The sequence below is a fragment of the Oryza sativa genome, chromosome 2 (assembly GCF_034140825.1).
Source record: "Oryza sativa Japonica Group chromosome 2, ASM3414082v1".
NCBI classification, from domain to species: Eukaryota; Viridiplantae; Streptophyta; class Magnoliopsida; order Poales; family Poaceae; genus Oryza; species Oryza sativa.
The window spans coordinates 5,548,329-5,684,854 of NC_089036.1; the positions used below are offsets into that span (position 1 = coordinate 5,548,329).

Sequence of the window (136,526 nt, forward strand, 5' to 3'; positions counted from 1 at the left end):
TATTTATCCATAAACTTTGTCAAATTTAAAACAATTTGATTTTGATCAAAGTAAAAACGTCTTGTAACCTGAAAGGGAGGGAGTTGTTACTAAGGTGACAATGCATCACAAGTTCACAACCCGCTATAAGAGACAGATCGTACGCTAACGAAAAAAAATGTAATCGTTGAATATTCTATATTTTTTTATTACATAAAAGATGCACATATATGTCACCATACAGAATTGTGCTCTCCTTCAACACATGCTAAAAATTTGTAAACATAAGTAAAATCCTATTAAAAACATAAGGACGTAATTAACCAATCGAGTTGGTGTGCTCTGCTCGTAGAGGCGAAAGAGGACGTAATAGAGTGGCTCATGATCAAATTAGATCAATTAGCTAGGACTAGACATAGTTCACTATGGAGACTAGATGCTTCAACTTGTATTCATGGACTTGTCCAATAAGATTGTAACCACTCTGTTAAATTAATAAAATAACCTTTTTTCTTAAAAAAAATTCATATGGACGCTAGGGTAATATTTGTGTCGGTTGAGTACAAATAATTAACGATATCAAGCTCTTGCACCGACATGTAAAATGTTCACTTGTATCTCTATTGATTTCTAAATCATTGAACTACCTTACCCTCCTTTTGGTGTGGATATATAAATATCTCCATCAAATATTCAAATAAATTTTTAAGAGGAACAGGAATGTACCACGTCGTCATATATTGATAGCCATCTGCAAATATGTTGAGAAGGTTTTTGAACCGTGCATTCAAGGGATATATAATCGAATACATCTCTGTCTAATGGATCATGCGACTTAATACTCCACAATCATGCTTTAATTTGGATTTGATTGATCTGTTGCTTCACCACGAGGTTTTCCTTTCTTTGCCATCACATCGCCGAAGATTTGTGTGGCTACTTGATATATTTGACGGTATTTGAGGAGATACCTCGTAAAATTTGCTAAGATTCAATACTTCAAACCTAAGGTACCAGATTTTTTATGTCAAAAATTTGCAAATTTTACATTATGGAAGTATGTTGTATATATTTTGAAGAACCGTAAAATTTATTTAGTCATATATGTATCTCCGTCAAGACGGCTGAAAATTACGAAGTTACAGCTAATAAGTAGCATTTCATCAACGATGTAATACATCAAGTGGACGGCAATGGCAAGGTTAACAAATGGTTCAGTTTGTATTCTGGGAAAACAAAATGGACGCTAGCTGTACAGGCTAAGGTAATTTAGTCATAAGAGAGTGACCTATTAATACCTACTCCCTCTGTCCAATGGTCTGGGGATGAATCTGGATGAGGATTGGTTTTTTAAGAAAGAGTATATATAGAATCGTATTAAATCACTTTATTGCCATGTAATTAAGGTGACGATATCCAAGTAGAAGCATACAACTACAAGTGGCCCAAGTATATGATAATGGTGTACTATATACTCCTTCCATCCCAAAATATTTGACACTGTTGACTTTTTTAAAAATGTTTGACCATTCGTCTTATTCAAAAAATTTAAGTAATTATTAATTATTTTCCTATCATTTGATTTATTGTTAAATATACTTTTATGTATACATATAGTTTTACACATTTCACAAAAGTTTTTGAATAAGACGAACGGTCAAACATGTTTAAAAAAATCAACGGCGTCAAACATTTAGGGAAGGAGGGAGTATATTACAATTCTATATATTTATATCAAAATAAGCTGTCAAAGTCTCAATGCTGTACATTTTAAGTCATAGATATAGCTGTGCCATGGCAATATCTCCAATCACGAAAAAAAATGTTGTCAACATTGATATATACAATCTTCAAAATTCATATCCGATCACTTTTTTTTAATTATAATATGCTTAATAAACACAATGAAAATAGGCACTCCAGGAAAAATTAAAGGCAATGACCCTTGATAACATCAAGGCATCAACAGTCAACACAGCCACATTATATTGTAGAATTTTATTAGTTCAGTTTTTTTATCCCTCAGCAAAGAGAGCCAGTTATTGGAGTGTAGCTATTGCATTGGTGCCGGCCTTAGCTTGTTCAAAATTTCAGAGGTGTTCAATGAATTCTTCCCAAAGTCAATGAGGGAAATAAAAGAAATAGGAAAAAACAGTACAGCACTCTTGCCTATTTCTGCGAATTTTTTTAAAAAATAATACGATTTTAATAGAAAATCGCAAAAATATAGGTCGGTTCGACGAAATCGTAAATTTAGCACCCTGTCGAACAACCGTGTCTCGATAGAGGTACTTATCGAACTATGGCAGTTTGACATGTACCTGTCAAACTGCCATAGTTCGATAGGGTAGTTGGTCCAAGGGAAAAAATAAAAAAAGGACAGTAACAGTGCCTGGCAGGACATATCGAACAAGCAAACTTCGATAGGGTGGCATGTCGAACAGCCCAAGTTCGATAGGGTCTCAGCTACAGTGTGCTACAGTGTTTTTCCTCTTTTTAAAAATTATTTTATCATCTGTCGAACTGCCGGCACCCTGTCGAACTGCGGTTGTTCGATAGGTACCCTGTCGAACCACGGATATTCGATAGGGTGCCAAACTTGCGATTTCGTCTAACCGACCTATATTTTTGCGATTTTCCTTTAAAATCGTATTATTTCCAAAAAAAATCCTATTTCTGCTTCCATATCGTCCTTTCCAAGAAATTAAAACCTCATGAATTTCATGTGGAAATTCTTTGCCACACACTGCGTTAAAACCTCATGAATTTCATGTGGAAATTCTTTGCCACACACTGCGTTAATAAGTGTAAATAATTAATTTTATATGTAGACAAACATTGGAAAATCTTAACGCGCGATTCCTTAATTACTGTACTGAAGCTCCAGCACGAGTGTTAGAGCACCCGCAATGGTAAAGGAAGGTGTTATCTATAAAACATGTACATCTCAGCAATAGACTAGATTAATAGTAAACCACTTCAATGGTATGTCTACATGGGTATCTATGGCTCTCTAATCAATTGCCTCGTTTTTCTCTATAGACTATCTCTATGTTAGTAGATAGCTTCTCTCTCTTCATTTAATCTCTTCTAAGTAGAAAAATATGCTGACATGGATCTCTTGTAGAGAGCTTATAGATAATCATTGTGGGTGCCTTTAGCCGTTGCTCCGTAATCCACAAAGCTAGTAGGATATTCTGACTGAATTAATTAACATGCAGTAGTATATACTCCATCTGTCCTTATATTTTTAAGGATTAGAATATGTCACATCTCTCTAAAAACCTTTATATTTTAGGACGGAGGGAGTAGTATGAATGATGGATCCTACGATATGTGGCCGACATATATGGATTATATCCTTTGCTTGGAGCGCATTATTAATCACAAAGAATATATATGCACGCAATTGATGCTAATAAGTAAAAAAAACATAAAAAGGATATCGCTCGATGGCACATGCTGGCTATTAAATTTGCTGGAATTCTCTGAATTTTTATCTATACCTTTTTATTTGTAAATAATGTCGCCATTCAAAACACTCTATACATCCACACATTTTCTTCAAAAATGTATCTACACATGGTCCATGTAGTCCCATCTCTCCTCATCCCTCCAAGAACAGGCAGCTAGCTGAGATCATCGTAGCCTTAAAAATAGAGATGTACTCTCTCCGTTCCAAATTATAGCAATACTGGACTGAACGAGGCACATTCTAGTACAACGAATTTGTACAGAGGTATATATGTCTAGATTCGTTATAGTAGGATATGTCTTATCCAGTCCTAAGTTGTTATATTTTGGAACGAAGAGGGTATATATAGTTGCAGCCTATTTCATCTTGTGCTCAAACCAAACATGTCTACGATGCCGAGATAATCAACAAGGGGTGCTGCTACAGTAGAGAGTAGAAATCTCCTCTCCATGGTCAATAGATCCTGATCTTCCCTTGATGGAGCCGCAATGCGCCGTCTTCAACGGTAGGAATGTACTAGTAGCTACTACTAGCTAAGAGCTAGCAACACACATGCAGCACGCCTGCAAATTAATTAAAGTGTGCAACCTAGCTGGCTACTGACCAATGCGAGCTAGAAGAGTAGTGGAATTGTGGAAGAACTGTGAATTATCACCATGAATTCAGCTAGCAATGTGGATTACGACTGCACCGTTGCGCTGACCATACCACCACTCATTCGTTTCACAATACTTTAGGTTAAAACCAAAGGATCCTTTTCAATTGGTTGACCATTGCATTGTTGGATAGGGGATATTGGAGCACATTGGGAAGGGGATTTGAAGATCACTCCTGCAGCCTTAGTAGTTTTCTACTCCGGGAAACATCTTCTACTAATTTAAAGCATACTCTCTTCGTAAAAAAAAAACTCAATTATGAATTTGAACCGTATGTCCAATTTCAAATCCAAGATTAGATTTTTTTTTTTAACAGAGGAGGTATAGTGCAAGCGACCATACAACCAATGTGTAGGACTTCCCCAAAATCGATGAACTGAACTTCACATCACAATGTAGCTACAACTGACCACGGAATAGGATTTTTATAACGCAAGTGTATGTGTACCGCCATGCGAGCCATTGGATGTTTTGTGGAAATTCGTGTTGTAATGAACTGCGCTATGCACATAAATCTTAAAGCAAATATGATAACATAGGGTGTGTGTGTACTGTAGGTGCACATATACTTGCATTGTAAATTGATTTTCTCGCGGATTGACAGCAAGTTAGCGTGTGCATAACCACATTCCATACAAAATTATCCACGAGAATAGCGAGACTAAAATTACTAAATTAAATTCCTGTATCGCATCACAGCAACCGCAAACTGTCAGAAGAGTGTGCTTTACTGAATTCCAAACAAAGAATCAGTGTGCATGACACAATTGACGCAGTGTACATGAGTGTTAGGCCCGATCCAACAATTAACCAGTAGGACTCGTCGTCGATCTTGTCATATCTGGTTGGCATTACGTTAATTTCCAGCCAATATGCATATACGACTTGATAACTATGTAAGTCAGAACTAGGCAACAACTAATGGTGGCGCAGCAAGATTACATTGACCTGTCTTTTGCCGTTTTGGGGCGAATTTGCAGTGCCCGTCGGAGTATTATTCAGGGAAGTCGGCGTTTCTGTCGATATATACCATGCGTATCACTGTCACAGCTCAAATTAAGATGCTTTTTTTTTTCTGTTCAAATGCACAACTGATGACTATACTACCTCTGTTTTCTAATAGACTTTTCAACACACGTTTGATTATTTATCTTATTTAAAACATTACATAATTATCATTTATTTCATTCTAAGTTATTTTATTACTAAAATTACTTTATGCGTGATTTATATCTTACGCATTTGTACATTTATATTAATAAGATAAATAAAAGCATGTACCAAAAGTCAACGGCGTCAACTAATTAAAAAAAATATACAAGTACTTCCTTTGTTTTTAGGGAAAATTGTAACCATGCCATTATAATTTTGTAAAATTTGAGATATGACATCGTTGATCTTTTTAGATACGTTTAACTATTCGTCTTAGTAAAAAATATATAATTATTTATTTTGTTGTAACTTGAGTAATTTATCATTAAAGGTTTTCTAAACCTGAATTATATTTTTATTGTTTGAAAAAAATCATTATTTGCAAAAAAAAATGATGAATGATCAAACTTATCTAAACAGTCAACGTCGTCATATATAAAAAAGATATACTCTATCCGTTTCATATTATAAGTCATTTGATTTTATTTAAAGTTATATCAGTACTGGCCAAATCACAAATGCGACGTCAACTTAACAAATGTATTCTCTCCGTTTCACAATGTAAGTCATTCTAGCATTTCTCACATTCATATTGATGTTAATGAATCTAGACATATACATCTATCTAGATTAATTAACATCCATATAAATATGGAAAATGCTAGAATGACTTACATTGTGGAACGGAGGAAGTACAAGCTAGCTTGACCAAACTTTTGCCAAATTTATTCCTTCAATTATATATAGGCTCCGTAGGTTTGAAATGCAGGAATTTAATTCGCTCAAAGCTAGCGCCAACTAATCTGATGATCTCTGCAGTAAACAAGCCTAATTTCGCCTGAATTAATGGACACGCACGAATGGCTATCAGTGCATATCGACTAGTATGAATTATTTAATCGCATAGATCAGCAGGTGAAAGTTTGAAAAGGTAGAATTGTGTTAATTAACAGTTTTTGGTAGACGACCTGACGACCACTGCACTGCCCTTGCGCCGTAAAAGTTTGAAAAATCGCAAGTGAAGGTCAAACAAAAGAAGAAGCAGATTGGCCAGGTAAAACATCAGCAGGTTCAACTCATGTAAATTAATATAAGCACGTACGCATACGCATACTAGTGCATACTGCATACATCATGGAAACTTTGATCGTGCTTCTTGCTTTCTACCGCATGAGTATATAGTAGGGGTACAAAAATAAACGAAGCAAAATAAAAAAAATATGTGGGTGCAATTTTTAAGGGACCATTATACTTATTAGTTAAAATTTAAATTTTCAATCTTAAATTTAGAGTTGATTTTAGGGTTTTTCATCGAAGTTTTTTCGGCCTTTGTTTTTAGCTCGCTAAGAATTCGTATATAAAAGTTTTATTTATAAATTATTTTTCGTTTACAAATATACCGCTTGGCTTATTTTATGATGTGGCTTATAGGGCCTCGATAAGCATGTGCGAGCTATGCGATGGAACCTGACCTTATTTTTTTTATACTTTAATCATGGTCACCTGAAATAACTATGGAGATCATGATTATAATGTGAACGCGCATTCCAAGCATTAAAAATCCCATTTTTCCACTTAAATTCCACTTAGCAAATGATAAATCACTGTATCATATCATGACATAGTTCTTTGCTGAATATATATAGTAAGTTGGAGTAAAAGATTTTAATTTTGGTTACTGCTGATTAGAGCCCAAATCATCCTTCTCATTAGTGTCCATATAAGATATCAGAAATATATATAGTAAAGTACTATTAGCATGATGGCGAAGTCATACGCGCGTGTTCTTTCATGTTTCGATTACGTATCCTTGCTCGATTATGCATACCAGGTTTATTTTTTTTTAAACACAGTACAAACGCATGCGCTCACAACGCGCGCACACTTACTCCTGTGAATGCACACATGCACACCCTATATCTATGAACACCTTTGAAAGATTAGGCCGGTATATTCTGAGATTGGCGAAGCCACCATAGCCAGGTTTAAATTTTAAGCTGACCCTATACAAGCCTTCGGTCCAAAAATCATTGATGCACAAAAATTAAGTTGCAGGGTTGCTTGCAACTCCCATAATAGCTACTGCATTTTGTAGCACATGGTACAGTTTGGCATGTACATTTGATTCTCTGCATGTGCACACATGTTCACATACATATACAGGTACTGCATGATAGTGACCAAAAATTTAGGAAAATCAAGTTGGGTGCAAAAGAACTTACCCCACAAACTTTGTCCATGTCAAATGGTTCGATCAATTGATTCCCGAAGACTTGAACGATTTATATATGGACCAATGCGATCGAGTACCAAGCCTGACAACTCATCCTTGCACTAATTCTCTACAGATTTTCCACGCAAGAACAGGTGTCCTACAGCATGGACAGCCGGTCAGTTTAGTCATCAATCGAGTAAGAATTTGTGTGGCTTGTTAATTCAGCTAAAGTTAAATTAATTTCGACGAAAGATTCAAAACACGCATACTCCTTAAACCGACCGATTCTTGGCATAAACGAGTATTCAGATGATTCAAATTCATCACCGACGTCATTCTAGTTCCACGGTGATGCAATGCAGGCAAAAGTTTCGGCCGCCGCCGCCGCCACGTGCAATTTATCACCGGCGTCGACCACGCCGCCGGTCGCCAGGTCAGCGCCGGAATTGATGGGGATACTCTATCGCCGGCGGCACGTACGGTCGTTCTAGAACTAGCTAGAAGATCGACGCACTCTGTACTGCCCACGGATTTAATTAATGCAGCGAACAAATAAACGCAAATACTCATGATATCACAAAAATAAGAAATTCCAAATTCGTTTGACCTATAGTATTATTGTTGCATCTATGTATACAAATTGAGTATGCATGTATGCATGCAGTTAAAGCCTGCATGCTTCTTAATTCTTCCCCACCACATACTCACATTAAATAAAATGCATGTTAGTTACCCCTAAGAGCAAGTATAATAGGATGCTATAAGCTGACTAAATACTGAGGAGGAGAGAGATGAGAAGCGGGCTGTAAACTTACAATCGGCTTGGACACAATAACCAAGAAACTCTGTGTGAGAGATAAGTGGGCCATGTATTAATTATAAAGAGCTACTCCCTCTGTTCCATAATATAAGGCACATCTACTTTTTTTTTATGTTCCATAATATAAAGCATACATGTATGCATACAATTAATTAGGACCTCTTCTTCATTAAATTATTATTTTTTAAAATCATCCGCCTTCAAGATCTCTAATTCTATTGGATGCATGCATTATATTTATTAGGGTGATCCAAACTAGGAGATGATAATAATTGTTTCTTGGTTTTTGAGTTAAGGGTGGTTGTGCCTTATATTTTGAAACGGATGGAGTAACTATTATATGGGTGGGCTGAGAGAAGGCTACAAAAACTTTACAACCAACAAGTCGGTTGTATTATTAGCCTCGTTCTAAGGCCCTTGTTTCTTATGCATATGTGGAGTTAAAGTCTGCATGTTTCTTGATTCTTCCCCACTACATACTCATATGAAATAAAATGCATGGTAGTTAAGTCTTTCTTGGTCTTGGTGAAAAAAGATATATGATGATCAATATGGAATGGAGGGAGTAGCAAATCCAAATTTAAATCATAGATTTAGCATGTGTTTTTGACTTGATATAAATGCTCGTATTTATGTTTAATTATTTTCAGTGTTAGGTGATGACTTGTTCATAGTGAGTCTCTAATAGAGATATAAATAGAATGTACGTGTGTGCATTCTTAGCATAAGTGTGCATGAATATGTACCGTGTTTTGAAGAAAAAAAAGTTAGACCATTGATGAAAATTATGGGGTAATTAACGTGTAAATTCGCCGACCGTTTGAATCGGGAAAGAGAAAAATAAATGGTTAGTAAATTTCAGAAGATTTATATAGGTTTTGTGAATTCGTGTCAAGATAAAAAAAAATGGCATTTCCCGTTCACCTCTGGTCTGTGGTCACTCACTCTGACAAGTTTCAGAGTCAACTGCAAGGAAGAAGAAGAGGGTTAGCTGGTTTGTTGGGCCTTCGAATGAATGGTTTGCAATGCATTGGGCCTAATGGGCCTCACGTCGCCGCCCTGGCGGATTAGTGGGCCCATTAGTAACTGTCTTGTTTTCTTTCTTCTTTTTTTTTCATTTTGGTCCTTGTTTCCATCATTCCATGTCTTTGATGATGATTTTACGACCAGAAATATAGGCAATATCGCTCTAGTACATATAGGGCTCATATTGGAACATAAGATTCTCAAAACACATGAACAGAAAAAGTACAGGATTGAAATACCCTAACACATTAAATTATATTCCCTCATTCTCTAAATGTTTGACGCTGTTGACTTTTTAAAACATGTTTGACCGTTCATATTATTCAAAAACTTTTGTGAAATATATAAAACTATATGTATACATAAAAGTATATTTAATAATAAATCAAATGATAAGAAAAGAATTAATAATTACTTAAATTTTTTTAATAAGACGAACAAGTCAACGGCATCAAACATTTAGGGATGGAGAGAGTACATATTAGAAAAACACAGAAAAACTATAGGGAGAGTCGTTTGAATTGAGCACATGAAAAAACATAGGAATAAAAAGCAATTTTATTGCGAAGTTTATATTAGAATCCCTCTAAAATTCCCAAGTTTTGAGTCAATCCAAAGTAATTTCATAGGATTTTTTTATAGTTATTCATATGATCCAAATGATAACATAGGAAAAAATTTCACAAGATTGAATTCATCTAAAATTACTTCAAAAATCTTTTGTTCCAAAGGAGCCAAAAAAGCTTGTTGCTGTGTTTTGCGCATTGGATGATGGCAGCATCAGCAATTAAGCATCAACCCCCTTTTTCTTAGCTCGTGACCAATTTATACTCTATTTTCATGGCGATTTCTTTGGATGCGACCATCTTAATTTTCTTGTGGACGTAAATAGCAGCCAGCTGACCATGCATGGCCCGAATTCCTTGGAGCCTAATCATTTTGGGGAAAACCATACAGCTACAAAAGAACGCAGAGTAATCCATGCAAAGTGACAACGAATTTGGAGAATTTTTTTTCTCTTCTTTTCCATCAAAGTTCGTTGTCCTCTCAACATTTCTTCGCTTCCTCAAGCTTGTTCCTCGCATGCGTGTAAACTGAGAATTTACCAAGTTTTTGTTCTTCTCACGATCGATTGATAATATAATGTAAGTTCATTATCGCCTCCAATCCTCAAATTGTCATGCTCCTATGATGCTTTTTTTTTGTTTGATTAAAATTGTGTTCATATTTTTTATTTCTCCATGGCGCATCGTATACGTGCAGTGCATGACGCGCATGGAGGAGTCGAGTTCTTGATCGATCGAGCGAGCGATCGGTCAAAACATTCGGAAGAAATCGTTGACGAGGCAAAGCGATCCAGGAGAAGCCATTCGATCGGATTTGCGAGAGAGATCATGCACAAGCGATCCAAATCCTGCGAGCCGTCCAGCGAGATGGACGAGCGCCGCCGCCGCGGCGGCGTCGGCGGCAATGGCGCGACGACCTGCGACGACTCGGCGTGCGGCGCCAGGGCGGCGGCGTCGTCGGCGTCGTCGTCGTCGTCCTCGGCGACGACGTCGCACTGCTCCAGCGTCTCCGTCTACCGCGCCAAGATCAACGGCGCCCCGCGCCACGTGACCGCCGTGTGGCACCGGACCCTCATCAACCAGTCCTTCACCATCTCCATCGACGGCGGCGGCGGCGGCGGCGCCGGAGCCGGGGACGACGGGGCGCTCAGCCACAAGGTGGAGCTGAAGCCGTGGCCGTTCTGGAGCAAGAGGGGCGCCAAGACGCTCGACGTCGACGGCGACCGGCTCGACATCGTCTGGGACCTCCGGTCGGCCAAGTTCCCGGCGAGCAGCCCGGAGCCCGCCGCCGGCTACTACGTGGCGCTGGTGAGCCGCGACGAGGTCGTCCTCCTCCTCGGCGACGGCAAGAAGGACGCGTTCAAGCGGACCAGGTCCCGCCCGTCGCTCGACGACGCCGTGCTCGTGTCGCGCCGCGAGAGCGTCTCCGGCAGGCGCACCTTCGCCGCCCGCGCGCCGCTCGCCGCCGGCAGAAAGGACCACGAGATCGTCGTGGACAGCGCCATCGCCGGGCCGAGGGAGCCGGAGATGCGGATCACGGTGGACGGCGTCGTGCTGGTGCACGTCAGGAGCCTGCAGTGGAAGTTCAGGGGCAACGAGACGGTGATCGTCGACCAGTCGCCGGTGCAGGTGCTCTGGGACGTCCACGACTGGATCTTCGCCGGCGGCCCGGCGGCGCAGGCCGTCTTCGTCTTCAAGCCCGGCGCGCCGCCGCCGGGCGGGGACAGGTGCGGCCGCCGCGGCGGCGCCGGCGCCGGCGGCATCGGCGACGAAGGTGGCTACAGCTTCTTCCTCCAGGCGTGGAAGACGGAGTGAGGTCATGGGCATGAGACAGGGTTTAATTTGCAGGATGTTTGGATCGATTTGTTTACATGAAATCAAAAAAGCTTATTCGTTTTTTTTGCAAGTTTTGATGGAGGGGAAGTTTTGAATGATCCAAATATCGTATAGTGTTTGAAATAAACCAATAAGCAAACTGAACAAAAAGCACACCAATAAATCCAAATGGCATGTTCCATCAACCTAACTGAACAAAAAGCAAACTGTATCCTCATTGTGACACATAATCACGGTTAATATCACACCAGAATCAACATATGCGCATGAGAAAACAATCCCACTAGTTTTGGGACAACTCAATGCAACATTGTTACAAAGTGATGTTAATTCAGATGGTGAAATATGATATGCAGACAAGGTTTGAAGTATTCCATGCCATTGCATTTCAATAAAAATGGTCATTACTAAATTCGAGCACACCAAATGTTATGTTTCATCAACCTAACAGAGCTAAAAAGAAGGCAGGTAGAACAGGCTAATATGCAAATTAATTGTATCTTCAAACAACTACAAATGCTCACAGAAGTACGGTTACTTCCATAGCAGAATGAACTATGCACGTGAGGAGAAAACAATCCGGCTAGTTATGGGACAATTCAATGCAAAATTCTTACAAAGTGATGTATAATTCAGACCAGATAGTGAAATACATTATGAAGAGTTGCAGTCTTGCAGACAAGGTTTCAAGTACTCTATGCCCATTGCACTTCAACCAAAACTGCATGCTTGTAAGTTACAATAACAGATGCAGAACAAGTTACAGGTATCAGCATAGGCAATTCTGTCTACATTCCATTCACTCGGTCCCAATGTCACAATAATACATCAGGAAAGTTGTAGTGGTCGAAGAAAGTTTATTCAGACCAAATCATGGCCCATGTTTACCTGTCACAGCTGAACATTTCCTACAAAAGTGTAGAGATACTGCGACCTCTAATGCCTGACCATGCTAACAAAAATTGAAGAAAACAAAAGGGTAGTAGTGCCAAAGGAGTTAATCCTTCACTCCATCACAGCGACACCGCCAGCTACCTTAATCTTCTCTATGATTGCCTCAGCTTCCTCCTTCGTGAGTGACTGCTTCAGAATGACAGGGGCCTTCTCCACTAGCTCCTTCGCCTCCTTCAGCCCCAAATCTGTGAATGTTCTAATCTCCTTGATGATCTTAATTTTAGCAGCAGCGTCAAATTTCTCCAGCTTGACGTCAAAGACTGTTTTCTCTGCTTTCTTCTCCTCTGCCTTTGCAGCACCAGCAGCACCGCCACCACCTTGAGGACTGAAACTGAAACCCTGTCCAGAAATTGCCTGTGGTGGGGGTTGGTTCAGTCTGAGAAGGAGAGCCGGAGCAATCTGTTTGATCTCCTCAGGAGGGAGGGCAGCAATGCGATCAGCAAGATCCACAACTTTCTGCGATGGAGGTGACATAGGCCCGTATGGATCATAGACTTCAGGGTATTTATACTTCTTAGCACCTGTGTCTTTGGCAGCCTCTGTGCTGTACAAATGAGCCCAAACCGCTGAAAGACGACCCCCAGATGTTGGTCTTGAACAACATAGTCGTCTTGCTATGGTAGAGAGACTCATCCTACTTTCAACCGTGTTCCTTGCTAGCTAAAAAAATTCCAGGGGAAGAAAAGCAATAAAAGATCCTTGCCCTGCACAAGAATAAGAAAAATGAAATGATTAAACTGAACACCGCACCTATAAACAGCCTCTTGGCTCTTGCACAAAAGAAGGGTTACAAGACTAACAAACTAAAAGGCAGTAGAGAAGTCCACCACCGCAACATAGCTACCGTGAGCGTTTATGACTTCAAGAAGTTAAGTCAATGAAATGGAAACTGATTTGCACATAGACTTGGCCTATAACTCATTGCTAGGTAATGTGGATCATTTCGCCCATGAACTAAACATCATTTCCAATTATCCACAGAAGATTTGACCCCTACCGATCCTCACATGCCGCATGAGCCGCCGCGACGACCATTTGAACCAGGTGAGGAGAGCAAACACAAGTTCCTATATTCGTCGGAAGCTTGATCCATTGCCACAAGAGCACCCAAAAAGACTCTCTCATGAATTTCCACAATTATAGCCGCTTAATCCATCTTCACATCGACTTCATTTATACTCAAACCTCCTACCGATTAATCAGTCTAAAATATACAAATCCCACAATACAAATATACATATCCACCAAAGATCAAATCCTTGGACTATCCCCCCTCCCCCCAACATCTACTAATCCCCGACGAACAACGAAAAATCTCTCTCCCTCCGAGCGAGCAGCAAACCTCCAAGATCCCCAAATATTCACGGGAACCAACTAAACTCGTTACTACTACTAGGGTTAAGGCAAGAGGCAAAGAGAAAAAGCAGCTTCCAGATCTAGGAGAGAAGCTAGGGCTAACGCAGATTCGAGAAGAAGTGTGGGTGGAGAGAGATGAGAAAGAGGATGCGCGTTATCGGGCGGATGCTCACCAGCGAGCGAGGGAGGATGCGGCGGAAGCAGCAGACGACGCCGGGCACCGCTGCTCCGCTCGCGGGGTGGAGATCGACGCAGGCGAGGCGGCGGCGGCGGCGGCGGCGGGAGAGCGAACTCCGGACTCCGGGAGTGACGACTATCTCGCACCGGCCCAGTTACAAACAGGCCACTGTGGGCTTTCTCTGCTCGATCCTTTTTTTTGAAAAAAAAAGAAGATAGAAATAACTTTTCTCTTTTTTTTTAAAGAAAGGTATCCCAAATTTGTCTGATTATTTTATATAATTGAGTTTAAACTTGAGATTTGGTGATAATGAATTTCATGCATGTACCTGTCTTTAATAATTTTATTCATAAATTTGCAAAACTTTTTGGTTGGGTTTTTACGGGTTTCACTTGTTTGGTGGTTTTCACTGGATATATCCTCTACTCAGTGGCGAAGCCACCGGGGGTGCCGGGGTGGGCCTGGCACCCCCATCCCTATGCGCTGCAAATTAACCCCCCAGGTGATTAGCCATCTAATCCATACAATTAACTCATTAGTTAGTTGCAAGTTGAGCCTATACATAACTGACCAATAGATTTTAGTTTTACGTGATTACCTGAGTTAATTAATGTAACTAAGCGATGTGGTTGCAAGTCTCCAAAACTAAATCGGATAAATAGAAATGATGTATTGTCATTCATGTATTCAATAAATTCGGTGCTATTTAGTTGCCTAATTTTAAAAAATGATTCTTTTATGTTATATTAATGTGCATTCGGACATACACCCTCTATCCTAAAATAAGTTCAGTTTTTTTACATGAACCTAGAAGAATGTGTTGAGATATATCTAAAGTCATATCAACAATCAATTTATTTACATATTAGTGCAAAATAACCACAAAATTCAAAATATAATTATACGAGGTGCAACTACACATATTAAAGCGAACAAGAGGTGAGGTGAGGCCAATCTGCCACTCAGCATGAACTGAGCCATCAAGATCTACACCATTATCTACCGAGACGCTGGCGAGTTCTTACATCTCATGACCAGCACACCCTATCACTAAATCATGGCTTCGCCACTGCCTCTACTCCTCTATATGATACCTTATGTACACATACCTATCTCCCTCAGCTCGAAATAACGTGAACCCAGATGTATACTGAAAGATATTTTCAAATATGGATGCTTACATGCATGAGAAGATAGGACAATATCTCCTCGATAAGAAAGACTATGCAATTCGACTCAGCTTTGAAGGGACTACTTCGCCCATATCCTATTTAGGAATTCTGAGTCCTACTTATTTAAGAGACGATTTTTGCTACAAATAAAAGGCTTCCGAGGAGGGGAGCGTATCCTATACACACAGGCTCTTGCGTGTACACACCGTGTATACCAACTAAAAATTATCACAAAAAATTCTAGGAAAATTCATACATGTACTTTCAATATAATTACATCTACGTGCAAAGTCGTATCTTCAAATTCATTCTACATAGAGAATAACAAAAAAGATAAAATTCTGACAAAATTGCAACCTTAAAACTGTCAGATTTTTTTTTGTTACGACTAAAATATAATGAATTTGACGTTAAGATTTTAACCCTAGGTATAATACAATTGAAAGTATGTGTATGATTTTTTCTAGATTTTTTGGTGATATTTTTTAAGTTGGTGTGCACGTGTGTACACGTGAGGACCTGTGTGTATAGGATATGTTGCCTCCAAGAAGAGAATGGCTTATAATATTAAGCAATAGACATCCACAAGCCACCATCTTCACGACGATTCTACATATAGAGAGAGCCCACAAGTAGCTGCCAACTACATTGCTACTGTAACTTCTACCGAGATTAGTTGTTAGGCTAGACGAGAGATCCCGCCTCATACTTTATATATACTCTGTGTGATACTAGATCCCAAACAGGGTTTACATTTTTGGATCGAAATTTCTGAAATTTCAAAAATTTCGGTTCTATACAAACCCCCGATACGATATTATTTTGGTCGAAATTTTTAATTTTTTTATATTTTTTCGTGAATTTGGTAATATTTTGTTTAAATTTTATTAAAAAAAATTATATAATTTCAGCCCGAAATTCCACCACCGATAAAAACACTAAGTCCTTGTTCGTTTCTGCTTGTAGCGGAGGATAAAATTTTAGATTATCGTGCCACATTTTTAAACTGCTAAACAATATGTTTTGTGCGAAAACTTTCTATATGAAAGTTGTTCTAAAATATCAGATGAATTTATTTTTCAAATTTGTAATAATTAAAACTCAATTAATTCCACGTTATTATCACCTCATTTTACGTGAAACACTTAATCTTTATATTCATCTTCAGGAGATTCAAACACCACCTAAACCGAAAGATTAAACCATTATCCCAAGCCTCTCTCGCCAGCGTGCGCCGCCGCTGCCACCGGCTTTCCGTCGTGGTTCGCCACACGCTGGCCCGCCTCCATCGCACAAGAGATGGCGCGTCGTCGTGATTTGACCCCGCTGCCGCCGTGCAGGGAAGGGAGGGCAGCGCAAGCGAGTACAACGTGCGTGACTTTCTTTTTTTTAAAAAATAATGGATTATTTTATTTCCGTTCTACAACAGAAAGAAAACAATTCTTTCGTTTTACAACGTGCTTGAGAATTTGGAATTTGGATACGCTTGGCGAGTAAGCTCGCTGCTGGTTTCCTCTTTCATGGCTACCGAGGCCATCGTCTCCGGCGTCGTCGCCGACATGGCCGGCAGGCTCGTGTCCCTCGTCGCCGGCCACCTGCTGGCCGACCGGAGGGGCGTCGACGACAAGCTGCGGAGGGTGCGGCGCCTGGTCGTCAGGATCGAGAGCGCGGTGGAGGCGGCCGAGGCGAGGCGGATCACCGGGCGCGCGCTCCTCGCGTGGCTCTCGGACCTCGTCGACGGCGCGCACCAGGGCCGCTACTTCCTCGACGCGTTCCCCGTGGTGGCGGACCACGACGGCGACGGCGACGTCGAGGTGGCGCCGTCGTCGTTCAACCCCGCCAAGCGGCTGCGCGTCGCGGCGAGGAGGCTGGTGTTCCGCGACGGCGGCGGTGTGGCTGCGGAGCTCGACGGCGTCCTTGCCGACCTAGAGAGTGTCTCCGGCGATCTCACCGGGTTTATCATGATGCTTCAGAGCTGCCCGCCGGCGATGCACCGGCCGCTGGCCACGAACATCTACGCGGACAGCCAGATGTTCGGCCGGCAGGTCCAGAGGCGCCGCGTCTTCGACTTCTTGCTGCAAGACGGCGACGGCGATGACGGCGGCGAGCCGGCGGCGGCGGAGCTCGGCGTCCTCTCGATCATCGGCCGTTCCGGCCTCGGGAAGACCACGCTCGTGCAGCACGTCTGCGACGACCCCGCCGTGCGCCGCCGCTTCTCGCGGATCATCCTGGTGGACTTCCACTGCGTGAGCCTCATGGCGGCCGGCGAGACGACTGCTCTACTGCGCTCCCTGTTCGCCGCCGCCGCCGCCGCCGCTGGCACGGGGAGCACTAGCATCTCCGGCGTCGGCGAGAAGCTGAGACTTCTCGAGAAGAATCTGCGCGGCGAGAGGCTGCTCATCGTGTTCGACAACGTCGACGCGCGGAGGAGGCCGGCGGTCGACGCGATCATGCGGGCGCTGCGGCGCGGCGGCCGGCGAGGGAGCAAGGTCATCGTGACGAGCAGCGACGCCAGGCACGTCGCGGGCCTCGCCACCGCGGCGGACACCATCACCCTCCGCCCCCCGCCGCCAGCGGAGTACTGGCTCTTCTTCAAGGCGCACGCGTTCGGCGGCGCGGACGACGCCGACGCCGACCGGCGGCTGGCGGCGGCGGGGCAAGCCATCGCCGAGAGGCTCCGCCTGCGCGCGTCCTACTTCGGCGGGAAGGCGCTGGGCGCCCTCCTCCGGTGGCGCCCCGACCACCGGCTCTGGCGCAGGGTGCTGAGCAGCGGCGCCGCAGACCTGCCATGCCTCGGCACCGGCGACTACATCGCCGCGGCGGCCGGCTGCCTGTTCCCGCCGCACCTGAACCTCCACGGCGTCACCGTCTCCCGCTCGCCGCTGAGAGGTCTCGTCGGCCTCCATGGCTCCTCCTTGATGACTCCTCCTCCCACCGACTCCGGCCGCCGCTCGCCGGAGTTGCCCGTGTTGCTGTGCAAGTCAGTCTTCCCTTCCTACTGCCTCTACTACGCCGCGCATTGCACCATCGATGATACGGAAATCAAACAGTAATTTTCTTTTTTTTTTCTGCACGGATACTGCAAAAAAAATTGTGCACTGTTCGTGGATAGTGATCTGAGTTGTAGTGATCTGAAGAAAACCAGGCGGCTGCTGCTTGTTGTCACTTGCATTGATTCAGCTTGTTGATAGCGTCTCAAATCGTCCAGTGATTTCTTTTACATATAGAAAAGTGTAAGATGAGAAGATGAGATGATGGCAGGAGAGGAGGAAATGGTTTTCCATTCCTCCTGAGGTGTTCCCAAATTTTTCATTGTCATCTACTTCCTCCAGTGGTGGAGACAGGATAAAATTATAGCAGGGGCTAAACCAAAATGATCGAGAGCAATTAAGAGATATTTAGGGTTATGTTAGGATTTTTTTTTGGCCTTCTTAGCCTTTTTGGCCTTCTTACAACCTTAAACAAAATCTATATTAGCCCCTCATCTATAAATACTCCCTCCATACTCATAAAGGAAGTCGTTTAGGATAATGTTTAAGTCAAGCCTTGGAAATATAAATCATAAATAACTCTCAATTTGTTGAGTTTGAAAATATAAAAATTATATGAATAGATTTGTCTTGAAAAATACTTTTATAAAAGTATACATATATCATTTTTTAATAAATATTTTTATAGAAACAAGATATCAAAGTTGTGTTTTGGAGACCGTGTCGCTGTCCAAAACGACTTCCTTTATAAGTATGGAGGGAGTATATAAATTAGATTTTTAGAGAGGTATTATGGGAGCTCTAATGGTCTATTAGGGGGTAGGGGGTCTAAAACCCCCCGCCCACACGCTGTCTCCGCCCCCTGATGGGTTCCAAGTTATCAGTGGCAAGGAATTTGTTTTGAGTGAGTATCCAGACAAGAATTTGTACTATTTTCAGTCCTCAGTTTCGAAATTAGGGTGGTTGTCATGGTTCTCATGTCACCCATAGAATTGAGCTAGACATGCCGATTTTGTTGAGTACTACTAGCCACGCTCAGTTCAACAGCCTCATCAGTTATCCATAATTTTAATAAACCAAAACAATTTATTAGGGAATAAAAAATAATTTATAGGTAAAATTTTTATATATGTGTTTTTAGCGATTTAAAAGTTAATATTGAAACTAACTTCTGAACAAAATTTTTAAAATTTTAGCTTTGAATTTAAGTTATTAGGACAATGGATGGAGCCTCAAGAGTATCGGTGTTCCACGCATCAGGTGTACCTAAGCGAATACACAGAGAAAATTTTTCTACCTTTTCATTTGGAAAGACAAACTCTCCTAGGTCCTAGCTCAGTGGCCGTGGGACTTCCTCCACGAAAGGCTGATCCATCTTTTCTCCTAAAGAAACTATTTATTCCCTCGGTTAGATAAGATATTCGCACGTTTGTTACATGCTACTTAGATAGATGTAACTTTTTTTTAAAAAAAAGATAAGATAGATCAATATATGATATATTATCAAATTGACTTCTTACATGTTGTAGAAAAAAACAAAATATTTATGAGCGCATTTTTATTAAATTTGTTACTTTTGTGTTCAAATCTGAAACATATTTGTATAATGATATACTACCTCCGTTTCACGTTATAAGACGTTTTGACTTTGGTCAAAGTCAAATTGCTTCAAGTTTGACTAAGTTTGTAGAGAAAATAATAATATTTTCAACCCAAGACAAATTTATTATGAAAACATATTCAATTATTGATTTAATGAAACTAATTTGATATTATAAATATAACTATATTTGTCTATAAACTTAGTTAAACTAGAAGCAGTTTGACTTTTACCAAAGTCAAAACGTCTTATAACGGAGGGAGTATCATATATTTATCTTATTAGTTTATGTTAAAAATTTTTATAAATATTTACTTTCTCCGTTTCATATTATAAGACTTTCTAGCATTGCCCATATTCATATAGATGTTAATGAATCTATATACATATATGTCTAAATCCATTAATATGTATACAAAGGTGAGCAATCAGGGGTGGAGACAGCGTGGGGGCGGGGGGTTCTTTAGACCAACCCCCTACCCCCTAATAGACCATTAGAGCCCCCATAATATCCTTCTAAAATTCTAATCCATATATTTATAGATGAGGGGGGAATATAGACTTTGTTTAAGGTTGTTAGAAGGCCCAAAAAATCCTAACCTAACCCTAAATCTCTCTTAGTTGCTCTTGGTCATTTTGGTTTAGCCCCCACTATAATTTTATCCTGGCTCCGCCACTGGAACCCATAATTTAACTTTTGGCTTATTGGTTGCATCCAAAACTTAAACTTTAAAACTTAATTATAAAGCTAATTTTAAGAATGTTTTTATCTTAGTTGATTTTCAGTATTGACTTTTAAATCTCTTAGGACATAGATATAATTTTTTTACGAATATGTTATTTTCGTTTGCTTCACTCTTTTTCTCACGGTTTATTAGCCGTCGAGTAAATGATGAGCCGTTGGCTATCCGGGACTGGCCCAATCTTTTACCGACCATTTTCATCTGATAGATGGGCTTTGTTTTGTCTCATTAGCCGGCTGTGAAGATAGGGCTTTGCCACGGCCCAAACTGCGATCGCAATCAAATGAAATGGAAAAATGACCAAATTAATTTGCAAAGGAGGTACATGTTGCAGCATTCTCCTTAGTTCAAATCGAGTGAAGAAAATAACAATATGCAGAGAATGAATAGGTTTTGCAAGAATCAGCTTTAGATCCTCCTACACGCACTCAAAACCATGCAGAGATGGAAAGAGTTGATGTTTACTATGGTATTGTGCATCTGTGACTAAAGTGGTAGGATCAGCATGCAGAGTTTCTGCTTGTATGCTGTAATTCATTCAGCAATATAATTCCGGCCTTCATTGTGATGATGACGTTTTTGTGACCTCGAATCGTCCGTGACAACTCAAACAAGACTAATACTCCCTCCGTTCATCATATTTTAGCTTGACACTAAAACCGAAAACAATAAACGCGCTTATAATCCTACTCCTATGCGCTTATCAGCCAACAGACCATGCATGCCTCAGCCCACGCTTCGGCTTCGCGTATTTAACAGCGCACGCAGCAACCCTTCGGCTTTGCCCGCAAAACGCTTCGGCTCCGCATAGCAGCGCTCGCAATCAGATCAGGCGCCTTTTTTTTTTTTTGCCGCGACTTTTTTCGCTCGCTGAAAATGAAAATCAGAAATTGAACTTCACAGGTTCAGTGGCCCTATATAAGCAGCGATGTGGTGATGGGATGCACCAATGAGTTTAGTTTTCAAATCTTCTCCTCCCTGCCTCTACCACACACAAAGCTGTAGATGATCTTGAGCCTCCCATAGATTAGGATGCCATTGGCGAGTGGGTTGGGCTTGCTCATGAACCTGAGTATGACATGGTGTGTGCCGATGCAGATAAATGTACTGATCTATGTGTCTTTGTTTTTGGTTTAGGAATCGCATGGTTCTCGCTTCATCTGTAACACTGGTGGAGAAGTGCCTTTTACTACCGGTTCATAACCCTTTATAGCTCCGGTTTTCCAACCGGGACTATGAATCTGGGACTAAAGATCCCGGGTGAAATAACCGGGAGTAAAAATCCATTTTTAGTCACGGTTGGTGTCATCAACCGGGACTAAAAATAGAACATTTTTAGTCCCGGTTGGTAACAAGATAGAGCTAGGCTAGCTAGATCCGGTTGCTCTATTATTCTATTCTTTTCTTCATTGTTTTTAATATATTGATTTCACTCCATCCCCATCCCAAAATCCCAAATCAATCATCCCCAAATCCTCAAATCGATCATATCCAAATACATCACAAAATCTTAAAAAAAATTACACCACAACTTTTACAAAATTCATCACAAATACATCACATATTCATATCACACACAAATCAAATACATCTCAGATCCGAATCACAAATTCTCAAAAAAAAAAACAAAGAAACGCCCGCTGCCGCTGTGCGCTGCCCGCCGCGAGGCCGCCCGGCCCTCCGCCCGCCGGAGCACCGATCGCCGCCGCGAGTCCGACCGGCCCTCTGCCCGCCGGCGCGCCGCCGCAAGGCCACCGGCCGCCCGGCCCTCCGCGCTGCCCGGCCTCCGCGCTGCAGATTAAGAAGTGGGGAGGATGGGAGGGAAAGGAGGAGAGGCGCCGCCGGGCCTCTGCGCTGCAGATCAAGAAGTGGTGAGGATTGGAGAGGGAAAGGAGGAGAGGAAGAGATAAGGTGTAAGGAGCTAGTTAGAGGATAGGAGAAGCCGGGAGTTAAAGGGGAGAGAAAGGAGGAGAGGAAGAGATAAGGTGTAAAGAGCTAGAGGATAGGAGGAGCCGGGGAGTTAAAGGGGAGAGGAGCGGGAGGGAGGAGGAGACCTCGATCCTATCCGCGTGCACACCTCCCCGTGCATGTCGATCTTTTTTTTCTCGGTTGGTGTTACTAACCGGGATTACAAATAGATCTTTAGTCCAACCGGGAGTAAAGAGTATGTCGATCTTTTTTCCCGGTTGGTGTTACCAACCGGGACTATAAATAGATCTTTGGTCCCGGTTGGTAAGATCAAAAAGTACCTCTGAGCTTTTAAACCGGGACTAAATATATTTTTAGTCCTGGTTTTTAATATAACCGGGACTATTGTGAAATCTGGCTGACCGACCAAAGATGGTTTCTCCACCAGTGTAGTGTCGTAGTTCTGGTTTGAATTAGTTACAAAATTCGTTTGTGATCTCTTATTATTTGTGCTATCGTAGGTGTTGATGCTGCCGGAGGCGAAGGAGCTGTTGCCGCTGGAGATGGAGGTACTTCCGCCCAAGTTGGAGGATATGCTGGAGAGCAGGGTGATAATATTGCTGCTGGAGATTCTTAATCTACACAAGGATCTGCTGCTGGAGAGGAAGGTAAACTTCTTCTATTAATAGACGTGTTGTATACTAATGGACATTGATGTATACTCAGTAATTAGATGATGCAAATGAACACGATTGAATTTAATCTTTGTCATGTGATGCATTTCGCGGATAGCTTTTGTTTTTAGATTCTGCTTTTTTGCCTAGCACTCTACATTAATGATCTGTTCAGCGATTATAGTTCAATGAGTATAGTTTTATCATTGCAAAACATCCTGTCTGCAAAAATCTGAAAATAGTACCTATAGATTCACTATTTATATCGATTGCATCTGTTTTCAGAATGACAGCATTTTTCAAGCATATTGTGTAGAAAATATGCTCGAGATTGCTCAATAAACGCGTCCACGTCCACGACTACCTCGTATGCAGCCACAACGGAATCAAGCTTGCTCTCAAGTACAGTAACTGCGGCACCATCGAGTTCCATCTCGACCACATCCACGGCGGCATCAAGCTCGCTCTCGGCGACAGTAACTGTGGCACCATCGAGCTCCATCTCGGCCACAGCCATGGCAGCATCCAACTCACTCTCGGTGACAGCAACTGCGGCACCATTGGGCTCCATTTTGGGCACAGCCACAACCATCGCCATCGCTTCATCACGTACGGCCAGGACGATGCGGACCTCACTCTCGGTCACATCAACTGCAGCGCCATGGAACTCCATCTCAGCCACGGCCATAGCTTCCTCACGTACGGTAACGACGGCATCGACCTCGCTCCCGGCCACATCAACAGCAACGTCTTGGAGCTTGCTCTCCATCAACCCATAGAGGTCGAGCTCGGTCACAGCCACCGCTTGGATGTCCACGACGACTTGGGTATCAGAAACTTCCGTGTCGCTGGCAAAGGAGTCCTCCACGACATAGGCCGAAGCCTGGGCCAAGGCATGCTTGGCCCATTGGCATGCTAGTTCACACACACCTACAACCCCTGCTCGGGATTCCAACTTAAAATGCTAACACAAACACATCAATAAGAACAAGTAATAATATAGTCAACTACTAGCTTTAAAAATTAAAATATCATATATAGCATACTACATAATAGTCTACTCATACATCAATTAATTGTAAATATATATTATATCATTAATTTCTAATCCACCCATCTCACATATAACTAGCCAGCACTCCGCGTGTTGCTGCGGTGATTATATTCAACGTGTTTAAAACATATTCCCTCCGTATTTTAATGTATAACGCCGTTGACATTTCGAACAACGTTTGACCATTCGTCTTATTCAAATTTTTTGTGCAAATATAAAAATATTTATGCCATACTTAAAGAATATTTGATGATAAATCAAGTGATAATAAAATAAATGATAATTACATAACTTTTTTGAATAAAATGAATGGTCAAACGTTGATAAAAAAATCAATGGCGTCATACATTAAAATACGAAGGGAGTAGTAATTTAATGTGAAACCATTTTTTTTGGGCATAGTAGTTTGAAAAAAAAAGAAAATATGTGCTTTATATACGAAAAAATTTGCTTCTTTTTCACTCTCTTTGATATATGTGTTCTTATGATAATCGATATAGGGCATGAGCTTGTCATATGAAAAGCAGCTAAACGTTTCCCCTTTGGAGACACATAATTTAAGATATTTTTATCACACAAATAAAAAGTGAATGGTTCTGTAATTATTCATTAGTTAAAAATTATATTATAGTAGTACATATGTAAGGTGAACATGTAGTATTACTGTAATAGTGAAAATATACTCGTTTTGTCACACTCTTCACGTAGAACATGGTAAAATAGCTATATCACATTTATTTCATTGGGTTTGTGGAATATAATTGTCGACGTTTGATGTCGCGATTCCAGTATTTGCATAGTATGGGGATCGTTGGTACCAGGGTATATGCGAGATTGAGGTAAAAGAGATGAAGGCGAGGAATTTTATACAGGTTCGGGCCCCTGAATTATCAGGTAATAACCCTACATCCTGTTGGCCGAAGCCGGTATTGCTCTTATTCATCATAATCACACCAGTACAATATTTGGGGTAGCCTATCTAACTGTTGTCGACATGCCGGTCTGAAGGTCTGACTCATAATGGATAACAGGGTAGTCTTTCTCCTCGAGTCCGTACCCGGCGAGATCAGAGATAGCGCTTTCATCTCTCCTGACAGTATCCGGAGACACTGTAGGGGACTAAGTCAATATCCGATGTCTTATCTTGGCGTATGTTGGTTTGTATGTTGTGACTTTGTGGCGTCTATATTGTCCGTGGTGGGTGTGTCCCATGGTGGGTGTGTCCCCTCTCTTCCTAGGGGGTCTTGTATTTATACCCATAGGTATCCCGTTGTCCAAGTAGAACTAAGGAAACCAATATGGATACAATCCGAGTAGTCCTTGTCGTTTCCATGTAGAACTCTGTTTGTCTTTCCTTATGCAGAACTCCTCCTATATTCGAAGGTTGTTTCCGTATAGGATATGGTATGTGGTGGATCCTGTCGAGATTTAGTCAACTACTATTAGGTATGTGGTATCCATAACCCTGACAATAACCATATAAAGTTGTTAGCCTATAAGCAAAGAATATTATTATGTAATTAACAAAATGAAATGGGTTCTTTTGCAAAACTTGTTGGTAAAAAGTTAATGGGCTGTATCAGGCCTCTGACACTCGGTACCATGGACGGTTGTGTTTACTACTGTAGTTTATACAGGATGGAAGAGAGGATGCTGCGGTTACGTGGCAGCAGGAGCCATGGCTGCCGTACTTCACCGAGAATAAAGATTTTATAGGATTTATTGGGGTCCATGTTGCAGTTACTACATATTTGTAGGCTATTTTCTTTTCTCTCCTCTCTCTCTCTTTTATATAAATACAAATGTGATATGACAATTTGTATAATCCATTTCTATCATCTTAGGCCCTGTTTAGTTACCCCACAAAAATTTTACACATTGTCACATCGAATGTTTGAACACCTATATTAAATATTAAATATAGACTAAAAAAACTAACTGCACAGATTGCGGCTAATTTGCGAGACGAATTTTTAGCCTAATTGCTCCATAATTTAACAATGTGGTGCTACAGTAAACATTTGCTAATGATAGATTAATTAGGCTTAATAAATTCGTCTCGCGGTTTACTGACGGATTCTGTAATTATTTTTTTATTAGTACCCGAACACCCCATGCGACACTCTATATAATACCCAATGTGACACGCCAAAAATTTACACCCCTAAATATAAACACCCTCTTACTTGTATTGGCGCTGAGCATTCTCCAGGACTGACAGCAAAAGAGTCTGACATCTAAACACACGGCAAAAGAAAACAACACTTTTTAAGTTTTAACTCCATAAAACTAGACATCGGAAAGCCCATCCACCGGTCGCCATCCTCCTCTATTTGCAACCCTTTTCCATTTCTGCGTAACCATCGTCGTTTTGCATAACACCTGAAAGGGTGATTTTATAATGATTATGTTGTTGACAACATAATCATTTCTAATAAGCCACAACGACCAGCCAAAGTGCTGACATGTTTCCTCCGTTCTCTCTTACTTGACACGGTTGACAAGCTTGATTTTATCTTTGACCAATAAAAAGTACTCCCTCTCTATTTTAAAGTATAGGGTATATTTTATTTTGTTAGAACAAGACTTAGACCAATAATTACTCTATTACACTATAATTTTTTTAAAAGATATTGATGTTGTTAGATTTGCCTTAAAAATATGAATTTCTTCCATATAATTATACTTTTGTGACATAAATAATATATTAGAGAAGCAATTGTTAATCAAAATCTTATTCTAATAAAATAAAATACACCCTATATTTTAAAATAGAGAGTACTACCTTCATTTTTAAAATATATATCGATATTGATTTTTTAACCATTTGTCTTATTTAAATTTAAATCATACTTAAAGAATCTTAAATAATAAATCAATTAAAAAAATGACAATTACATAAATTTTTAAAGAGTAAATTACACTCATGGTACATGAACGTGTGAGGTAGGTGTAAATAAGGTAAAACAATTTACAAATTGCTCATCCCGGTATAATAACGTGCCTAGCGAACCTAGTCCAAAACAATCTACACATTCAAAAATGATTGAATATATAGTACCAGAATGACACACATGGCGACGTACCCGTCGATAGCGAGACGCCCGTGGTGACTTCATCAGTCCCAAGATATATCGGCCCAGTCTTCTAGAGGTGCTCATAGGGGTAAGGTGTGCGTGTGTGCATTCATAGGAGGGAATGTATGCGCGTTGTGAGTGTCTACGTTTGTACTATGTTTCTTAAAAAAAAGAATGACACACATGCATGCTAGTAGTTATTTGTACTTGTGCTTTGTAGAACATAGTAGTCAACAATAATAATTATGTTGCAATCTCTTGTTGGCTGCTTGCCCTACCGTAGTACGGATTTTATTTTTCAGAATAAAATAAGTATGCTTGCAAAGGTTTCATCAAGACTGATCAATTTTTCTTGCGTGAATTGTTTTGGCCTGGTTCGCATGAACTAGCCAAGTTATTGCAAAGAACACGAGCAATTTACATGTTGGTGTATCTATTTGTACACACCACGCAAAGTTCATGTACAACATAGTTTACTCATTTAAAATGAGATGAATAGACAAGCATATAACAAAAAGTTAATGCCATCGTATATTAAAAAAATGAAGGAGCTATGCAACTTTTTTTTTCAATATTTAACTTTTTTTGCAAAAATACGAGCGTTCAAAGTTTATATATACATAATATACTCCATAATAAAAACTATCCAACATCAAATAAAAATAAACAGAAAGAGAGAGTAATGCAAAAATTCCTGTGTCCCCCTCGGCCCCTCCATGGAAAGAGACATGATGCAAATCCTACCCTAATTTTAAAGTTTGACTTAAAATATGTTCAAAATGGTATGTATCCAAATAAGTGGGATATAATAATCATATAATGGGTGCTTAGTCTAATCCCGTCTGACTTTGCACCAGATTTGAGCCGTTGAGCTCGTTTCCACCACCTTCGAATTCCCACATGGCCAGCGACGCCATCGTCTCCGGCGTCGTCGCCGACATGGTCGGCAGGCTCATGTCCCTCGTCGCCGGCCAGCTGCGCGACCGGCGGGGCGACGCCGAGGAGAAGCTGCGCAGGCTGCGGCGCCTCGTCGTCAGGATCGAGAGCGCGGTGGAGGCCGCCGAGGCGAGGCGGATCACCGGCCGCGCGCTCCTCGCGTGGCTCTCCGAGCTCGTCGACGGCGCGCTCCAGGGCCGCTACTTCCTCGACGCGTTCCCCGTGGCGACGGATCACGACGGCGGCGGGCGCGGCGAGGCGGCGGTGGCGAACCCGCTCAACCCGGCCAAGCGGCTGCGCGTCGCGGCGAGGAGGCTGGTGTTCTGGGACGGCGGCGCGGCTGCGGAGCTCGACGGCGTCCTTGCCGACCTGGAGAGCGTCTCCGGCGATCTCACCGGGTTCATCACGATGCTGCAGAGCTGCCCGCCGGCACTGCACCGGCCGCTGAACACGAACATCTACGCCGACAACCAGATGTTTGGCCGGCAGGTCGAGAGGCGCCGCGTCTTCGACTTCTTGCTGCATGACAGCGACGGCGATGGCGGCGGCGAGCCGGCGGGGGCAGAGCTCGCCGTCCTCTCCATAGTTGGCCGCCAAGGCCTCGGGAAGACGACGCTCGTGCAGCACGTCTGCAACGACCTCGAGGTGCGCCGCCGCTTCTCGCTGATCATTGAGCTGGACTTCCATTGCTTGAGCCTCATGGCGGCCGGCGAGACGGCGCTGCTCCTGCGCTCCATGTTCGCCGGCACCGGCGGCGCGGCGAGCGCCACCACCACCAGCGTGTTCGGCGACAGCGGCGAGACGCTGGCACTCCTCGAGCGGAGGCTGCGCGGGGTGAGGTTCCTCGCCGTGTTCGACAGCGTCGACGCGCGGAGGCGGCGGGTGATCGACGCGATCATGCCGACGCTGCGGCGCGGCCGGCGAGGGAGCAAGGTCATCGTGACGAGCAGGCACGCCGAGCACGTCGCGGGCCTCGCCGCCGCCGCCGCGGACACCATCACCCTCCGCCCCCCGCCGCCGGCGGAGTACTGGCTCTTCTTCAAGGCGCACGCGTTCGGCGGCGCGGACGCTGAGGCCGACCCGCGGCTGGTGGCGGCGGGGCAGGCCATCGCCAAGCGGCTGCGCCTCGCCGCCTCCTTCTTCGGCGGCAAGATGCTCGCCGCGCTGCTGCGGTCGCGCCCCGACCCGCGCTTCTGGCGCACCGTGCTGAGCAGCGGCGCCGCCGACCTGCCGTGCCTCGGCTACGCCGACGACGCCGTCGCCGGCCGCCTGTTCCCGCCGCACGTCACCTTGCAGAGCGTCACCATGTCGCGCTCGCCGGAGAGAGGCATCGTCAGTCTCCAGGACTCCTGTTTGGTTACTCCTCCGGCGACTCAGTCCGGCGATCACTGCCGCCGCCGCCGCTCGCCGGAGTTGCCCGTGTTGCTGTGCAAGTCAGTCTTCCCTTCCTACTGCATCTACTACACCGCTCATTGCACGATCAGTGACAGTGACACTGACAACAAACAATGAATTATTCCAGTGTTCTAAACAGATTATTCACCGGATTAGTGACGCGGATTATCTACTTGATTATTAACAAATTAACTATTATATTGTAGAGTACAAACCTAACAAATAGAATAGGTTAGAACAAAGTGGTAATGCAGTAGAAGCAATTTGTTTTTGATAGATCACATTTTTAGAAGCATAGAACAGATAATCCGCGGAAATAATCCGGTGAATAACTAGGGAAAAAAACAGGGCCTCAATTTTTTTTTGCACGAATAGTACCAAAAAATGGATGATTGCGCCGTTCGTCGTACAAATTTGACTCAGGAATGGATGGTGATCTGAAGAAGACTGGCTAGAAGCTGTTCATTGTCTCTTTCATTGATTCAACTTGCTGCTAGTTGCGTTTCAAATCAGCAAGTGATCACTGTATCTTATACATATGAAACAGTACAGTTTTCTGAGTTTATTCTGAAAGAGAAATGCATATTCTTTGAAGAGTGAACACTATAGGATGTGATGATTAGATAATGGCAGAAAAATTCAGGGTCAGAGGACCTTGAGCAGCTGAACCTCAAACACCAGAGGCTCCTTGGCATGTGACAGGAGGCTTCGCCGTGGACCGAACTGCGATCGCAATCAAATTAAGTGCAAATATGATCAAAATCACAGACAAGGAATATGTTGAAACAATCAGCTTAGTTCAAATCAAGTGGAAAAACGACAGAAAAAAATGCACAGGATGAATATGTTGCAGCAATCAGCTTAGCTCATCAGGTAGTTTTGTAACTTGTACCTCTTCTGGTATGGGCTGCAAGCTCTCATCAGTGTAACCTACTTGAGGAGGTATCAGAGCTCTCCTCTTACCTACACTCAAGCCATGAACAGATGGAAAACGTTAATGTGCTTAAAAACCATGGTATTTTCAGAGATGAAAAACATTGTTCTTAAAGTGATTAGCATGCAGAGTTTCAGTATGCTGTAATTCAGCAATCTAATTACCTCCTGTCTTCATTCCAACGATGACGTCTTTGAGACCTCGAATCATCTGTAAATGACTTAAAACAAGACTATTAAACCAGATATCAGAATAACTCAAAACTGTTGAAAAATGTGAGGATATCTGAATGATGCGAAGTTTTCAGGAGCGGAGCTAATTAATAACCTCTTTTCCATCAAGTGCAAGTGTGACCGGCTTACTCTCGCCGCTAAACTGGTCAACCGTGCTGGATCACAGAGTGCAGCTAATGAGATCAAAGAAATGAATGGACATGGACAGATTGTACTGACACTGATAATCCGTACATGACATGAGGTCTCTTGAGCTGAATTTGTACCCAGTGTCATCTTTCCTCACCTATGCACGAAATAACCATTTGCGCGGCGGCACACATAGTTGAATTGCACGACATCTCCTTCACGTGCTTCTGGACCCTCGCCATCCACAACATCTTGATCAAATATGGAGAAACATGAGTTCTTTCATGAGCAGACAGATATAAAAAAACGGGACATTCAATTATTTGATAGTCTTAAGATGTGCCAATTAATGATTTGCCACTCGCTGTCTATGACATGTAGGATCTCATGTATCTATGACATGTGGGTCCAATGGCAAATCCTTTAGAACCACTGGTAACAGTAATTGCAATGTATGTATATTTTACCTTCAAGCTTCACTCCACTGTCCAGCTTTCTGTACCTGAAGACTTCAGAAGGGAAATCAAATCAGATCGGATTCAGTGACCATCGAAATTCGAAAATTCCATCTCAATAAAAGATCTCATCAACACCAACCAGATGAGCATGATCACCTGATCACATCAGGCTCCAGCGTGGCGGCACGGGCAGGCATGTGGGCGAAGAAGAGATCGACGCAGCAGGAGGCCGCGGCCGCGGCGGCGCCGCCAAGAATCGCCATCTCCGACACCGCCCTCCTCCTGGAAACCACCCCGCACGCCGCCGCCCTCGCCGGCGGAGATCTCCCCGGCCGGCGCCGGCATCTGATCGAGAGCGCGCCCAAGAACAGCAAGCAAACTCAGACCCCGAGAAAAGAACACATCCAGGAGAACTTCTCCGCGTGCCGCATTTACCTTGGAGATGGAGAGGCGCACGGCAACGGGTTGGTCAATCTCGTCAGCGACGCGGGCGCCATTGTCGTGGATTGGAGGAAGCGAAGCCTGGATGGTGTGCCTGTGAGGTGGAGGTGGACAGCGGGAGGGAGAGGGCGGCTTATCCAACGAAGGCGCACTGAAAGATTCTGATTATAGATCTAAATAAACGCACTGACACCAAAAGTTGAGATGGCCGAGTTGGTCTAAGGCGCCAGATTAAGGTTCTGGTCCGAAAGGGCGTGGATTCAAATCCCACTCTCAACACTCATTTTTTATTTTATTTTTTAAAAATCGAATCTAACTTCTTGAAAAGGACTTTAGTTTTTTATTTTATTTTTTAAAAATCGAATCTTTTTTAATTCGAATCTAACTTCGAAGTGTAATTTAGATAAAAACTGACTTGGTATAACACTCCTTTTTTAGTTTTTTTTTTAAAAAAAATCGAATCTAACTTCTTGAAGTGTACTTTTGAGGGGATGAGGGGAAGATAAAACTTAAGTCAAAAGTTACTCCTTGGAGTGGAGTTTAGCTAAAACTGACTTGGAGTGTTCATTATTCATTTTTTATTTTACTAAAAAAAATGCCCGTGCGTTGCAACAGGTGAAGTCTATTTTAATCTTATTATTGTTATATGATTTAGTTTAGATAAAATTCACTCTGGGAGTTCGCTTGGATATATATTTTTTTAGAAAATCATGAACTGCAGTTAGGAGTCCGATCATTCCAAGTTAACATGCGAGTTTTTTTAAATAGATTTATTATATGATTCCTTCATTATTACCAAAAGTGAACGATTTTAAAAACCGACTCAAATACGGATATGTATTTTCAAAAGAAAACGAATTTAAAAACCGACTCATACACGGATGACGTACCAAAATACAGGCAAAAACATTTTTAATTTTCATAATAGTATTTTATTTAAATCAAAACACACTTCATGGAGTGGATTTTTTTTTGAAAACTAACGTACCAAAATACCGGCAAAATTATCTTTAATTTTCATAATAGTATTTTATTTAAATCAAAATACACTTCACGGGGTGGATTTTTTTTTTTAGAAAACTCACTTGGTGTGTTCATCATGTTGGATCTGGCTTGGAGTGTGCATTATTCTACTTTTTTTTTATTTTTTAAAAATCAAAACTTACTTCTTCGTGTGGATTTTCGATAAAGTGACTTGGAATGTTCATTATGATAAAAGTGGGATGTTAAAAAAATAAAGAAGAGAGATTCTTTCTTACTCCTACAAAGAGTTCAGATTGGGGAATCCTGTAAAAATTTTGTAAAAACAATTTTCATGCTATATGATGCGTTCGACCCTATATGCGATGGCCACCAATACATATAAATGTTAGTCTAGAGTGAAAGTAGAAAACCATTACGACCTCTCTAATGACGAAAACCCTAAACTCACAACTTCATAACATCTGCCGGAATGATAACCTTTCAGAACAGTAAATAACGAATCTAGTTTGGCAATATTTTGCATGGTTATTTCAAATATCCACAACTCTACATCCTAAAAGTACAAGCTATATCGTGTCATTACATGTCGAACTTTGGGTTTCTCGACTTACAGTGAAATTATGGGCAAAATACCTAACAAAACATTTTACCAAAATCGTTGCTTACTATAGCCCTTCGCATAAAACAAAAACATAGCCCTAAAACAGACTCTAACCGGTTGATCTTCGTGGTTATCATTCTTATCGAGTCGGTTCATATTTAGAAATCGCTCGATGAACCTGTCAATATCTCTACTATTAAAAAAATAAAGTTATTTTTACCGATACTTTGGTACGTCATCCATATGGATTTTTTACATATCAGTATTTGAGTCAGCTTTTAAGATCGTTAGCTTTTGAAAATATAAAAGGAGTCATATAAGAAATCTACTCCTAACTGCAACTCATGATTATATATATATATATATATATATATATATATATATATATATATATATATATATATATATATATATATATATATATATATATATATATATATATATATATATATATATATATATATATCCAAGCGAATTCACACGGTAAATTTCACCTTAACAGATAACAATAATAAGATTAAAATAGTCTTTACCCGTTGTAATATACGAGCTTTTTTTAGTTCTTTTAAAAAAATCAAACCAAGATTTAAACTTTTAGCAAAAAAATTGTCCAAATTTTAAAAGTTTGATCTGTAACTAAATGGTAGCCGCATTTATTGAGGAAATCACTCGGAAGCAAATAGGTCACATTTATTAACCTTACTTCCAACTCATAATTAGGCCCAAGGCCCAACCATACCCTACCTAAAGGCGACCTCTATATGAAGAAGGCAAAGCTAGGTTGGTCAAGGCACTCTCTCCCCTAATCCCCATCTCATGAGCTCGTCGCCGCCGCCGCACGCCCTTTGGTAGCGGAGGAGCGCATGGCAATCGTGGCGCTCTAGCCGACACAACTAACGTCTTCTCGGGTCTAGTCCACCGGATCATGCCTCCTCGCTGAGGTTTCCCTCCCACTACTCCAGGTTCGCCACCGCCAACTGATCTTATATCTACCCTAGTTATCGTCTCATCGCACCGGTGATTTGTTTAATTACCTATTATTAATGTATAACTATCGTTATCCTCGTAGCCTAGTGTTGGATCTAAAATGATTCTACTAAGGGAGCACCTCCGATCGAGGTGTTCAGATCTATTCAAAAGGGGAAGAATACATGGATAAAAATTTATTTTATATCTTTTCCTTTCCCAAAATATAAGAGTGTTGATTATATGAGACACATATAGTAGGATCTGGATAAGCTCTATGTCCAAATTCGTAAGATCAGACTCCATGTTTATCTAACCAAAATCTCTTATATTTTGGGAGATATGGGTACTTCATTATAATAGTAAACGAAAGGAACTGTTATTATAATTTCTGAAACTTTAATGATACTTTCAATGATATTACTAAAATATACCATAAATGAGAATCCAGTAGAGTAAACCATGGTAGTGAGCAATTTCCTTTTTTTTTAACCTGCTTTTTCTCTCTCTCATTCAGCTATCGGTCTCCATTTGGATCAAATTATTATAGGGACCACCTATACATTTGTCGAAAAATTTTCTCCTAAAAATTTGACAGATGTAATTATAGTACAATCGTAGTGTAATTACACTGTAACTTATATATAATTACATTGTAACTTGCATGTAACTACAGTGTAACTTGCATATAAGTTTCACGTAATTTTGAATCGTTAAATCTATTACAAGATTTGTTTTGGTGAGGAAGAAAAAAAAATCACAGCACAAACATATGTGTAAGAATTTGTTCCCACAACCTCCATTTTACCGAAATAACATATTACAAAGAGATTTTTGAAAGTTACATACAAGTTACACTATAGTTACAGTGTAATTACATGAAAGTTACAGTGTAATTACACTACGATTGTACTGTAATTACATCTGTCAAATTTTTAGGAGAAAATTTGTCGACAAATATATAGCAAAATCGATTATTATACTAATCCCAATATTATGCTTTATTATTTGCTTTGTTTCAGCCGGAGGAGATTAGCCGATCGTCTATCTCGAGAAAAGCCCATTACACTTCGGCCCGCGAGCCATTTCGCCGCCGGCCGCCGGCCGCCGCGACGCCTCGGCTCCCCGGAGTTCGCCCGCCGCCGCCGCGTCGACCGCGGCGATCTCCACCCCGCGACGCCGGCGTCTGCTGCTCCCGCCGCATCCCCCCGCTTCGCTCGCTGGTGACTCGTGAGCATCCCATCCGATCCGCACATCCTCCTCCTCCATTTCTATCTCTATCCGCACTTTTTTTTTATCTCGAATTCGCGTTAGCCCTAAGCTTTTTCTGTGCTAGATCTGGAGGGTTTTTTTTTAATCTCTATGGCTTTTGCGTTAAACCCTAGTACTAATTGGAGTTTAGTTTGTTTCCGAGAGAATTAACCCCCATATGCCCCCAGGATAGAATCCGTCGAGATGCGGTGATGTTTGGCTAAGTTTGACTCTGTGATTTGCTTGCAAAGCATTAGGATGAATCATTGGATTGGTGTTGAATTTGTTGGGGGTATTTCCGTATGAATGTATGATTTGTATATTAGAATGTGGTTTTGGAAGTCATCATGCAACATTTTTCTTTGGATGGATGTCTCCTTTAGAATGGATTCACTACTGGAAATGATCTTTATAATTGTCGCTTGAAGCAGGAAAAGATATGAATATATGATCACACTTTTACAATGTAGAATGTTACATGAATGGAAGGTTTATCAGGGTTACCTAGACTGCTGGTTAAATCTGCAGTTGAGGACAAATTTGGATATGGTGTCTGTTTCTACCAAGTTGCAGGAGGAACATGCAAATGCAATGTTTTGTCTCATCTTCCTATGAAGCAGATAACACTATTGTTTAGTACTCTCTCCATTTTCTTATGATGCATGTGGTTTTTCCAACCTAGTTAAAGACATAAGGTTTGAATGTGCATTTATTGACTCATTTCCCTATTTACCCTCACTCTCTGGCTTGCATTTATAGGAAGCATCTCAACTCCTATTTTGAAGGTGTTTTAAGAATAGGCAGCATGGTCATTTTACCTTCTCTTTCCCTTGGTTTATACTCTGCTTGATCTGTATGCCATCTCAAAAATATATTCATATAGTCTTAGAAAGGGAAACGGAAGGAGTACTTTAGTTCATGTCCTATTTCCTAAGCTTAATTGTTATTTCAGAAAACCAATGCAGTTAGGATTGTTTGGTTGTTATTAGAACATGTATATTATATATCTATACCATTCTGTTTTACCTATGCTTCATTTGTGGTCCATGCGTATCATCAAGTCCATTTTGAATGACCTTGTAGATCATCAACAATGCCTTGTATTTTCACTCCAAATGTACTGATAAGTGATCTAGTGGGCAAATATTGTAATTTTTTTGTTAGTCATGTCCTAAATAATATCTTCTTTCTTGTTTTTTACCCCAGTACAGTCCAGATCCAGATCCAACCACTTTACCTTTTTGTTCTTCCAATTTTGTGCTGACTAAGCCTTTTACCTTGGTTGCAGTTGTCACTTGCCATCAAGCCATGGAAGACAATAATGATGAAATTCTTGATGGGCAAAATGAAGAAGTGCAATCCCAAGTTTCTCTTCCTCAAGATATTCAGCGGATTATTATTGGTTTCCTACCCGGTAGGACTGTTCTCAAGTTCTGCAGTGTGTGCAAGTTCTGGAGAGACTGCATTGTAGAACCTGCTTTTGTGGATCACCACCTCAACTGTGCTCTCCGCTTCCGCCAGGCCATTGCCTGCTTCACCTCAGTTGATAACGGTCTTGTCCAGATGTACATGTTTGATCCCATCACAGTGAACTTCAAAAGAACAGAGCCTGTGTTCTCATCTAGGTTTCACATGTCACAACCCTGCAACGGCATGGTGTGCGCCTATGATTTAAAAGGTGCTGCTGAAGTTTTGAATCCAACAACAAGGAAGCATTTGACGCTGCCAGCTTCAGAAAGTGTATATCAGGCTCAATATTCGGAATATTTTCTTGGATATGTGCACTCTACAAAAGAGTATAAGGTAGTCGCTCTCCGCCATTGGATAAAGCACTTGACATTTGAAGTCTGCACTATTGGCACGTTGTCATGGAGGACGGTACGTGGATCTGAAGAGGAAGAACTCCTGAAGACAACAAAGCCGGTTGTTGTTAATGATGAAATGCATTGGCTACTTCTTGATGATGAATCATCTCACTTTACTCGAAAAATCCTCTCATTCAACTTGACAGATGAGAAGTTTTCATATCTTGATGTCCCAGACAGTGTAAGAGACCGTGATTTGGAATTAGTCGAGGGGGAAGGGAAACTTCATTTATGGTCTATGCCTTGTAAAGGGGCAGCATATACAGAATCAGAGATTTGGCTGGCAGACTCAACCCGGCAATTCTGGGTTCACTTGCACAATATTGCCCATCCCTCTGTTTTGGGCACGAAGCCATTTTTCATGTACAAGAGCAAGCTCTTTCTGGGGAGCCAAAAGAGATTCATCTATATTGATATTTTGGATGGGACGGTTTGCTACGTTGATATTCCTTCTGGTGAAAATATCATATCTTCTGGCATGTTTGTGGAGAGCTTTGTACCTGCTTTGACAGGCACAGGCTTGGTGAACTCAATGACATTATTAACCGGTTCTCGTTATGCTGGGTCATCATCAAGAGGCTCTGGACCATCTTCTCGTGCTGCTGGATCTTCCTCAACAAGAACTCGACGTTCACCCGCTGCCTCCAGGTGGTCCTCAGCAGTTGTGCAATCCTCCAAGCGGGCGAAGAGAACAATAAACTTAGTGTGGAAGATGTATACAGAAGGCACAAGCAAGATTCAGCAGGGGCTATGAAATAATCTCTTTGGACTGTGCAGCAGCTTGAAGCTACCTACCTACATTCCAGCAAAAGCTATTGGTCTTTGTATATGCCTATGGCAGAGAAGAAGCAGCTATTAGCAGTTTATGAGTAATGCCTATCTTGGAGAGAAAAAGGTACACCATGGAAGTGGTTTGGTAATTTGGACAGAAGATAAAGATCAGAAAAGATACAGTGATATGTTAATGTGTATTTCACATATGTTTTGCTTTGCTTAAGCCCCTGCCTATGGGGGCCTTTATACCAGAAAATGGAAAGCTATATGAAATAAACCTGTATGATTAAGGTACTCTTGTTTTGATTTGTAGTTGTAAACTGTATGCCTCCATTGCACCTGGAGCATCAGTTAATCAGTATATGTGGCAGGAAAAGATAAATACAAACATCCTTTTGTTTTTGGAAACTATATCCATACAAACTGTTGTTTAAATACATATCAGATACAAACTGTACATGATGCTTGTGGTTAATTTTGGTGTAATTTGTTTCCTTCAACTATATTAGTATATATGAGAACTGATCCTTCCATTTATGAGATATATATATATATATATATATATATATATATATATATATATATATATATATATAGACACACACACACACACAGAGAATGTTTGGGATTTTGTTGTTCAGACGGTTGGCAAGGACAGCAATGGCGGGAAGCCGAAGTATGCCCAGGCGATGTCGCCGGCGGCGCACCGCGCGCGGCAGATCATCTCCAGCTCGAAGCTCTTGACGTCGATCCTGTACAGCTCGACGTCCCTGCTCCGGTAGCTCGTCATGAACGCCGGCGTGCCATGGCTGACCTCGAGGATCAGGCTCCCGTTGGCGGCGGCGCGGATGCTGTACGGCCGGCCGTGCGCCGCCGGCCACGGCAACGGCACCGTCCGCTCCAGCCGCCACCGCGGGCCATCGCCGCCGTCGACGATGGTGTAGTAGTAGAGGCACGCCTCGCCGCCGGCGCGGTAGAAGTCGTGCGCGAACACGCCGACCTTGCCGTCTTCTCCCTCGACGACGGCGACGTGCTCCTCCCAGTAGCACGCCGGGGACGGGATCTGCTTGACGGTGATCTCCATGGCGCGCGTGTCGAGCACCAGCCACCGGTGGGTGAGGCAGTCGAGCCAGTAGAAGCAGCCGTGCGCGTAGAACCGCCGGTTCCACACGGCGTGCACCGGGCAGCCGAACGGCGAGCGGTGCCTGCTCCACACGAAGCACTCCGGCGACGGGAGCGCGCGCCACCGCCCGTCGCGCGACGCGAAGGCGAACGCCACCACCTTCCTCGGGCAACGCGCCGTCCATATCACGGCGAACGCGGGCTCTGACTCGGCGTCGGCGTCGGCGTCGGCGTCGCACGGCGCGAGGAAGGGCTCGCACCGGCGGCGGCCGCCGATGACGCCGAGCGGCCTGTCGACGGCGGCGGCGAGCTCGCGCGGGATGGGCGGGAGGACGACGTAGCGGCGGGAGAGGGGGTCGCACACGGCGAGCTCCGGGAACACGTTGTCGTCGAGGGAGGCGACGCGGTCGAGGAGGAAGCGGCCGTCGCGGTGGTCGCGGACGATCCACCCGAGGCCCCTGCGCGGGTCGTCGTCGCCCACCACCGGCGACGGCGGGAGGAACGCGAAGGAGAAGTCCGCGGCGGCCGCGACGGCGCGCGCCGCGGCGGCGGACGCGTGGGGGGGCTCGGCGGGGTGGAAGGCGCCGCCCTCGGAGGAGAACGCGAAGGAGCCCAGGAGCGCGCCGGGGCACGGCCCGTGGCGCGCGCGGTGGCGCCGGAGGAAGCGCGGCGACGACACGAGCGCGCGGAACGCGGAGCACGCCGCGGCGGCGCGCGCCAGGGAGGAGCGGGAGGGGAGGCGGACCAGGATTTCGTCCACCACGTCGTCGGGGACCTGCGTCTCGCCGGCGGCGACGATGACGGCGACGGCGCCGGCCATGGCAACAGCTGCGCGCGCGGCTGACACTCAGAGCGAGGAGGGGTGGGGGCGCGCTCGAAATATTTTATTAGAGTAAATTGTTCCGGCGGTCATTAAACTTGTAGGAGTGTGTTATCTAGGTACATAAATTCTCAAAATGCATATCCAAATCTTAGAACTTATCATGATATGTCATCTAGGTCCCAAATCCTCAAAATACATATCCAAATCTTAGAACTTATCATGATATGTCATTTAGGTCCTAAATCACCACAACTCTTTCAGAATTCTACGTGGCGTTGATGTGGCATGCCACACAGACATGACATGACATGGTATTATTTTTTCTTTTTCTTTTTTCTCTTTTTTTTCCTATTTCTTCTCCTTTCTCTGTGACCCGTGTAGAAAAAAGGAAAAAAAGAAGAATGAGAAGAAACCGAAAAAGAAAAAGAAAAGAAGAAAAAAAAGAAAAGGACACGTCACGTCCATATGGCATTGTCACATCAGCACCACATAGGATTCTAGAGGGGATATGTCAATACGTAGGATTCTAGAGGGGATGTGTCAATTTGGGACCTAGATGATATACTTTGACAAGTTATGAGATCTGGATATACGTTTTAAGAGTCTATAGACATATGACACAATCCTATAAGCTTAAGGATCGCCAATACACTTTACTCATTTTATTATCACTTCTCTCTTTTTTTTTTTGGCGCGGCAGCTGTCGTTGTCGTGTGAGACTGACCTGTGGGCCCAGCAATAGCCTCACACGTGAAAAAAAAATGAAAATCGGAATCAATTGTGAGCGAGGACCACATCATGCCGTGCGTTTGTATTTCAGCCATGGATTCAAGGACTGAATTAATGCTTTTGTTTAGGCCCTGTTTAGATCGCGTCTTAAATTTTTTCACTCCTATTAAATATAGGCTAAAAAATAACTAAATGCACAGATTACGACTAATTTACGAGACATATCTTTTAATCCTAATTGCTCCATGATTTGATAATGTGGTCCTGAAGTAAATATTTGCTAACGAGGAATTAATTAGGCTTAATAAATTCATCTCGCGGTTTACTGACAGATTCTATAATTAGTTTTTTTATTAGTGCCCGAACACCCTATGTAACATCCTATATAATACCTGATGTGGCACATCAAAATTTTACACCCCTGAATCTAAACAATCCTTAGTTGGCAGATAATCATCAGTACTTCTAAAGCTGGCAGTGAAACTAACAGACAATTGATACAAGTGGCACAGTTAAGCTTTGAGATAAAGCTAGAAATTATATAAGCAAAAAAAATCCTGAAAAACAAAGTTTTGAGCACCACATCTAGCAAATGCTAGAAGCTTCCCATCTGGCATAGTAGTACATGGTATCTTCTACCTAGGATTTGTAGAACTGAATGGAGTGATCAAGCGGAAAAAAAATCCAGAAAAAAATACATATGAAAAATATTATGATTTCTAAAATTTTAAAATAAATTAGATAATGTCTATTAAAGTCCTCTGAAATTTATGTGTTATAAATTAACTCTAAATAAATAGGACGAACAATGCATGCACCAATAGAAAAGGGAAAAAATGTACGATTATAATCACATACCCTTTATTTCATCAATTATGTTTAAAATAATAATAAATTTATTGAGGAAAAGTCTTGCATTCGAACACTTTGTCTCAAAACCAGGTCACACATTTAAATAATATATAAATCCATCGATTATTTAGTTCGTTGGTCTATTGATTTATAACGAATGATTTATCTCCCTTTGATGAAATATCAAAATTCTTTACTAAAATATCATTTTCTGACATCAATCAATAAACTCACAATAGTCTTTCTTGGACTATGAAAAAACTAAAATTCAATTAAACAACATACACTATAAATATAGGCGCGCTGATTTTCTAGTAATACCTATAACGTAATGATATATATGACACTTACAAAACTTTAGCATGTGAAGATTTTTATCGAGTGATTTGGTTTGCTACTTTATCGAAATTTTTGCATTAGCCATTTTGATAAAGCGACATCAAAATTGAATTAGCTTATTGTTGAGATTTTAGGTGGTAGGTGAAACAGTATAAATCATTGGGGTATAATTAATCGAGTATTAATTATTAAGTCTCTTTATTTTCTAATAAATGTGACCATTAAATTGTGATATAACGTGTGACCGTTCTTTTTTACTTAAAAAATTGTGTAAATATTATTTATTTTGCTGTGACATGTTTTATCATTAAATAAATTCGAAATATGACTTATACTTTAGCATATTTACATTTTTTCTAAATAAAACAAATGGTCAAACGTTATTCTATGAGTTAACGCGTTATCTATTTATAAAACGGATGTAGTATAAACTTAAAGAAAAAAACTATATAGGAAGTATTTGCACAATATGTGCCGTCTAGAATATGCGTCGTCTAGCATATATATTTAATGTCTTTGGCTCCAATATATTTTTTATTACATGATAGGCATATACACACAACACTAAACCACATATATATAACACCGATGACATATGATACTCATAGATTATATCAAGAGTGAAAACAATAATGTTAATTCCTGGATGACCGATGTTAGTTTCCGACTTTTTATCGACTGTGCCATATGAAAATGGTAGAGCATATACACATATACATATATGTGTGTATGTGTGTGTGAGTGACAAATAAACTTACTCTCTCACTAGATCCAGTTTTACAGGTCACATGAGAAGCGGAGAGGGACAGAGATTGCTTCAATAACATAAAAAAAAGGGATGGGAAGAGATGAACGCCCCGCCCAATTTTTTTAGGAAAGAGGATTCAAACATATGTTACTGCTCCCTCCGTCCTAAAATATAAGCACTTTAGCATAGTGACAAGTCAAATATTTTTAACTTTGACTATTAGTAGCAAAAAAAATTTATAATGTAAAATTGATGTTACTAGATTTATTATTAAACAAACAATCATAATATGCAACTATATTTATTTAAAACATCATATTTTTACACATATTGTTGGTCAAAGTAGCATCTCAAAAACCGTGTCAGGGTTAAAAAAAATACTTATATTTTAGATGGAGGGAGTAGCTAGTATGCTTCAATGGCATCAAGACATCTATATACTCATTCCGCCAAAATATATAATAATCTTAACCTAATATATTTATTTAGATTATTAGGTTATGTTAAATTTGGTACGGGGTTACTATATATTTTAAGATGAAGGTATTAAGCGACAGAGATCACAGCAAGTTGCATGAGGTTAGGAAAAAATTATTCGTGGTATCATTTTCTTTCGCTGTCGAACATCTCGTGTTCACGAGGACGACGCGTTTGGTAAGCACCACATGCAAGTAGACTCACGGCACAACACGACCAATGGAGTTCATTATCTTCATGAAAAAATAAACATTTATAACTTGTCCGAATGCTAGATACGCGTCAGAGGTAGAAAAGGCCATCGAATTTTGCGAAACTAAACCGGTAGAAGAGCTGCTGATTATATTTTTATAAGCAGATTAAAAACCCAGATAAGTTTTAAAAAAAGAAAAAACAACTAAACGAGAAAAATCTCGCCAAGCTCCTCAATACTACCGTTGCCGGCTAGATAAATTTACAGCACACACAACAATTCAACACTACAACACACTTATAGTAGATCATCGACGGAACCCAAACATGAGTGGTTGTTACCAAGCTTGCGCAAAAGCGACACATCAACTCCAACTTTCACAGTGAATGCATGACATCGTTGCCAAGCTTGCGAGAGCAAAGCATATCCGACTTTACCACAAACTTGTGTCGTCGTTGACGAGCTCATCACAAAAACTACCAAGCAGCTGCGACTTCCCATGACGGACATCAACCAAAGCCACCGTATCGTCGCTTCCTGCTTATGGTTGGTACCTATACACCTAGAAAGCGACTGCAACGTGTTATCGTTGCCAAGCTACATTGCACCCCAACAACAAAGCAGCTCTGACTCCCCCTAGCAAAATCAACTAAGAGCATCGGCCGCCTACTGCAAAGCAAGAAACGAATCCAAGAAGGCGAAGGCCTCGCCGAACATCCCGGCCTATTGAGTGTTGGTGTGGAAGCAGAAAGCCCGCAGCTAACGTCGATTTGACGATCAGACATATACATGAAAAGGTTCTCCAAAACTACACCCTTAACAGAAAAACGACATGAATCTCTGTTGTCGCTCGCCCGGTAACTGTGGCAAGGCTTTCGCCTGGAGCACAATGATGGAAGAAGAGGGACCATGCCATGACGATGCCTCCAAGGAGGAGAACTGTTGACGACCAAATTTGGTAAGATATGAACCAGGTTCGATATTGGAATCGAAGCGGATTCGGTAAAGAAATGGATTCGAAGAACAGAGTATGCATCGGCTGAGATGGATCGGACAGAGGACAGCCGATACAGCCGATAGAGGTGATGCAACCGATTCTGATGACGATGGTTTCGAGGATGTTTCTAGAATCGATCAAAGTGCTTCACAGGGATTGCCACGATAGAGATAAAGCTCTCAGATAGGCAAGTGTATCTATTAATTAGGATATTTCGTGTAATTTCCTTAGAGATATGTTTGGGCAAAAGTCTGCTGCAAAGACTTATGGTATCTTAGAGTTTGTTAGAGATAAGAGTCGTGTCCGGCAAGGACATGTTTTGTAATCTCGGGTATAAATAGAACCCGAACCCATATAATCAATTATCACACGATCAATACAATTTTGGCACATCGCCACCCTTTTTACTTTCGTTTTATTTCGACTAGAGGTAAACTTGTCATGGCGGCTTGCGTTCTCGGAATTAGTGCTTCCATCTTTATGACACTCTAATATTGTTTATGTAATCCGTCGAGTTATCATATATACTTTATAATCTTTGTTAGTTTCGCTATATAACTTGTCATCGGTTGGTTTTTACTGCTAAGACATAGCCGATAGAGTTAGATCTCATTGCTAATCCAGATTATATAGTATATCTACCATCTTTTAGAGGTTTTCATCATCTGGTTTAGATCTTACAGTTATCGTTATGCTTAATGTTGTATCGGTTGGGTTCGATCTATTAAGTTCTATTTATAACTCTAATATTTAACTTGTTTTATGATTATCAATATAGATAGTGTCGGAGTTTCAGCCGTTCTTACCTGATTTAGCTACTTTACGTTTTATATGCTTGATTGATATGCTAGATCCGCGCTTTATATTAAGATCTTATCGCATTAAGGTATATTAGGCTTCTTGTTTAATATATTCTACTTGTTCTGATATCTTAATAAAGAGTAATATCGGAGTATTAGCCGATACATGCTAGATCTATCTAATCGGCTATGCTATAAGCATTTATAATCTTTGTGTTAATGCATATTTCGATCTAAGTGGTTTATACTGTCTCGGCATGGCGACCGATCTATCCCAATCACTTGGTTTAAATATACATCGACAGAAGGATTGTATATTGTTAATATCTACAACCGATCGAGTAGATTTGGTCTTATCTTATTTTTCTATAACTGCCGATTGATCTCAATATGACATCGGCTTGAAGATAAATGATATGTCATCGGTGACTGGCCGATTGGCTATCGTTTATGGATTTAACCGCGTTTTTCTTGTCTTTCTTTCTTGTTGATTGCAGGATCAAATCAACTGGCACGCTCACGAACCTAAAAGCAAGATTTTGGACCTGTACTGAAGTTAAGCATATCTTCTAGACCAGTGTGTGTTTTTCACATCAACGGGAACATCAAGTTAGCTAAATGGCACGGCAAGGCTTTCGCCTAAGGTTCCCTATCCACTCCCACACACCCAACCAATCCGCACACATAATTGTCGCACGAATGCCACACTGCCACCACCGGGGGCCAAGAAGCCAGGGTCGGCATTTGCACCGTCACAACAGCTGCACTAGATCTGCCGTACCTCCACACCTCACCAACGGTCATCGCCAGCAACAAGCCACCTCCACCGCACACCAGCATGCACCGTCCCCAATAGCTACCACCCTCACCAACGTTGTACCCATCCGTGAGGGCCTGGATCTGGGTGTCGGTGTCGCTCGCTCCCCACCACCAAGCACGTTGGCGCCTGCCTCCTGCCGGTGGCACGTTCCCCATCAGCTGCCAGCCTCACCGGCGCTAGATCCGGCCTCGAAAGGCCCAGATCTGGATGTCGGCGCCGCACGGCAGCCATGGCTCCTGCTTGATGGTCACCGTCCGCCACCACTACGCACGCTGGCTGGCTGACTGCCTCCTGTCGGGTACTGTCCCCGTCTGCGGGGCTCACTAGTGCTGGATCCAGTCATGGAGGGCTCGGATCTAACAGCGGCGTCTGCCCGGTCATCCCATCGCCTACAGTATATGCGCTCGGGAGGAGAGAGCCCCACCGCCGTCGTCCTTGAGGCCGCTCGGCTCTCTAGCGTGCCATTCGGGCGGCGGCGAGGTAGAGGAACAAGGAATGGTGGTGGCAGCGGTGCTTGGTGGAGCGCCCTCCGGGTCACCTTGGGAGCGACACGGACGGGAGTTTTTTTCCCTATTAGAGAAAAGGCTATCGAATTGGTTCTAGGAAAAAAAAAAGTTAAGAAGCCCAGTAGTTTCGCACATAGTATATCAATGAAATATGTGACTTTGTAAAATCACTAGTACGGAGTAGCAGTTGGTTTGTCGTGTTCAGAAACATGAGGTAAATTTATGGTGTGGTTGTACATATAGTGCCAAACTGCCAATGCATTGTACAAGGGCCGTGGTTTCGTTTTCTTTCACTGTCAAATTGATCATCTCAATCGGTTTTGGCCTTTTAGGAGCACAACGTATGGTTCGGTACCACCTGCAAGTCCTAGAGATTTTTCATGAACAGCAGGACCAAACGGTGTTACTCATGATGAACAGAAATATCTTACATCTGTATTCCTTTAGGCTTTATTGGTGGTGGCTGTTAATTTGCCACGGTGCCACCCTTACCATTGCTTTCACAGTTTTTATGAATTATCTTATAATATTTTCTAATATTATGAAATAGTCAATTTTTAATTCAAACAAGTTGATACCATATATTTAAATAAGCAAACAATTGTTGGTAACATATTTTATAAAAATAATATGTTTCGATATGATATACAATATTATAATATATTTTCTTTTTACCCGTAGTGAAGTATGGAGATTTTGCTATTACTCAGAGCAAAGTACTGAGAAATTTTGCTAAGACTGTAATTAGAGATCCACATCAGTCCTAGAAATCAAGAAATACATGTATATAAGTTTGACTTTGGCATTGTCTTATTGTTTTTTGTAAGGCTGAATATCTGCTCAAAAAAACTGATGAAATTAATACTGAAAGGCTATGAAAAATCAGCTGCAAGATTTTCAGAAAAAATCAAGACAAGTTACTGTACATAAAACGGCTTGTGTGATGATATGAATGAGGAAATTTGTGTGGCGGTGCAGAGAAAATTGACATTTTGCCATTGTCAAAACGGGGTTTCGCTAAAATGACACTCTCAAAAGTGGTTTCGTTAAAATGCCATCCTTAGTCAGGGGCAACATGCTGCAATGCCATTTCATCCATTTCTTCTTAGTTTAATGATTTTTTTCTTACTGAGATGACCAAAATACCCTTGGATCCTATCTCATCTCTCTTCTCCTACCTCATCTCTTCGTTGCAGATGGTGGGGCGGCGCCGGCGCAGCTCGGGACCGTCGCTGAACCGCTACGGGATGAGAAAGCTGGCCACACCGGGGATGGCGCCGACGCCACCCTTCGCCGCCCTCACTAGCTCGACGGCGAAGCTCACCGGGTTCACGCACAGGTTGCCGGCGGTGGCGATGGCGACCAGGAACGGGGAAGGCGGCGCGCCTGGGGATGGGGAAAGCGCCGGCACGGACGGGGACGATGGTTCGGCTCGGCGGCGCGGCGCACCAAGCGCTCGACTTGAACGCGTGCCACGGCGTCACCCCCTTCTCCGATGTGCTCCTCGACATGGGCAGCGACCTGCTCGCAGCGGAGCTCCTTGTCGAGGCGACCTGCTCACGCGCGCAGCCGCAGCCAGCTCAACCCCGCGGCGTCCAGCAGCTTGAGTGGGCCCTCCAACCTCGCCGGGGAGAGAGATCGACGCCGGCCATGGTGGAGCTCGCTATTGAAGAGGGACTTCAAAATCCACCACGGAGTTAAGCCGATTTGAGTGGGATTTGTTGGGGGAATTAATGAGGAGGACGAGAGGAACCAATTTTTGCATTCAATTTTGGGCGAGAGCAACCAAGGAGTGAGATCAATTTGGGACATGAGTTCATCGGAGAGAGAATGATGGTGGCGGACGGAGGTGAAAGACGCTCCTGGCAAGCCCCACGGCTGAGGCAAGGGCATTTGGGTCAAACCAAATAAGCAAAACAGTAGAAAACATTTGCAAATAATAAAAATTGGTTGAAATGGCAGTGTGGCAAGATGGGGTCGTTTGAAGATGGCATTATAACGAAGCCACATTTGGCGATGGCATTCTGACGAAACCCCAACCCGAGAATGGCTAAATGTCAATTTTCTCGGCGGTGCAAGAGTAGAAAACAACTACTGATTCTAAGCTTCTAGCTAATATCTCTATGATTAGGTGATAATCATGTCGTTGTGTCCTTCCCATTCTGAAGGAAAAAGAAAAAAACGTTTTTGTTGTATTACCAGAAGTGATCCTCTTCATTTTGATGATTTGTCACATCAGCTTTTGGCATTTTTGCCACTAGCTAGATAGTTGATAAAACCAACATTTCCACGTCACAACCTGTTAATATCTCCTGGTCTCTACCTGTTTGCATCCATTGTTGTCCAGTGAATTTATGATTAGATTTTATAGGTGAGCTGTACATGTACATTATCACAGGGCAAAAGTTTGCTGCTCCAATCATTCATAACTTTGTATTTTTGTAGGGTTTTTTTATGCTATCCGATGATAACGAATTTCAGCCATCTGTTATTCCTTTTTCTTTTCCTTTTTTTTCCCATTATGTGCTAACAATGATAGATTGGAATGTGAAGAAAAGGCATTACTAATTTGTTTGCTTGTTACCGTAAATGTTCTGTAATTCGTGACTCCTATGGAAGTCCTTTTAAGATCTTTTGAAAATAAAGAAAATCTCACTTACTTACAACTCGAAATTCCGGTAATTATTTACAAGGTGAATCACATATGAGAACATAAAGGGCACACTTTATCACACGACTTTGGGTCAAATATCTTTATAGAAAATTACTGCCACCAGAAATAAGTTCATTCTTTTCGTTCCATTCTGTAATCACGTGTTTACAGTTTTAAATATGTATATGCAAATTTGTTGGATTCCTATCAAGGTATTCACAATTTTACATAGGCGATAGGTTGGCAGCAGAAGAGTGAACAGAGCTAAAGGAAGCAGTGATACCGTCGAGCTAACACAGATCGTGTTGGCTACTGAGCTTTGCTGCCTTCGTTTAGTCTTCTAATTGTTCAGAACACATGAATCAATCTACTACTCATCTTGCACGGGATGTCAGCTCACACCTGGAATTTCGTAGCAGAAGAAAAACTCAGTAATATTTCTGTTTCTAGGCATAAAAAAACACACTATTTTAGTGTTAGAGCAGCAGCCGAGACAATAAAAAGGGCACAGGATCGGAGATGGTAATTCACTGCTTTGCAGTACTTTTACAAGGTAACTGCACGGTTAGATGTTAATCTCTATAGACTTTTGTCGTCGCCACATGGAAAAATAGGTCAGACTGAATCCAAAGTCAATTCAGCAATTTACTCTTTTTCGATAATGAAATTCGTTCTGGCCTTTGCTGAAAGAAGCTACGGCCAACTATAATTCAGCAATTTACTACGAAGAGGAGTTAGTTTGGTGAGTTCAAAGTTCAAACAGATACCTTTTTTTGATGCAAGCTCCTTCTCAACTTCTGAAAATATCTCCCTCAACCTGTTGGCAGAATTCGACATAACATTCTTCACAACCTTCTTCTGCTGCTTAGCTCCCTTCAACCAGGCAATCCCTAACAATACCTGAATGCTGCAGGTGCTTGGTTTTAAGGACGTGCTAGTCATCTGATACTTGAGCTGGATCTGCGGTTTTGGATTACAACTGGTGATCGCACAGGATGAAAGTAAAAGTGAACATTCACATGCATTTCTAATCGAACTCAGTTTTGGCTTTTCTTACACTGGAGTAGTCTTCATGTTGGACTCCTTGGAGGGTCATCACCTCCTCAATGACCCACCCATCTCGATTCGCTAAGTTATATTTTCGTTGAGTGGTTGATGCCTCTCCAAAGCGCGACAAGATTTTGTCAAACTTAAAGCTGATTTGCCTCTGGTATATGTTTTGGTTTAGTAGCTCCCATTCTGTAGGCGAGTAATCGACGCAACCAGCTTTCTGCATCACCTTGTGCTCCAATGGACCTCCGGAGAACATATCCATCAAGGAATTGATCTACAAATACAGAACTCACGGGCTGTAGCCAGATGCTTTTGCAAGTGCATCATATGAGTTCCAATTATGCTGTTTATTGACTAGAGAGAAAAACTTACATCAACAGAAAGAACCGCCGAGTAGACTTCTGACATTTTCACATCTTCATTGGCTAATAGAGAACCTTCTTCACAAGGGAGCTGTTTCAGTTCAGAATTTTTGTCAATCATCTCTCCCTTCTGTTCTGGATCCACTGACCTCATTTTCCAAAGTGCCATAATAATTCTGTCAGACATAATTGTGATATGTTATCAACCGTTTGAGGTTTGACAAGATAAGCTCACTGCAAATATGATGGGAGATTGGGATTCCAGCTATTGTTTCATACGATGTTGATAAAAGTACAACCAAAAAGGATCTATTAACAGTTCTATTAAAAACATTTAGTTTTACTTTGCAGTGGCGCACTCATGATAACCCGTGCGGTGGGACCGTGGATTATTACCAGTAGTTTATTTTTTTTATGTATGACCAATAGATCAAATTCTGAACATGTAAATTTCTTTAGGCCATTATGGTACTACATCTCAATAAAGCTCCTTATATGGAAAATTTAAATAAAATAAGTTGTAAAAGGAAAAGGCACCTGTGAGCATCATTGAATGAAACAAATGTCTGGAAATGGTATTTCAGTTTTCCTTGAGGATCCAGTGTTTTGGCTCCATGTCTGGCTTCTAGACCTCTGTCCTTGCGGAGAATGATCATCAAGGATGGACTTCCAACTTTTGCTAGGGTTGGTGGAGCAACCTGGATATCATCAATGTCGTCCCAAAGAAAGAAAAATTTGGTTTTTCGGCCTAATATATTGGAATAGAATCCAAGTATTCTTGAGGAGAGAAAAATGCGCCCCTGTAAGAAATTCTATCTATTTCAATTCTTGATCCAATAGACCAAATATGTAAAGAATACAATAGTTAAAAAAATGAAATGTGGCAACTGGCAATGTGCGATACAATCATTAACAAGAGCATAAAAAATCACTGGTTCACCATGAATTCACAGATATACAAACCCCTTGTGTTGTGCTTGCTATTTTCTTATAGGGAACTTATAGTCTTGGTCTCTAAACTTGCAATGTTCTCTCATATAGCTGGATGAAGTTAAACTAACATTCTAAGGTACCTAAATTTACATGCTGTGATCTGTTTAGACCTAATTACTGTTAAATAGAATAATTGGAAGATGTGGCCTCAAAACAGCTAAAGGACATGTACTTGCACCACAGGCTTACTGGACACCATGCCAAGCTGTCTTCCATGACTTAACAGAGGTAATGACCAAACAAGTCAACATCAGCAGTTTTAGGGACCTTAAATTTTGGTTTCAAGTTTAGGGACCTATAGTACAGATCTCTTGTTTTCCCCTTCCTAAAGGAAGTAAGGCTTCAATGAAAACAAATGTACATATATAATAATGAAGGAAGTAATCTTATATCCGAAGGTTAAACTTAAACTTCATAAAGAATAGCATAAAAGCCTGTATCAGGCTATAAGCCAACAACGACAGCAGAAATCAGCAGTGCTGTCTAGCATACCATATTCCATGTAATAAGTAACAAAAATCCAGCTCAACACATCAGAACAAATAATTAGCCCTAATTACCTGAAGTGGCATTTTCCGCTTTAGATAACAAGTGAAATCATCGATAAGAAATTCTTCTGGAGGAAGACTAAAGAGCTTACGGAACGCTGAATTTGTCTGAGCAGACCGCAGGTGTATCTGAGTATTCAGTCATATATGCAACTTCAGTAACAGAGCGCACTTTTGCCGACAATGGAATTAAACAAACACCATCCAAACTCTTACCTTCTTACCTACTTCTTTCCCCATCTTTGCCAGATAATTCATAACAATTTCAGTCCCACGCGAGTTGTTCAAAAAGATTCGCAAGTGTAACTTAGGCTCACATCCCTGGGGAAACCTTCCATCAAGAGGAAGCCACATGTCACCCAAATCTGACAAATTGTTTTTCAAAAAGTTCACTTCTGTTTGACCAATAGGAATTTTATTATGTGGTCCCTCTGAATCATGCACAACTACTTCCAACCTTGATGGAGGATCATCCATTGCATTGAATTCAAATATCTCTAGAACAGAAAAAAGAAGGTAAGATAACCAGGAAAATGATCTGCAAAGATCATAAGGATAAGTAACTTTCCAACATGAATAATGTGGGGGCAGAACTGACCGTTCCATTTCGGTTCGGATGTCTGGAATTTAACTGAGCTTGTTTTCCTCTTTCCATTACAGGTAAAAACAACATAAGGATCAGGCAAGCCAGGTGTACCTGAACCTACTACACCGCTTCCCTCAATAAGTGCAACAGTCAGCAACCAACCATCACCATGAGCTTTCACCCCATGATCACTACCTAATATTGGAAGAGGGAAAAAGGTTACATATGCTTGTCATTTATGATTTATCCCCAAGAACAGGAAAAGTCAATTCTTAGGTGAATACAGTTTTTTTTCTGTTTAAATCATTTAAGGACTTAGATCAATTCTAGAAAAGACTAGGTAGAGGAGGATGGAGAAAAACATAATTCCCACTCATTCTGTTAGTGTTTACAGAATAAGCATGTACGCTAATCAAAAGGCATGTAAGGTGAGTTCTTTTAGATAAGAGAGAATCAGTTACCTCTTTGTTTCCATGCATACAAAAACCGCCGTCCTGATTTGAAGATATTCTGCCCCTGAATTATCAAAATGGCACAAAATACAACCTCCCAAATTGAATCTGGGAGATCAATACCAAAATATTCGAGCCCATGCACCATATTTGGCTTAACTAGACGAAGATGTGCAGTGGCATACAGTGCTATACAGAGAGAGAATATGAATGCAAAGTTTCCAAGGAAGCGGGCAGCCAGTTTCCAAATTGATTCTTCCTGTGTCTGCAATGAGCTTAAAATCTCGTCTTTGCTTAAGTTAGAATCATCAGGCGCAATCACTTTGGTCTTCTGGGACAGTACTTCAGTAAACTGTGCATATCCCTCTCGGAGTCCTTGTTTTGTCCCGCTCTCGATCATCCCTTTCAACATTGTACTCTGGACAAAGTTCAGACGCCAACTTATAGTAAGATGTGATGTTTGTTCTTTAGATGGCAACTGTGGACCTGGTGTTATACAGTACAGAATCTCCACCTTGAAACAATTACCACAGGGAACCTCAGGACTGCTAACACTGGAAAGAACAGCAAAAGAATTTCCAGCTGCCTTTAAGTATGTCTGCTCTTCAGTAATTTTTACAGCTTTAACTAATTTGCTTGCAGCTTTTGTATAACTTAAAGTTCTTTTCAAACAATCATTGCTTACAAGTTTCCAGGGGTCAGTTTGGAATCCGCTTAACCCTTGAACTTCTGCAACTGCTGGCCAGAAATCTGAATGTGCAGAAAACAACATGGAATTCATTTCAGTTGGTTGAAGAACATAAGATTGGTCCACGAGTATACCACCACGCAAGTTTTCTGGCATTTCAGAACCTTTATCTTTAGACTCCAGGGATTTCATTAGCTCATTTAAACTAGTTTCAGGGAGCGCCCCATTATCACCATTTTCACAAGATTCAGAGTTCATTTGTGTATCTTGAAACTGCTCATGATCTGATGTGGCAGAAGGTGCGGCGTCAACAGGTTTCCGACAAAAGTAGCGAGACATGACTTCCACTACTGATGATGCATTGGTGGTGGCATCATTGTCATCTTCCTCGGGCTCCAAAAGAATAGATCTTTCTGTGCTGATACAAGACAGTTGCCCTGGGCTTCGACGGCCTTGCTGATCCATGATGCCCTGGCTCAACTTATCCATACTGCTGCAGGATGCCCTTTCCATGCTAGGACAGGCTGACAGATCAAGGCTACTAACAGAAGCCGATAAGGACGAGGCAGTGGTTCCAACTGACCTCGCTGATAAGGACGAGGCAGTGGTTCCTACTGACCTCGCTGATAAGGACGAGGCAGTGGTTCCAACTGACCTCATTGAGCTGCATGGTGTATCATTGATAAGTTGCATTGGCATGTTTCTCGGTTCGTCGCAAATGGCTGTCCTAGATAAGTAAATCCTCAAGCGAATTTCACCCGCAACTGCAATGGAGGAGAATTGAACAGTTAATTATGCTAGCTTTGGCCACTGCTACATTATACTTTTAGCACTGAGTAGCAGCGAAGCATCCATCTGATGGATGTAAAATAACATATAAGACCTGTACATCTAAAAAAAGGGTTGTCTACAGAAGCATCGCTATATAAATTACTTTATTTTTGGTTCCTCCTATTTGTCCCAAAATAAATTTAATTTTTTACAATCATTGCATTAGAATTTGTGAAAAAAGTAAGCAATAATTGCATTGAGATTTGGGAATAGATAAAGTGAAAATAATTACATTGCGATTTAATAAAGTATGGATATTGCTTTATATTTTTATATTGATATATTGATATTACATTGCGATTTAATGAGTATAATATTTTTGTTTTTATATTGATATATGTGGGATGGGTGAGAAATGAACTTATTTGCGAACGGATGGAGTAGCAGTTTTTTAAGAGTAAATTTCATTTTGTAAAAAAGAAGAAGAAGAAGAAGGATGTGTCATGAACAACACAGCATCACAACGAATCACCTTTGCTACCATTTCTCCTACCACATTTCTAGTGGTTGCAATCTAAGCAGGCAATCCATGGCAAGGAGAAGCTAGGGCAACGTACCGCGCCGTTTCTTCCTGAACCTGCCGCCCTTGGAGTGGAGGTGGTACCACGCCGTGCCGAGGGAGAGGCCGTCCGCCGCCATGACGGTCGAGAGGGGCACCTTGACCCGCCCCAGGAACCCCCCGCCGAAGTACCCCTCCTCGTTGAGCACGGACACGACGAGCTCCTCCTCGGCGTCGCCGACGGCGAACCCGAACTCCTCGTCCCACAGGGGGCTGAGGCACCTCTTCACCACCGTCGTCTTCGCCCTCCGCCTCCCCATCTGCAGCCGCACGTAGGGGTCGCTGTGCCCGGTGAGGTACGCCGCCTGGAGCCCCCGCGCCTCCAGCACGTGCACGCACAGCCGCATCGGCGCGCTCCCCGGCCGCTCCCCGCCACCGCCGCTGCCGCCGCCCACCGATCTCGCCATTCGAGGAGGAGGAGGAGGAGGCGGCAATGGCGATGGCGATCTCTGGTTTTTCTCCGGGGAATTGGGGATTAATTTGGAGGCGATTACCCGCGGCGATTTGAATTGATGGGGGTGTTCATCTCGTCGGGTGCATCGAGATTCGTGCGGGGAGGAGGGAGGGGGGGTTTGTGGCCATCGGATCTGCGGAGGGAAGGGGTGATGGTTTCTTCCCGCCCAACACGTGGCAGGTTGCTCCGAGCTTCTTGGGTCGCCACAGGTTAAAAGCGTCTTCAGAAGCGCCTAATTCAGATGGATAAACTGGTCATTATCCAGCTAAGAGAACTGGTAAATTATCGGGTTTCAAGGATATGTAATTATGTTGTGGCCCGGAAAAAAAAAGCCAAACGGCATATTTATAAAAAAATAATTTATAAATAAAACCTTTATATACGTGTTCTTAGCATAAAAAAGCAAAGACTAAAAAAAATTTTGATAAAAAAAACCCAAAATCAACTTTAAATTTTAAGGTTGAAAATTTAAATTTCGACTAATAAGTATAAGCATAAGAAGAATATTTATCGTCGGACAACCGACGCAAGCCATAAAATCGGATGCTCATATCACAGTAACCACATGCATACGCAACACAAGAAAAAAAAAGTGTGACGTCACATGGTGGAGGGAGGGATTTGTTGCATGCAAAGAGAGGTTTTAATTTTAACTTCAAACTTTTTTATTCAAATGAACCACTTATATTTGATTTGCGATCTGATTATACCATTATATTTATTATAATTAATTTTTTACGATACGATCTCATATGACTATATTACGATGAACAAAAGTTATATGTTTCAACAAATAAAAAATTGATGTTTCATATGTGATAAGGGAATGTTTCAATTAAAAATCAACTTTGTTGCATATTTTTAGTTTGGGTATTTAGTTTGGGTATTGTTTAGTTTTCTTGTTGCAATGTATCTTTTCATTAATGTTGCACATGGTATTATTTGGAAGTTTCAATAAGTATTTCTTTGATGTTACACACTTACACTAGGTCATGTGCATATGTTGCACATGGTATTTTGTGATGTCTCAATAATTATAGTTAAATGTTTCATGTGTGATAAATACCATAAACATTTTAACAAAATCAGATATTTCACCTATTGTGACTTTATGTTTCATGTAGTGGTTGTGGGTGTTCCAATATTTCTTTCGTGTTGCATCTCCCTGAAACAATGCTGGACCACATGATGAAACTTTCTTTTATGAGTAGTGAAACAACGCTCAATTTTTAAAATATAAGTGTAATATCTTGTAAATATTTAATTGCAATGCATATAACAGTGTAAACGGATTATAGATCAGATAAATGATTTATGAGAAAAAAGGTATTTAAAGAGTCGAAAAAAGGTAGTTACGTATGAGTACTAGTATAATAGTATATTACTCCCTCCGTTTCACAATGTAAAACTTTGTAGCATTGCCCACGTACATATATATATTAATGAATCTAGACACATACATATAACTATATTCATTAACATAAATGTAAATATGGAAGTCTTTACATTGTGAAACAAAGGAAGTAGTAGATGAGAAAAGAGAGGAGAGAAGCGGACACTTTTTGCATGGATGCGTCAGGAACAGAAGGGCAGTAGGCTAGCGAAGAGGCAACATGCAGGCGGGCACCTGATCTTGTGAAAAATAATCCAACGCCTGATCCGTAGTTATCTCCTAAGCATAAGCGAAAAGATGAAGCTCTCCATTTTCTTGGCACACACCACTACAACTAGAATGGATGAGAAGGGATGCAATACACAAAGAAGCAAAGATAATTTTGCACGAATTTCACAGGAATTGAGATGCATTCCCACACCAGATGGGGGTCTGGAAGCTGAATCAAGATACCATTTTGCTATTCTTTACCAAGCATGGTGTCAAAAGTACATGCAACTGCTCAAAACTAAGACTACACAGTAGTACTGACACAAGGTGAGACTCAAAAAACGGAGTGAAACAGAGGCAAAAGCATCAGTTATAAAATTTGCAAGTTCTCGGTATGTTTCTCCAGTCCCAGAGATAAGCTTGACAACCATTCATGGCTCTTTGATTGCACACATGACAAATGGCTTCAGCTTGCAGTGCAGAATAGAAGCCTGACGGTGAAAAACCGATTTCTCTGTTGCTTTTGCACCATGGCGGAGAACTCCCGGCATGGTAGAAGATCGAATACAGGATCAGAATCTTGCACCTTACTCTTTGCCGAAGTCTGCACTGTAGTGGGCGCTGGATTCCAGCTTCTTGGCGTCGTTCAGCTTCCTGACAGCCTGAAGTACAATTCGCATGTAAACTGTGAGATAATGTCTAACAGCTGGTGTGTTGGTAGATAGAAGAGAGTATAATGCGGCGCACCTTCATGAAGTCCTCATGGACAACGTAGTCCCGTTCAGCACGAATTGCAGCCATACCCGCTTCAGTGCAGACGTTGCGAAGATCAGCCCCATTGAAGCCCTAAAACCACCAGAGTCAGGAAGGTTGCCCAAGTTGATAAGGAAGTTAAATAAGACAAACTCACCTCAGCCAGTTTAACAACTGCCTCATAATCAATTTCTCCATGCTTGGCAATACCAGCAGCATGGATTTTAAGAACTTCCATTCTTGCTTGCTCATTTGGTAGCGGAATCTCAATCTTCCTGTCTAGACGTCCAGGACGCAGTAGCGCAGGGTCCAGAACATCAGGTCTATTGGTAGCCATGATCATTTTCACCTGTTTAAGCAAAAAAGTTCTTGTCAAGATGAAATCATGCATCATCAAGCAGCAATCATTGTACATGGTACCAAAAAAACCATACAAACAAGAGTAACCAACTGTATCTCCAATTTGATTCTGAACACACCCAATTTGATTCTGAACAAACTAGGAACATAGACATAGATGGACAATTGAGCAGTCAAAAAACCTAGATTGGTAAGATGATCAATTCGATCAATTGGAAGAGCCAAAAGTCATTTCATCATAAATCTAGATTCTAATATTTGTTGCCAGTGGGAATAATTGGCAAAAGGTCAAGCCACCAACATGCCACAACTCACAATACTACAACAGGGATTATAAACGAATCATCATGTCAATGGTATGATTTTCAGGATTCCACCAAGGACTGATCTTAAGGTATGCATACCTTTGCTTAATACTACACTGTACAGATCAGCTAATCTTGTACAATGGAGGTTGTTAAAAGAAAGGTAAATTAGAATATATTTTCCCTCATCAGTGTAGTTTTACCCAAGAAAGCTAGACCAGAATGTAGACATGCAAACATGCTAGCAAGTAAACTACTTTAATCAAACTCACTTGCATTTACATACTGCAGTATGATACCAAAATAAAATGCAGTATAGCCAAATTATATGTCTGATGAATAAGTTACCTTTCCAAGTTCATCAAATCCATCTAACTGATTTAGCAGTTCCATCAGTGTGCGCTGGATCTCGCGATCAGCACTAGTTCCTTCACTGAACCGCCGCCCACCAATGGCATCGATTTCGTCCATGAAGATTATGCATGGCTAGGTAAAGAAAATTTGGGAGGCAAAACTGAGTGATGGAAACTAAATGAATGTGAGTTAAAGTGATTGGAGAAATGCACCGCTAGTGTCCACATAGCAACTTAAATGTAAAGGAAGATTATAGCGTAAGGATTGTTTTAACTTTAGAACCAACAATAACTTCCACAATGTGGATATGATTATGGTTAGATCATGTAAATGTCAGAGTAGGTCTTGCAGAAATGAGGATGCCAATTTAGGTCCAACTAGCTTTCCAGACAAAAGTAGAGAGAGATTAAGACTTACTTGATGATCACGTGCATAGCCAAACATTTCCCTAATCAAGCGGGCACTCTCTCCAATGTACTTGTCAATTATAGCACTTGAAACAATCTGTTTAGCCAAATTATCAGTACAAAGAATAATTAGTTTGTAAAAGATGGCTACTACCTATTAAGTGAGCAAACGACACACCTTCAAAAAGTTGGCATCGATGTTACTGGCAATAGCCCTCGCCAATAGTGTCTTACCAGTTCCTGGTGGACCATAGAGTAGAACACCCTGCAATGAGTAAAGTAAAATATAATAACTTCCATAGTTGCAATATCCATATATATGTCTCTGTGATCTCATAGTCACATTACATGCACTATTAGGGATCTAAGTACAAATAATGTAGGATTTACCTTGGGGGGCTTGATCCCAACACGAAGAAAGAGCTCAGGGTTCATTAAGGGCAATTCGATGGACTCCCTGAGCTCTCTAATCTGATCAGACAGACCACCAACAGCAGAGTAACTGACATTACCAGGGTCTTCATGAAGCATGTTGTAAACCACAGGGTCCACCTGAAGGGGGGAAAAAAGCAGTTTTAAATCCCAGATCATCGATTTTTGTTTAAAAAAATTGCTCCTACAGTAAAAGGTTCGACAAAAATGCTCCAATGAAAAAGGAAGATGATTTTTAAAAACTAAATATACCTCACGTGGAAGTGTGCGCATGATTGTCAGTGTTGTCATGTCAAGAACAACACGAGTTCCCGAAGTCAATTTCTCCTTGTCCACTTTGCTCCGGCAACCAACCACATATCTGGGACCACTGCTAGCCTTAACAATAACTTGAAGAAATAGGCGTTTCAGTTGTTTAGTTCTAAAATTCTGTTGATAAAAAAAAATCTAAAATGCAAGCAATAGCTTCATATAAAAATGCTATAAGTAATAATTCTATCAAGTTAATTAACAGTATTGTAGTCATTTTCCATCATTGAAGGAAAGAAATGGCAAAAGCAAATACTTGTGATTTTTCTGTAGTGATAAGGAGTGGCCAAAGTAAAGGATGTAAATTCAACACAAAAAGGAAATGCTCTTTACTTACAACGTTCATTATCAAGAGGGCGGAGAACCTCTCCGATGATCTGCCCAACACTTTGCAGGGATTTTAAGTCATCTTCGGTCTTTGTAAAGTCCTTCTTAGCATTTTTTAGGTTTTCCCTCACTGCATATAGATGAACCATGCATCAAAGCAAGATCAAGCAAATAAAAATGAAACAGGCTCCAAAAAGTTCTAAAAGCAAGCAAACATGTGTTTTAAATTTACTTGTATTGTTCCCAAAAAACAAAACAAAACGGCAAAGACATGACTAGATGTTGTTCAGTTGCCCAAGAAAAAGGTTTGACTTGAGTTCCAAATGAACTATAGTAGCAAAGTTTATGGATGCAAAGAAACTTCAGTATGGGAATCATCCAATAGTTAAAAAACTAATCTTCTCCTCCTGTTGTTTATCTATAATAACAGGGAGTATAAGACTAAAAGAGAAGAAACCAAAGGTTGGCATGTGAACAAACAAGCTGTTACAACTAAACCAAACAAAAAAAATATGGGAAAGAAATGATGCACAATCCTACAATAGCTAACAGTTACTACTTTACTAACAATAACAAGCCACGATTTCATGCAGCTGAAGTGTGTTTTCACGATCATTAAACTAAAGAGGAATGTGTTTTGACTCCACAAATAACGCTACTTCCTTGGAAGGAAATTTGGCTGAATATCCTAGTATAATACAAAATTATCAAAGCAAATAAATGACTGCTATCATCGCATGGGTCCCTCCAGGCTGAGTATTGCCAAGAGCAAGTACTACAAGCCCCTAAACACTTGCCCCAAGATCCACATAGGATCACTTGCCACAAGATGCCACATAGCATCATATGATGAGGTGGAGGAGAGAAGAGACAAGAAGAGAGAGAGGAGGAGCCACCACTCATGCAAGGGGTAGCCTCCACACAAACTCCAAGAGAAAGGAGAGAAAAGAGAAGAGTAGATTGGACAAACAAATAAAACAAAATTATTAGGGTTAGTGCACTAGAGTTAGTATATAGAGGTGATATATTGTACATGCCACCTCTTCATTAATGAATAGCCTACATGGACAGAGGTGGCATCTACCTCTTCTATAAGACTTGCTCTAAGCCATATAACCCTGGTTGCCACATTTTTTCCTCAAACCACACATGGTAATGAGTATATGCATCACAAAGCCCATTTGTTAGTTGACATTAACTGGGATGAGCCATAATCCCATGACTAAAGATTACGAGCATTGTACCTAAGCCTTAACTCATTGACTGCCAGCAGCAAAAGTATAACCTATGAAACTACAGTCCACCAGAAGCATAGTATATATGAAAGAGTTCTCAAGGATACCAGTATATTGATTCAGGCTTAAATAGGTCTAGATATAGACACCTATGGTGTACTATACAGCTCTCACTTAACTAGAATAATCAATCCACGTTTTAAACAATGTGGCTGCTCTAAGAGACTAATGACCACATCAGGCTAGAGTGCTGCAGCCTACTTGAAGCATGGAAACTACTGTTGAAGAAGCAGATAATGCTTGAGTTCCATGAAAATCGCACCCCCACAGTACCAAAATCTCAAACAAGTTAAATAAATTCTTTAGACATTCTCACAGGAAGCACTTTAAAGTTCAAACCATAATTAGAGACCTAAATGACGCACTAAGAGGAGCTAGCACCTCCATAATCATACAGTTGAAAAGGAAGAAAAACTACTGAAGGATCAGGAAATACTCCTCCTTGATCCCGAATTTATGAGAGGTTGGTTATCACTCACCCAAATGGTCAGGGTTGACTAATACAAAAATCCTAAGTCTAATCACACTACAGACTTCAGATCCAAATCGAGCAAAAAGTGCCCAAATCACCAGATTTAGCGCTCGAAAGACCAAACCGACCTAATCAACCTCGTAACCCAACGCCCAGCGCCCCAGACCGCGATCTAGCACCCCGAACACGTCGCGGAACAAGTGATTCCCCTAGTAAATCCCCGAAATCACCAGTACTAAGCCACCCTGCCGACCGAATCTACACACGAGCCACTCTTCATCCAAGTCATCCGCAGACGCGGACGAGATCTACCGCGCGCGCAGGCCACGCGGCGGCTAGGGTAACATCGCAACCCATCGCCTCCGAACCCTAGGGAGATCGGAAGTCAAGCAGGGGGGAAGTAGAGGGGTGGGGAGCGGGCGGCTCACCGGTGCTGACGCGCGACTCGAGCTCCCTGCAGTTGAGCAGCTTCTTCCGGTACTCCGTCACGGAGGCGCGGCGGCGGGCGGCGGCGGCGTCCTCCCCGTCGGCCATCTCCGGCGATCTCGCTCTCTCTCTCTCTCTCTCTCTCTTCGCCGCCTTTTGCTTCTGTCGCAAGAAGAGTAGCGCACGAGCTCCTTTCTCTCTCTCGGTTGCGTAAATATCCTAACGCGAGCTATACGCCTTCGCTGCTTCCGCTTTCGGTGTAGCGAAAACGTATCTGCTTAGAGTACGTCTTGTTGTGGGTTTGTGAGGTGTGTGTAGTGGCAGTCGTATACGGTGTATCCAGAAAAGCACTACGCTTTTGGACTTAACTCCGTTCAGAGATTCTTTTTAGATAATGGAATAAATATCTCAGCCTTTGCTCATCAGAGTTACAGCCAATTATTATAAGAAATCATATAAATAATGAGTGAAGTTCAAATAAAATTAAACACACCCAACAATAAAAAAGACCAAACCAAGAAAATGAGCACACATTTATTTAAATCTATTTGTGAATCTCCATCCATGGTTCGCAAATATTTGCATAACCGTCGTCTCCAGTTTACGGCATGCAACCTTCATAAACTCTCCATCATCTTCACACTTTTGCAGCTTTGCCCAAAACCTAAGCCAATATGTTACCTTAAATATTACCTGCATATATGAGATAGATGTTGATTTGTCAAAAATCATATCATTCCTACTCAACCACAGAGCCCAACAAATGACAGATGCTCCAACGAGTATGAGTTTTACTTATCTTCTTGTCAACCGCAAAAACCAACCATCAAACATATTAGATATGGTACTAGGGAGGTTTAAACCAAAAGAAAATTGTATTGCTCCGTTCAGAGATGGAGCGAACGAAATAAAGATGATGTCACGCGATTGTTTTACTCTATTTTGGATTTAGATCGAAATAAAGACAATGTTACTCATATGGTTTACTCTACTTTGGACCAAATTTAAGATACTGGTATCTAAATTTATACTCCCTCCGTCCTAAGATATAAGAACATTTAACTGTATGGGACGTTCTTAGTACACCGTACATTATACTAAGAAACATCTTATCCAGTGTTAAGTTTTTATATTTTGGGACAAAAGGAGTATGGAAGGATACACGTAAGGTAAAAATAGATTAACCATATCTAAATTCTTTTTTAATGTATTCCTAGCCCCCCCTCCCCTCTTTTTTTTTAATGTATTCCTAGCCCCCCCCCCCCCCTCTTATAGTGTGGCTTTGCTCATATCTCTGTTCCAAAACACATAAACACAGTACACATATCATATATTATGTTTATATATATTTTAGGAAGCGGAGAGTATAGAAATGAAGAGACACAGGACATACAGTTTGACTATTTGTTTTAAAAAGGAAGGTTGTAAGTTTAGTTTAATTTTTTTCCCAAAAGCTGGGTTGTGAGATGTTGCCCGTTCTTAAAAAATAAGTTGGGTTAGAACGATAAAAAAGGGTTGGGATTTTTTTTGTGTGTTGCTTCAGTAGTGGCACCCGCAAATAGGATTTGCACTTTCTTGATTTGATTTTGTGATATAGGTGATGAAAACACATTTTTTAGCTGTCCATTATCAAAGCATGTGTGCATATTACGGTGCCATTGATACATTGGTTACTACCAATACAAAGTCGACTTTTTTTATACCGGGCTAGCCAAAGGAGGTCTACCAAGTTACAACTTTATTGAATCCTAACAAAATCAAGGAGCGAGCTTACTCCAAACTACAACATTGTATTGCTCACTCATGTTAGTAGACATCCTAGCTTCTTTCTAAATAGAAATATCATCCTTATTTTTCAGAAAAAAATGTTTGGATGGTGTGCTTGTCTTGTGATTAAAGATTTTTGCATTGTGGGCCGTTTTGGTTTGAAACAAAAACATGCCCTACCAATTTATTGGCAAATTGAATAGTATGAGTGTTAGTTTGGATTGAGACCAAATATTTGGTAGTGGCCCTATCCTATTTGGTCATATTCTAGAAGTTTCTCCACTATGATATGAGAATTTGGCTTTATATCGGTAACAATTCAAATGTTAACTAAATAATTTTATCCTACTAAAATACTACCAATATTTTGGTAGTGTCAGATTTTGCCTTAGACTTTGGCACTACTCATGAATTGGTAGGGTGAAGAACCAAACAAGCCCTGTATTCCTCCTATAGGTCGACTTGAATTACCTAGAGAATTTGAATTTTAAAAAGTACCATTTTGAATCACATAGGTATTTTATTGACTTTAGACAAATAGAAAACGATGGTGCACTACAGGACGTTAGAGAAGGATGACAATGCAGGGAAGCAAAATGTTATTGGAACAAAGGAGTTCGGTGAAATTAAGAGACAGTCTTCAATTCACTTTTAATGAGTAGCGCAATTTGGTATATACAACTATTTCTTTCCAGCTTTGGATGCTCTTATATGGCATCAACCTCACACATGTTTTTCCCTAAAACTACATACAGCTAAAGTCAACTTTTATGCTTGATGTAATGTTGGTATACAGTGATAGAAACTTGGAAGCAATAGTTAAGGAGTGCAAGCAATAACTTTGGTTTTCTTTTGTCCTCTCACCTCCTATATATCATGGGAGTAGTGTATAGAGTATACTGCGTGCAAAAGTTGTGCCCACTAAAACAACTCTCTTTTTTTTTGTCCCTATTAAGAATTGGTTAGCTAGATAACAAAAGTGAAAACGACTAGATAAGGCATTGACAAAAATACATTCTTTATTAAACATTGGAAACCATCAAATTGCAAGGATTATATGATAATATTGAGCAATGACCACTTATGCCTAAAATAGTTAGTACTAAAATTAAGATATTGTAGATTTCACCAACAAATTTAGCAATATAATTTTTATTTGAACAATCCATATATTAAATAGTTCAAGACATGCTGCCGCCTGCCGGTAGTTGATAGACTTTAACTTGATACTGCACAAAATAAAAGAAAGAGATAATTTTATTTTCGCAAGTGAGGATTTGTCTCATTTTTTTACAACAAATCTCACTTTTGCTACTCATTCATGCTTGAATCAAAAACAAAATCTATACGATAATAAAATGAAATATCATCATTGAAAGAAAACAAAAGTGACATCAGTACCATAACCTACGAAATTGACAGTTTAACACATACACTCGCTCTGTCTCCTATAAAAAACCAACCAACTTCAGGAAATGAATATGGACAAGTAGCTATATATATTTATCCCTAGAAGTTTATTCTTTTTAGGATAGAGGGAGAAGGTAACTACAAATAAACGAATACACTACCTATATACAAGCCTATCCAACTTTTCAAGCGGAGCAAAGATTGAATATAGTTTTAAAAAAACACCAAAAAAGAGAAAAAAAACCTATTTTTTTTGTTATAAAAACACAAGCAAGAAAAATCCCTATTTTCCTCTGTTAAGACAAGCAAGCCTTTTTCTTTAATTATATTCTTCTGTTAAGACAAGCAAGGGAAAAAAATCCTTATTTTTCCTCTGGTTTTGCCCTTTTTAGGAAAAAAAATGCGAGATCTTCCTGATCCCTCCCTCTCTCTCTCTCTCTCTCTCTCATAAAGTAGGCGAAGCTGCAGCTGCAGCGGCATCAGCTGAAGCAGCAGCAGCAGCACAGAAGCAGCTTCCCTTCCTTCCGTATAGTGTAACGTACGCATCACCACCTCGCGGGCTGGAGATGGAGAAGGAGTAGGAGTAGGAGTGACGCCTCCGGATTTCCCACGCCTCGACGAACCCCCACAACCCCGAGATCGATCGGGAGGAGGACGACCACGCCCTTCACCTGCCCCCAAATCTTGCCCCGATCTCCCCCGACCGCGGCAATGGGGGCCGCCTCCGACGACGCCGTCAAGCAGCTCGCCCTCCTCATGGACCAAGGTGGGTGCGTGCGTGTGTGCTTTAGTTTTCGGCTCGAGCTGGCCGGGTTCTTGGGGTGATCTGACGAGGTGGGGGTTGCTTGGATGGATCTTTGCAGTGGAGGCGCCGCTGAGGAGGACGTTTCAGGTACGGATCTGGGGTGCCCTATGTCGGCAGCCTGTGCCAGCTTGGATCTTGGTGATGGTTCTTGTAGATTTTTGTTGTAGTCTGTGTGGTTGGATCATGGTGTGGATTAGCTGATTTTAGCAGAGCTGCGTGATTTGATCTGATTTAGATCGTGAGAGCGAGCTTGTCAGAGTTAGGGTCTTTATATCTGATATAATAGATCATTAGTTTAAAATGGATTTTTTTTTTTTGAAAATTACATTATTGGTCAATGTAGTGATGGACTGCTAGGGAAGTGATGTGATTGGATAATGGTGCTTGATCCATGGACGGAAACAAGGAATGTAGAGTTTGTGTAATGCCAATGAGTAAGCGAGGGAATGCTAGCGTTTGATTTGTCTAGTGTAGTAAGTTTAGGGGCTTTGCGTGTTCAATGAAATTCGCAATGGTTGCATGGGTTGACATTCGTTCATGGCGAGGGAATCGTGCTGTCTCCTGCAACAGAGGAAGTGTCTGAATTATACTGATCTCCAAGTCTATTAAGGAGCTAAGTTGTTTTGGAGTTATTCGACAATCATCATTGAGTATATCATTCGCTGCTACCAGTTCCATAGGAACTTTTCTGAGTGCTGGCGATATTCCTTTCTTGGCTACTAATGTAAACCAGCTATGTAGCCTAAATCTGTTGACACGTGCCAAATACATGGCGTTATCGCTTGTCGGTTTCCTAAATGTTCTCTGAAAGTTAAGAGGCAACATGTTACACGTATGAGGTTATGAGATGTCAACTTGTCCTGGAGTGGAATATACTGGTTAGGGGAGCGCAACTAAGTATGAAAGTTACCGCATCACAACCTGTAAGAAATGCAGAATCAATTCTGTTTGTTGTAGTGGCCAAGGATTGGGAAACATGCAGTAACCAAACAAGTGATGTGGCTGCTCCATTAACTGAAGCTGGACTCTTCCTAACTCCTACGTACATGTTTATTGTTTCAGTTGCATTTCCCTTAGAAGATCAATAGCTGACTCAATGCTTGCTTGATATTTTTACTAAGGGCAAGTACTATAATGTACCATATGTTGCCCCTAAGAGTGCCACATTGGATTGAGTGATGAGGTGGAGGAGAGAAGTGAGGAGAGAGAAGATGAGCCACCCCTAAATCAAGAGGCAACCTCCACACAAATTTCAAAAAGTGTGTGAGAATATTAGACATATTGGTATTTGTGTACTAGAGGTGATACATTGTATGGGTTGCCTTTTAGTTCATGAGTGAATAAAATAAATAAATTTGGAGATGGTAGTCACATCTATCATAGCACTTGCCCTAAGAACTAGTCAACTGGGGTTAAAATGGACGAGAGCCACCCAAAGAACCTGTTATTCCATTGTCCATCCAATCACCCCTTCCAACAATAGTTTCCAGAAAAAGCGATTCAGAATTATTCCTCTCTTTCCTCTATGCAACAATAGTCAATACACTTAGTTTTATTCCTTTCTAGAGTCGTCTGAGAGTTACATAATCTTGAAAAAGATTGTCACTATTTGTGTTCACAAAAATACTTACAACCCTGAAGGGAAGTAAACCAAATACCATAACCAGCATATATTACACTATATAACCTACCTTTGCACCAACAGTCCATACTTGTATGCATGACTAGAACATATACATAATGCAGCCATTTTATGTTCCTTGGGATATAGTATTCGTTGCTGATTCTTGAATTCCTTCACTTGGATGGTTTTTATGCGATATGATTGATTTGCAAATCATCCTTACATGTGACTTGTGAAGTGAATATTGCTTGAATTAAGGAATATCTAAATGTATCTCTTTTCTCAGAATGTGCACCAGGGCTATCCTAAAGAAACATTATTGCGTTTCCTTAAGGCCAGAGAGTGGAACGTATCTAAGGCTCATAAAATGGTAACGAATTTCATATTTATCCATTCTATACTGAGGAGAGATGATCTCTTGAATTTATTGTTGCTTAGCTGGTTATGTATATGCAGCTTGTAGACTCTTTGAATTGGAGGATTCAAAACGAAATCGATACTGTTCTGGAGGTGACTAACTCTTCTAGACTACAATCCTGTCAGAAATTTATGGCTGAGTCGCTTATTGGTCTTCAGTTTCAGTCTCTTGTTACTCATACCTTTCGTCAAGCAAACTTATAGTCATTATGTTGATCTTGCACGTTATTTCATAATTGCTGATCACTGTCTACATTGACCATATACAGAGACCTATAGTCCCAGTAGATTTGTACAGATCAATCCGTGATTCACAACTTGTTGGACTCTCAGGATACACAAAGGAGGTATGGCCACACTCCCAAATGATTGTGTTGAAGTATGTTTCTTGTCCAGCATACATTGATCCTGATGTAACTATTTGTCTACATGTTTTACTCTATATGCATAGAACATGCATGTGTTTGTTTCAGTGGGGTTTGGCAAACAACTTGGTTCGTAGTTTAATCATTTACGGGCGCATTTCGGTTAATTGTAGTACTTTTGTAGACAATAGAAAAGGTAAATACACTGAATGGTCCGTAATCTGATGTCTCAGTGGCAGCAATTTTTGGGTCTGTAAAGCAAGATATGACCTAAGATTATCAGTGTAGAATTCAAACTAGAGTGTGGTGTCTTACAATATGTTCTTGCTTTAAGTTTTGATCATTTCAGCTGACTTCATAGCCTTTTTATTATTAGATACTAGGTAAATTCTCATGTGTTTGATATGTATAAAAATGCATTATACATGTCCCAGCATGGATTTACAATTAGGATAATTTTCTCACTTGCAATTGTGCATTCGGCTTGCCCACTTTTAATGTCCTTTCCGTAGTGCTATTGATTGACACATAAGGACTTCTAGTTCCTGACTTCCTGTAGATATTTTCTATTAACCATGCTTACTATCCGCTCTCTGATGCTCTTTATGCCAAAAATAAATCAAGAATGCTACTCTGGACTCTGGTTACTAAAACGTAAGAAATATGTTACTACATTTTTTTCTTCTATTTCTTTTATAGGGTCTCCCAGTTTTTGCCGTTGGTGTTGGGCAGAGCACATATGACAAAGCTTCGGTAATTATGAGATGATGACTACTATTTATTGAATAGGCTGCAGCCAAAGTCATGAAGCTAGATTTTACTTTTTGTTGTGTACTTAAATGTTAGTTGTGATGGTGATGTAACTTATTGACATAATATTATCACCGATTAGTAACCTAAATCATGGTTAATGATCTCATAAGATCAACTTACAGTTTTGTGGTGCTCTACCCCATTTTACTTAAACCCACTTTGTCCACTAAGAGTAGAAATATTACATTTTCAGGTCCATTACTATGTGCAATCTCATATTCAGATTAATGAGTACCGTGATCGTGTAATTTTGGTGAGTATGAGAATAAAGATTCCAATATATTTATGTTAATGCATAGAAACTTTTCTTATGAAAATATATATCTCCAAATTAGCCCATGTTGACGGAAAAATTTGGGCGGCCTGTTACCACCTGTGTAAAAGTTTTGGACATGACTGGCTTGAAGTTGTCAGCACTGAGCCAAATGAAGGTATGTTTTATGCTATTCTTTCTCAAATTTCATACAATTTTCTCTATTACTTCCGTTGTTTCTGGCAATATAGGGTGACATGATTTTTGTCAATATGGATTACAGATGTTGACTTCAATCTCAACGGTTGATGATTTGAACTACCCTGAAAAAACGGAGACGTACTATGTAGTTAATGTTCCCTATATATTTTCTGCATGTTGGAAGGTATATGATTTATTCTAGCCTAATGCTGTGCTAATAATTTTGTAGTGAAAGCCGAAAGCTCAGACATTTCATTTGATCTTTCTGGTAGGTTGTGAAACCCCTGTTGCAGGAGAGGACAAAAAAGAAGGTTAAAGTTTTGCATGGTTGTGGAAGAGATGAACTTCTGAAGGTAAGTTCAGTAATTCACTGGGCTACTTGTTTCTTTTCACAGATCGTTCATAACAGAGTGAATGTAGTGGCACAGAACAAACGATTCTTCCGTTGATTTTCTTCAATATTAGTATGTTGAATATTTCATTTATTGGCTAACGTAGATTATGGACTATTCATCTCTTCCACATTTCTGCCGCCGGGAGGGCTCTGGCTCATCCAAACATTCATCTACTGACGCTGATGACTGCTACTCACTTGACCATCCTTTCCACAAAGAGCTTTATGGTCACATTGAGGAGCTAGCATCGTGCAAGGAACTCATCAAGATGGGATCATTACATGTCAGCATTCCCGAGCCTGACCCCGATGACGCAAAGATTGTTGAGGTCATCCAAGCTGAATTCCAGAAGATCGGTGAGCAGAATGGATCCGCCAATGGTCACAAGGTTTAGCCAAAACATTGGCCATCTGCAGAACACCTTAACCAGTGCTGGTGACTTCTGAATCTGATGAAGTTGATTACTACTGTCCATGTCAGTAATTTTGTTGACAACCCCCCATTTTCTGGGGGGAATATAGCAGCAGCAGCAGCAGCAAGGTCTTGCATCATTATATTCCCATGATGATGCAAATAAACAGTGGTGCAGCCTTGAGTTGATAGAGGAAGAGATGAACCAGTCACCAGTGTATATGAAATTAGATGGAATTGAAAGCCATAAACATGTTTTTGTTAGTGTAACTTACATATGTTAAAGCTGTTACAAGGAAATCCATGGATGTTGAAAGACTTCTTTAAAAAAAAAAAGCTGTCATAAGCTTGAGCGCATAGTTTTGCACCAGGATGTTGAATGGATCAAATTTTATTTTGTGGATTTTATTACTAAGATGTGAATGGTAACTTTTTCTTTGCATTTAGTAGTAACTACTTGCAACAAAAATGAGTTGGGGAAGTGAGACAGCTGGTAGGGGAGGGTGAGACCTGTGGAGAAGCATATGGCCACAGCTCATGGCAGAGGCCACAGGATGTATGCGCGGCCTGCATCTGGACGAACACCCTGCAGGCGTGCGAATGTTAGCTGGCGACCTGACCTTGACAAGATCTAGGGTGCGCTCCAGTCGCGTCGCGCATGGAGCCGTGGCCCGTGGACAGCGCCGCGCCGCCGCCGCCGCCGCCGGCGGGTTGAGCTTGCCCGAGGAGCGGGCCGACGAACGCGCTCCGGCGCGCGCGCGCCTCTGCCTCCGGCAATGGCATCCGCGTCGCCGGCGGGCGGTGGCTCTCTCAACCTTGTCGCACACACGAACGGCGCCGGCCGCGTGCTCGATCGGCCGCGGCGCCGTGGTAGGGCTGGTGGTGGCGGCGGTTGGCATGAGCGCGGCGCCCGGCTAGCTTTGCGCGCTCGTGAGATGGTTGAGTTGGGAGATCTTCTGTTGCACGATGGCGCGAGCGTACTGGAGTACTCCAATGTAGTACTCCCTCCCACCGTTTTTATATCTAAGTTTGATTAAGTTTATATATAAAAAAAAGTTAGAAACATCTATAACACTAAATTAGTTTTATTTTAAATATAATGTGGGTATGCTTGTTTTGTGTTAAAAATTTTAGTATATCTTTTTACAAACTTAAAAGAATTTAATTAGGAAAATAAAATTCAAAATACTTGTGATATGAAACCAAGAATTGTCGCAACAGTTGCGTACGGTACGGTACAACCAAATTGGCGACCCATTTTTTTTGGCTCAACACAGTATAAGCACTAACCGTCTTCAGTAGTTCCATTCCATGGGGCAAACTAAGTTTAGGATTGATATTAATTTGATCTGCCGTCGAACAGTTACAAAGGTAAGTTGATACTTTTGCTCAACAGATATAATGAAACATTGTCCTTGTAGGCATGTAAGCGCATCTGGTGTAGTGGTATCATAGTACCCTCCCACGGTACTGACCAGGGTTCGATTCCCTGGATGCGCATTAGTTCTACACTCCTTTACTTTTTTTTGTCACACCAATATTTCGTCCAAGATTTCTCTGAAGTAGTACAGGTCATTTTTTTGTTAGTCCAAGATTTTTCTGAAGTAGTCCAACTCATTTCGCCCAAGCTTCCCCTGATTGATCTATATTTAAGTTTGTGCTCAATTCATTCCGCACTTTTTTGTTCATGGATTTGTCGACATTAAAGTTTGTGCAGTACTACCCCCATGATCATACCATTAATTAACATCGGCTACAGGTAGTGTATTCGTAGTGATCAATCATGTTCAGATACCAGTACGTGCTATGACCATTGGACCATAGATTCTTCAAATGATATCATGATATGATCAGACTAAGGTAGAAGATAAAGTGCATAGATATTTTTCTCTTTTCCTTTTCTTATCTTTAGGGGTTGTATTTTTCTCTCGCTATATTTAATAAAAAGGCACAATCTCGTGTTGTTTTCTCTTTAAAAAAAAGGTCATCGTAAATTAAAAACGAGAGGAGAAAAATTATAAAAGGTAGGATACTTTTTCCTGCCATGTCCTTCAGATTTTTCAGATGCCCAGCTTTGCTCAAGGATCAGAAAGTGAAAGATACGCATATCATTTTAGCCCTGTGAAAGAAAGATTGTGACGAAGCAACTGTTTCTTCAACAACATCAGCATCCTATCTGATGCATCATCGCTTTGCATCTGCTTTTTCAGTCTTGTCTTTGCAAAAAGAAACGACGAAAAAAAAAAGAACGGATGGCAAGTCACAGGAATATGCCTGCAGGCTAGTCTCCTGTCAACGTGTTGAAACTTCTTTTATTTATGTGGATCATTGCAATAAGCAAAGCATCACAAATCTCCTTATCTTTGCCCTGTTGTTTCAGGCAGAAGATGATTGGATTTCAATGTCGCACAAGTAATCCTTAACTTCAGAACAGAAGCATGGTGTTTCATTTCATAGCTTGTAGCAATCAGATGCCTTGAGTAATTCAGAAGGCTCTAAATTCAAGTCGTAGTAGTGGAAATTCTAATCTGATAGTTCAAAAAATGAAACTACACAACTAGTAATGTTTCAATTTAGGAGAAGTTTATTTGGTGTAATGTAATTCAAATTCTGGTTTGAAAAAGGGGAAAGTGGCATAGTTATGTACTTAGGTTAAGTTCTGGAGGTTATGCTGATTGCTGAGCTCTGGAGCATGAGAAGAACATATTCAGAAATAAGAACTACATCTAGATAATCGTTTGCTACAAGACTACAAGAGGAACAGAGACTATGTACAGGAAGGGACAACTCTTTTGAATTTCTATGCCACAATTTTCGTGGAATTTGCATCCAAAGAACGAATATTTTTTTTTCACATGGGCATGACGGATCGATTGACAGTTAGTAACTAATTAATCTGGTTGTAATCAGATCACTAACTTAAAACTAGAAAAATGAATGTACATGACAGAAGTGTAGCCGAGTACTGTACAAGCGCCATCCATCCCCTTTCTCGAGCTCTCTGCAATAAAACAGGAACATCAAGAATCAATCTCACCTCAAATTCTCAATCAATCAACCATGGCGAATCAAAGCAAAGACCATCAAAGAAAAGCTCAATCGATCAACCATGCCGAAGCAAAGACTAACATTAAGCTCAACCAATCAATCATGGCAAAGCAAAGACGATCAATAAGGTGAAGCAAAGACTATCGATATGCTCAATCAATCGAGCAAAGGTGATCATGGAGCTCAATCAACCAACCATGGCGAAGCAAAGACTAACAATAATCTCAATCAATCAAGCAAAGACGACCATAAATCTCAATCAACCATGGCGAATCAAAGGAAAGATTATCATAAACCTCAATCAATCAACCATAGCAAAGCAAAAGACTACCATAAGAAAAGCTCAACTGATCAACCATGGCGAAGCAAAGACTACCAAGAAGGTCAACCAATCAACCATGTCCAAATAAAACTAAGAAGTCCAGTCGATCGCGAATCGAAGCAAAGAAGATCAATCAACCATGGCGAATCGAAGCAAAGAGGCAAAGACGATCAAGAAGCTCGATCCATCAACCATGGCAAATCAAAGCAAAGATAATCAAGAAGCTCAATCCATCAACCATGGCGAAACAAAAACAAAGACGACCAACAAGAATAGAACAATAAGTAAGTGTACCTTGAATGAGATAATTGACGACGATGGCAACGACGACGAAGGGACGAGGCCCTTGAACCCCAGATCGATCGAGACGCTGCCGTCGGGCTTGAAGAGGCCGTAATGGCGCTCGGTGGTCGGCCCCGGCTTGAGGTTCTCGTTGAACAGCGCGAAGATGTACGCCTTGGCCACCCTCCCCGGCCTGTACGGCGTCCCCTTGCGCAGGAACAGCCTCTTCCTGAGGTTGAAGTTGTACGCCCTCGCGTTCGCCGGGTCGGCGCCGGCCTCCGTCGCGTCGCCGGCGGACGCCCACCCGGTCTCCGCCACCCTCACCTCCATCTCCGGGTACCCCGCCGCCTCCAGCGCGAAGTAGGCCGCGTCCACCTGCGCCTCGAACATGTTGTCGTAGCGCAGCCTCGTCTTGGCGTCGTAGATGCCGGCGTTGGGCTTGAACAGCGCGTAGTTGACGTCGATGTGCGCCGGGTCGCTCATGTAGGCGAGGAACGGGTAGGCGTTGACGTAGAACGGCGCGCCGGTCTTGGAGAAGAAGTCCAGCAGCGGCTTGAGGTACACCATGAGGTCGTCGCGGAACACGCACGCCGACGGCGGGTAGGAGTTGGCGAACACGGCCTCGGAGTGGGGCGTGGTGAGCTCGATCTTGGTGGCGAGGCCGAGCATCTTGAGCGCGTCGTGGATGTTGACGACGGCGCCGATGAGGGCCTCGGCGAGGCCGGCGTCGGCGCCGCCGAGGACCTCGTTGCCGACGGTGATGCCGACGATGCGGGTGGAGGGGTAGTAGGGCTGGACGTTCTCGTTCAGCCAGTCCATGGCCTTGGCGGGGCTCGCCGCGATGTCCTTCACCTCGCCGTTGGTCACGGCGATCACCAGGTTGAGCCCCGACCCGCGGAACGCGTCGAGGACGGTGTGGTCGGCGTCGTAGATCTTCACGTTCTTGATCCGCGCCATGCGGAGGAGCTTCACCACCTCCGTCGGCGGCGGCAGGTTGTCCGCGATCCTGCCGTAGTTCACCCCGTACGTCCCCACGAACGACGACACCTTCTTCCCGTCGCACCGCGCGGCGAGCAGCCCGAGCACCACCACCACCAACAACAACACCACCCCGCCACGCCGAAGCATCACCGGCGGCGACGGCGGCGGCGGCGGCGAGGACAGCAGGAGGACACGAGCTTTTCTTGCGGTGCGGGGCATGGCGGCGCGGCGGCAAGGGCCATCAGCGAGGCGGCAAGCACCCACGGCTACTTATCCTCCTCCGATCCTCCTCTCGCTGGTGACCTTCCTGGTTGGGGTTGGTTGCCGTGGATGGCCGGAGCAAGCGAGGGATCAAAGTTGCCAAGAACGGAATGGCAATGGCGGAGCAAGCATGGAATCCGATCTCTTGCGTTGCATCCGAGCTCTCGTCTATTCTCTCTCTCTGACACAAACTGTTCGTCCGATTCCTTGTCCCTGCTGCTCTCTCTGTGTCTCCGAGAGAATGTCGGGGGAGAGAGATCTCACGGTGGCGCGCCGGCACGGCAGCGATGGAGCGGTGGCCGGCGAGGTGAGGAAGCTATACTACTAGCTAAAGGGAGGGAAATGGAATGCTGACAAGGCAGGCAGATACTGCAGCAAAGACAAAGTGATGAGTCATGACTATCAACAGTGTAGAAAACTACAAGGATTATTGATCCAACTAAAGGATGGTAGACCATTGCAAATGTGTTTGGCATTGGCTTTTCGAAAACACTTTTATTTATGTGAAAAAAATTCAAATATGTCTTTTCTACATACTTCCTCAATTTCATGTTATAAGACGTTTTGTTATCTCTATTCATCGTCTAGATTCATATGATGCAGACATATATTTGAAGCACATATAGATCCATGCATAAATCTATTCGAAATAGTGTAATATGAAACAAAGCCTATTCGAAACCCAAAAAGTCTTGTAATATGAAATAGAGCCTATTCAAAACCCAAAAGTCTTAGTAACATTAAACAGAGAAAGTAGCTCATTTGAAATGTATGAATTTCACATGGTTTCCGTAGAAAACAATTTCATTTTTGCTAAAAAAAATGTACATAATTCATTGTCTCCAAAGGAGCCTTATGGCCCCATCGTTTGGTTATTCGGGGAATAAACCGAATGGCATATTTACAAACGAAAAATAATGTGCAAATAAAATTTTTATATATTGTTCTTAGCGATCTGAAAGCAATAATTGAAAAATAAACTTCGATGAAAAAACCCCAAAATCAGCTTTAAATTTAAGATTAAAAATTTAAATTTTGGCTGATAATTATAAGCACAGCCGAAAAGATGAGGTTGTTAGTTGTTTACGTCAAAAGTATATTCTAGTCTGTGACATAGTTGCTGATCATAGCTAGACTTAACTGCGAGGGTGTGCCATTAGAATAATAACTCTTGGAACCAATGTTTTTCCTTTCTCTAGGCATTTGAAAGTTTAGCTTTGCAAACCAAATTGTGTACGGGCTAACCTCAAAAGCAACCAACTGGCACTACGTTATCTGAACTCTCACTACGTTGTTTAGTCTTTGCCTAGCTTTAGGATTTAGCTTTACGGTTTTAAACTTTTTTCTATAAGAATTGCCTTGTCCTTTTGGAACCAAATTGATCAGATGTGAGTCACATGCGTTTGGCCAAATTAAAAGCCAATTGTATTTTTCCAGTATGATATGCTAAAGTGGATTCACTCGGTGATCATCATAAAACTGTGTGTAGACACACAAAAAAAGGAGTGGTCTAGGTTCAATTTATGAAAAGAGTGTTTTGGATAGGTCTCTACATCTCTTTAAAGATTCCACTTTCTCTTCTTAAGCAAGGATAATGTTTTGATAGGGAGAGATGGCTGAGAAGTGAGAAGGCAGTGCAAGTTGCTAGAGTGCGACCGTGAACAGTGGTAAAGCCAGCGAGTCTCGTCGGTTAACCTAATAAGTCAGAGCAAAAGCCAAAATTGAAATTTTCGAACTTAATTTTAAAGTTGATTTTAAGATATTTTCAACATAATTTTTGTAATATTGGCTTTTAAGTTGGTACGAATAAATATATGAAAGTTTTGCCTATGGATTAGTTTTTATTTCCTAATAAGTTGTTTTAGCGGGAATATGGGCTGGCCAGTGATGCCATCGAGCCTGTACGACCAAGAGACTTTTCTTGCTACGGACTACTTTAAGTGGTGTTTATTTAGACACTAATTTAGAGTATTAAATATAAACTACTTACAAAACTAATTACATAAATGAAAGCTAATTTGTGAGATAAATTTTTTAAGTCTAATTAATCTATAATTAGATAATGTTTACTGTAGCATCACATAGGCTAATCATGGATTAATTAGGCTCAATAGATTCGTCTCGCGAATTAGTCCAAGATTATGGATGAGTTTTATTAATAGCCTATGTGTAATATTTATAATTAGTGTCCAAACATTCGATGTGATAGAGACGTTTTAGTCCCATCTAAATAAGGTCTTATTCACGCGATTTTCACAATCTATGGTGTAGCATATAGCGGTGGAGCCCAAACGGCTGCATGACTAGCCCGAAAATGGAGTCTAAAACTAACATACGCGTTTTATCTGGCATTCAAATATTCATCAGTATACGTAAAATACCTGAATAATATTTTTAGCAGTGATTTTTTAAAAGCACGTATTTACATGTTCCGTCGTATTTTAGAGTTGAAAACGTCTATTTTGAAACTATAGGATGAAATGTTAATTGCTTTCTTACTAGAAATTTCAATTGGTTACTAAAGAGTATGGACACTGTCTTAGCTAACTAGTAATTTATTTCCATAAAACTACAGGCTATATGGTTGTAAGATACAGAAAATATGAATTGTACACATAATTCAAAGTTCTATGGTTTCATCGCCCTCATTTAACTATCATCTCCCGAAAGCACATTTGATTCTTCCCGAATTTTTCCAGAAATGTGCATGCACAACATGCACAAAATTTAACCTTCTTTTAAGTGCACAAGTGTTAATTGCATAGGTGACTACTTTGATTTTCCATGCAGTGATGCTATGCCCAAATTTTGAACGAGCCCTTCCCTGGCCCACATTTCAGTCAGATCATCAGCAGAAATTGGAAAAAGTACACCGAAGGCCCCTGAACTTATCATCGAGTTAAAAAACATCCTCAAACCGTAAAACCAGATATTCAACGTCCCTTAACTAATTAAAACAGGTTACAATAGGTCCAGGACAGTATTACACCCGGTTTTATCCTTGAGTCAGCGCGGGACCCACGTGGATCCCACGTGTAAGCGTGTCCACCTCAGCTCCTCTCTCTTTCCTCTCTTCTCTCCCTTCCTCATCTCTCTCACTTCTCTGCGCTACTGGAGGCGCGGCGGCGCGCTGTCCGCAACATCCCCGCCGGCGGCGGGTCATCCAAGTTGTCATCGTTGTCGGCCGCCTCGGCCTCCGCCACCGGCAGCATGTTGTCGTCCACCTCGTCAACCGCCACGGGTGGCAGCAGCGCTGCCGCGGTGGCGGCCGCGGCCATGATGCCGCCGCAGGCGCAGCTGTCGTTCAAGCCCTCGTTGCACCACCCACTCGGCGGCGGCGATCACTACAGCACCGGTGCGTCGAGGCTAGGGTTTCCCGGATTGAGCTCGTTGGATCCTGTCGACTACCAGCTCGGCAGCGGCGGGGCTATTGGTGGCTGGTTAAGGACGTTGTCGCTGTGCAAACTTGCCACAGTGAAATGAATGGTTTTGCTTTCTTGGTCAGTAGGAGTGGGCATATTTAGACCGAACCGAAGAACCGACCCGAAAATACCGAGACCGAGACCGAGAAATTCGGTTATCTGTTCGGTCCCAGCCCTCAAAAGACCGAATTTATTTCGGTCATTTCGGTTATTAGGCTCGGTTAACCGAATAACCGAAATGACCGAAATTTTGGCCCAATAGACTTAGGAAGCCCAATAAGCCCACTAAAACAAACCCTAGAAGTGATACTAACCCTACTACTAGTGCAGCCTCCTCCTCCAGCCCCCACCGTGCCACCGCCGCCGCTTCCTCCAGCCTCCACCGCGCCGCCGCCTCCGGCTCCGCCCTCCACCGCGCGGCGGCCGCTGCCGTCCTCCACCGCGCCGCAGCCGACGCCGCCGTCCTCCACCGCGCCGCGGCCGACGCCTCCGCCCTCCACCGCGCGTTCCAAATTTTTTCATTCCAAACTCTCCTAAAAAATTTCGGTCAGACCGAGACCGAGACCGAAAAAACCGAGACCGAATTTGCCAGTCCTGAGTTTTTTTTTGATGAAATTCGGTCCTGAGTTTGCAAAGACCGAACTGACCGAAAAACCGAAGACCGAGACCGAATTTTTCGGTCTAACCGAACACCCACCCCTATTGGTCAGGACCTGTACTCGAGTAATCTCATGGCTCATCTCATTTTACATGGTACTACATCCCGTCGACTACCAGTTCTTGGGCCTCCCGGCAACCTCCAATTCTGGGGCGGTGGCAACGGCGCAGGCGGCGACAATGGAGGCAGCACCACAGGTGGCAGCGGCGCCGGTGTCGCTCCGGGAGGCGGCGACGTCAGCGGCGGCGCGGCTGGGCTGATCTATCCGGATTCAACTCGTCATCGGGGAACATACTGTGACACGATGCATTTGCCAGCGATGGATGATGGATCAATGCTGCAAAAGAGGTAGAACCCTAACGAGCCCTGATCTCTCCTTCTCGCGGGCGCTGAGGCGCTCGCCATCGCATTCTGCCCTGCCTCCCCGTCGACGTCCGCGTTGTTCCCGCCTCGCTGCTGTCCCCGAGTCCATCTTTGGCCGCCACCGGGCTGCCGCGCTGTGCTTCCCCGCTGCCGCCGGCGGCCGCCGTCGTGGGGACACCTTCCTCCTCTCCCATCTCACCCCGCTGACTGGCTAGGCAGAGAAGACAGAGAGAGAGGAGGAACCAAGGAAGCGAGAGAAGAGAGGGAGGATAGAGATGACGTGGTATCCTGACACGTAGGGTCCACGCTGACTCAGCCGCCACATTGAATAAAATCGGACTCAAAACCACAAAAGGATATAAAGTGAACGGTTTTGTAAGTTGAGAAACGCCGGATATCTGATTTTGCGGTTTGAGGACGTTTTTTACTAGATGACAAGTTGAGGAACCTTCGTTGTACTTTTTCCGCAGAAATTCCATTCTTGCTGCCCATGTGAAGGATCCAGTGCATAAGCTGGGCCTCCGCGTCGCCTGGACTAGGCCTCAGCTGGGCCCAGAAAAGAGCCAAAAGGCCCGCATCATTTCGGCTTGGAAAAAGTACACCCAAGGTCCCTCAACTTGTCATCGACATACAAAATCGTCCACGAACCGCAAAAATACCGGACGACCCTTAACTAACAAAACGTTCGCTTTAGGTCCCTCGGTGGTTTTGACCCTGATTTTAGCCTACGTGACGGTTGAGTCAGCGTGGAACCCACGTGGACTCCACATGTCAGCGTGCCACGTCAACTCTCTCTTTTATTGCAGCAGCAACAGCAAGCAGCAGTTAATCTCGCCGGAAGAAAAACCAAAGCCGGAGGCGACGCGGGAGTCGTTGTGCTTCGGCGACAGCTCGGTCGGCATCGCCGCCGCCGCCGCCAGTGACTCTGGGCGCGGCGGTGCTCTGGATCGCAAGCTGCAGGCGGCGACCACGGCGGTGTACGGTGCCTCGCTGCACTTCGGGAAGGAGCTTCTCATCCGGGTCACGTGGACGCAGAACGCTGCCGGAGCCACCGGCCTCGCCGTCGTCGAGGTGCGCCCACCATGTGCTGCACAAGAAGCGCGGGAGCAGGTCCTCGCCACCGCCACTGGCACGGCTGTGGGCGTCCACTGGGACACCGCCGAGGCCACGTACGCGTCGGATTCGTAGTCCCCTGAGCCCATCGGCGAGGCGGCGTCTACTACCTTGCCGTCGTCGCTGACGCCGAGGTCGCGCTGCTCCTCGGCGAGGGGTGGCTTGGCTTCTTCCTGCATGTGCAATGTGTTACTAACAAAACAGTTCAGCTTCTCTAATTCGAGTTGGTGATTTTATTACAGTGTAAATCATGGTGTACATGAAAGATATAAGTATGTCTCCAGCTTGACATTGTATGAACATGGGTACATGCATGCTGATGTGAGTGTTTTCTGGTTATCTGAATCGCAATCAAATGGCATAGATAGATACTGAACATGGTTACATGGAAAAATGATGCTTACATTGCCTCCAGATAGCTTCATTCAGATCAAGCAGAAACGCTTTGCATTCTCTGCAACGATGCTGCCAACTAATGACTCGCATGAGTCTTCCAGCAGATCCAACACCAGAAAAATATCGTGCAACGATAGCTGTCCCCTTCCTCCCCACCACCGCCGCCCTCTCGCGCGCCGGCCGCCGCCTGCCTTCTCTTTCCCCGTCGCCGCCTGCACTACGACAAAACCGGCCGACGGACTGATTGGTGGGGATGGCAGCGAGGGACGGCGCGGTGCTGAAGCCGGTGCTGAGCGGGTTGTCGATGAAGCCGGTGCCGAGCGGTGAACGACTCCGAGAGGCACGCGCCACCCCGCGGCGGTCGACGTCAACCTCATCCTCGCCGCCCGAGACGGGGACTTAAACGACGCGAGACGGCCTCGCCTCCACCTCCACGCCCAACGCCGCGGCGCCCGCTCGCGCGGGGCCACTTCGCTGACGGCGGCGACGCAGCGTCGCCGACGCCATTCGCGACCGGCCACTGCCGCCGCCGCCGGCCGGCTTGCCCAAAGAAGAGAAGAGAAGAGAAGAGAAGAGAGAGAGATAGAGAGAGAGAGGGGGGAGAAGGGAAAGGAGGGGAAAGAGGGGGAGGCTTATGTGGCCACACTGACATGTAGAGCCCACGTGGGTCCCACGCTGACTCAACCGTCACGTAAACCAAAACCGGAGTCAAAATCATCAAAGGACCCATTTTGACTTGTTTTAATTAGTTAAGGGACCCCGAATATCTGGTTGTACGGTTGGGGGTGTTTTCGAAACTCGGTGACAAGTTGAGGGACCTTCGGTGTACTTTTTCCTTTCGGCTTCTCCTCCTCTTCTCGTCTCCATGAGACCATGACTCCATCCATCTCTCGCCCGTGGCTTTAAGGCCCCAATTCCACCTTAAACCCAAGTTAATAGTATCTCCGGTTTTTAATACGGAACGCTGTTAATTTTTAATCTAGTATTGGAATATTCATATTGCTTAGAAAATTTAATATAAACTTGCTAAAATATTGTTAACAGTGAAATTTGGTAATCGGCAAAGACGTCATCGGCTTAGAATCATTATCGGCTACAGCATCTCGGAATCAGCCGATGGGAGTTATCAAGTCGTCAATAGTCGGATTCCTCCTATATTCGTTTAAGGAAATTAATCTACTAAAGAAAGCTTATCCCTAAGTGACCGAGTTTAAAGAGGATGTGGCATGGCAGTTTATCTATTAATTAGGAATAGTTTGTTAGTTTCCTTTTATCTTTAGAAAAGTGTGTTTAATGTCCTATAAGGACTTTATCTTTTCCTTTTATATTTAGGAAGGTTTCTTTCTTGTCCGACAAGGACTTGTATCAACCTATGGGTATAAATATGTATACCTGGTGTCATTGTAATCTATCTTCATGATCAATACAATTCGGCGCATCGCCACCTTTTTTACTTCTACTTTTGTTTTTACGTTCCGATGGGACTTGGCACCCGACGCGGAGCTGCATCGTCTTCGATCTCCGGCGAAGGGATAAGTCCAATGTTCCGCCGGTCCAGGCAATTGTATCGTCTACGTCGGCGTCGTTCAAGACTGCATCAATACATTCGACCTCTTGGATTGCTCTGGTTTGGATGATATATTTACCTACCTATTTATCATATGTCTCTGATAATCTAGTCTTAGTATGTCAATTTAGCTCTATCGACTGCTTCTCGTTTTAGGGTTTCTGCCGGTATCGGCTAAATCGCGTTGCTAGATTAGATTAGCTTAGACATCTACCACCCTAAAAACTCAGTCAACGGCTTGATTGTCTAGGTATTATGTTTCTTTTCATACCTAGTACTGCATTAGTTAAGTTTGATCTACTAAGTCGTGCTTAGAACCATAATCTCTAGCCTGCTTCTTGATTGCCAATAAGGGTTTCATCGGGGTTTCAGCCGGTGAGTTATCTGGATGCTGCATCGGCTTATAATGATTGCATATACATATAAGTTGGATTTAGCCGATGACAACAAAGGTTTCACTGTTTAATCTAATCTTGTGGATTTCATGATATCGGACCTCCAGCCGATGTGTGCTTTAACCCTCGGATCGATGCTTATTTATCATATCATTGCTAGCCGATTGGTTTATACAGGACTATATTGTTATTTTATTATATCATCATCAGCCGATTGCCTTTATATCATTATCTACATTGGATATATAGCCGATTGCTTAAACCCTATGGCTATCGGCTGGTATCGGCATCGGCTGTTATCGGCTATCGGCTGGAACTACTCCATCGGCTTGTCAGCCGATCGGCTGTTTTGATCTGCTATTTGCATATCTTGTCAGTTGCAGGATCAAACTGACTGGCACGCCCGCATCTCATCAATCTTTGGACTTGCACAGGAGCTAAGCAGATCTTCCAGGCCGATGTGTTCGATTTTTTTCGTCAACAAGTATAAGTCATACTTAAATTTTTTTTAGTGGCAAAACATATCATAAAAAATAAATAATTGAATAAAACAAATGTCCTAATCGGCGGCGTGGTTGTGGCCACGGTCACAAGTGGTCCATAGCCCTTACTACCACGGTGGATATTGGCATGAGGATGCCCATCATGCAGTCCTCGAGCCCATCTATTGTGGCACGTCTCGCTCGCCTCCTCTTGCTCACATCGCTACCACTATCAACGTATGTATGTTGGCTTTTACGAGCTCGCAACCACTGTGAACGTGCCTTGGCGGCCCACGCAAGAATGAAGAGGGTGGCGAGGATATAGAGCAACACAACGCCTGTCACGTGATTTCTCGATATCATATGCCTTGGAGAGTGATCAATACCGGTAAAGCTGGAGCTCAGGACTAGCAATAGGCTTGCGGGAAAGGCTAGGGATCCATTTCCTCTGGTCACCCATGCGCCTATCTTCTCTGTTTTCTCCCATACCATCACAGCCCACCTCCATCACCGCCTAACTCAAAGAGATAGGAGAGATGAAAGGGAGGGGCAAAAGGACATTTCACATGGTTTCACTGATAAATAAAAATAAATAAATATAAACAATGATAAGGGTGGCACATCCTAAGAGTAAAAATAGTTCACTGTCTCGTTATTAGATGCCCCTAGTATCACAACACCCTCCTAAATCATAATTTGGAAAAAAAAAGAGAAAACTCTAATCCACTATATGAAAATGAATAATGCTTGAATGAACCACTGGAAATTTAATAACACCGGATCTGAAAAAATGGCTAATAAATAAAACCAGAGGTGACAAAAACAAAACAAAACAGTAGAGAGAGAAAAAAACACACACACACACACACAATAGTTGCACAGTGCAGAGACAAGATTGGAAAAATAGAAACGAGTTAACCACCTCCAGCCCAAACACAGCACCACCCCCCCTCCACCACCCCGCTGTCTCCCCTCCTCCTCCTCTTCCTCCCGCAGAAGCCGGCGTCCTCCCCCCTCCCGCGACCGCCGCCGCCGCTCCGGCGAGGTAAAGACCGCCATCTCTACCTCTCTCTCTCTCTCGCCTCCCTGCGCTCTCTTGTGTGGGCCAAGTCGGCGGCGCCTGTCACTGGCATTTCTTGGAAACCGTTTCTTGGCCTAGATCCGACCGCGTTTACGGTTCTTGGATTTTGTTTTGCCCTTTTCGTCTCCAAGAACGTAGTCGCGGTCCTCCTCGTCCGTGTTGTCGAGGCGGGGTAGAGGGGAGATCAGATCCGTGCTCACTTGGGGGGTTGATTTGTTTTAGTTGGTGATCGACACTGACCTGCTTGGATTGTTTCGAGAGTTTGGTTACCGCATTTTTGTGTTCTTCTGTGCAGTTTAGCCTAAATCTGTTCAGTTTTACTGCGAATTGTTTTCTGCCGGTGTAGTAGTACTAAGTTGGTTGTTGCCATAAGGATGCCCCCGCTTTAGGTGCATCCCTGCATCAGGGATTCAGTGAGTTTCTGATGAATTGAGGACGAGGTGAAGATTGATGAGATGGACGGTACCATTGCCGATGCTGTGGGTGCGCCGGGTATAGAGAAAGAGGTCAATGGAAAGCCTGCATTGCCTGATAGCATGGAGGAGCATGAGGAAGCACATGAGGTGCAAGCCAATGGTGACCATTCCGGGGAGAGCGATGTGATCAACCCGCCCGAAGAGGCGGGCGGGGAATCCACCTCGCATCTTGATGGCAAGAAGCCTCGCCCTGCCAAGGTGAGTTTTGTGGTAGTGTTCTATGATCGTTTAGCGACGCTTTTGTGCTCATTGTTGTTTCTGTATGATGTGATGCTAGGCAACCCAAAGTCATGGTCCTAAGGTTGTAAAGTCTAGGAGCCCGAAGAGTGGAGGCGAGGGTCAAGCTAGGAGAAGCACTCCTAGTTCCACTCTTTCTAAAGCACCGGTTGCTCGAGTCTCTCATGCAGATTCAAGTACTGGATCAAAGATCAATGGTGACTCCAGTGTTGATAGGAATGTAAGTTCTCCATTGTGCTAGACTTTCTTTCTACTTATGTAATCAATATTATATTCAATCCAGTTGGGTATCAAATAATCTGTTTCTCAATGGTTTTATCAGAAAGCTGAGAAGCAAGAGCCTCGCTCCAGTACTAAGGAGACATCTCTCGAGGACTCAAAGTATGCAGTTCTTTTCCTGCCTGTGTATTCTTGTATGTTTAAGCATGTAGTGCCTAATCTAAGTTCTAATCAGCACACCTTCAGAGGCTAATAGGTTGTGTTGCTAAGTTTGATTAATTATGAATTTAAAATGCAAATATTCGGGAGTACCATTTCAGAATTCTTGGTTTTTTTTTTGAGGGGGGTGGGGGGGGGCATCATACTGCAAAATAAAAGGATTAAAACTTGCTCATTCTCCATTCAGTGGGATTAACACTATGTTTCCTGTACCTAGGACAATAAAATTGTTCCTCAATATCCTTCTCATCATTTACCAATCTACTGCAAGAAGTACCTTCACTTCAGTATCAGAAATTGCTTTATGCATTATCAGCTTCTGAATGCCTTATACCTTATATGGACATGCTCAACCTTGAGCATTGAAATATGATGCTTCACTGACTCAGTGTTAAATGCTAAATTTTACATATAACAATCCTAGAGAAATATTCTGTATTATTTTACTTGAGCTGACGTGAATCTGTATTATTTTACATATATAACAATCCTAGAGAAATATTCTCGCAGTTGCAGTTCAGACTCCATTGCTCTAGTATAGATGAATACTCCAAAAGTAACTTATGCTTTTATACTCAAACCACATAAATCCAGGGAGAAAAGGAAAACACAAAAGCCATTAGGCCAGAATTCTTCTGTCAAAAAGGATGATGAGTCAAATCCTGAATCACGAAAGGCTGGAGGCACTCCTGCCTACGGGTTCTCTTTCAAGTGTGATGAGAGAGCTGAAAAAAGGAAGGAGGTAATTTGTGTTCAATTACTTCCTGTTCCTGGTCATCTTTTGGAAAATATGCAACTGTTTCTTACTCAAGTCTGCAATCAAATAGTTCTATTCAAAGCTCGAGGAGAAGATTCATGCCAGAGAAATGGAAATAAGCAATTTGCAAGCAAAATCAAAGGTAATATTGTTTTACTTTTCTTGGAAATGTTACCCCATCTTGCATTGCATGTGTTGCCTGCTAATATTAGTTTCTTTATATTGCACAGGAGACTGAAGAAGCTGAACTCAAAATGCTTAGGAAGAGTTTGAACTTCAAGGCAACACCAATGCCCAGCTTCTACCAGGAACCAACTCCTCCAAAGGTGGAGTTGAAAAAGGTATTCAGAGACCACAACTCAAGGCTAGCATTCTTCCTTTTTACTTCAGATCTAAGAGTGAGCAAGCGTTGGACAGTTTGCAACAACCTACTAGAGCTCTCTTATGTAGTCATCATATCTCACAACTATAGGAGCTCTCTAGACTCTAGTCAAGCCAAAAAACAAATAGTGGCCTATTTACTCATCACCTTAGACATTAGACTTGATACTTGTCGCAAAGTACCTCACTAGCTGTTTAGATGCCTCATCCTGTCTGTTCTGCCATTGCTTATCTGTTAAGAGCGAGTGCATGTTTCTATCATGACACACAAAATTTGGAACTTTGACTATATTTATTTGGTGCGGTTCAACTATATTGTTACCATGCTCAGTTTGGATGTACTGGGATTTCCTGCGATTTAGTGATTATGCTGTTCCATAATACTAATCAAGCACTGCATGGGATAGCCTTGATTAGACAGGGACAGGGACCCAGTTAATGGACTTTTGTGCAGTAAAAACTTGCAGAAACCAGCAGCTATAAGGTTAAACTAATTGGAAGAGATTTTGTTAATTTGTCTTCAAATGTATTTCTGGAAATGTGGGATGCAATTTTTTTTTTCTGTTTGCACAGAACTTGAATATTTGCTTACTGTTTTGATGTTTCCTGATGTGTGATGGGTTAAATTGGTAGTTGTAGCTGATACATCTAGTGTGAGGTGCCATTATGTAGATTGACCTTTGAGGGTGGAATGCATGCTAAGGAATACCTCGTACCTATATATTTATTAGGTCAAATACGGTAGCTGGGAGATCTGGTTATAATGATGAAAGGTGTCCTTTGATGGGACAACACATACCATCTGCTGTTATTTCTTACTTGCTGTAGATCCCTCCCACGAGAGCTAGATCACCAAAGCTCGGTCGCTCCAAGAACAAATCTGCGGGAGAGACCGAGGAAACTGTCACTCCCCCAGGACGTCCGGTCCGTCTGAGCCTCGACAGCCTCGACGAAAAGGTTTCTCAAAACGGTGTAAAGAAAGCAAACCCATCAAATGCTGTGAAGAAGCCCCAGAGGAAGTCACTCCCCAAATTGCCATCGGAGGAAACGGGTCCATTTGATTCAAGTCATCTGAAGAACACTGAACTGAGCACAGGTAACATTCAGGAATCAGGGTCGACGACACCAAATCAACAAGAAACTGAGTCGAACACCAGCATTTCCGAGTCGATCCAAGACAGGATTGCAACAGGTGGGCAAGAACTCGACGAACAGATAATTGCCTAGAGAAGATCGAAGAGCCCGGTGGTCAAATCCTTTTGGTCCGTGATGGATGGTGTGCTGAAGCTTTGCCCCCATATTGTGCTTTAACTGTTTGAGTAGTAACTAGTTGCCAGTATTTCTTTTTTCTTTTTCTTTTTTTTTTTGTGACGAACCCTACCTCTTCTTCCTGTGTATTGCGTTGTCGCGATGGCTTTTGTTCATATATCGCTAGTGAGGCTCCAGTTGTCCTTCGCTGTGTCTATTTACTCCTTTGCTGTAAGTGCCCTGCTTCACTGTTATGTATAATCAATCAGTGAGAATTTTGTTGCAATGTCCTGAGCCCCAGAATATTAGAGGAAAATTCTGAATTTTTTGTGATTGATTTGAAATGTTCCAAGTCCAGTTTGAGGTGCTACTTGACGGCTTAGGCAGAGTCAGAGTCATTCCGACAGGCGATTCGTTCTACTATGACGGATGGAAGAAGTCAGGTGATGCTATAGATTGACTAATAATGTATTAGTAAACCAGATTTTTTTTAATGAACCATTTTTATCATGGATTCAGTTAAGCCTGACAACCTGCCAACAATGTGGTCAAGACATGTCAACTGAAGCACTAAAAATGTCCTTGCAGTTGTGACCGATGGTTCAAATGCTCGAAAGTTGGCCAAGTCTCTAGCTAGCTAGCCATTATGGAATTCTGTTGCTCTTTCAAAATGTTAGAACCAAACATGGAATTAGCCAAAGATGGCAAAAGAAAAACTATCAAGATGTTGTATTAAAGGTAAGATAACAGCTTTGATTCCTTTCAGTAACAAAGCTGTAGCTCACATTTCTAACATACAAGATGGCGAAACGGCATAGGACTTAAATCACACTTTGACTACTAGTATCAGTTAAGAGAAGCTCGCACTCTCATTTTGCATATACATGTAGCTGTATGCTTTGAAGAGATGCTCATCCTCCAAACAAAAAACATAATTACTTCGCCTGATGCAGGAAAGACAAGGTAAATCCACACAGTAAACGAGCAGTTCATACACCCTTTTTGCCTCATAAGATAAATAGATAGATCACCAAGGCATTAGCAGAGACATACATAATCAACCGAAATTCCAAGGCACATGATTTTTCACATAAACACATACTTAATTTATTCTGAGAAGGTTGCAAAGATTACAGTCCTCAACAATATGCCGGTAAAAACAGGGATCTGGTGAAAAAACAACCATACAAGGCTGTCATGACAAGGCTCTAGTATGCGCCTTGCAATGGCCAGATCCCCCAACACCAGGCATTCCCAAGAGTACCTGTAACAAAAAATCAACCCTCTATGACCCTTACACACTACCGAAAACATCATCACACATGACCTCAAGACACCAACAGACTCAGTAACCATACACACAGGGTAAGTCTGCAGGCACTCCAGCGTCGTCGGCAGCCTGGAACACCGGCGCTGCCGACTACTGGTGACACCGGCAGTTGAGCTGCGGAACTCCATGACAGCCCCCCTGTGCCGATGCCGGTGCCTGCAACTTCATGACTAGGAAGCAAGCAGTAAAGAAAAAAGGACAAGGGACACTACGGCAACCTAAAAAACAATCATGGTGTTGTGACTATAGCGGCAAGGACCAATGTCTGGGTAGAGGGGGCAGAATGCCAGCAATGGCAGCCGAAGGCTCAAAAAACAGATTGCCTCTTGAGGCAGTCTGTGAAAAAACGAGCACTTGGCGGAAAGCACCCCTCGGAAACAACCGGTCCTCGAACAAATCCAGAACCCACCATGACTCATGCACTAGCCAAAAACATGACTAGCACAGCAATTGACTGGTTGCGCTACCTCTAAGGATGTATATCTGCATCTGGAGGTGCCTCACCCAAGCACAGGTGACACCCTCCAGCAATGAACCATCTTGTCTGCCTATGCGAGAATGTCGCACCACCAGAGCTGCTTCTCCAGCGATGCAATGTTGTGGTTACCAATCATGTTGCAGAACTGAAGATTGAGACCCTCCAAAGACTGCCCCATGTTGCCCAAGAATGACACGCTCTTCGGAGTAACCTTCGAGCAACCAGACAGTGACAGGACACGAAGCTTGAGGTGCTTTGCTGATGCCAGGGTAGCAACACCATTGTCACTGACCATGCACTTGGACAGATCGAGCTCAGCAAGCTCAGTGCAATTCTCGGAGATGGCAAAGAGGCTAGCATCGGTTATCTTGCTGCAGCCCTCAAGACTAACTTGCTTCAGAGATTTTCCATGCCCCTTCACCAGGGTAGAAACAGCTGCATCTGTGATGTTCTTGCAACCACTCAAATCGACCTTGACTAGACCACCCTCGGAAGAGTTGATCAGTGGAAGAAGCCCACGGTCAGTGACCTCACGGAGACCACTCAAATCAACCTGCTCCAAGTAAGGGCAAACCATCCCCACCACAGCCAAGCTTGCATCAGTGAAATCCGGGCAGTCCTTGATGGTCAGGAATTGAAGCGATTTGCACAGAGGAAGCTGCGCAGGCGTAGAGCAGATGTCCTTGATACCCATGCACTTCACCAAAGAGAGGGACCTGAACTTCGGACCGCAGTTGACGAGGAAATCAAGAATACCAACAAGAGTAACCCCATTGCACTCTTCAAGCTGCAAGCTCTCCAACAACCTCGCCGATTCCGTGAAAGCCTTGAGACCGGCATCCGTCATGTGTCCACACTTCCTGAAGGAAAGCTGCCTCAAGCTCGGGCAGAACTTGGCGATAGCAGCAAGCGCGAGATTGGTGACCCCAGGGCAAGAGGTGACACTCATGCACCTCAGATTCTGCAGGCCGGCAGCATTGGCCATCACCCAAAACCCTCTCTCCGCGACCACCGGGAGGCGGACAAGGGTGAGATCCGTGACAGCCTTCCCGTAGTACCCGATCAAGGCGAGCGAAGCATCAGTGATGTTCAAACCCTGCAGCCTGATCTTGGTCAGCGAGGCGGTCGCGGAGCACACGAGGCTGGAGATGCCCTGGTCGCCGATCCGCGCGCAATTCTTGATGTTCAATGCCTGAATCTTGGAGCAAGATCGGCCAATTGCCCTGAGGCCATCGTTGCCGACACCGGAGCACGACTCGACAGTGAGAGACAGCAGGTTGGGGCAGCCGTGCGCGACGGCGGCGAGGCCCTTGTCTGTGATGAGCGGGCAACGGGTGATGTCCAGGCGCTCCAGCGAGGGGCAACCGGCGGCGATCTCGGCGAGGCCGGCGTCGGTGACGAGCGGGACATCCCACAGCGCGAGCGAGCAGAGGTTGGGGCTGCCGCGGGCGACGGCGAGGAGGCCCCGGTCGGTGACGCCGCGCGTCGGGTGGCTCCCGCGGACGGCGAGCTTCTCCAGCCCGCGGCGGGAGCCGGCGACGACGGCCATGGCGGCGAGGCGGACGTCGGTGGCCTCCTTGCCCTCGAGGACCCTCTCGACGCACGGATCCACCACGGGAGACGACTCCTCCTCCTCGTCGTCCTCCTCCATGACGAACTCCTCGTTGAGGTCGGGAAGGGAGGGCGGCGCCGCCGCGGCGGCAGCAGCGGTGGCCTGGTTGAGCTCGGAAGCCCGGATGCTGCAGAGGAGGGCGAGCCAGCGGCGGGAGACGCAGGCGGAGGCGCCGCGCTCGCGGCCGCCGGGGAGGCGACGGAGGACCTCGAAGAGGCACTCGTCGGGGAGCGCGTCGAGCGACGGCGGCTGCCGCTGCTGCCTCTGCCTCTTCGCCGCCCTCACGACGCAGTCCGCCGCCGCGACCGCCGACGCGGCCACCAGCGACCGCTTCCTCTGCTGCTGCTGCACCACCACGCCGCCGCGGCAGAACATCCCGGCCAGCTCCGCCGGCGCCGACACGAGACACCCTCCATCTGAACAAAAAATCAAGAATCAAGAAACCACCATTAGACAAACACCTCAAACCACCTACATCTGAACAAAAATCAACAATCAAGAAACCACCATTAGACAAACACCTCAAACCAAAACACAAATCAACAACAACAACAAGAAGAAAGCTCACCTCCGAGTCCATAGAAAGCCACCATGTCGAAGAAGAAGAACAAGAACAATCACCTAAAAGAGACCCCTCCCCCCAACAACAACAAGAAGCATTTACAGGCGAAACGCCGCTGCTGCAGCAGCGAAGCGGAACCCTATCGCCAAGGCGATAGGGCAAAAAGGAGAGGAGTAAATCGGAGAGGAGAGAGGTGTCGGAGATGGGGAAAGTGGAGGGGGGAACGGAACGAACAGAAGAAGGGGGAGGAGGGGGTAGAGGGAGATGGACTTTAGAGGGGTGGAGTGCGGCGCGGCGCCGCGAGGCGCGCGGCTCTTGGGGGAGACGAGGGGGCGTCGCGGTGCGGATGTGGGTGGCGGCAAGGTGCATGCACGGCACGGACGCGGGGCTGGGGCGGATGCGATGAACCTGTTTGATGGGTGTGGGTGTGGGGGTGGGTGCACGCACCATGAATGGTGTTGGTGGGGATGGGGGGTACGGTGGCTAGGTGCATGCATCTGGGTTTTTTTCTTCTTTTTTTTTTGTTGCCTTTTTTGTTTCTGGAACTGGGGCACTGTACTTCACGCGTTGGGAAAATTAAATAAAGGAGTTAGAATGGCCTCGTTGGGAACGTTGCTATTTCTAAAATCAGATCAATCTTTAAAATAGCTGAACAAAAGTTGGGTATATTTTATTTTCTGATTTTTTAAATAAGTTAGGCACAGTTGTAATCTCTAAGTGCTAAATTGGGTTAAACAGATCATATTATTATAAATTTTTCTGTTTTAAAAAAATACTATTACTATTCATCTTATTGTAACAGTGCCATTATAGATTTGTTGAAATTGGAAATATGCTATTACTTACTCTTTCAGTATATTTTCTAAATTGCCCCTTTCTTCTTCCTTTTGTCTCTCTTGTTTATCATCTTCACTCGGTTTAAGAAGCCGAGAACGTCCATGGCATGGGCGACAGATGCGGTCGTCGTGGCTGCCGCACATAAGAAGTGGGAGGTCTCAAGGACAGGCTCTAGGAACAACACCTCGTGAATGAAGAAGGATTTGGTGGAGATGTTCGAGTGGATGAGAACACGGAGGAGGGTGGTGGCAGTAGCGCAATGCGGCGGCGAATCGGTTGGGATATAAGGGGTGCAGACTGGGGTGGGCTTAGGGTGGGGTGGTTTAGGGCGGCGACAGGCACGACTCAATCTCGACGCAAACTTGAGGGTGAGTTTGTCGAGCTCGAGTGCAAAGAGGAGACGCGGTGCGTCGAATCTAGCCGTCAGGCTACTGCTTCTCCCTTCCGCTGTCGCTAGTCTCATCAACGGGCAAGCACCATGGCCACTAATGGTTCAGCACCTGGACGGGAGAGAGGGGAGAGAGTGAGAGGGTAGGGGACTAAGGTACAAGATAAGGGGCAATTTTATCAAAAGGATGTTTTAGTGTAGAAAAAGGGTAAGTAGTAGCATATTTCCAATTTTAAAAGATTTGTAATGGCACTGTTCATAATTTTCAAAATGAACAAATTAATAATGACATGAATCCAATTAACCATAGATTAAATTATTGACCGGAATATAAACAGTCATTTTAATACTTATTAATTGCATGCATGTATATAATTCATTGATTTTATCGTATGGTGGATGAGTTAATTCTTTTTTTATCTTGGTGAAAAAGAAATACTATTTTTGTCAAAAAAATAATAACCTAGATTGGATTTTACATCATCTATATTCAGATTCGTTGTACTATATGTTTTCAAATCCAATCCTAGTTTTTTTTTACGGATGGAGTAGTCACTTGGATAAGGGGAGTAACAGGTTACACATACGCATACTTATGGGTGGATATCAGGCTAGCTCGCTCGTTAGGTTTTTATCCTAACGAGCTAAAAGTTTAGCTCAAGCCATCATATTTATTTAGCTCATGAGCCACGGTGCGGTGGAGTGGAGCAGAGGACGAGCTTCAGGTTGTCATTGGTTGCGCGTAAGAGGATCTCAGGCTCGTCAACAACTTCATTACCAGGAAAGCTCGTGCTTGCCACAGAGTGGATGAGTAGCTACGTTCGGTGGTGGTGTTAGGTATTGGAGGCTAAGGCGCGTGATATAGGTGCGTGGCGGGCTAGAGGCGCGAGATGCCGATATAAACTTAAGAATATAAATTCGTTACAGTTTTTTTTTTATCTGCTCTTTACGTATAATGAATTGAACTTGAAATGCATGACTAGAAATACATGCGCATGTATTTTTATTTTATTTCCAGTGACATTTGTTAGCTGATCCGTAGCATCGAATAAACGTGCTAGATTTCGCCGCTAAACCATTTCTTCAGCAAACGAACATGGCAAAGAACTGCGGTGTAGTAACTTTAACGGCAACTTTTTTGGAAAAAAAAACTCACTTATCAAACCCAACAAAAAGCTTTAAACATTTATTACGAAAGCGAAGTACTACTCCTCTGATCCTCCCCCTCCTGCGCAACAATAATAAAGGCGTGCAGCACAAAAGGAAAAAAAAAAAGAAACGCATCGCGGAAATGGGAAAAGAAAAAAGAGAGAAAAAAAAAATCCGCGGAGGGCGAGGCGTGTGCGGCTGTCGTCCGAGCGCGTCACCCCAACCGCGTTGCGTTTCGTCACGTTTCGGCGGGTGCAGGGAACCCGGGTCGGTCGGTCGCTCTCGGCCGTCGCGTGGGCGTTGGCCCCCCACACCCTTCGATCCATCGCCGGATGCGGTGCACGGAGCCAGGGAGGCAAAAGGGTCCACGGCCATCCACCTCTGATTTCCGCTGCCTTTTCGCTGGGGATTCTCGCCTATCCGCTCCACCACAGGGTTTACCTTATCATTTGGGTCGGGGTTATCACCACCACGCGGTAGCGCGATAACCGTGATAATCGCGCGATAATCGTCTAAAATCACACAAAAATCACATCTAAAAATTTGAATTCAAAACTCGACGGTTTCGTGGTTTCGCCGCGATAATCGCACAGTTTACCGCGATAACCGCGATATTCGCACGGTTATCGCGGGCTGTGTAGCTGAAATCATGTAAATGTAAAATAAATAGGGTAAAACAATAAAAAATACGGTTGAATATGTGTAGAAAACTAGAAATTCAGAATAATTGGAAGAATATGTAGGATACTTAAGGCCCAATATCCTCTTCCTTTTTCAATTTGTAAATCATTTTTGGTTTTGCCCTCAAATTTGAATTTAGCTTACTCTATTTCAAAAAAATTCTTCACCATTGGCAATTACAAATCAAGAACTACATCCATGAATTTTTTCAATTTTTTTTCGAATTTTTCCAGAATTTTGAATTTGGTCAAAATTCATCCAAACCATATTGCCGGTTTCCCCTACCGTACCCCCGCGATAAGCGCGATAACCGCGATAATCGCGCGATTATCGTGCGATAAGTGAAACCCTGTCCACCACTCGTACAAATCGGGCTCAGCGGCTAACCCATCCCCCTCCCGGATTGGGATTCGGTGACATTCCCCCGTGACATTCTCGGTGATATTGAGTCACTGACATGTGGGTCCAGCACATGTGGGTCCCACATGTCATTGACTCGATGTCGCTGAGAATGTCACGGGGGAATGTCACTGAATCTGCGTCCCCCCTCCCCCCCTCTCTCTCCCCGGTCTCCGATTGCAACACGTCTTGTCCTGCGAGGCTGTAAAGTGGAGTATTACGCATAGATCCCATCGATTGACCTAATAAGTCAAAGAAAAGAAAACTAAAATTTAAATTTTTAAAATTGAATTTAGAATATTTTCAACGTATTTTCTTTGTAACATTGGCTTTTAAATCGCTACGAACAAATATCTAAAAGTTTTACTTATAAAATATAATATTTATTTTCTAATAGGCAGTTTTGGTTTATTAGAGAATATATGAGCAACCGATGAGGATCATGGATAGTCTCCTGTTTCTTTTTACGGATTAATACACATGTGTCGATATATTTTGTGAGATTATATTTGTTGTCTTATTCTGGTTTTGAGGCATATGTATGTGCTGGGAGTTTTTTCCCTTACTTTTCACAAACTTCAGCATAACCAATTAGAGTTTTCTTGTTAAGCGAGACCAACGGCTACCACTGAAAGGTAATACAGGAGGTCAAGAGTACATAGTACCAATAACGTAGCGATGGTGTCACATGAGCGAAGGTGAACAATGAGTGGTGCCGAAGGCGGGATGAGTTAGGTGATGACAAAATATGATGATACATTTTGTGGATCAAAGACAGGAATATAATGGCTCACAGTCTTTCTTGTCAATGTTGAACCAGTTCAGATGATTAGATGGAGATGGCCATGTGTTGAAGGTAGGATTGCAATAATAAGACACTAAATAGCGTAATGAGCTCATTTACATATCAGTCTATAATCCATATAGAGGTAAAACAAACAGAGCTGTTGAGCTTAAACGATGAAAGAGTGTTTCCCTATTACCGACAATGCTTTTACTGTCGTTTTCACCAATCAATGGTGAAGATATCACGAGAGAACTCTGGTTTAACCGCCCGATCGAGCTGGCTCTATAACTGAATGTTCTAAGCCCACGTCCACCCATCTAGCATGCCTTTTATTGCGGAGGTGAATATATGCATAGAATCATCATAATCTAATGATTCCAATAGAATTTTCAAAAACACAATAATAAAATCATGTTAATCATAATTAAACATAGTATAGCTACTTTATCTTAGATCTGCCCTTCCCCTTGCCGCCCGCCACCGCACACTGGTCGTACACATGCTCCTGCCAAAAATATAATACAAACCACTTGCGATTTCTCTAATGGCTACTTGATCACGCTGCTGATTGTGTTAGGCTGTTAAGATTTCTCTAATGGCCCAAGCTGATCAATGATGTGTAGTTGTGTACTAGTTTATTGTGTGCTTAGATTAAACTAATCACTCGCTGGCAGGGTGTGATGAGAAGCTTCTTCTAGCCAACACGCATAATGATTAACGAATCACTCGCAACGATATAGTTTGAACCAAATGGGATGCACCTGGACAAAGGAGACTGATTCGGTTAGGCGCCCGAAATCTCCAAAAATGGGCGTGTTTCCCGTTGCTGATCTCTCTCACGAATTCACATGGCGTCCAGATGAGCTGAATGCTTGCACCAGTACACCACACAAGATGTGCCGAATCGGCCTACTTCTTCCTTCTTCTTCTTTTTTTTTCCATAGATCAAATCTTGTAGGAGTTTTTTTTTTCTTTTGGTCTCCTGCAGCTATGTACCCCTCCGTACCAAAAAAAAAAAAAAAAGACAAACCCTAGTTTCTGTGTCCAACGTTTGACCGTCTGTTTTATTTGAAAAAATTATAAAAAAAATTAAGAAGATAAGTCACACATAAAGTATTAATCATGTTTTATCATCTAATAACAATAAAAATACTAATTGTAAAAAAATTTCATATAAGACGGACAGTCAAACGTTGGCACGGAAATCCAGAGTTTGCCTTTTTTTTTTTTTGGACGGAGGGAGTATATTCCTTCTCTTGTAAATTGCGGCAGAACATCACCTTCTGTTGTAAAATTTGAGAAAAGTGTAGCAATCAATCAGTATATTTGTTTGAGTGCAGCATCAGCCAATTTTATATTTTAAATTAATGTAGATGTTCGTTTTCATTTTTGTTGCTCCGTCTTGATTTTTGAATGGACAAGTAAAGTACTTGTAGCTACAGGTTTGAAGTATGGCGTCAACGAACACACATATGTGTTTTATGTTTCTCGAACGTTTAAACGATATATTTTTCACAAAAATTTTTCTGAAAAAAGTTTTGTTTCTAAAACATATTAATCTATTTTTAAAGTTTTTATAAGTTATTAATTAATTAATTAATTTGTTTTATGTGCTAATGGGAAGGGTTTCAGACTCCCTTAGGGTGCGTTCTAATCGGCGGGATGGTTTAGCCGATTAGTTACACGTAAAACGAAAAAACATGATTTGTATATGATTAATTAAATATTATTATATGAAAACTTAATTAAAAAATTGATTAGATTTTTTAAGCAACTTATATACTGAAAGTTTTCGCATTTAGCAGCTTGTAAAGTGTGTTAACGGAAAACGAGGATTAGCTAAGCCGCTTTAGCTGAAAAGAACACACCCTTAGCATGTGTTTAATTAGAGTGGTAGGATGGGTCGGGCTGAAATGAACCGGATATTTATGGTGTTTGGTCTGAAAACAGATGGAATAAAATGATCAAAGAAATGAATCCAAGTCAGCCCATCCTAAAAACTGGTGGACTAATCCAACCAACTTTTCCCTTACGTTAACAATATGAGTTATACCTTCACACCCTAACATGATAAGATTAATCCAATCCTTATGCCAAACGAATGGATGAAATCATGTCATCTCATCTCAAAAAATTAGGATGCACCTAGCACATCCTACAATATCTTAAAACTAAACACACGCTTAAAAATATAGCTTTAGCAAGATGGAGGAAAAACATATTCATGGACATACTTCCTTCATCTTATAGAAATTAGATCCTACAATGAATCTGAATACTAATATTATGTAAAGGAAAATGAATCTGGACATACCTATGGTAGGGTTTGTTTTTACTGACGGAAGGAGTATAGCGCACAGGTGCATCTGATATATGTTGGGCTCTATGGTTGAGTAAGAATGACATGATTTTTGATAAATCATCATCTGTTTCATATATACAGGTAAATTTCAGAGCAACACATTGGCTCAAGTCATGGGCACAACTACAAAAGGATGATGAAGAGGACGAGTTTTTAAAAGTTACATGTCGAAATATTGAGGCAACGGTTATGCAACTGTTTTCTAATTTTAGAAGGAGATTAACAAATAGAATTCAATAATTGTGTACTTCTTACCTTGGATTGGTAGTCTTTATATTTTGCTTTTTCTTCATGGTTAGTGTCCGTTTTTAGTTATGTGAACTGTACACGTTTTAAGTATTACGTTGTAATAATTAGCTATAGCTCGTTGAGCTCCATTATCTTAAAAATAGCGCATAGGTGCACACACATTGATGTGGGTTCGTGATGCTGTTGTCTTCCGTGTAGCAAACAGGCTGTGTATGAATCCAGAAGTTTAGATCTAAACTTGAGTCCTTTTTCATCACATCAATCTATCATACACACATAATTTTTCAGTCACATCATCTCTAATTTTAACTAAAATCTAAAACTAGTACTGTAGACTGTACTAATCCAGCGAGAAGAAGAATCGTACTACTACTACTACTGGCACGAGATGTGTGTTGCAGTGCGCCTGTGCCCATCACCCCCAATATCGCCCATCCGGGCTACGTGGCGCGCCCTGGATCACGCGCGCGCGAATGTGTCGCAATCGTAGCCCCCACGCTGTCAGTCACTTCCTCACCCAGTCGTCGGGAAGAAAAAGAAAAATAAAAGGAAAAAGAAAAGAAAAGAAAGAAAGGCCGCGCGATACATGCACTGCATCCATCCATCCCCCTCACCTCACCTTTTCGCACTCGTCACGCGTACAGCTACAGCTACAGCAGCGAGTGACTTTTCGCAAGCGCGAAACGGGAGACGAGAGCCACGCGAGTCCCTCTCGTCGCGTGCCACCACCACCCCGACGAGGCGACGACGACGACGACGACGAGCGGCAAGTTGGGCGGCATCCCCACGCGGCGCGCACATGGGGACACGTATGTTTCACGGGGGTGTGATCGCCGATAATGAGATAGAAATTGGGGGAGTCGTCGGTGACCCGGTCGTTGTTATCTCGGCGGTGGGGGTGGGTGTCACTTGGTGAGAGACCAGGAGCCAGCGAGGCAGCCGTATGGTCATTGTTATCTCTTACTCTAGCTTTTTCTTTTTGGAGTGGCAGTCGTATTTTGAACGTATTTTTTCCCCTTTTTTTAGAGAGTTAAGTTCCCTTTCTTTTTTAAGAAAAAAAAGATTGATAGACAATTCATGATGATGTTTATGTAACCATCCGGGTAATCTCCATAGGGCATAGGCTAGTGAAATTTGATTATTTGAACCCTAGCGAGACGTCGTTTTTTTCTTTCTAATTTCAAACAAAATTTTGAATCAAAACACCTGAAGCACACGATTCGAGGTGGCTTGATATGCTTGAAATTCACTCAAAATTCATCAAGACTATGAACGAGGCCATTCATAAAGGGTAATGTGGCATTAATAAAGAACTCCAGAATGCCACATTATGGTAGTAGGCCCATACAGTACTTAATTACAGAATCCAGGCCCATACACAAGATGGGCCGGGATAAAGGCCCATACAAACGAGGCCCAAGCAGCCAGGCTCAGTCCACGCTGCTACTACCGCACCTTGACCTCGGTGACGCTCCTCTTCCTCTCCGGCGAGCGGGGCACGGTGACGTGCAGCACGCCGTCCCTCACCTCCGCCGTGATCCCCTCCGCCACCGCGTCCTCCGGGAGGAGCAGGCCGGCGTGGTACGTCGCCGCCGCCCAGCACTCGCCGTCGCCGTCGCGGCCGCGGTCCTCCTCCACCACGTCGCGCTTCTCGCCGTGGATGGCGAGCACGCCGTCGTCCACGTAGACGCGGACGTCGTCCTTCCCGAGGCCCGGCACCTCGAACCGCAGCCTGTACCGCTCCTCGTCCTCCCGCACCTTCCCCGTCAGCGGCCGGGTCAGCGTCTCCGCCACCTGCGACAGCGCGCTCCCGATGCCTGCGTGTGTACGTGCAAGCAACCACGCTCGTCAATGCTCGCCGGCGTACAATGGGGAGGAGTAACAGAGTTTTTTTTATATAACTTTTTAATTTTTATTTCAAAAATAAACCTTTCTTAAATTTACTTTTAAAATCTGAGTCTTTGCTACACTAACTCATATGACGTGAAAAAATAATATCATCATGCCACCCGCAGCTGTCGGATAGTTTAGATTAGTCACACTATTTAGATTAGTAATGTATAATAATGTTGTTTTGTCACGTCAGTCCTAGGCTAAAAAATTCATATATTAAAAATAAGTTCTGAAAATGCTTATTTTTAAAATTAAAATAAAATAAGAATAAGAAAATCAGGAGTAACTAACTGAGTAAGTGGTACGTTACCGTCGACGAGGCGGAGCGGGACGAAGTCGCGGAGGTCTCGCCACGGCCAGCGGCGGCGCGAGCGGTCCACGACGGCGACCTCACGGCTGTGACCGTCGCCTTTCGCAGGAGCGCAGCCGCCGGTGGTGGCGGCGGCGTCGGCTCCCGCCGACGAGAAGAGGGCACGAAAGTTGAGCGGCCCATGAGAATTGGCAGCCGCCGCCGCCACCGGCGACGCCGCGTGCAGTGGCCTCGCCAGAGCGCAGCCGGCGGCGAGGCGTTTGCTGAGGCATTGGCGAGCTAAAGCCATGGCCAGCAAAGTGTGTATAAAATGCTAATGCACCACTAAACCGCAGTGAAGTGAATTTGTCAGTTAGTTACTCTGCTTGAAGATGGCGATGCGATCGTATTGCTGTGAAGGGTTTCGCATATAAAGCGAGAAAGAACACGAGGACAGGAGTCCGGAGAGAGGCATCTGGAAAGGAGGCGAAGACATCCAAAACCCTCTGGTAGAGCCTGAGAAATGAAGCATATTCAGGAGAAGAGAAGTAGGAGTACCATCTTTGTCTAGTCAGCTCGACACAATCAGCACACCTGCATAAACACGGTAATGGCCTAATGGACAAGGGGCAATCAGCTAAAGGCATTGCCAAGAGGACGTCAGATGCGACACATATCCACCTCGCGGAAAAAAAGAAAAAAAAACTAAACAGAGCCTGCACATTGATTAGTAATAACAATGTCCAATTATGCACAGCGAGAAGATATCACAATATGAAACTTATGTTAACACAATTAGCAGTAAAGAATATGTTACGTTTACTTAAGATAGGGATGCCATCCTGTCTCCAGGAATACCGCAGTTATCACCCACAAGCTTTGAAAGGCTGAAGTTTTTCTGAGTACATTCTCGGTGATTCATAATTTGACCCCACAAACAACACCCTTCATCACTCATTTAACCCACTAATCATATAGGCCTTCCTGCTCCCAGCCGTCCACGAGGAAATCTACCATTTCCTGCCAATTGAAAACCGACAGAAACTTCATACATTGTTTTTGCATGAGACAAGTGCGGAAAATGGGGATGAAGCATAGTTTTGTAAGAGATCTTACACCAAGAGGGATCGCTTGTGGAAATGGTTTTGTGCTTCCTAGAAGGCTCTCATATGTAGCATTCCAACTGCAGTGACGGGCACAGGCATGGTAAACAGTCAGCAGTGCCCAAATACAAACTGATGAGTTGGAAGCAGTATAGACAACAGACCTTAGGCTAGATTTTACCAAGAGTAACAAGTCAGGACCTGTTTGGGAGACAAATGCCAGCCAGGATCCTGGCCTATTCCCACCGAAATGAACCAGGCTGGGATCCCGGCCAGGATTGCAGCTCCCAAAGTGTCCCTCTAAGAAATAACAGAACTACTAGCTCGTCCTTTTCAAAGGAGGTATTTAACATATCTAATATATGGCAAACAAGGAGATGAAGTAATAATAATGCATACTAGGGGACTGTTTTGGTTCATGTCAAAACCTCCTAATCGGCTAATCCATACCTTCGTGACTCGACAATTGAACTAGAGATAACTTATTGCATCCATCCATTTTTATATACCACTATTTGACTAGGCATCTTCTAAATTGAACTTTACTATAAATTTCTCGTGCAACATATCGTTGCTAATAGAAAATCATGATAATATGAAACTACAATGGGTACAAATCTAACAGTACATTTCTGTATCACTAGACCTACAAATCTAGCATTACCACTTTTGTATCACCACATCTACACATATTTAGCCACTTTTGCACTCACTTATAAAGTATGAATAATTTGAAATAATTGCAGGAATCTGTATATGAATACCTTATTTTTGGCTCTCGAGGTTGTTGACGCTGAGAATTGTGCCTTCTGTTTCCAACCCACTGTTGCCTAGTCTGGTTCCACAGGAGAAGTCCTACGGTTGTACAAGTAGAATAATCAACATAAAAGAACTTAACCTAACATGTACGTATAGTTCGTAATAATGTAACGTAATAACCTAGTTCCAGTTTGGTAAAGATCCTTTCGTTTTGAGTTTCTTATACATGTATCTTCCTTATACATGTATTTTGTAAACCAAATATACACATGACTACTCTAGAATTCGATAGCCATAAATTCCACGACGTCTTATACTAGTATTCTAACGTAAACTGAGGGCTGACTCTGGGGATCAAGATTCAGAAGGCCTGAGAGGAAATGGTTTTGTCCATGTGGAAATGTGGCCACTCACAGGAGTAGTTCACTTCACTTGCTTCCCACCATTAAATTACTTATATATAGTCAAGTAAGAAATTTGTTTTGCAAATATATGCAGGATGCATTATTTTTAGAATTGCTATGGACCACATAAACGCTGGAATTTGAAGATAACAGTTGCCATGTGCTGAAATGCAATCCATACGAGCATGGGAAACTGACCCTCAATAAGTATGAACTACGGGTTTAGCGTTCTCTGAAAGTATATGGATATTCCAAAAAACAGTATGGGCACCTGCTGCCTATTTTAGTTCAAACACGGACAGAAGAATGCCTTTACCTTGATTTACAAACTCATTTGGGTTGGTGCTACTTCCAGCTCCATGCTGATCGCTCGATTGTGCTGCCGTACTGATTGAAGACATGCTACGCTGAGATTGCATGGCACTATTCTCCATTCCCGGCGGGCTTGAACTCCAAAAGTCCTCCGACAAACTCCGCTGCTTTATTGAGCGCCCTTGAATTCTTAAACCTTTTGAAGGCTCATCAACGGCTATTATTGGAGTAGGTTTCGCACATCCAAAACAATTTCTGCTCTGTTGCAAACCAGTATTGACTGATAAATGATTAGCACCAAGCAATTGAGAGAAGTTACAGATCAACAAACAAGCAAAGGATTGTCTAAACCAAAATTGTATGGAAAATACATATAGTTGATCACTTGATTAGTACAGGTTTTGCACTGCTTACGAGTCCTCACTATAAATGTTCAATTTTTTTTCATTTGGTTCGAAGAAGCTGAAGCAACAGAAAACAGTTCAATTCGCACAGGAATAGGGTTGGATGTTTGAAGCTATAAATGGTGCCTAAATTGAAGTAGCAGGTTTCAAGGAGCTGGTCATTCCTAAATGGCTGGAATAAGCAGGTGTCAAGGATTCTAGGTAGAGCCAACAAAAACATAATAAGACTTCAACTTGTGCGTAGCATAAATCTGTTTATACAAATTATCTAGATTGTAGAACAAAAATGCAGAACTGAATTTCCCATTGATTGAAGGAGCAATAGCCAATCAATGGATTCAAGCCTACATGTATTTAGAGTGAAGTTAACATATCCTTAAGATTGTACTCATTTGCAAATACCAGTAAACCTGTACCCTTCAAATTATAGATATCATCAAGCAACAAACTCTCTAGCCAGTTATACTCTACAGATTGAACCAGCATTTAGATATAAAACGCTACTACAGCTAAGTAAATTTCCCAGATAATAGCAGCCAGAATTCTTAAATGAGCCATAACTTCATTTTTTTTTCTGCAGTTAAAAAGAAAAGTTTTTGGATGACACAATGGATTAATAAGCAGGCACAAATAAATATACGCTGCAATAGTAGTCTACCGGGGGAAATCTTTCGCTATTCTGTGTTATCAGCTTTATTATGCGAAACCTCCTTGAGTCCGCTGTTTGCAAGCTGCAGGGAGCAGAAAAAAGGAGCTGAAAGGAAACCTAACAGCAGCAGGCCAAAGGGCCAAAAGTGCTATGATGATAACCTGCATTGGTAGGAAACCACCAAACATTCTCTTGTGCCACTAATGGCCATCGACAAAAAGACAGAGAACACATCGAGCAATCATCCAGGTCATTACAAGCAGGTCAGACCCATCATAACCAACCTCGCTGATTGGGCACGAGCTGGTCACTACACATGGTTACAAACAAAATCGCGAAAACCTTACTAAATCCATGAAATCCGAACGGGGATCAATGTATGAACACCGAATTCATCCCGTCGAACCAACGAAATCGCGCCTACCCGCACGCATCAAACTCGCCTCATCATCCCGCGGCGGCTCCCCTAACACTCGAAATCAAATTCTCGCGCGTCAATCAGCACAACACCGAAGCAGCCAGGGTGAGGGAGAGTCAGAAAGGCGTACCCAACGCAGGCGACGAGGCGACGCACCCACGACGTCAGGGACGAGCAGCCTAGCAGCATAGCATCCGGCTCCGCCTCCCCCGCCCCCACCACGGCGACAGAAGAATGAACTGAGCTCAACCTCCCCCCACCTCCACTCGAAACCCTAGCACACCCCCTCGAAACCCTCCTCCTCCTCCTCCTCCACCCGCGCCCGATCAATCGATCGATCCAGAGTACACGAACAGACGAACACAACCACGACCGCGATGGCGACGGCGACGGCGTGGGCGGCGGCGGAGGCGGAGGCGGGGGGGCTTATCTGGTGCGAGCTATGGAGGGGAGGAGGAGGGGGGGAATCATTGGAGTAGGGTGGGGATTGGGTTTGGGTTTGGGTTTGGGTTTGGAGGGAGGGGATCACGCGGGGTGTACGTGGGCAGATGGGGCGGAAAAGCTGGGAGAGCGACCACTCCACCACTCCCTCTCTCTCCGTCACTGGGAGGATGACAGGTGGGGCCCTGAGGGGGAGCTGGTAATAATCATCCAATCCTCCCGTGGCCATTATTGGGTTTGTTAGCATTTAGGGCCCCCGTTCTGACTTGATTAACGTACATTTCATTTTTTTTTTCATTAGCACGTTTTTAAAAGGCTAAAAGATATATTCCGTGTGAGAATTTTTTATAGGGAAGTTGCTTTAAAACAAAAGGATAAATTTATTTTTTTTCAAATTTATAATAATTAATTTAATTAATTATATGTTAATGATTTTTTTTACGTTCCATGACTTAATTCATCTTGATCGTGTTCAAACGCAGCCTTGATGGTGTTAATGAATGATGACGAAGCCAGGATAGGCAAACGAAAAAAATAGCACATGATTAATTAAATTTTAGTTACTACAAATTTAAAAAATAGTTTTATTTATTTTTTCTAACTTATATAGAAAATTATCATACAAAACATAACGTATCATTTAGTAATTTAAAAGACGCGCTAAAGAAAATTGAGAAAAATAACTAGTAAAACATCTTAATAAAAATGAGCTATTAGCAAATGCTAATGAAATTAAATCGTCGTCGCGGCTCGGACGTCGGCCTTGGAGAGGAGAACGCCTGGCGTGCACGGTGCAACCTTACCTGGACGAATAAACAACGATCATCCTTGCCTCCTGAGTCTTGCCTGCTTCAAGAGCTCTGTTTGTAAAAGTAGCTTAGAGTTATTTTAAGAGCTATTTTTTACACAAGAAATACCCCTCCAATGAAATAGCTCTTGAGCTGTTTAGATCCAAGGGCTATTTGGCGCCTGAGAGTTGAGGTCCAACGCATCCACGCCGGCGTGGGGAGGAGGAGCGTGTCCGGGGCCAGTCACCGACGGCTGCGACGGCCAGACGCTTGGGTCTTCGGAGAAGAAATCGAAGCCACCACCCTCCATGGAGAAGAAAACAAATCCACCAGTGTGGGGCCCGGCGACGGCTCGGGTGGGGGCCGGCGGAGCCGCGATTGACGGCTGGCGAGGAGTGGGGGCGTTGGCGCTGGTGGGGAGGAGGAAGTAGCAAGGGCGTGGGCGCCTGCGAGGAGTTGGGCGGCGGCGCAGGTGGGGGTCAGCGACGCGACGGAGAGGAGTAGGGGCGACAGAGCTAGTGGGGGCCAGCGGTGCGGTGGGCGACAGCCGCCGCGCCGGCGAGGAGAGGAGGCGGCGGCGGCGGCGAAATGTGAGGCGAGTGCGCGCTCAGATAAGGTAGAGAAAAGGATGTGCGGTCGTGCGGAGAGAGAGAGCCGCGGCTTTCTTTTTTTTTTTGATCCCGTGCACCAGAAAGGAGAGAAAAGCCACCTTTTTAAGTGGGCCACACCCAAAATAGCTCCAATTAGCACCCCTTAAGTGGGATAGTTTTTTGGGGTGGGTTATTTCCAAATAGTTCTCAAATAGCTCACCATTTTGGATCTTTTGGGCTATTTTAGCCATTTGAGGGAGGGCTAAAAAATATCCCTTGAATCCAAACAGGGCCGAGGATTACGTGTTGCTAAATCTTCCTCTCTTTTTTTTTAAAAAAAAGAGAAAGGTATTTTTTTTATATGGTCTCTACATCCAATTGGATATATACGGCAATTGAAATAGGAAACTTAGCTTTGCAAACAATCCAATCTAAAATTTGCTCCTATGAAGATTTATTGAACTCAGAATCTTGAGGTACTACTCATGTCACTGCAATCATTAGGCTACGTGCCCTTCCGTATCTTAATCTTGGCAGTAATTAATCCCTCGCCTTGTTCTTCCAGCTACGTTGTTGATAGTTAAGTGTAACAATAAGTGTTTAATTCAGCTTTTTGTGCTGTCCATTTTGTATTTTAGTGTGAAACCAGTGCACGCTGAGGTTAATGATAGCACATATGAAAGTGCATCTAGGACCCCTCATTTATTTTGGTGTTAATGACAACACAATTAGAGGGTAACTAATGTTTTTTGTTGAGATGTATGCAAGGATGAAAAAGGAGTGGATGTCAACACAATAAGTATTGCGGCATCTTTTGTGGTAATTGTCTTCTAATCCATGTATATCTTGTGTTCTTGAGTATTAGGATGCCGTACTATTAAGAGGGATACCACATGCATATAATTGGTAGAACACTAGTGCTCAAAATCATTTATTTGAAGTGTTCATGTTTTATTCCTGAATGTGCAGAGATGTAGCCTAGTGGGGGGAGGGTGAATAGGCTTTCCTGAAATTTTCTCAACAATCGCAGCGGTTAAATTGACAGGGCCCGGAACCTACTGGTAATGAACACCGGAATTTCCGGGCAGGATGAGTAGCCCGGAACTTCCGGGCAGGATGAGTAGCCCGGAACTTCCGGAGTTCTTGAGCCAGGAACTTCCGGGCAGCAGAGAAAAAATGAAATTAGGGGAAGTAAAACAGGTCCTAGCTAGAGATGATCAGGCACAGAGTTGCACAAGATGTAATTCTCAAGATACCAGCAGATTCAAAAACAGATCATGCACAAGGGAGACAAAGGCGATTTTTTTCCGAAGTTCGGATCACACGGATCCTACTCTCCGTTGAGGCGCTCAAAGAGCCGGGTCTCGATTAACCCCTTGCCTCACTTATGCAAAGATCCCAGAAGAAGTCCACAGCCTTCAACTCAACACTTCTAGGTCGTTTTCTAGAATTGAGTGACCACCAAGATCCAACTCACAATTCCTTCTAGAAAAGACCACAAGTGCAAGTTGCTCTACCTAGGACAACCTCTGAAAACTCAGCACAAGAATCTTTACTCACTTACCTCGTTTCCTTGCGGAGGTGAGGAAAACCTTCACAAATTTTCCCGGGACATCCACAAGATCTTTGGAAGCTCACGGGCGACACCTAATCGTCTAGGAGAAGATCTCCAAGAGTAATAAGCCCAAGTGACAACCCACAAGGTATCCAAAGTGCTCAATCAAACCTAATCTTTAAGCCATCTCCAAAACACTCCTACACTCTAATCTAATCTCTCAATCTCACAAGATAGGCTCTAGATTTGAGTGGAGGAAGCAAAGGAAGCTTGGGAGTGGCTAGAAAACCCTAGAACATGAAAGAGCTGAAGTGGAATGGCTAAAGGGTGACCTGGGGACGAAATCCATATATATAACGGCTAGGTGACGTCATCTAGCCGTTACTCACAAGTTTGAACTGGAAATCTGCCAGGACGTTCCGGGCAAAAGTGCTAGGAACTTCCGGGCAGCACTTAGGAAAAATCTAGTTAAACTTCGGTGCCGCCGCATGGACCCGCCGTTGCGCTCGCCTGCCACCACATGGACCCGCCGTTGCGCTCGCCCGCCGCCCGCCCATCGCGCTCACTCGCTGAAGAAGAAGAGAAAGAGAAGAGGTGGCAAAGAAAAGTTACGAAAAAACGATGTGTAACTAACATGTGGGCCCCACGTACTTTTTTTTTGTTGACTAGGATGCCACGTCAGCGAAACCACCCACATATACTGCCATGGGACCCTCCTTTGAACGGTTTGTGCGAGTTTAGGGGTGCACATTTATGATCTTGTGGTTTAGGGACCTAAAAAAAATCTCACTTGTTAAGTTGAGGGACCAAGGGTGAACTTATTCCAAAGAAGAGAGTGGGACATGTCGAGGCCCACAGAATTATTCGTATGGGCCTAGAGGATAATGGGCCTTGTGTGGCCCGACGAGACGGCGAAGGCGACGACAGAGAGGAACAGCGACGGCGGCGGCGGCGTCGCGACGCCCGGAATCGCTTCGCCTCGCGGGGAACTTGACCGGGGCAACGGAGGGATCGCCGTCGCCGTCGGCCATCGCTGGGGTACGGTTGGGCCGACTGGATCGCGGGTCTTGTCCGTACTCATCGCCTATCTCCGCCATCTCGTTTTGGCTGCACTGCAGCTTCCTTTCTTCTGAAACAAGGCAAGCAACTTGCTTAATGCTATCTCCCTTTCCGAATAATCAAATAATGCTGATTTTTTTAGATAATGGATCAAATGTTGATTATCTGAGTTAAATTTTGATAACAACGATTTCAGGTTAGCACTTATTCTTTTATTATTAGATTTATTTATTTCTCATTGATATTTTGAATAGTAGTGTTAACAGTGAAGAGTTGTACATAATTACATCTTTATTACCGAAGTAAGAGTGGTTAATAAAGTGTGCATAATTCATTTAAGACTTTCAATAAATTAGGAAGAGGTGTTTAAAGTTTAAAGTTTAGGTACCATCCCCATTCTTAAATATAAGTATTTTTGTCTTGATTATTTGCCAAAAAATAATGTTAAAAACGAAAGACTCTCTTTAAGTCATTGTGTGGTAAAATTTTTAAAATGCTTGGATTATTCTCATTGAGAACTGCGCTAGCGTAGTTGGCAGGTGCAGCCGTCGTGCTCTCCTACCACCCATGCTCCTGGTAATCTAGCGGTTCGATTACATGATTAGTCAAAAATAGTATAATTCTTAGGCTTTAAAATAAGGGTCTCGGTGGCTAAAAAATTACCCTAGAAATACTTACAGTTACAGTATATATTACTCCCTCCGTTCTATAATATGATAACCTAGCACCGTATAAGACTTATTTTAGTATTGTGAGTCTATATTAGGATAAGTCTCATTAAATTATGACGAATGTAGTACTATAAAAATGGTTGAGTATTTTTTTTCGAAGGGAGTAGTAGTATACTCCTTCCGTCCCAAAATAAGTGCAGTTTTACACTATTCACGTTTAACGTTTGACCATTCGTCTTATTTGAAAATTTTTTATGATTAGTATTTTTATTGCTCTTAGATGATAAAACATGAATAGTAATTTATGTGTGACTAAATATTTTTAAATTTTTTATAAATTTTTCAAATAAGACGGACGGTCAAACATTGGGCACGGATATTCACGGTTGCACTTATTTTAGGACGGAGGTAGTAAAATTTAAATTTAAAAAAACGAGCGCGTCTAACTCTGACATGATATTCTGAGGTCAGATCGTGCGTCAACTTCCGTGTACTTTTCCTTGTTTTTGCCGTGCCGTCCTGAACGTCCGTACGGGCAGAGATGGACGGGCCAGATTTGGACGGCTTGCTGATACGTCCTTCTATACGATATTGCCATATTAGTCGTGTACTATGATAGATACTCCGTCTCTGAATGCGCACAAGATTCAGAACTTCCGTTACATTCGATGAATTTCGTTAAATTAAATTATAGTATGCCCCCAAGACTAAGACATTTTACTGTCGATGAAGTGCAAGTCCAAGCTGAAATCAAAACCGTGGGCTACCTTAGTTTTGGTGTTTTTGCAGTTATCCATATTGTTATCGTTTTCTTTTCTTTATCGGAGCTTCAGTAATCAGAAACCCACTTTCATACACAACTAATTTAATTTAGTTTTAGTTCCTTTATATACGAATGGCATAATTAGTCAACTAATTGAAACAAATAACATGTGAATACCGTGTGTTTAACTGCTGGTTTGTGTGGTGTGCCTGTATGCTTGATTTATTCAATCTGTCAGTTGATCGATGCTCCAAGTAATAAACTTAGAAGAAAAGGAGCCCCGGTAGTTTTGTAGGAGAGAGTTGACTTTAAGCTAAAGTTTGACAAAAGAAATTCTCTTGCAATATCTTATTACTAATGGAAATAGTTAATATGGGCCTGTTCACTTTGATGCCATTTTCAACCATACCATTTCTTTTGGTAAAGTTGCTAAAAAATATCTACGTTTAGTTTGTTACCAAATTTGGTAAATACATAAGAAATCTTGTCAAAATTTTGATAATATTGCCATCTTGCCAAAGGTTTATTTTAGCTACAATCTAAACATGCCCTATATGTTCAAACAGATAAGTAGCGGTATGGGCTTTGTGTCTCTAAACTTAATTATTATTAAGGGTCTCATTTTTTTATTTATACTTATACTTATCAGCCAAAATTTAAATTTCTAATCTTAAATTTGTAGTTGATTTTGGGGTCTTTTCATCGAAGTTTATTTTTCAGCATTTGCTTTTAGATCGCTAAGAACACTTATATAACAGTTTTATTGATGAATTATTTTTCGTTTACAAATATGCCGTTTCGCTTATTTTCCGAATAAGCGAAACGATGGGTCCGTAAATATTCTAACTCCATTGTCACCAAACTTAAAACAGATAAGTATTTACGCAACAAAGGAAGTATGCGAAAATTTACAAATAAAAGAAGTATGCAAGTCCTAACCTCTTATACATCTTCCACAATTACAACTCACTACTAAAATTTGTATTCTTTTGTACTGTTAATAACATAGATATAATTTTTTATTGAAAATTATTTTTATTTGATTCGTTCATTTTTCACGGCTTATCAATCATGTGCAACACAAACAATCCGGTCCCTTAGGGGCTGTTCTTTCAACTTAACACGCTACATTTTAGATTGCCACACCCTTCTTAGCTTTACGTTTCGTTCATTGTCATATGTATGGTTTGGCACACTTTTTTATCTCATTATTCCATGTGTCGTATACTCAATTATTTGTCCAATTTAATCACATGTGTGACCTAGAATTAATTAAAGGAAAATTTGCACAAAAAAAACTCCGTAAGTCACTTTAAGTTTGATATTCTAATCGATAAGTCATTTCGTTGTAAATACCCACCTACCTACTCTATTTTGTTTCAAAAATCACCCCAGTGAGCACATGTATGACCGAATCAATATGTTTTTATATATTTTGAGCCGTCAATGTGGTCTTTACCAAAATTAAATACTTTTATAGTATAATCTTCACACTTCTTTTTTTGCAGATTCCACAAATAGAAATACTAATAATAGTGTAAATATTGTCGCACTTGGGTATCACGATATACATAAAAAGTTCACTAAAACATGAAGAATAAATTTAATGTAAACACTTGGACAAAATTGACTCAGCTAGATTAGTCTACAGTAGCTCTACATCAGCGATAATAGGTTGATCCGATTAAGTACGTATACACTGAGGTGGTTTTTTAACAAAACTGAGTAGGTGTGTGAGCATTTGTAACAAAATGATTTATGGGATGATTTTTGCAAATTTTCCTTAATTTAAAAGGTCAAAAGAAAAGGTGATGACAAATTACATTTGCCTAACGTGAGTTCTGATCCTGTTAGTTAGTTAAGAACCACACAACCCGTAATACTTGTGGGGTCACGTGCTGAGATCACGAACCTGCATGAACAAAATGAAGTAAATGGAAAAGAAGAGGGGCCATGACGACGAACGCACTCTGAACTTGTGGAGAAAGAACGCCAGCCACACCAACACCAGGAAGAGAAACTGCTCCGAAAATGCAGCGGTCAACCGCAGTTGAGCAGCGTGACCTCACCATCGGCGGAATGACGCCGGCGACGGCACGGCCATTTCCACGCCTTGCATCCCAAAAGGAAAGGGTGTAGGACGGACCACTGCAACTCGCAGAAATTAATTAGCGGAGGACTTGTGTTGGGCGGCCGCGAGGGAGATAAACAATTAGCGTCACTTCGTTTGTAATTATAAGTTGGGACTGTCTACTTCTAATTTAACAGAAAACCCCTTCTAATATCTTACAATTTTTTGACCATTGGATTGATTTGAGATTCATGCAAACCCCATCAAACCCTAACCACTTTTCCTTTTTCCTCCTTGCCGCCGCACAACGCTCGAGCGCTCCTTCCCTCCTCTCAGCACTGCGCGCCTCCTTCACCGCCGCCGCCGCCCCACCGTGCCGCCACCCAGCCTCGCCGGCTGGCCGAAAAGTGTCAACGACGCCGGTGAGGCCCCGCCGGCTGGCCCCCTCCCCTCCTTTGCCTCAAGCCGGCGGCGGCGCGCTGTCCGTCGTCTTCCCCGTCGCCGGCGGCGGGGCGCCACCACCGACTGCCTCCTCCTACCACTCTTTCCGCTTTGCCCCCGCCGCCTACACCGGCCCATCGCCCGCTTCCGACCCCGCGGCTTCGGCGGCGGTGCCGCCGCCTCGCCGCCCGCCCGATCTGCCGCCCATCACCGGGCTGCCGCCTCCCACGGTCATCCCTCTAAAGCCGGCGAACTCCCCCCTCTTCCCCCTCCCTTCCCCCCTCCCACCCCCACCCACCCCGGGACCCTAATTCGTCGGCCCTCTGCCGGAGTTTGGGTTCACAAGCGCTAGAGAAGAAGAGGTGGTCGCCGGAGTTGGAGAAGAAGAGCATGAATCGTGAAGCACATCCAGTGATCCAAAATTTGCAAGATTTGAGGTTGTGTTTTCTGTCGACAGAAATTTAGCATTTCCGTTATAAGTTGCGATTATAGATCGCACCGAAACAGTTTCAGCTCCGATCTAAATATAAGAGTAGAATTGGATGAAAAATAAACTAGAGATGTGGAGCTGGGTTTAGGCTGCTTAATAATTTTATTTCTAATCTAACTCCTGATGTTAAATTTAGAAGTTAGATCTCTATTAGACGGGCCTTACTAATCGGCAACGGAGTTTGAAAGAAAAAACGAAAAAGGAAAAGAAAATTGATCGCCATGGATTAGCTCCATAAACTGGGTTACTCTATATTACACCATCAGAGTATTATCTCTGTTGGTCTGCTACTTCTTGTCCTCAGATTGCTTTAGTTTAGCTCTTACGTCACATTACACGCTAGCTTATACCTTTAACACAAACATTAGGATTTGCAGTCAGCTTTGACCATGAGGCCCGACCGCCCGGTAACCCTCCGAAGCAAAACAACTTTATTGTTTGTCTTTTTAGCTGATTAATTATGATATAGTAAAAGTTTAATATTTAAAACTTAATTTTCAGAATTGACTTTGAGACTTTTCTTTATGGTAGTTTATTTGTCAACATTATGTTGATAATAGCTAAGAACACAGAAGTTATAAAAGCACAACTCATAAATTACTTTTTCTTCTAATAAACCGTCTTATGGTTTATCAGCTGCAGGGTGCACGATTAGACTGAAGCTTTTTGTACTTCATCCGTCCCTAAAAACTATTACAGTAAATCTGGATATAAAAAATCATATCTTACCGTATATTGATTTTTTATGGGTTAGAGAAACTAGTAAGTAAAAAGAAAAATCATATGCTTAGACTGCATGGATGTGGAGGCATGAAGCGTGCGCTTAATTGCAAATTTAACTGCTTTTTAGGAGCTCTCCTAAAATTAAAAGCAAAGCACATGGAAAAAAAAGTCTCCTCACATGCTTCTCTAGAAAATCATATCAAATCAAAGTATCAAACAAAATCAAATTAAAAATTTGCAAGAAGAGAGGACTTAGTCCTAGTTTATTTTGCTCCTGACCCGCATGAACGCTCACCAGAATATACCTGTTGGTACCACCATTTCTTTACACCCAAAAAAATTGGATAAAGGAATCTTCCTCACCTGCCGGGTAACATGCGCCCCAACCGTTTTCCGATCCAATTCGACCGAGCCGAAATCACATGTGCCCCCATATTCTAGTATTTCGAGTAAATTTATTTTCCTCGGCAATAAAAATCAATCCCAATTTACAGATAATAGAAACCAATTGATTTATTATACAGATAATAAAAAAAATTCATGATGGTGTATTCGGTTTCCTAAAGCAAAGATGCAAGGACTTGTCTCGTGTTCAACAACATGACTTTTGACTTGATCTCTCGTCGTGTTCACAACAATTTCTTTTGCCATCTCCTTTTTACCTTTTTTTTTTGAGATAAATGAGATGAAATCGAGCATATACAAACGAAAAGGAGATTAAATAAAAAAAACTACACTTGAATGACGAACACCACTTTTGACTTTAATCTCTCGTCGAGTTCACAACCACTTTTGACATGGCAAATCGTCTCTTTTTTTCCCTTTTCTTTGAGATAAAAAAGAGAAGAAATCGAGTATTTACAAACCTAGAGGAGATTCAAAAACTACTTAAAAATAAAATATACTAATCCATCCACTGTACAGTAGAGATGTACTGGATCCACACAAAGTCAACAACTGCCTCTGTCTTCCTGTCTTTCGAAGCAAAGACGCACGAGAAAGAGAGAGAAAAAACAAGCAAAAAAAAAGTTAACCAAAAGCAAGCGGAGGATGATGATTAATTAGCTTAATTGCGAGAGCCTAATCAATCGAGCAACCGCGGCGGCCGCCGGCGGCGAGGCGGCGGCGAGGAGGCGGTGGTCAGCAGGAGTAGGTGACCCTGTGGGAGGAGCGGTCGCGGAGCATGCCGCGGTACAACGCCTCCCGGTTCGCCGGCATCCGCTCCGCCGCCGCGGCCGCCGCCGCGTCGCCCCTGCACGTGTGCTCCTCCGCCGCCGCGAGCCGCCGCGCCGGGCGGGCGGCGCCCTCATTGTCGACGACGTCCGCCGCGAACCGCACCCGCCTCCCGCTCCTCCGCCTCCGCCTCTCTGCACCGCACACACAAACCACCGTGAGAAATCCATCCACGCATGTCGTCGTCGAGGAATCGAATCGAATCGAAGGGATCCGGTGACGAACCCACCCACCTGAGGAGGAGGAGGAGGAGGAGAGGCAGGGGCGGAGGGAAGCCTCCGCCTCCGCCTCCGCCTCCGCCGCCGCCGCGGGCCTCGCGGCGCGGCAGAGGGAGAAGATGACGATGGAGCCGGACACCGCGACGGCGGTGGCGGCGGCGAGCGCGAGAGACCCACCACCACCCGACGACGACGAGGACGACGCCATGGGCGGCGTTGGAAGAGCAGAAGTAGGTGGTGGCTAGCTACGACTAGGTAGGTAGGCCTCGCGAGAACAAAGCTAAGCTCGTATTAATGGCGAGCTCGCGAAGAGAAGAAAAAAAAAGGGAGATGAGAGGATTTGGTTTGGTTTAATTCAGATTTCGGGTGCGGCTGCCTTGGTGATATATAGGCTTGATGATGCCGTAATTTAATTTTAATTTTTATCGTGTTGACCGAATTGTGCTCTCTATCTCCTCGACACAAACGTCGTTTTTTCAGTTGGTTGAGCTACTGCTGGTAATAATACGGTTGTTTCTTTTATAATTTTTATTTATCTACTCCCCCGGATTGATAATACTTGTTGTTTTGAAAAAGTTTACTGTCTATAAAAACAATTTTGATAATTATTTTTCATTATAATATGTATAAAAGTGTTAATAAATATTTGATTTTATTAAAGTACTTTTTAAGACTAATCTACGTCACTATATTTAAAAGATAAATATTTTAAAAATGATTTATAATCAAATATTCTAAAGTTTGATATCACCCTTGTCTAAAATGACAAGTATTATCAATCCGGAGGAAATATATATATACGTTATTAAAGATTTATAAAAGTTAAGATTTTAAAAATATAGTACCTCCTTATATGACGTTTAGATAAAAAAGACACGGAGGGAGTACTAAGATAAAAAATCAAATCAAATTAAAATTATTTTTAAATCATACTGTGAGAAAGCTTAAAATGTTACTGGAGTTAGGGTTTATAAGAAGACGCGGATTTTCGATAGCAGAGGATGTTTTCGCAAGTGAGTCATGTATCCCGAGAAAAAAAATGTGAAACAATATTCAGGGGGCAATTTTATCCAGAGGGCAGCATTAATTTGTTGCTACTTGTGGTACAATGTTTTTTAATAATCAATTTGAAGGTGCATGCTTGTTCTATTTTAGGAACGGTGTTTGTTACTCGTAGTACATTTTTTTTATAAAAAAATACCAACCAACAAACGACCATTTTATTTAATACGAATAATTGAATCAGGAGGACTTGCAGTTGCGGTTTGATGAATTTAGTAATCCAAATGATTATTGGATGGGACGTGTACATACCTCCCCTACAATACCGGCCGGCAACTCGAGTTTTTTTTTTAACTTCTTTTTTTTTAGAACGGCAACTTGAGTTACTTCTGTTTTCCGAAGGCAGCAAGGGGTTTTGTACTATTTCTGCATCCCGAACAATTTCAACTATATTTTGTGAAATATTCTTCTAAGATATGCACTGCCAGCCAAGCCTTGATATTAACTTATCCTTGTGATCTTATAATTCTTAAACCCAGCAAGGCAGCAAGTACTCAGCGTTGCTCAATTTTTATCTTTATCATCCCTAGATGATAACAATTCAGGGGACTTAAATAGTCATAAAAATTTAAAATAATTTAACAAACTAGATCATTTGTGATAAATCACTCCATGAGTGTCCATGTTAAAATTTGACAAAAAAAATACGCATGTATTTAGATCATATTTATTTGTTTTCCTCGTATAGGTCGAATTTAAATATATATGTTTATATATGTCAAAAAAACAATTTTACCATAGTTTAATTGAAACAAATACCACACGAGTTCCATCATTTTTTAAAAAAAAAAGAAGTCGAAAACGATGCTGCTTACTCCCTCTGTTCCAAAAAGAAAAAGATCATTCCTAGCATCCCAAAGTGAAATTAGTGGAGAGTAAAATGACTAAAATACCCCTCACTATTGAAAAAAAGTAGTAATGGTGATAGGTAGGTAGAGGATAGATAAAACTTCCTGTTTTATGTGATGAGCGTAGATAGGATGGTATAAGGTTTTTTTTCTTTTTGACATAACTCAAACTCTGGAAGTTGAACTTTTTTTAAGACGGAGAGAGTAGATGGTTAATATAATACTAAATTAAATCACAATATCCATAAATACAATATTGTGTGTATCTTTGGTGAATGCAAAGGCTGAAAATTACTTCTTTTGTCGAAGGAACTACAAGGGAAAAAAAGACAAGCAACCCTTCCATACTATGGGATTACCTTAGGTGGTGTTCTTTTATTATGTAGATGAAGATAAATATGAATATCAAGTGTTTTACTTAAAACGAGGTGTTATTAAACTATGATTAATTGAGTTTTGATTATTACAAACTTGAGAAATAGATTAATTTGATATTTTAGAGCAACTTTCATATTGAAAGTTTTCGCACCAAACATACCGTTTAACAGTTTGAAAAGCGTGCCACGAAAAATCTTCATATTCATCCAAGAGTTGTTGGGAAAAAAAGGGGACACTCTTTTCATCCTGAAATAAAGAGTAAATTTCACATTGCACCATATATTTTGACCAAAGTTTTACAATGGGTAAGGGCCAACCCAACCTTTTCACTTAGCATCAAATATCTTTGCACTAGTTGTCACTTTGGACTAGGGTTGAGCAAATCAATGGAAGTTGTCAGAGAAAAGCTAGTTCAAATTATCATTTTTAGTTCCATAGTATTAAGATAAATATCTTTAGAAAGAAATAGCAAATCACACTAAAATAATGATGCAACATGTTTAAAAGTGGCACAAAATGATCTATACATAGGGGCAAATGAATAAAAATAAAATACTAGAAAATAGTTAATTACCACTCACACTGAAAATAAGGAAGAAAACATAAAATGTTTTGCCTTTTATAATTATCCATGTGTAAATCATATGAAGTTTTCTCACATTCCCTTGCTTTGCTCACCTCTAGTCCAAACTGAAAACTTATTTAAAGATGTATGGTGTTAAGTGAAAACATTGATTTAACCCTAGTCCATTATGAAATCTTGGCCAAAATATGTGGCCTAATGTGAAATTTACTCTGAAATAAATTAACCTAATACAGAATTTTCACATTCTGACACTACGAATTTGGATATAGCACAGGATCGTACTATGAATATGCACGATTTGTAGTACTTAGGATGTTCACATCTCATACTAAATTGATTTATTTTACTACGAATAAAGTATGTATGGGCCGATAAATTAATCTTGAGTGCTTATTCACTTTGTTGCCAATTTTAATCTTACCAAATTTTGATAGCATTAGATACATTTGTTTGATGCTATTTTAAAATTACATATCGTTTTTAGGAGAGAAAAGATTCTAAACTATCAAATTTTAGTATGATAGTACTGGTAAGAAAGGGTTTAATATGTTATCCTACAACAAGATTTGGGGCCTGTTCACTTTGTTGTCATTTTCATCCATACCATTTTTAAGTAAAGTTGCCAAAAAAAATATCTACGTTTAGTTTGTTGCCAAATTTAGTCAATACATAAGAAATCTTTCTAAAATTTTGGCATTGCCAAAACTTGATAAGTTTTTTTTCTTTTTTGCTATAATCTGGACAGGCCCTTGGTAGGATTAGAAGTGATAATAAAGTGAACATGCCCTTATCTACTGAATTCAATGTCAACGACTTTTAAAGTTGAAAGGCTATCCTTCTGTTAAAGAAAAAACAAACCTATAACAATGTCTAATATATCATAGTATAACAAATATAAATTTATTATGTTATGATATATCACATGCAGCTTCAATTTTTTTTTTTGGGGAACGTAGGGAGCAGAGACGATCGATCCTGGTTGCGGGCGGCGGGCGAGGAGGCCTCCACGAGCGGCCGGGCGGATGCGTCTCGGCCGAACTCGCGCGCGGCAGAATGCGGGGGCAGATGCGTGCATATGTCGTCTGGGGTTGTCGTTGCGTCTCTGTCCATCGTCGTCCACGGTTTTGTTCTCGTGTATATGGTGTACTACTAGTATCGAAAGTAGCTCGCGTGATCGTCGTCGTCTCGTCTGGAAGAGTCGGAGGCACGTTTGTTTCTCGAACCTCGCAACCCTCCGCCTCTGCGTGCTGTCCGTATGTGGAAATGGAATAGTGGATTCATGCATGACTACTCATCATCCTAGCTTGTACTGGGTGGGCACATGTTAATTTTCCCCCATCGCTAACTCTTACCACTTGTTTTTGCTCCATGACACTGTTCCTTCCGTCCTAAAATATAACAATTTAGTACCTAGGATTTATTCTAAAATATAATATTTTTTTCACCAATATTTCTCACCTAACCAATCATCACTACACCATTTACTTTTTCCACATACCTCCACTTTTCAACCAATCACGACATCTCTCTATTTAAATCTTAACTATTTTCTTAATAACTATGTTTAACTTTAAAACTTGTTATGTCTTGTGTAGAGGTAGTATTTATAGTTCAGTTAAGGGTTTCTCCTAGTAAAAAAAAAGCTTACATATCATATCACGCACAATGTTTAAGCTTTAGGACAATGTTTGGTCTCCGTACTAATTTTGTCATGCCAAACATATCGTGTCACATATAGCACGTTATCAACAAATACACTTTTGCAAGCAACCTCATCATACGTGTCTATCCGATTATTTGTTGCTACCTTCTTATTTACCGTTAAGAAGTGGGCTTGGAATTAGCAAATTTCTTATTTACCGTTAACACACTCGCTAAAGTACTGGAGTAGATATTATGTTACATGCAGAAACTTTATATATAAAATCTTTTTAAGAAATATAATCAAATCGATCCAGTTATTCGTATGCTAATAATCCGTCCCGTTTTCTTTTGCTAGAAAAAGGCTCTGTCTCATCATCTTTTTCAAACGCAGCCGAAATCTGTCTCCTCTGGATCCTAGCCAAAACAGTGAACACAGAGTGAGCTCCATGCCTCCACTGGCCATTCTTTTCCATGATTACCAACTACCAAGACTCTACACCAACAATGCAGCCGAATGATCCTTTCTTATATATAAGAAACGGCATATTTGCAAATAAAAAAAATAATTTTGTGAATAAAAATTGTATATGCGTGTTGTTAGCGACCTAAAAGCTAGCAAAGGCTGAAAAATAAATTTCGATGAAAAAAATAATTTAAAATCAACTCTAAATTTAATGTTGAAAATTCAAATTTTAACTAATAAACATAAGTATAAGCGGAAAGATGAGGCCGGTGCAAATAGAACAGGGAAAAGAAAAGGTGCAATGCTTTATCCGGTGTTGTACCTGTCAAAACCACTTGTTTGTCTCACGGTTTTCTTGGCTGGTGTGGCTTATAATTTGCAGTGTTTGAACCCCACTGGGTGTGACAAGTTGAATGGCGCCAATTAGCACGCGCGGCTGGTTAATTATTGGGAGGTTGACATTAGGTTTGGTTGGTGCTAGGCGACGTCATTTCTGCAGCGTCATGGCCAAATTAATTTGAGTGCATTATGAATGCTTTGCCCCCGAATAATTATAATTAAGAGTAGATGAACTGGTTAGTTTTTTAAAAAAAAGGAATGGACGAGCTGTATGTACACTCACATTTTCAATTTCATTGCTAAGATTAGAATGGAATGGATGGTCCACTGCTATGTGGAAAGTGTGGTTAGCTGCTAAATATGTAATTATGGTATGTTGAGATGTTAGATAGCCTTAATAATATCATCGCAAAAAAAAGATAGCCTTAATAATATAAAAACGAACGTAATATTTTCTTTCTAAGCTATCTGGGTTAAAGGACATGAACATCACCACACGGCATATACAATATTTGATGATGCAGAGGAAGAGAGAGAAGGATAGTATGAACCGTTTTTTTTTATAATTTAGTTATTGTAGAAAACTTATTTCAAAACTAGTACATGCCAAAAACTATATCCAGAAATAAGCCGTCGATTCAGCGCCAAAGACAATGGCGCTGAGCTATAACATCTCAACGCCACCGAATTTGGCGTCGAGATCATTGCTGAGCTGGCCGGTATTCCACGTGGGCTGGCCCCTAATACAAGCTAGTTAATATAAAAGTAACATCAAATTTATTATGTGAATGTAATCTGGTGGTGTGATGCTCAGACTTGTGTGTAGCACATGATTGGTTCGAATCCTTGGCATAGCAACATTTTTTTTTCATTAATTTTGTTCATTGACCGATGTTTTCTTTCAGTTTGGTGCATAATAGGGTGATTAGTACCGTATATATATATATATATATTTTTCAAAAACAGATATCATCATTAATCATTTATATGCATGCACGTAGATTGAAGATTTGAAGAAAAAAAGGAACGGAAATGGCTGACCTGATGGGGGATTCGAACCGTGGTTGTAGGGTACTAGAGCAAAAGGACTTACCATTGCACCATCAGTACATTGCTAATTAAGAAGCGCAATAATCTAATTAGCGTGTAAAAGGGATCAGCGCCAAACGCTGAGGTCCTGCCACCTCACGGCTCGGCCGCCACGCTGGCACGATGTTAGCGCTAGTCCCGTTGGCGCTGACAGGAACAACCTCAGCACCAATCACTTTGGCGCTGAGCCGACGATCTATTTCTAGATATAGTTTTTGGTAGGGACTAGTTTTGAAATAAGTTTTTTTACAAGGACCAAGTTGTAAAAATAACGGTGGTCTGAATGTCTGATAGACATCTTAATACCATATACATATCTTCTATACACAATCTATATAACTAAATCACTAATTATGCTATAAACAACACAATATGAGTTATTTGTGTATCGACAAGAAAAGATCATGGGTTGGTTTGGTTTAAGCCAAAACATGCCATATCAAAATATTGATATTTTAAATAGTAATTTTGAAAATGTTTGGCAAATACCATACAAATAGTATCAAAATGTTGGCATTAGCATGCTCATGATTTGATATTGTCAATATTTTAACATGGTTGCAAATCAAACAAGTCCTATACACCATAACAGCAGTGACGTGAACAGTTTTTCATGTCATTGCTATGTAAATTGTCAAGAGAATGGCATGGCTATTTGTCTCCCAACAACCCTATAATTCTCTCCCTCACGAGGGAAAAAACAAGGAAAAGGAGATTCATGCGTTTTTTAAGCAAAAAAAAAAAAAGGAGATTCATGCGTTGATAGTATTCGTATTTTGTCAAATTTTCGGTTCAATTCGGAACAGTTTCCTGGTAAATTCCGCCGCGCCTACCGCACATCATCCATTCCCCCATGACGTCAGCCACCGGCCGGCTTTGCCGGAGTAGACCCCCTCCCTCGCCGACCACTCGAAAAAGAGAGAGAAAAAAAAACTCGTCAAAAAAGTCTCGCTCGGAGACGCCTCTCGTGTGCCCCGCCTCGTCTCCTTCTCCCGTCGCTTTCTCTCTCGCCGACGACGAGGTGGCGGTGGGCGCTCGACGCCGCGTCGCCGTCGCGGACACTTGTCGCCGCCGCCCGCGCCAGGTGTCCCGTCGGTCGGCAGCGCCGCGCGTGCCTCCACCTGTCGTAACCCCAGCGAGCGAGCCAAACCAACACCCTGCGCCGCCGTCGCTGTCAGGTGCCCAGCCGCGCGCCGCGTGCGCGACGCCGCGCAGCGGAGGCAGCATTCGAGACGGCGCGCGGCGCGCGCGGGCGATGTGCGCAGCAAACGCTGGAGTTTGCACGGTTTTCGTGGCGAATTCATGTCCAATTCCTCCGCGATGATGGGGGGAAATTTCGAACCACGCGTGAGATTTTTTATCTGAAAGGAAGAGAGGTTTTTTGTGGTCTTGGCTTCCTGTCTTCCTGTTGTGATGCATGTGCTGACCTAACAGAGTTTTAAGGCCTGGGTTACTTCCAAACTTTTTCTTCAAACTTTCAATTTGTTCGTCACATTAAAAATTTCCTACACACACAAACTTCTAACTTTTCCATCACACCGTTCCAATTTCAACTAAACTTTCAATTTTGACATGAACCAAACTTCTACTCCTAACATTCTTTTGTTTCGTTACAGTCAACTGCAGACTTGCAGAGAGGTTGGTTTGCTTCTTCAGAGCTCCATCTCAAATCTTACCGAGAAGTTTCCACCGAGATCTGTATAGAAAAGGGAAATCCATCTCTGATCGAATTCAGATGTGCCCGTCAGACCCAGATACGCGGATACTAGCACATGTGAAAAATTCAAGTCAGCGAGCAATGTTCACTTCATTCCCCACTTGAGTACTGGAGTAGTAACGCATATGAACGCTCAGACAACAAAATCTATTATATTATCAAAACAAAGTCTTACTATCTCCTAGTACTTCCAAAAGTCAAGCTCCATAGACAACACCAGGTTAGGTAATTAGGTTGATGAACGATGAAATAGATGGAAAAAGAAAAAAGCTAGTATGCAAACACAGTGATCCACGAGAACGGTAGATAAGCATATAAAAGAGCGAGCAGCTTACCGCTTTCTTACATTCTCTCTTGTTAGTTAGGTTATTATGTTGCATGATGCAGTGGGTCACCAGAAGACGATGCCCAGGTTGATCATGTAGTTACATATATGTAGGTATATAAGGTAGAAAGTACATGTAAAGCAGTGCCCTGCTGGGCAGCTTCAAGGAAGGTGAAGGTCACACCTCATGCTCCTGTCAAAGCTCAGGAGCAGAAAGAGTTCTTCCTTCAATGTGTGATGATCTCAATTTGTATGAACAAATTTTCCCCCTTATTCAGTAGCAAAAGGAGCCTTCAGCAGATCATAACTCAACAACTAACTAGATCCCGGGAATGCCCACTGCAAAGACATGAGAAAGCCAACGTCAAAACATAGATATTTAATTTTAGGAATTGTGAGATCAACATCAAGATGCACAAATCAGTTCTAGCTATCCAACACATCAAGAAGATTGATCTAACTTTAACGAGCACATAACAAACCTTCAAATATAATTCCAGATTTGAGATCTAGAAATAAGGATAAGGGAAAGAGGGAATGTACATTCATATAAAAGGAATTGAATCACCAAAGGAAAATATTAAAGAACGTGAAAATGGGAAATCCAGATTTAATCCACCAGACAATCTTAAAATCATAGGAATTCCTTTTCAGCTTGGGAATCTAGGACCCAATAGCTGCTTTAAAACACAGGGAATAATTTTTGTAGCAACTCTTGGAAAAATAATTACATACTAGTATGATGACAAATGATACCTCTTTGAGATATCAATCTCGAACATGAATCTAAGATGGAGAATCTAAATTATTTGATGGAGCTTAAATAACATGAATCCGTGATACTTTCGCATGCTCCCATGCCAATAGTTTCCAGTAGAGTTCCACAAATAACTGAATATCTAGTAAATACTGATTATATTGATGAAACATTCATGGCGGCCTATAAGAATAAACAACTGAAAGGCAGAGGCCACTGCCCGGCGAACATGAATTGCCTAGTTGGTGCTTGCTAAGTTGATATGGTACAGTAACTACAGTTTAATTGCCATAATATCCTCTGTGTGAGCTCAGTGCTGTACAACAAGAAAATGAAGAACTTTATGCTATAAACTTTCTAAGTATAAAGTTGATCCAGAAATCATATAAGTGAAGAGCTAGTAGTAAGCAGAGATACCTGTGTCTCATCATGGGCGCTTGATGATCTGATGAGTACTACTCTTTTTTATTTCTTCCATTCATATTTAGGAGAAACATTGCGGTCAAGACTTTTCAACTCTTATCCTGAAGGCAAAATACCATCTTTCACTTCGGGGGAAAAGTTAGCACCTACCCAACCAATAACCCCATGCTTCAACAGTATCTCTACAGTCAGCCATGCCAATAATGATGGCTGGTATGGAAAATAGACAGAAGAATTTAATCGAGTGATAGACTTTTCTTCATTGTCTCATAAACAAGATATGTTATACTTGCAGCTGGAACCACTTTGAGAAGATTTGGTACAAGCCCTTTGTAGAATCCGGAAATTCCCTCATGCTGCAGTGTTTTCCAGAAAACATCAGACATCCCTCTATATGCAGCCTCTGAATTGGCTCGTTGAGCTTGCAGTCTAGAAGTATAATACAGTAAACAAGGTCAGAAGAGGTGTCCCTCTTACCAATATGGATTTCTATTGACAAGCTACTGCGCACCTTGTTCTGATGACTTGCAAAGGGTAAACACATGTTGCTCCTAGAGCTCCTGAGACTGTCCCACAACCTAGTTGGACTAAAGGACCAGGATCTGCATAAAAGATTATACTTTAGCGAAATCAATTGAAAATTGAGAGGACTGTGATGTAAACAGAATTTTTTGCACGGAGTTTACCGCTATCCTTGAGGACATATGTCTTGGACATTTCTTTCAGTGTTTCATAAACAGTAAGATCAATTCCAGCATACGGAACCATACCAAGCAATGATGGAACGAGGCCTCTGTAAAATGCTCGAGGACCTTCCTGCATCCAAATGTCTCTTGATAGTGCACCAAGGCTAGGAATTTTACCACTACCACATGCAAAAGTCTGCAGTCGAGTCTTTACTAAATCTATGGGATAAATTGCTGTCTGTGCCACTGCTCCAGCCAAACCACCAGCCATCAGACGTCCAGAAGTACCAATGTCGCTCTTATTTTCTCCTTTACTTTTCATTATGTATTCTTTTAGCATTTCGTAGGCATAAAATCTTATTGCACTTTCTGGAGCAACCTTTACCACATTTAATCCATTTCCTCTGAAGAAACCACGCAGACTGCCCTCTCTCCATATATCCTTCACTGCTTGTAATACTGTAATACGGTTTGTTTGTACTTGCATGATGACTTTGAGACGGTCAAGAGGTGCAGTAGCAGTACGGGATGTTGCACCAGAAACACCTCCTGCAATTAGATATTTGCTTGCGCTTGCATGTTTACTTATTCGTTCTGGTATAGCAGCCTGCTCGCCTATATCTACAAGGCAGACTCTTTCCCAATGATGGTAGATGTTCTCAATGGTTGCCTCATGAGGGTAAAGCAAAAGAAAGTCCCTCCATTCTTCAAAAGTAATAATTCCATTATTATCCTTATCCACATGCTCAACAAATCTTGCAAGCTCCTCGTCATCAATTTCTATGCCTGCAAACAGCAAACTGATATTACTTGTAAGACATCAAAAGGACTACAATTATCAGGTGCTTTCCTAGGACATAGTGATTTAATAATAGGGAAAAAAACCTGCTAGTTTTCACTTTTAAGGTTGGAACTTAAACCACCGAATTTGGGACATTGCAATATGAATACTAAGCAGCAGATTTTTCAATTTGACTTGTTATCGGGTAAGAAATTATGAAAAAAAGAAATCAAATTCATTCCATCAGCAGACAGCCATAATTATTACACTGCAATTGCTATGGGTGGATCCTAGTAGTACTACGCTTTCTTTTCTTCTTGATCTAGTGCTGGTAGCCCTGTTAGAAACCAGAAAGAAGAGACTTGATGTATATGTCCGGCGGTGGGCAAGCTCAGCTCAATCAACTGAGATGGATTCTTTTTCTCTCTATCTTGCTTCATGGTGTTCAAGCACGCCCATAAATTTGTGATTAACAGAAAGGAACAGGCTCAATAGCTTTGGCTGTGAAATGCTCATACTCATCCCTAAAATATTTTATTACCATCGACAGTTTAAAGGCAGAAAGGAGTTCAGGTTATTCAAACAAAATGAGATCAGCAGAACAACCCAATAAATCATGATGACCAGAAATTAGTTAACAAGGCATATTTAGTTGCTGTTTCATGAGAAATAAGTTGAAAAGTTGAAGTCGGATGTATCCTGTTTTTGCAAGACATCCTCATGAAATGTATCATCAAATCCATTTGTCCATTTCATATACAAGTGCAGATGAACTGAAATGATATATTCTTTCCTTGCTCTTGAGTTTTTTTTTTCTGCTCAATATTATCCTTATATGATGTCAACTTGTCAAGGCAATTTCTCGGAGGTCAAAACTTGGGTTCTCCAACTGAACTAGGAGGTTTGGATCTAAGGTTCCAGAGAAGTTCATAGGTTGTAACTCGAGCAGGAATGTCCCTGCCTCCCCTGGTTTCACCCCTGGTACGCACAATTCGGTCAAATTTTCCATGGCCTTGAGGCCTTCGCCTCCACTCTTAACTGCATTTTGCATTTCGCATGACCGAAGCATCAAAGCACGTCTAAAACTCCCCGGAGAAGGTATCTACTACTAATATGCAACATAACAGCCATCCGCTGTACCTATTCCATTCATGAAGCATGCATTGCATACGCTTCGACTTCCATGGGACCCAATGTAGCTTCCAGTGCTAGCAACATGCGAAGGTGAACTAGAAAGCAAAGTTGCACAACTAAATTACCTCAGAAAATCACAAAGCCTAGGCTTACTGCATGTCAATTTGTCAATACCGCGTGCCACATTTGCTCGAGCAACTCCCATCATGATTAAATTTGGACACCATTTTTTTTGGATTTTTTCCTAGATACAACTAATGGTCTCATGGTGTCACGTGAAGCACATTTAGCATCGCATTAGGATTTATGAGGAGGATGGATGGATGGAGCAGCAGCAGAAGAAGAACTAAGAAGTATTCTAGTTAGTTACCAGCCTTGACGAGGGCGTGCCAGAGCTCCTCGGGGAGGATGCAGCCGTTGTGCTCGACGTCGATGGCCTGGAAGATGCGGTAGAGCTCCAGCTCCTTGTCGTCCATGTACCTGCGGAAGTCGTCGTAGCCGACGCGGCCGTCGCGGTCGCGGTCGCACGCGCGGAGCAGCTCGCGGGCGTAGCCGCCGCCGCCCTCCTCGGGCGGCGGCGGCGGCGGGAGGTGGAGCGCGGCGAGGCCGGCCTCGATCTGCGCGTGGTCGAGGTGGCCCCGCCCCGCGGCGTCGAAGAAGCCGAACATGGCGCGGATCCGCGCCTCCCTCTCCGCCTCCGTCTCGTGCAGCGCCAGCAGCACGTGCTCCATCGTCGCCGCCGGCTTCCTCGCCGCCCCGCACCCTCCCCCTCCCCCCGCCACCGCCACCTCCGCTGCTGCTGCGGATGGGCGGGGGGGCTCCGCCGCATGGGTCGCCACCGCGCCGGACATGGCGGCCGCGACGGCGAGGGTTTTGGGGCGGGTGATCGGTGAGGGCGATGCGAGGGTGAAGCGGAGGTGGTGTCGGAAGGGAATATTCTGTCACGATGGCGATGCTGTTGCTGATGAGCTCTTGAGCTGCTTGCTCATCAAAAGGAGAAGAGCCTCTCTCTCCCTGCAACGCTACTACTACTATGCTCTATGCATATGCCTGCCACGCTCACATGTGGTGTGGTTGCTTTAGTTGAAAAGGTTTGTTGTGAACGGATCTTTCTGCGGATTTTTCTATTCAATTGTAATGTAAGGAAAAAAAAATAAATGTTTCGATATAAACTTACTCCATCCATCCCAGAATATAAGAAGTTTTAGAGTTGGACATTGTTATTAAGAAAGTAGGTAGAAGTGAGTGGTGGAGGGTTATGATTGGATGGGTAGTGGAGGTAGGTGGAAAAAGTGAATAGTGGAGGGTTGTGATTGGTTGGGAAGAGAATGTTGGTGGAGAAGTTGATATATTTTGGGACAAATTCTAAAGGCTAAAAGTTGTTATATTTTGGGACGGAGGAAATAACAAATACATCATCCATCCTATAAAAAAACCAATATGGCATATGACACATCCTAATACTATGAAATGTTTATATTCGTAGTAGTAGAATACTTATGAAAACGAAGGAAGTATCTAGATAGTGCAGTATAAGATTTTGTTTTATAAAAAATGTATTTTTCTTGAAGAGCAAATAAATAATATGTTTTAAATCTACCAAATAATTTGAAAAGAATATTTGTTTCTAAATATTTAACGTCAGTAACTTTTCGAACTTTTTTTTTGTCTCATTAAAAAGTTTATGCAAATATAAGAAATATAAACCATGTTTAAAATACCACAAAACAAGTCACAACAACACAAATGATAACAAATGGAGTATATTTTTCAGGGGCTTATTGGGCAATACAGTACATGCAGTTATTCTTTCTTTTTCTGAAATAACATCTTTTAAGCTAAAAATAACGACTCTAAGATGAGTAATTCTTGACCTAATATACGAAAGCAACACTATATTATGTAATGTAATATATAATGGAACAGTTTAGTATATAATGAAAAGAAAGGGATCGAATTAAGCCCAAGAAGAATCAAGCAAAGTAGTGTTATCTTACTGGCAACTTACTTTTCGATTTGAAGGAATGCATAAACATTCATAGCACATTCCCCCTTTTATGAATATGCCTCTTTAAACATATGCTCAAATTGACGCAGACTAAATATAACCTCTCAAATTATACTAAATGCACTTTTTAAGTATATACAAATATAGTACACATAATTGATATACCTCAATGAGTACAATCACATACACAAAAATTAAACCTTCAGTCACCATCAATATATCAATTCAAACTGATCAAGTCAAAAAGGGCATGAAAATGCCGGGCTTCCAATGGCACTTCAAAGTCTAGAACAAGGAAATGTCAAAGTATGGAGAAGTCTAGTGCTTAGGCTAAAGGATATTTAGAAGAATTAATGGATGGTCTCTAGGAGGGGGCAAAGGGATCAGAGTGGAGAACAACTGAATTAGCAAGGGAATTAAAGGTTAGCAACAAGTGGGAGGAGGATCAGATCATGTCCAAGAAGAATAATACTCCCTCCGTTTCGTTTTATTTGACACCGTTGACTTTTTAGCATATGTTTGACCGCTCGTCTTATTCAAAAACTTTTGTGAAATATGTAAAACTATACGTATGCATAAAAGTATATTTAACAATGAATCAAATGATAGGAAAAGAATTGATAATTATTTAAATTTTTTAAATAAGACGAACGGTTAAACATGTGCTAAAAAGTCAACGGTGTCAAATAAAACGAAATGAAGGGAGTATCACACAACATTTTGTTTCCAAAGAAGACCAGACCAGAGGAGAATGGAATGTTCTAGGTGTGTTACTGTATTATTCTTCTCTTCAGGCTTCTGGAGATCACCAGCTTGTCCTTTAGCAATAGCAAACCTCTTTTGGGCTGTCATGTGTGCGATCCACCTGTATGTGAACCATGTTAAATTTGGTGAACTTATCTTAAATACGATTAACTCTGGAGAGGCCCACTTGTAGGTTTAGGTCCATTTTAGGGGAGTTTAAAATGGGAGCAATAAGCAACTTGTGAGTAGCTAGCTAGTGAGAATATGCCATGTGTAGGAAAGTTTTTAGCAGCTAGTAAGTTTCTTCTAGAATCTTCAGCTTCCAAAACAGTTTAGATTTTTACCCAGATTCTGAGTGTCTATAATTATAATTATAGAATTCAGAAAATGAATTAAAAGTCAGAAGGTGGGAAACCTATTTTTTAGAAGGTAATAACTTCTAACCAACTATTTCTCACAATATTAACATCTCCAAACAGGATGTTAAATGCTAGGTATCCCTGCTTCCAGTTAATAGTTTATTTTTCTGGATTTTACAATCATATATTCTCATAATATAGACGGGAATTTGGACTGTTTAGAGGAGTTGAGGATTTTACAATCATATATTCTCATAATATAAACAGGGCCTTGACATGTAGGACCCACCTGTCAGCTCCGAATGTCCTGAGACGCACAAAAAGCTTGGCAAGCACAACACAAGCGTCAAACAAAATGGCAAGCTGCACATCAGAAAGCCCGTATGGAAATTCTATTGCCCAGTGTATTAATTATGGATCAGAAACTCGGGATAAAAATACGTAGAATTTGGGCCCTAGCCTTTCAAGCAATGAGCGTACTGTTAGAGCCCACAAGCAGTGGATTCGTCCTCTCATACAGTTGGAATAAGTTCACTTTGGGTCCCTCTATTTGTCGCCCAGTCCGATTTTCGTCCCTCTACCACAAAACCGGGTACGACATGTCCCCCAACCTCCGAAAACCGGGCAAACAAGGTCCTTCGGTGGTTTTGAAGGTGGTTTTGGCTGACGTGGCGTCTATGTGGCTTGTTTGACTAGTTCTCCGTCTCACGTGGCATTGACGTGGCGCTGACGTGGCAATTATATATTGGAAAAATAATAAAAATCGTGGGCCCACATGTCAGCCACAGAAAAAATAATTTAAAAATGGTGAGTCCCACATGTCAGCTAAAAAAATAAATATGGTGGGGCCCACGTGGGCCCCACATGTCATTCTCAAATGACCAAATCCAATCCTCTTCTTCTTCCTCTCTCCGGCTCTCCCCATCTCTCCACCCTCCTCTCGCCAGGCGGTGTCCAGCATGGTGAGCGGCGGCGAACTGCGGCAGCGGCGGGCGGCGCGGCGACGGACAGCGCATGGCCGGCGGCGGGCGACGGCGCGCGAGGCGTGTGGGGTGGTGGCGGCCATCTCTCTCTTGCACCGCTCGTCTAGCCGTCCGCCGCCCTTCTCCCCGATGGTGAGGCCTACGCCGTTCGCCACGCTCTCGGCCTCCACGTGCCCGGTGGCGATGGCCTGCTTCGCCGCCTCCACCGCCGTGTCCCCGCCCTCGCCGTTTGGAGATGAAAAGGCCCATGATCTTGATACTGACCTACTACTACATCCGCGGCAGCAAGCTACTCCAGCCAGCAACACTAGCAGGCTGCAACAGCCATTGACTTCGAGTTGCTACGGACAAACGAGCGAGCCAGACATCACCTCGGCACCAAACAATAATGCACCCCGATGGATAGCAACGGATACGATTCGATGACGTGCAATAATGGCGGCAGCGACGTCCCGCCGTGTCGTCAGGTCGCCGCCGGCGACCAGACGATGTCCTTGAGCGCCGGCCAGAGCTCTTCGCTGCAGAACGATCGGTACTCCATGGCGTCGCCGCCATCCTTCTTGACGTCCACCACGAGCAACGACGGCGCCACGCTGAAGACGTCGATCAGTCGCCACGGCGAGCCGCACCCCGCGCGCGCTGCTCCTCGTCACGCGCGTGGGCATGGCGCCGCCCGTCGCGAGCGCCTCCAGCCGCGCGACCACGCCGCTTGCCGCCTCCCGTGTTGCGAACCACGTGCCACCCGCGCGCGCCGTGGCTCGCCCCGACGACGCGGCGGGGTCATGCTCGAACAGCGGCGACAGGTCGAAGCACTCGGACAGGGAGATCAGGTGGAACCACGTGCAGACCTCGGGTGGCATTGCCATGCGTGTCTACCGGCGCTGGCACGAGATCGGCGATGATGGGGCGCAGGACAGGCGCCGTCTTCTGGAACCACGGCGTCTCGAGGAGGCCGGGGACGGTGATGCGGGTGCCCGGGTTGGGGTCGAGCAGCATCTTGATGAGCTTCTGCCGTAGCGCTGGCTGCCGGACCTCCCCAGATCTGCCTTCACGCGGACCGGTGGCGCTCCTGTCAGGAGGCGGCGCCGACCACGCCCTCCGCCACCGCCGGAACTCGCCTGCTCCGCTGCCCACCCGCGCCGTCCACTGCCCGGGAAGGGGAGAGAGAGAGGGGAAAGGGAAGAAGAGAGAGAAGGGAGAGGGAAGAAGAGAGGAGTGTGGCTGACATGTGGGGCCCACGTGGGCCCCACCATTTTAAAATTATTTTTTTGTACAGCTGACATGTGGGGTCACGCTTTTTATTATTTTTCCAAGGTATAATTTCCATGTAAGTGCCACGTCCATGCCACGTGGGATGAAGACCTAGTCAAACAAGTTACGTAGATGCCACGTCAGCTAAAACCGCCTTCAAAACCACCGAGGGACCACGTTTAACCGGTTTTCGTAAGTTGGGGGATGGGTCATACCCTGTTTTGCGGTCAAGGGACAAAAATCGGACTGGACGACAAATAGAAAGACCTAAAGTGAACTTATTCCCATACAGTTTGAGGCTGTGTTTGGCGCTTTTTAAGGCCTTGTTCAGAAAAGCCCAGTCCTGAGGATGGGCTAGTAATGATTTTTTTTATTTTTTTAAATTCTAATTATTAAAATATTTAGAGAAAAATATTTTCTATTTGAAAAATTTACAAAACTAGTCGCCCATCACCCTCACAGAGTGCGATTTTGCCGATGTGGCAGAAGGCCGTTGGCCCTCCCATAACAGCCGGCCACCAAGAACGCTAAAATCCACCAAGAGCGCTGAAATGTTGCAAGCGGCTCCCTTACCGCCCTCCTAGAGGGTGGTTTTTGGCTCTAGAGGGCCGCTTGCAAAAGGCGGTCCCCATTGCCGTTCTTTGGGAGAGCGATTTTCTATTTTGCGGGAGGGAGTGGCATCTTTTGCAAGCGGCCCCCTTGCCACTCTCTGGGAGGACGATTTTCGACTATGTTGGGGGGGGGACTGCAAAAATACCAGGCCGCCCTTTTGCAGGCAGCACAGTAAAAATCGTTCTCTCATAGAGCGGCAAGGGGGCCACATGCAAATTTTCCCTCGGTGGCTGGCCTTTAGGGGAGGGCCCACGGCCGTCTGTCACATCAGCAAAATCGCTCTCTGGGAGGACGATTTTTAAAATCGCCTCTCAAAAAGCGATGGGCGACTAGTTTTATAACTTTTTTCAAATAGAAAATTATTTTTGTAAATATAATTTACTTCAGTTTCCCGGCATCCACAGGATACGTGATGGTGTTAAGGGTTGGTTGATCCATTAGTAAACACTAAAACCTTGTCAATTTCTTTGGTAATTGGTAGTAGTAATAGCTAAATTTGTCCATGCCTAAATATTGGCAAAGTTGCCTTTCGTTTTGTTGACACCTTTTCTTTTTTCTAAATATTGGCCAAGCTTAAATTTATGAAGATATAAAGTGGATGCTAAATATTTTTGACTTCAAAGTAAGTAATGTCATTCTTTTACCCGTCGACAACAAGAGCATATGTGGTGACTTTGTCACCTCAAGATACGCCGATTTAGTTTTCAGAGATGCTCATATTAGGTAATGCATCTGTTTATAAGGATGAGTGCACGTGTGTGTATACGAACAGTTATTTTTATATTGTGTTCCGAAATAATAGTGCCAAAATTTCCAACGTCTTTAATTATTTAG

General features: G+C 42.6%; 18 protein-coding genes, 2 long non-coding RNA genes and 2 other non-coding genes across 29 annotated transcripts; 9 read left to right on the forward strand and 13 right to left on the reverse strand.

The window, feature by feature from the left end:
* Window positions 1–10,304: 10,304 nt before the first annotated feature.
* Window positions 10,305–11,788, forward strand: LOC4328634 (uncharacterized). The gene is made up of 2 exons (XM_015772173.3): window positions 10,305–10,468; window positions 10,587–11,788. Exon 2 carries the CDS (start codon window positions 10,718–10,720, stop codon window positions 11,702–11,704), a length of 987 nt encoding a protein of 328 aa, XP_015627659.1. The 5' UTR covers window positions 10,305–10,468; window positions 10,587–10,717; the 3' UTR covers window positions 11,705–11,788.
* Window positions 11,789–12,397: 609 nt separating this feature from the next.
* Window positions 12,398–14,365, reverse strand: LOC4328635 (uncharacterized). The gene is made up of 2 exons (XM_015772174.3): window positions 14,209–14,365; window positions 12,398–13,383 (listed from the first exon to the last, which is right to left on the reverse strand). The coding sequence occupies exon 2, from the start codon at window positions 13,310–13,312 to the stop codon at window positions 12,731–12,733; it is 582 nt and encodes a 193-aa protein (XP_015627660.1). The 5' UTR covers window positions 13,313–13,383; window positions 14,209–14,365; the 3' UTR covers window positions 12,398–12,730.
* A 2,321-nt stretch (window positions 14,366–16,686) lies between these two features.
* LOC107276465 (disease resistance protein RGA2) lies at window positions 16,687–18,688 on the forward strand. Its single transcript, XM_015772172.2, has one exon. The coding sequence runs from the start codon at window positions 16,906–16,908 to the stop codon at window positions 18,436–18,438; it is 1,533 nt and encodes a 510-aa protein (XP_015627658.1). The 5' UTR covers window positions 16,687–16,905; the 3' UTR covers window positions 18,439–18,688.
* A 4,868-nt stretch (window positions 18,689–23,556) lies between these two features.
* Window positions 23,557–24,754, reverse strand: LOC107279962 (uncharacterized). The gene has a single exon (XM_015768863.1). It carries the CDS (start codon window positions 24,067–24,069, stop codon window positions 23,557–23,559), a length of 513 nt encoding a protein of 170 aa, XP_015624349.1. The 5' UTR covers window positions 24,070–24,754.
* A 3,577-nt stretch (window positions 24,755–28,331) lies between these two features.
* Window positions 28,332–29,879, forward strand: LOC107275836 (disease resistance RPP13-like protein 4). Its single transcript, XM_066307214.1, has one exon. The coding sequence runs from the start codon at window positions 28,332–28,334 to the stop codon at window positions 29,877–29,879; it is 1,548 nt and encodes a 515-aa protein (XP_066163311.1).
* A 321-nt stretch (window positions 29,880–30,200) lies between these two features.
* Window positions 30,201–32,060, reverse strand: LOC4328636 (peptidyl-prolyl cis-trans isomerase FKBP16-1, chloroplastic). The gene is made up of 8 exons (XM_015767532.3): window positions 31,952–32,060; window positions 31,673–31,861; window positions 31,526–31,560; window positions 31,216–31,309; window positions 31,024–31,084; window positions 30,861–30,906; window positions 30,655–30,725; window positions 30,201–30,485 (listed from the first exon to the last, which is right to left on the reverse strand). Exons 1-8 carry the CDS (start codon window positions 32,011–32,013, stop codon window positions 30,408–30,410), a joined length of 636 nt encoding a protein of 211 aa, XP_015623018.1. The 5' UTR covers window positions 32,014–32,060; the 3' UTR covers window positions 30,201–30,407.
* A 95-nt stretch (window positions 32,061–32,155) lies between these two features.
* TRNAL-AAG (transfer RNA leucine (anticodon AAG)) lies at window positions 32,156–32,236 on the forward strand. Its single transcript has one exon. It is a non-coding gene; the product is annotated as a tRNA-Leu (tRNA).
* A 3,306-nt stretch (window positions 32,237–35,542) lies between these two features.
* Window positions 35,543–38,806, forward strand: LOC4328638 (putative F-box protein At1g32420). The gene is made up of 2 exons (XM_015771847.3): window positions 35,543–35,738; window positions 37,048–38,806. The coding sequence occupies exon 2, from the start codon at window positions 37,068–37,070 to the stop codon at window positions 38,376–38,378; it is 1,311 nt and encodes a 436-aa protein (XP_015627333.1). The 5' UTR covers window positions 35,543–35,738; window positions 37,048–37,067; the 3' UTR covers window positions 38,379–38,806.
* On the reverse strand, window positions 38,667–41,157 carry LOC4328639 (uncharacterized). The gene has a single exon (XM_026023334.2). It carries the CDS (start codon window positions 40,338–40,340, stop codon window positions 39,036–39,038), a length of 1,305 nt encoding a protein of 434 aa, XP_025879119.1. The 5' UTR covers window positions 40,341–41,157; the 3' UTR covers window positions 38,667–39,035.
* An 8,385-nt stretch (window positions 41,158–49,542) lies between these two features.
* Window positions 49,543–56,085, reverse strand: LOC4328641 (C2 and GRAM domain-containing protein At1g03370). The gene is made up of 10 exons (XM_015768218.3): window positions 55,528–56,085; window positions 53,461–54,903; window positions 53,012–53,194; window positions 52,630–52,910; window positions 52,426–52,542; window positions 51,410–51,672; window positions 50,883–51,048; window positions 50,515–50,784; window positions 50,225–50,417; window positions 49,543–49,859 (listed from the first exon to the last, which is right to left on the reverse strand). Exons 1-10 carry the CDS (start codon window positions 55,934–55,936, stop codon window positions 49,849–49,851), a joined length of 3,336 nt encoding a protein of 1,111 aa, XP_015623704.1. The 5' UTR covers window positions 55,937–56,085; the 3' UTR covers window positions 49,543–49,848.
* Window positions 56,086–57,816: 1,731 nt separating this feature from the next.
* Window positions 57,817–63,211, reverse strand: LOC4328642 (26S proteasome regulatory subunit S10B homolog B). The gene is made up of 10 exons (XM_015769180.3): window positions 63,029–63,211; window positions 60,844–60,963; window positions 60,450–60,586; window positions 60,156–60,317; window positions 59,944–60,030; window positions 59,776–59,862; window positions 59,353–59,490; window positions 58,497–58,688; window positions 58,334–58,432; window positions 57,817–58,248 (listed from the first exon to the last, which is right to left on the reverse strand). Exons 1-10 carry the CDS (start codon window positions 63,132–63,134, stop codon window positions 58,174–58,176), a joined length of 1,203 nt encoding a protein of 400 aa, XP_015624666.1. The 5' UTR covers window positions 63,135–63,211; the 3' UTR covers window positions 57,817–58,173.
* Window positions 63,212–63,464: 253 nt separating this feature from the next.
* Window positions 63,465–72,462, reverse strand: LOC136355039 (uncharacterized). The gene is made up of 2 exons (XR_010739080.1): window positions 71,998–72,462; window positions 63,465–63,719 (listed from the first exon to the last, which is right to left on the reverse strand). It is a non-coding gene; the product is annotated as an uncharacterized lncRNA (long non-coding RNA).
* Window positions 66,682–71,844, forward strand: LOC4328643 (phosphatidylinositol/phosphatidylcholine transfer protein SFH2). Of its 3 annotated transcripts, XM_015769181.3 has the most exons (11): window positions 66,682–66,969; window positions 67,067–67,095; window positions 68,919–69,002; window positions 69,089–69,142; window positions 69,319–69,396; window positions 70,114–70,167; window positions 70,421–70,480; window positions 70,563–70,658; window positions 70,764–70,865; window positions 70,954–71,034; window positions 71,180–71,844. In XM_015769181.3, exons 1-11 carry the CDS (start codon window positions 66,915–66,917, stop codon window positions 71,468–71,470), a joined length of 984 nt encoding a protein of 327 aa, XP_015624667.1. In that variant the 5' UTR covers window positions 66,682–66,914; the 3' UTR covers window positions 71,471–71,844. The 3 variants fall into 3 exon arrangements, with proteins under 3 accessions (XP_015624667.1, XP_015624668.1, XP_066163224.1); XM_015769182.3 differs by lacking the exon at window positions 70,114–70,167; XM_066307127.1 differs by lacking the exon at window positions 67,067–67,095.
* Window positions 72,463–72,916: 454 nt separating the features above from the next.
* On the forward strand, window positions 72,917–72,987 carry TRNAG-CCC (transfer RNA glycine (anticodon CCC)). The gene has a single exon. It is a non-coding gene; the product is annotated as a tRNA-Gly (tRNA).
* A 1,272-nt stretch (window positions 72,988–74,259) lies between these two features.
* LOC4328645 (glucan endo-1,3-beta-glucosidase 14) lies at window positions 74,260–76,793 on the reverse strand. The gene is made up of 2 exons (XM_015769183.2): window positions 75,152–76,793; window positions 74,260–74,488 (listed from the first exon to the last, which is right to left on the reverse strand). Exons 1-2 carry the CDS (start codon window positions 76,337–76,339, stop codon window positions 74,402–74,404), a joined length of 1,275 nt encoding a protein of 424 aa, XP_015624669.1. The 5' UTR covers window positions 76,340–76,793; the 3' UTR covers window positions 74,260–74,401.
* Window positions 76,794–85,769: 8,976 nt separating this feature from the next.
* On the forward strand, window positions 85,770–89,681 carry LOC4328646 (protein WVD2-like 5). 2 transcript variants are annotated; one of them, XM_015769187.3, is made up of 8 exons: window positions 85,770–85,822; window positions 86,232–86,532; window positions 86,612–86,791; window positions 86,894–86,952; window positions 87,604–87,751; window positions 87,837–87,908; window positions 87,997–88,107; window positions 88,976–89,681. In XM_015769187.3, the coding sequence occupies exons 2-8, from the start codon at window positions 86,314–86,316 to the stop codon at window positions 89,372–89,374; spliced, it is 1,188 nt and encodes a 395-aa protein (XP_015624673.1). In that variant the 5' UTR covers window positions 85,770–85,822; window positions 86,232–86,313; the 3' UTR covers window positions 89,375–89,681. The 2 variants fall into 2 exon arrangements, with proteins under 2 accessions (XP_015624673.1, XP_015624674.1); XM_015769188.3 differs by having other exon boundaries at window positions 86,248–86,532.
* A 796-nt stretch (window positions 89,682–90,477) lies between these two features.
* Window positions 90,478–93,620, reverse strand: LOC4328647 (EIN3-binding F-box protein 1). The gene is made up of 2 exons (XM_015769185.3): window positions 93,384–93,620; window positions 90,478–93,231 (listed from the first exon to the last, which is right to left on the reverse strand). Exons 1-2 carry the CDS (start codon window positions 93,406–93,408, stop codon window positions 91,274–91,276), a joined length of 1,983 nt encoding a protein of 660 aa, XP_015624671.1. The 5' UTR covers window positions 93,409–93,620; the 3' UTR covers window positions 90,478–91,273.
* A 7,869-nt stretch (window positions 93,621–101,489) lies between these two features.
* On the reverse strand, window positions 101,490–102,813 carry LOC107278626 (23.6 kDa heat shock protein, mitochondrial). The gene is made up of 2 exons (XM_015772047.3): window positions 102,433–102,813; window positions 101,490–102,046 (listed from the first exon to the last, which is right to left on the reverse strand). The coding sequence occupies exons 1-2, from the start codon at window positions 102,719–102,721 to the stop codon at window positions 101,676–101,678; spliced, it is 660 nt and encodes a 219-aa protein (XP_015627533.1). The 5' UTR covers window positions 102,722–102,813; the 3' UTR covers window positions 101,490–101,675.
* Window positions 102,814–103,138: 325 nt separating this feature from the next.
* LOC4328648 (uncharacterized) lies at window positions 103,139–106,950 on the reverse strand. Of its 5 annotated transcripts, none has more exons than XM_026023344.2 (6): window positions 106,591–106,937; window positions 106,052–106,124; window positions 104,994–105,249; window positions 104,279–104,369; window positions 103,528–103,594; window positions 103,177–103,431 (listed from the first exon to the last, which is right to left on the reverse strand). In XM_026023344.2, the coding sequence occupies exons 1-6, from the start codon at window positions 106,647–106,649 to the stop codon at window positions 103,378–103,380; spliced, it is 600 nt and encodes a 199-aa protein (XP_025879129.1). In that variant the 5' UTR covers window positions 106,650–106,937; the 3' UTR covers window positions 103,177–103,377. The 5 variants fall into 5 exon arrangements, with proteins under 5 accessions (NP_001412659.1, XP_025879129.1, XP_025879130.1 ...); XM_026023345.2 differs by lacking the exon at window positions 106,591–106,937 and adding an exon at window positions 106,204–106,268; NM_001425730.1 differs by lacking the exon at window positions 106,052–106,124 and having other exon boundaries at window positions 103,139–103,431; window positions 104,994–105,244; window positions 106,591–106,950.
* Window positions 106,951–116,776: 9,826 nt separating this feature from the next.
* LOC4328649 (uncharacterized) lies at window positions 116,777–117,860 on the reverse strand. The gene is made up of 2 exons (XM_015768315.3): window positions 117,519–117,860; window positions 116,777–117,419 (listed from the first exon to the last, which is right to left on the reverse strand). The coding sequence occupies exons 1-2, from the start codon at window positions 117,709–117,711 to the stop codon at window positions 117,193–117,195; spliced, it is 420 nt and encodes a 139-aa protein (XP_015623801.1). The 5' UTR covers window positions 117,712–117,860; the 3' UTR covers window positions 116,777–117,192.
* Window positions 117,861–124,803: 6,943 nt separating this feature from the next.
* On the forward strand, window positions 124,804–126,197 carry LOC136355436 (uncharacterized). The gene is made up of 2 exons (XR_010739689.1): window positions 124,804–125,259; window positions 125,529–126,197. It is a non-coding gene; the product is annotated as an uncharacterized lncRNA (long non-coding RNA).
* On the reverse strand, window positions 125,937–130,698 carry LOC4328650 (calcium-dependent mitochondrial ATP-magnesium/phosphate carrier protein 3). The gene is made up of 5 exons (XM_015767910.3): window positions 130,106–130,698; window positions 127,821–128,606; window positions 127,646–127,736; window positions 127,129–127,563; window positions 125,937–126,293 (listed from the first exon to the last, which is right to left on the reverse strand). The coding sequence occupies exons 1-4, from the start codon at window positions 130,584–130,586 to the stop codon at window positions 127,371–127,373; spliced, it is 1,551 nt and encodes a 516-aa protein (XP_015623396.1). The 5' UTR covers window positions 130,587–130,698; the 3' UTR covers window positions 125,937–126,293; window positions 127,129–127,370.
* Between the last annotated feature and the right edge of the window lie 5,828 nt (window positions 130,699–136,526).

What these genes read in the sequence shown, in the direction of transcription:
- LOC4328634 (XM_015772173.3), top strand. Translation starts at nt 10,718, where the DNA reads ATGCACAAGCGATCCAAATCCTGCGAGCCGTCCAGCGAGATGGACGAG.
- LOC4328635 (XM_015772174.3), bottom strand. Translation starts at nt 13,312, where the DNA reads ATGAGTCTCTCTACCATAGCAAGACGACTATGTTGTTCAAGACCAACA.
- LOC107276465 (XM_015772172.2), top strand. Translation starts at nt 16,906, where the DNA reads ATGGCTACCGAGGCCATCGTCTCCGGCGTCGTCGCCGACATGGCCGGC.
- LOC107279962 (XM_015768863.1), bottom strand. Translation starts at nt 24,069, where the DNA reads ATGGAGAGCAAGCTCCAAGACGTTGCTGTTGATGTGGCCGGGAGCGAG.
- LOC107275836 (XM_066307214.1), top strand. Translation starts at nt 28,332, where the DNA reads ATGGCCAGCGACGCCATCGTCTCCGGCGTCGTCGCCGACATGGTCGGC.
- LOC4328636 (XM_015767532.3), bottom strand. Translation starts at nt 32,013, where the DNA reads ATGGCGCCCGCGTCGCTGACGAGATTGACCAACCCGTTGCCGTGCGCC. An exon ending in CAGTGGAGTGAAGCTTGAAG is followed by an intron (nt 31,310 to 31,525) that starts GTAAAATATACA and finishes TATTTGATCAAG; the next exon opens with ATGTTGTGGATGGCGAGGGT. An exon ending in TTGCACTTGATGGAAAAGAG is followed by an intron (nt 30,907 to 31,023) that starts GTTATTAATTAG and finishes AGTCATTTACAG; the next exon opens with ATGATTCGAGGTCTCAAAGA.
- LOC4328638 (XM_015771847.3), top strand. Translation starts at nt 37,068, where the DNA reads ATGGAAGACAATAATGATGAAATTCTTGATGGGCAAAATGAAGAAGTG.
- LOC4328639 (XM_026023334.2), bottom strand. Translation starts at nt 40,340, where the DNA reads ATGGCCGGCGCCGTCGCCGTCATCGTCGCCGCCGGCGAGACGCAGGTC.
- LOC4328641 (XM_015768218.3), bottom strand. Translation starts at nt 55,936, where the DNA reads ATGGCGAGATCGGTGGGCGGCGGCAGCGGCGGTGGCGGGGAGCGGCCG. An exon ending in GTTCAGGAAGAAACGGCGCG is followed by an intron (nt 54,904 to 55,527) that starts GTACGTTGCCCT and finishes CCTCCATTGCAG; the next exon opens with TTGCGGGTGAAATTCGCTTG. An exon ending in AGCGGAAAATGCCACTTCAG is followed by an intron (nt 51,673 to 52,425) that starts GTAATTAGGGCT and finishes AATTTCTTACAG; the next exon opens with GGGCGCATTTTTCTCTCCTC.
- LOC4328642 (XM_015769180.3), bottom strand. Translation starts at nt 63,134, where the DNA reads ATGGCCGACGGGGAGGACGCCGCCGCCGCCCGCCGCCGCGCCTCCGTG. An exon ending in GCTATGCACGTGATCATCAA is followed by an intron (nt 59,491 to 59,775) that starts GTAAGTCTTAAT and finishes TTCTTTACCTAG; the next exon opens with CCATGCATAATCTTCATGGA. An exon ending in CAGTTGTTAAACTGGCTGAG is followed by an intron (nt 58,433 to 58,496) that starts GTGAGTTTGTCT and finishes TGGTGGTTTTAG; the next exon opens with GGCTTCAATGGGGCTGATCT.
- LOC4328643 (XM_015769181.3), top strand. Translation starts at nt 66,915, where the DNA reads ATGGGGGCCGCCTCCGACGACGCCGTCAAGCAGCTCGCCCTCCTCATG. An exon ending in AAATCGATACTGTTCTGGAG is followed by an intron (nt 69,143 to 69,318) that starts GTGACTAACTCT and finishes GACCATATACAG; the next exon opens with AGACCTATAGTCCCAGTAGA. An exon ending in TATTTTCTGCATGTTGGAAG is followed by an intron (nt 70,866 to 70,953) that starts GTATATGATTTA and finishes TCTTTCTGGTAG; the next exon opens with GTTGTGAAACCCCTGTTGCA.
- LOC4328645 (XM_015769183.2), bottom strand. Translation starts at nt 76,339, where the DNA reads ATGCCCCGCACCGCAAGAAAAGCTCGTGTCCTCCTGCTGTCCTCGCCG. An exon ending in CGTCAATTATCTCATTCAAG is followed by an intron (nt 74,489 to 75,151) that starts GTACACTTACTT and finishes GTTTTATTGCAG; the next exon opens with AGAGCTCGAGAAAGGGGATG.
- LOC4328646 (XM_015769187.3), top strand. Translation starts at nt 86,314, where the DNA reads ATGGACGGTACCATTGCCGATGCTGTGGGTGCGCCGGGTATAGAGAAA. An exon ending in ACTCCAGTGTTGATAGGAAT is followed by an intron (nt 86,792 to 86,893) that starts GTAAGTTCTCCA and finishes TGGTTTTATCAG; the next exon opens with AAAGCTGAGAAGCAAGAGCC. An exon ending in ATTTGCAAGCAAAATCAAAG is followed by an intron (nt 87,909 to 87,996) that starts GTAATATTGTTT and finishes TATATTGCACAG; the next exon opens with GAGACTGAAGAAGCTGAACT.
- LOC4328647 (XM_015769185.3), bottom strand. Translation starts at nt 93,408, where the DNA reads ATGGTGGCTTTCTATGGACTCGGAG. An exon ending in GGCTTTCTATGGACTCGGAG is followed by an intron (nt 93,232 to 93,383) that starts GTGAGCTTTCTT and finishes TTTTTTGTTCAG; the next exon opens with ATGGAGGGTGTCTCGTGTCG.
- LOC107278626 (XM_015772047.3), bottom strand. Translation starts at nt 102,721, where the DNA reads ATGGCTTTAGCTCGCCAATGCCTCAGCAAACGCCTCGCCGCCGGCTGC. An exon ending in CCCGCTCCGCCTCGTCGACG is followed by an intron (nt 102,047 to 102,432) that starts GTAACGTACCAC and finishes GTACACACGCAG; the next exon opens with GCATCGGGAGCGCGCTGTCG.
- LOC4328648 (XM_026023344.2), bottom strand. Translation starts at nt 106,649, where the DNA reads ATGCTGCTAGGCTGCTCGTCCCTGACGTCGTGGGTGCGTCGCCTCGTC. An exon ending in CGCCTCGTCGCCTGCGTTGG is followed by an intron (nt 106,125 to 106,590) that starts GTACGCCTTTCT and finishes TGCTCCCTGCAG; the next exon opens with CTTGCAAACAGCGGACTCAA. An exon ending in AAATGAGTTTGTAAATCAAG is followed by an intron (nt 104,370 to 104,993) that starts GTAAAGGCATTC and finishes GTACAACCGTAG; the next exon opens with GACTTCTCCTGTGGAACCAG.
- LOC4328649 (XM_015768315.3), bottom strand. Translation starts at nt 117,711, where the DNA reads ATGGCGTCGTCCTCGTCGTCGTCGGGTGGTGGTGGGTCTCTCGCGCTC. An exon ending in CTCCTCCTCCTCCTCCTCAG is followed by an intron (nt 117,420 to 117,518) that starts GTGGGTGGGTTC and finishes TGTGCGGTGCAG; the next exon opens with AGAGGCGGAGGCGGAGGAGC.
- LOC4328650 (XM_015767910.3), bottom strand. Translation starts at nt 130,586, where the DNA reads ATGTCCGGCGCGGTGGCGACCCATGCGGCGGAGCCCCCCCGCCCATCC. An exon ending in GCACGCCCTCGTCAAGGCTG is followed by an intron (nt 128,607 to 130,105) that starts GTAACTAACTAG and finishes TGCTGTTTGCAG; the next exon opens with GCATAGAAATTGATGACGAG. An exon ending in ATATGTCCTCAAGGATAGCG is followed by an intron (nt 127,737 to 127,820) that starts GTAAACTCCGTG and finishes TCTTTTATGCAG; the next exon opens with ATCCTGGTCCTTTAGTCCAA.